Source organism: Phyllostomus discolor, chromosome 6, assembly GCF_004126475.2.
Source record: "Phyllostomus discolor isolate MPI-MPIP mPhyDis1 chromosome 6, mPhyDis1.pri.v3, whole genome shotgun sequence".
In the NCBI taxonomy this organism is placed as follows: Eukaryota; Metazoa; Chordata; class Mammalia; order Chiroptera; family Phyllostomidae; genus Phyllostomus; species Phyllostomus discolor.
In genome coordinates, this window is record NC_040908.2 from 70,914,801 (window position 1) to 71,058,979 (window position 144,179).

General features: G+C 41.7%; 2 protein-coding genes and 2 pseudogenes across 3 annotated transcripts; 2 read left to right on the forward strand and 2 right to left on the reverse strand.

Moving 5' to 3' along the window:
- The first annotated feature begins 807 nt into the window (after positions 1-807).
- On the forward strand, positions 808-61,093 carry TGFBRAP1 (transforming growth factor beta receptor associated protein 1). Of its 2 annotated transcripts, none has more exons than XM_028515590.2 (12): positions 808-959; positions 23,497-24,197; positions 34,556-34,750; positions 36,787-36,941; positions 42,744-42,826; positions 46,042-46,383; positions 47,963-48,020; positions 49,883-50,026; positions 50,693-50,836; positions 51,393-51,552; positions 56,118-56,551; positions 58,377-61,093. In XM_028515590.2, the coding sequence occupies exons 2-12, from the start codon at positions 23,510-23,512 to the stop codon at positions 58,551-58,553; spliced, it is 2,580 nt and encodes an 859-aa protein (XP_028371391.1). In that variant the 5' UTR covers positions 808-959; positions 23,497-23,509; the 3' UTR covers positions 58,554-61,093. The 2 variants fall into 2 exon arrangements, with proteins under 2 accessions (XP_028371391.1, XP_035884235.1); XM_036028342.1 differs by lacking the exon at positions 808-959 and adding an exon at positions 22,390-23,296.
- A 10,069-nt stretch (positions 61,094-71,162) lies between these two features.
- On the reverse strand, positions 71,163-76,108 carry GPR45 (G protein-coupled receptor 45). Its single transcript, XM_028516103.2, has one exon. The coding sequence runs from the start codon at positions 75,897-75,899 to the stop codon at positions 74,703-74,705; it is 1,197 nt and encodes a 398-aa protein (XP_028371904.1). The 5' UTR covers positions 75,900-76,108; the 3' UTR covers positions 71,163-74,702.
- Positions 76,109-114,330: 38,222 nt separating this feature from the next.
- LOC114501039 lies at positions 114,331-114,425 on the forward strand (annotated as a pseudogene).
- A 29,124-nt stretch (positions 114,426-143,549) lies between these two features.
- Positions 143,550-144,179, reverse strand: part of LOC114499711 — a 2,567-nt pseudogene continuing 1,937 nt past the window's right edge.

Sequence of the window (144,179 nt, forward strand, 5' to 3'; positions counted from 1 at the left end):
AGAACTTGATTTTATATATATTTGTGTTTTGAATTCTGGGTTCTTATCTTGCTCTGTTCTTACTACCATGGAATTTGGGATAAGCCATTCACTTCTTTTTGCCTCAGTCAACTCATCTATGAAATGGAGAGATTAATAGCACTTACTGCATAAGGAGCTAGGGAGGCTTAAATGACATCATTGCTATAAGCCCTTTAGCTCGGGGTCTGGCAGTCGGTAGGTGTTACCTCTGTAACGAGTGTGGTGGATTTTAAGCCCCGACCAGTCAGCGATTAGCTGCTTAACACTACATTTCAGTACTACATTAAGTACTACCAGCGAGTTAGCATCTCAAGCTGAATGAGAGGCAGAGTAGTTAAGATTTTCCCAGGGTTGGTCGGTTGGTCGGTAGTTGGTTCATTCATTCTTTCAGCAAGTATTTCCCTGGTGCCTACACTATGTCTAGATTGTTTTGGTGTTAGAAGTAAGAGTAGTGAGCAAATCAGACATAGCGCATGTTTTCATGAAGCTGTACCTTGCCGGTGGGGAAGGAAAAAAATACATTAAGCCGTCATCACTAACACTTCTTGAACACCTACTCTGTGCCAGTTTTCTCGGTAATTTACAGCAATACACTCATTTACCCCCCACAACTGCCCCACTAGGCCTGCACCGTTGTGACCCCTTAGGAAGAAACGGAGGCCTAGAGGGGGGCCCTATTGGTCGCTGAGCTGGGAACGGAATTTGTTAAATCCCAGGGGCACCCGGGAGGTGGCGGGAGCCCCGGACGACGGCGCAGGGACCTTCGGGCTCCCGCCCTCCCGGCGCAGGGCGGTCGCCCCACGCCCCACGTGACGGGAAGCAGCGGCAGCGGCTCGGCCGGACCAGCCCTAGAGCCTCGGCCGGGAGCTGGTGGCCAGCGGCGCTGGGCCCAGGCTGCAGGGCCAGCGTGACGGCAGAGGCCAACGGACGCTGCGCGGGTCAGTGAGGAGGGTGGCGGGCTGCCAGTTGTGGGGGCGCTACCAAGAGTGCACAGAAAGGGGCTGGAGGTTGGGGACCGGTGGGGTAGAGGGCGGGCGAGTATAGGTGCCTGGGGGATTGTGAGTGGGCCGGTGTGTGTGCGCGGGCAAGAATGCGTGGGGGTCAAGTGCCTGTCAAATGCGGGACAGGTGTGCAAGTGTGGGGGTCCGGGTGCACAAGTGTGCACTTGTGTGGGCAGATGTGTCCGAGTGTGGGGTCTGGGTGTGGATGTTTTGACGTGTGAGGAGGGAGTGGGTGTGTGTTTGGGGAAGATTTGAGAACTAACCCTTGTTTGGGGGTAGGCTGTTGGTTTTTCTGGAGGTTGGAGCCGGACAGGAATATGCCCCTGCGCCCCTTATTCTTCCACCCCTTGTATGGTCCTGTTTTATCTCTGTAATTGATGTTTCCTGAAGCTCTTGGGATTTCAGAGCTCAAATTCTGGGTCACGTTCAGGCCCGACTTGTTGCCCTGAACCTGGATACTGGGCAGGGTGTGTTGGGGAGGAGGGGCAGAGCTCTCGCCCCTACTCCCTGGAAGCTGCCTCCCCCTTGCGATTTGCCCTTTCATTGGCCTAGAGGTGCAGGTGGAAGTTGTGTTTTCATCTTGCCTCCCTGTTTGTAAAATGGGGATGACTCTAAAGACAGAAGCTGTCCTTCCGGTTGTCTGAGCTGTCATTATTTCTGCTCTCATGGGCTTTTGGGTGATCCTCAAAAGGTCTGCAGGCCACTCTGGGGGCCCTTCCTGGCTGCTGGAAATAGGGGTTCACACAGTGCTTCTTAATGAGAATGACTGTATTGAGTGCTACGGTTTAATCCCTGATGAAGGCTGGTGGGCCAGCACCTGTCCTTCTGAGGGAAGGAGCTGCAGAAGTGATCGTAGTGAAAGGTTAAGGCACTGAGAGAAGTGTGCAAGGAGCGGGTCCTCTGCAGTGTGAACTGACTTACCTGGAGTCAGAACTCAGGACATGGAGGGGCCTGTGGGTGCCCACTACTTCTGTGCCCTCCTCATGGACTTGATTCTCCCTGTTGGTCAGCCAGAAGATTCCAGCACTATGGTCAGCTAGGAAGGAACATCTGGCCAGCTGCTTCCTTTTTCCTTCTATTTCTGCCTGCCTCAGCAGTCACTAGAGTAGCCTCTTTGGTGTGTGGCACTAGAAATAGCCTTGACGGGACTCACTGGGAGCCTGTCTACAGCTAACCCTTCCCAGGCTCCAGGGTATCTGCTCCATGGTGGTGGTGAGCACAGAGATGTGGGTTCCAGCCCTAACCCTGCCAGTAGACTTTGCAGAAGGGGAAATCTGATTTTAAATTCCCCCACAACTTAACTATAGTTGTCCCCACAGATACCAAAATCTTTGGTATTAAGTCCCTTATATAAAATGGCACAAACTATGCATATAGTTGGCCCTCTGAATCTGTGGATTCCCAACAGCAGATTAAAAATATTGTTTTCAACCATATATTTATTTTTAAAGAATTCATGTATTAGTGGATCCACACAGTGCTAACCTGTACTGTTCAAGAGTCAGCTGGAATTGTTAACCCAATGAATGCTTTATTCTGGAGTTAGATTCCTTGTGGGTCTTGATCTCAATTTGCTGTGCATGTCAGAGTATATGCATTTTGCAAAGAAATCGGGTGGTACCCCTTGCCTTTCTCCTCCACTGTCTGCCTCTGGCAGCTGTCATCCTGTCAGCAGGACTGTGTACACCACTGCAGGCTCCCAGGCTGCTTCAGCCTCTGCCTGACACTCCAATCACAGGGATTTGTAAGGGTCCATTCTCACATTAAACAGGTCCAGCTGCTGTTTTAAAAAATGCTAAGTTTTCTAGACCTGATTTGCAACTAGCATTTCTGTTCAGAAAAAAATAAAGTTGTTATTATTGCTCACTCCTTCATGCTAATATTAAACATTTGTGATCCTTTAAGAAAACTCTAGGAAATTCTACCTAATGAGATATGCATCTTCATCTTGGACTGAATCCAGTGCTCATTAGAAATACATTAATCATTTGTGATGACCAGGTGTTTGGATCCTGCTGAATATTTTAGCCCATACTTTACAACTCATCTCTTCTGTGGCAAACCTGACCCATTTTTCTTTATTAAAAAATACTTAACTACTGGCTCTGGCTGATGTAGCTCAGTGGATTGAGCGCAGACCTGTGAACCAAAGCATCACCAGTTTGATTCCCAGTCAGGGAACATGCCTGGGTTGTAGGCCATATTCCCAGTATGGGGTGTGCTAGAGGCAACCACACATTGATGTTTCACTCCCTCTCTTTCTCCCTCCCTTCCCCATCTCTCTAAAATAAATAAGTAAAATCTTTAAAAATAAAAAAATACTTAACTACTAAATATGAATGTAGCAGTAACAAGTTAATGTGAGGCCACCCCAAAGGAGGCTGAGTGCTTTGTGGGAAACAGGAGCCATTGCCTTTTCCATCCCCCACTTTTCCCAGCCAGGCATGCTACCTTTGCTTTCCACTTTCCCAAGCTCCAAGGGCCCTTCTTTTCCTTCTGTAACTTGTTTCCAGAGCCTACACAGCCCAACTGGTTCATTTCTACTACATCTGTAACTTTCTAAATAAACTTTCTCTTATAATTTGAAAAAAACAAAAATAAATTAAAAATGAAAAACAATATATGTAACAGAGAATAATTGCCCAACATCCAGGAGGCACTGGATGATTCTTTGTGGCTGTTTGAAAGTCCAGTATTGAGGAAAATGTTAGGAAAAAAATGTTCTAGAGACCCATATTCCCATTCTACTCCTTCCCCTTCGTCCTCCCCCAAGCCCCTTATTCAGTTATAACTGTTGATGTTCCTATTATAGGGTGTATATAATATATACATAAATATACACACACTATATGTGCATACATATGATATGTATATGTATGTGGTGTGTATAAATGGTATGTATGTGTATATAAATATTTACTTAGGTATGAGTTATGTGTATTTACATATATATTTAAATAAAGCAGATGTCTCGAGAACTTAGAGAAGAACCTGGGGCCAGCAGGAGGTAGGCTCTGTGAGGACAGCTTTTGCCACATAAATATGTGTCCTGTTTTGATAAGATTACTAGGTTAGTGGAGACATGTGAAAGCATATTATTCTGCATCTGAAACTTAGCAAGGCAGTGCTGACGCCAATCCCCTGTACTTGTGACAAAAGCTGTCCAGGCGGCAGAGGGCAGGGATAAGCCATTCTAGTGCAGAAAAATCTAAGGGGACAGGGTGGGGGAGGATGATAGGATGTCTGCTCTAGACTCATGATTGGAAGGCTAGGGCCCTGCTGAGAACAAAGGTCCCTTAGCAGGAATTATAGCAGGATGGTCATCTGTAGGCCCCATACCACAGTGGCCTCATGTTTATAGATGTCACGTTTCTTCAGGAGGACTGAATTCTAAGAGAGCATCTGAAATCACATTTGACCTCTTCAGTCAATAGAGTGGAAAGAATATGGCTTTGGAGTCAGAAACAGACACTGGGGTTGAAGACCCTGTTTCGTCACCTGGTAGCTATGTAACCTTGAGCAAATCACCAGAAGTCTACATGTTCATAATAATATCCACCTCTTAGAGTAATGTGAGAATGAAATGATTTCATTTATATCAAGTAACTTGGTATCCGACCAAACCCAGTGATTAGCCATCAGGACACTGGCCAGGGCGCAGTCAGATGGTGCCTGTCCTTTGTGTAGTGTTGGAGCAACAGGAGTTGGGCAGCAGCTGGCTCATTGGTTAAGGTGTGTGCTCTTGAGGCAATCTGCCTGGGTTGGGATCTCAGCTCTTCATGGTCACTCAACATTTCAAAACCTCCATTTCCTCCCCGGCAGATGAAATAATGATAGTACTTGGCCTTATAGGCTTGTGAGTGTGAAGAGAACATTTAATACAGAGTCTGGCATGTAATGAGCCTCCCAGAAGTCTTAGCTCCCCTACAATAGTGTTATCACTACCCGTCCTTCAGAGGAACTGGGAAGCATGTGTCCCAGCCCCAATTCCTACTTTACAAGGAGGTGACAGGCCCAGAGCTCTAAGTGACTCGCCTAAGATCAGAACAGTTGGCCAAGCCGCTGGAGCTCTGGATCCCCAGATTAATATGAGAATGTCTGCATTGCACGCTGCCTGCTTTATCACTGCATGGCCCAACTTAGCTCTAGGGCCTTGAACCTTACACAGAGGGAGAACATTTAGAAGGCCTCATCCTAGCTGATTGCCTGAAGCCCTACTGCTCTCCATTAGAGCATCTCACTTGTCTGCTTCTCCTGAACTCACAGTATATCAGATTTTGGATTCAGTAGCAGTCAGCTCACATTCACCCCAATCCAATCTGAATTCCTCTACGAGAGATATTTCAAATGAGCCAGAGTCCCAAAGTCTCTTCTTTGAAAGGCATCATCAGGAGAAAAAACAATATGTAGGTATTATTCGTACCTGTAATTTTAAGTTAGGACACCAAGTTTAGAAAACACACCCCAAAATTAACTGAATAAAAAAGATTATGACATTGCTTCTGTGGCCTGAGGTACGTGGGGGTGTTCTGCTGGAGGGCTGGTCATTGCCTGTCCCATTGTCTCCTTTCTGGTCACTGACACTCAGGTCGCTCTGGCTGCCCCCTTTCCTGCTAGAAAAGGAGATGCTCAGCTCTCTTTTCTTTTTCTTGATTACTCCCAGGTAAGGAGATAAAAACTATGGTTACTATGAACTATAATTACACTTACCTTTTTATTTTAGCTTTCTGTTTTGAAGTAAATTTGGGCTTGCTTAAGAGTTGAAAAATAGTCCACATATTTTTGTACTCTTTCTAGTAGCTCATATACACTCAGCTTTCCCTTTTGTTAACATCTTGTCTGGCCATAGTATAGTGATCAAAACTAATAAGTTAACATCAATGTTAGTAGCCAACCTGCAGACTTTATTTGATTTCACCAGTTATTCCACTAATGTCTTTTCCATTTCATGATCCTGTTTCTGGTTGGTTTCATTGTCATGTCTCCTTGGTTAGTACTCTTGGAAGAGGGTCAGGGATTTTGTAGAATGCCTCTCAGTTTGGGGTAGTCTGGCGATTTCTCATGATTATTAGGTAGTGGTGATATACTTTTTCCACGAATACCACAATGGTGACTTGACTCAATTACATTTGAATTTAATATTGTGCTGCATTCCATGTCACTCTGAAGCAACAGGAGCAATGGTCATGAAACTTCCCTGGATCTCCTAGGAAGGCAGGTTGCTGGTGCCCAAGCACCAGCAAGCAAGTTTCCCTGCACCCCTGGTGAGCCAGAACATACATGTCCTTTTGTTGCCCATCATGTTTCTCTTTTGTTTCTGTGTGCCCAGTCTCCCAATTACCCTGTGATGTTACCTTGAGGATTTAGAAGAGGTCTTTTTCTGAAGCAACTGCAGTTAAAGAATAAAAATGTTAAGCTTTCTTAACATACATACACAAATTTTGTTTGTGACCACTCAGTCTTTAAGTCCTATCATACCTCATCTGACTTAAGAGTGGTCAGTGAAATAATTCTTATTTTCTTTGATGTTGAGGTGATGTTGATTGTAGTTTTTTTTAATATATTTTATTGATTATGCTATTATAGTTGTCCCATTTTCCCCCCTTCACTCCCCTCCACCTTGTACACCCTCTCCCACCCATATCCCCCCCTTAGTCATGTCCATGTGGCATACTTATAAGTTCTTTAGCTTCTACATTTCCCATACTATTCTTACCCTCCCCCTATCTATTTTCAACCTACAATCTATGCTACTTATTCTCTGTACCTTTTCCCCCTCTCTCCTCCTCCCACTCCCCTGTTGCTAACCCTCCATGTGATCTCCATTTCTGTGGTTCTGTTCCTGTTCTAGTTGTTTGCTTAGTTTCTTTTGGTTTTGCTTTAGGTGTGGTTGTTAATAATTGTGAGTTTGCTGTCCTTCTACTATACATGCTTTTTCTTTATCTTCTTTTCTTAGATAAGTCCCTTTAACATTTCATAAAATAAGGGCTTGGTGATGATGAACTCCTTTAACTTGACCTTATCTGAGAAGCACTTTATCTGCCCTTCCATTCTAAATGAAAGCTTTGCTGGTTAGAGTAATCTGGGATATAGGTCCTTGTCTTTCATGACTTGGAATACTTCTTTCCAGCCCTTTCTTGCCTATAAGGTCTCTTTTGAGAAATCAGCCGACAGTCTGATGGGAACTCCTTTGTAGGTGACTGTCTCCTTATCTCTTGCTACTTCTAGGATTCTCTCCTTCATTTTTACCTTGGCTAATGTAATTATGATGTGCCTTGGTGTGTTTCTTTTTGGGTCCAATTTCTTTGGGGCTCTCTGAGCTTCCTGGATTTCCTGGAAGTCTGTTTCCTTTGCCAGAATGAGGAAGTTCTCTTTTATTATTTGTTCAAATACATGTTCAATCTGTTGCTCTTCCTCTTCTTTTTCTGGTACCCCTATAATTCAGATGTTGGAACGTTTAAAGATGCCCTGGAGGTTCCTAAGCTTCTCCTCATTTTTTTGAATTCTTATTTCTCCATTCTTTCCTGTTTGGTTGTTTTTTTCTTCCTTCTGGTCCACTCTATTGTTTTGAGTCCCAGTGTCCTTCCCATCACTATTGGTTCTCCATGCATCTTCCTTCATCTCTTTTATGGTAACCTGCATTTTTTCATGTAATTTGTACCCAAAATCAACCAATTCTGTGAACTTTCCTGATCACCAGTGGTTTGAATTGTGCATCTGATAGATTGGCTATCTCTTGGTCGCTCAAAGGATGAGTCCTGGGGCATTGATTTGTTCTTCTGTTTGAGACATGTCTGTCTGTCTCTTTTTTTTCTTTTTTTTTTTTTTTTGGTCTGGTTGCTCCTGTTACAGTGAGGGGTGGAGCCTTAGGTGTTCACCGGGGCTGGGCACCCCAGTCGCTAGATTGTGATGTTGTATGTGGGGGCAGGGGGCAGGGGGCGGGAGGGAACAATGGCGGTTGTTCTTTTCTCCTGGGACCTCAGTCCCTTCTCTGGGATCCTGGGTTGCGAGCTCTGCCCTGGTCCACAATCGCCACCTCACTGGGTCTGCCAGCTGCCACTTGCCTACTCAGGGTCCACCCGCTGCGATCTTGTGTGCCCCAGGTACCTTACGTGCTCCCGGTTGCCTTATGCGCCCAGTTCTCCCAGTTCTCCGAGCACCACAACCCGTGCCCGGCCGCTCCTCTCCGCCCCTCCTACTGGTCTGGATGAATGGGTCTACTTCAACTTCTTGGCTGTCCAACTTCCATTCAAATAAATTCTCTGTTAGTTCTGGGTGTTATTCTGCCTCTAAATTGTTGTTGTTCTAATCTTGGTTGTGCGTGGAGGTACGGTGCGTCCACCTATGCCTCCATCTTGCTGGAAGTCGATTGCAGTTAGAGTCAATTTATATCCTAAGAAGAGAGCTAATTGGCCCACAAAGGTATTAAAATTCATCTTCTAGGTGCTAACTAAAGTTTTGAGACACTGATGTGGTTTTACTAAGTGTGTTATTTCTACAGACTGTGAAGTTGATTAATCAGAGCGCCAATGGAGTTACCCATAGGAATTGGAGGTGTTTAGCTGTTTGTTTTTAGTAGAGGATTTCAATTAACATTTATTCTGCTAATTTAGGATGAAGAGGACATCTGAAGGTAGCTTGTAGTGGAAGAACTTTTGCTGTTCATTCAGTCAGAAATGTAGGAGAGGCCAAAGGAAAAAATATGTCCACTCATACCTACATCTTCTGTTCCATATGTATGACAGCATGGCCAGGAGAGGAAAGATGAGCATAGGGATGGGCTGGTACCAGGGAGGAGGTTAGTTCTCAGTGCCACAGGGATGTGAACACAGAGGCTGGACACTGGGTAGCATGTCCCTTAGTAACTGCCCATACCACTTATGCTTTATTAATTAGCAAGCTGACCTGAGCCAGACCAATGCCAGTACATGCCTCCACCCAAATGAGTCTACCACCAGACTTTTCTGAGCTAGCTCAATCCAGACATTAGGTCAGTCTCCATCACTGAGACCATTTGGAAACTGGGTATAAATGGGTAAAACTGCGCTGATTCCTATTTTTGGTTATTATGACTAAGGCTGTTCTGCACATTCTTGTACATATCTTTTTGTGGATATTGGTATATATTCAAGAGAAATGGAAATGTGAAATATGGACTTGTGGGGTAACAGGATAAATGCATGTTTAACTTCATAAAAAAGCAACAGACAGTGCCATTTTATACTTCCAACAAAGTATGAAATTCTCAAACTATGAGTCCTTCATCCTCATTAACATTTAGTGGTGTCAGTCTTTTTAATTGTAGTGATTCTAATAGTTGTGAAGTGGTGTATCATTGTGACTTTTTGTTTGTAGGAGTTTTTGTATATTCTGGATATGTGTGAGCCCTTTGCCATATATATTACTACAAATTTTTCTCCGAGTCTGGGGGTTGCCTGTTTGTTTCCATAATGGTGTCTTTCAATGGACACAAGTTTTTAGTTTCTATAAAATCCAATTTATCAATGTTTTCTTTTATGGTTAGTGCTTATTATATTCTAAGAAACATTTATATACACCAGGGTCTCAAAGATATTCTTCTATGTTTTCTTCTGGAGGCTTTATAGTTTTAGATTTTACTTTTAAAATAATTTGGTATGTCAAATTAATTATTGTGTTAATCCATGGTGTGAGGTAGGGATAATTAAGGTTAATTTTTTTCCTCATAAGATTATCCTGTTGCTCCAGCATCATTTATTGAAATGACTTTTCTTTCCCCATTGAAATGCATTGGTTCCTTTGTCAAGAATCAATTGAATATATCTATGGGTCTAATTTTGGACTTTCTCTTCTGTTCTATTGATCTATTTGTTTTTCCATGATGTCTTAATTACACCAATTTTATAGCAGTTTCTAAAACCAATTAATGTAGGTCTTTCAGCTTTGTTCTTCATTTTCAAGATTGTTTTGACTATTCCAGGGAGTCGTGTGCCACTTAATGATTGGAATACCTGTACATCTTATGAAATGCAATGTTCTGTGATCTCATTATCATGTGAACATAATAGGGTGTACTTACACGAACCTAGATGGTACAGCCTACTATACACCTAGGCTAGGTGGTACACACATTACTCCTAGACTACACACCCATACAGCAGTTAGTGTACCAAACACTACAAGATCAAATCAAGCATAAGAGAATAGGATGCAGTCAAGAGATGCAGTAATTGTGAGATCTGTGAGGCTGCTGCCAACGTAACATGGCATGCTGTTTTACAGAAAACTTTTTTAAATAAGTAGAAAGAGTATACTCTAAGATAATTGTTAAAAGTATAGTAAATATATAAACCATAACATGACTATTTATTACTATCAAGAATTATGTATTGGATATACTGTCCTTTTATATGACCGGCAGTGCAGTATGGTTGTTGACATCAGCATCCCCACAAACGTGGGAGTGATGTGTTGTACTCAGGTATTGAGATGGCTGCCAAATCACTAGGCACTAGGAAATTTTCAGTGCCATTATGATCTTATGGGGCCAGCATCGTACATGAGGCTTGTTGATCAAAATGTTATGTGATGCATGATGGTACTTTGATTTGCATTTAAATTTTAAAGTCAACTTGTTGTTTTCTACAGAAGCATGTGCTCGGGTTGTAGTGTAGGTCTTCTTTAATATATAACAAGATTTTTTTATTTTCTTCATAAATATCTTTGACACCTTTGTTAAATAATTTCTTCATACCTAACTTTTCACGCTAGTGTAAATGTGTTTTGTTAAGACTAAAGTTTCTAATTGGTCTATGTAAAAATGCAGATTAGATTTGTGAACCAATAGTTGTTGGCACCAATTCAATGCCAACAGAAATGCCCAATTTGGAATGCAGTGAAGAAGGAAATTTTACTTGGTGCAAACTGCTCAACTGTGATACCGTACAGTTGTAGGAAAGCTTTCATAATAGTGTTACAGCTCAATTATGAAGCAGCACAGTGTGACTGCAAGGCTGCCCTGGGACTAGGCTGTCTCCTTTCCAGCTAGATAATTCTGCTCTGCTCTGCTTCAGTGAGACATCCTCAGTGTTTTATCTTGGGTGTTTCAGCTCCAGCCAAGGAACACAGGTGGAAAAGGAACATTCACTGTCCTGGCCAGAGGCAAGCTGACTTAGATAGACAGAAGTCCTAGCTCCTGGTTCCTGAGGGGGGTCTGTCCTCATGCAAATGAGGATTTCAAATCTCCACAGTTTGGTCCAAAAAACACTGTCCTGATTGGTCAGGATGGAGCCTCTCTGATTAGTTAGTGGAGATGGTGATGGGGATATGGAAAGCTTCAATCCTATTGGTTTAAACGCTATTCCAAGAACTTCTTTATAAGGGCTGGCTCACTTGGCAGGAACACAGGACAGGTAGTCAGTTCAGTGTGGGAGGCAAGTAGTTCAGCACAGGCTTCTCCCTGAAGTGTGGTTTGTGTGAGAGGTCTCTGTATAGAAATGGTTGCTAGGCTCTGTTTTTGTTGTTTTTCATTTGAGCCTAGTTAGCCACCAGAAGCCCTTCTTAATAGGTATCGTCTTTCTCAGGGTCCACACTTTGGTATAATGATCTTATAAATTAAACAAAAGTTCTAAACTTTGAAAATGATGATAGATTATTTGTGAATTTCTGTGAAAACAGTAATAGCATCCGTAAATAATTATAGTTTTATGTCCTGTTTTCAATTATTCATAATTGATCTTTTTCAATTGGCAAAGTCTCCCAGGACAATGTTGGGTAGAGAATGGAGTATAACTAGTTTGCTAGGGCTGCCATAACAAAGTGCCATAAACTGGGTGGCTGAAACAACATAGATTTATTGTCTCACAGTTCTGGAGTGTAGAGGTCTGAGGTCAGGGTGATGACAGTGTTGGTTCCTTCTGAGGGAGAATCTGTTCCAGGCCTCTCCCCTAGCTTCTGGTAGCCTCAGGCATTCTTGGGTTGTAGATAGCCATCTTCTTCCTGTGTCTTCTCTTGATTTTCCTCTACCTGTGTCTGTCTCTGTCAATATTTCCCCTTTTTATAAGGACACCAGTCACATTCGCTTAGGGCCCACCCTAATGACCTCATCTTAACTTGATTATCTGCAAGGACCCTATTGCCACAAAAGGTCATATTCACAGGTTCTGGAAGTTAGGACTTCATATTTGGGGTAACATAATTTAACCCATAACAGATAATAGTCTTATTCTTTGTTTTATGTTTTTCCCTTTTGATTTGTAAACATGGTGCATAAGTATGTGTGTGTATATATGCAGTGTGCTAATATTTAATACTTTTGAATATGAGTAAGGATATCGATGATTTCTTTTTTCCTATATCCTTACCTGGTTTGGATATCAAAGTTATACTTTATACTGGCTTTATAAAATGAAGTGGGATATGTACCCTCATTTAAATCTGCTCTCTCAGGCTTGACTAGGTGCCATGGAAATAAGTAGAGCCCCTAGAAGCCTATATAGCTGTTACAAAAAACACAGAAAAATGCCTTGAGTGATGTGGCTCAATTTGGTTGGCATCATCCTGCTAAGTGAAAGGTTGCTGGTTCAATTCCCAGTCGGGTCACTTGCCTGGGTTGCAGGTTTGGTCCCAGTCGAGGCAAGTTTCTCTCTCAAATCCATGTTTCTCACCTTTTCTTTCTCCCTCCTTTCCCCTCTCTCTAGAAATAAGTAAATAAAATATATTTTTAAAAGATTACAAAAAACATTTTTTAACCTTATGGGTAATATCAAAATCTCTGCTGTACAGCTTCATGTGTAGCCAAAAGAATGAAATTGTTGTTTTTGAGGTGAATGTTAGAAAACCTGAAAAGCCTCAGGAAGGTGCCAAAGTAACAAGTTCTTTTAACAGTGGCTACAGGTGTTAACTAAAAGGTGATGTTTCTGTGTACATCTGTAGAAGAAAATTAGTATTTTTATATTAGCATTTTCAAAGACACTTACTTCGATTCTAATTATCACTAGTGGCTGTGTGTATAATCTTAATTTGATAAGAAACTAATTACTAATATTTTAATTGTGGCCCTTAGCACATATTGCTTTATACGGTGACTTGATTATTTTCCTAGTTCTATGTCCTTAATGAGATTGGAAGACTGTTGGGATATGGAAGTGTCTTGCAATTGCTTTGTTTTTGTTTTGTATACTTAGAGTTGCTTGTTGCACACATAGTTATTTTTTAAAACTATTGTCCACAAGCATACTAATATTTTTCAATCTCTTTCCCTAACTAGGTATGTATTTTGCAACTTTAGGAAATTATTAAAATGTTGATCTTTTAATTATAACTATGCTTTAAAGGTAACATTCTAACAAAAAGTCACAGTACTTTAAATTTTAGGTCAACTTAAAATCACACAATAAAGTGTGAAATGTATACACCTTAGAGAAATTTTTAATTTTATTACCATGTTAAAACCTCTCTGAATTCACACCCTAGTAAATTGGACTTAATAATGGAGGGAGGTATGGCCTAAAGTGTATCTTTTTATGATTCACATTTAAGTAAATTTATCATGTGAACTAGATCTTGGAGAAAATTTTTCTGCTGCTTAACTGAATAAATCAGTTTTTTAAGTACCAGAATGTTACTTTGTCAGCTTTCAGTTATGTCTGTGTGATTCTGTTTTAGCAACTGTGAAATTCATAATACAGTATTGTGGATAATCACTGTGCTGTGCATTAGCTCTCCAGGGATGCTTTTATCTACTAGTTCCAAGTTTGTGCCCTTAAACAGCACTTCCCCAGTTCCCACACCTCAGCTCCCCCTAACCACCATATGTATGGCAGCATCTCTATCCATTCATCTGTTGATAGGCACTCAGGTCGTTTTCATGTTTTGGCTCTTATGAATAATGCTGCAATGAACAAGAGAGTGCACATATCTCTTTGAACTCCTATTTTAATCTTTGGATTTTTACCCAGAATTGGAATGCTGTATTATATAGTAGTTCTATTTTTAATTTTTTGAGGAACTTCCACTTTGTTTTCCACAGTGACTGCACCAGTTTACATTCCCGCCAGTAGTGCACCAAGGGCTCCTATGTCTCCACAGACTCGTCAACACTTGTCTCTTGTCTTCTTAATGACAGCCATTGTAACAGGTGTTTTCATTTGTATTTCCCTAATAAGTACTAATGTTGAACACCTTTTCATGTATCTATTGGCTATTTGGATGTCTTTTTTGAAAAAATGTCTTCCGTTTAGTTTCTCTGCCCACTTTTATTGGATTGCTTGGTTTTTGTTATTAATTTGTATGACTCTTTTATATATTTTGGACACTAATCCCTTATCTGATGCACAGTTTGCAGATATTTTCTCCCATTCCATAGGTTGCCTTTCATTTTGTTGATTTGTTTCTTTTGTTGCACAGAGATTTTTATTTTTATTATTCACTCATTTTTAAAAAATGTATTGATTATACTATTATAGTTGTCTCATTTTCCCCCCTTTATTCCCCTCTGCCCAGCATACCCCGTCCCACCCGCATTCCCCCCTTTAGTTCATGTCCATGGGTCCTACGTGTAAGTTCTTTGGCTTCTACATTTCCCATACTATTCTTGCCTTCCCCCTGTCTATTTTCTACCTACCATCTATGCTTCTTATTCCCTGCATCTTTTCCACCTCTCTCCCCTTCCACTCCCCTGTTGCTAACCCTTCATGTGATCTCCATTTCTGTGGTTCTGTTCCTGTTCTAGTTGATTACTTAGTTTGTTTTTGTTTTTAGGTTCACTTGTTGATAGTTGTGAGTTTGTTTTCATTTTCTTGTTCATAATTTTGATCATCTTCTTTTTCTTTGATAGGTCCCCTTAACATTTCATAAAATAAGGGCTGGGTGATGATGAACTCCTTTAACTTGACCTTATCTGGGAAGCACTTTATCTGTCCTTGCATTCTAAATGATAGCTTTGCTGGATAGAGTAATCTTGGATGTAGGTCATTGCCTTTCATGACTTGGAATACTTCTTTCCAGTCTTTTCTTGCCTGCAAGGTCTCTTTTGAGAAATCAGCCGACAGTCTTATGGGCACTTTTTTGTAGGTAACTTGTCTCCTTATCTCTTGCTGCTTCTAGGATTCTCTCCTTAATTTTAATCTTGGGTAACTTAATGATGATGTGTCTTGGTGTGTTCCTCCTTGGGTCCAACTTCTTTGGGACTCTCTGCGCTCCCTGGACTTCCTGGAAGTCTATTTCCTTTGCCAGAATGGGGAAGTTCTCCTTCATTATTTGTTCAAATAAGTTTTCCACTGGTTGCTCTTCCCCTTCTCCTTCTGGTACTCCCTATGATTTGGATGTTGGAACGTTTAAAGTTGTCCTTGAGGTTCCTATGCCTCTCCTCATATTTTTGAATTCTTGTTTCTTCATTCTGCTCTGGTTGAATGTTTCTTTCTTCCTTCTGGTCTACAACCTTGATTTGAGCTCTGGTTCCCTCCCATCACTGTTGGTTCCCTGTACATTTTTCTTTCTTTCCCTTAGCACAGCCTTTATTTGTTCTTCTAACTTGTGACCATACTCAATCAATTCCGTGAGCATCCTCATTACCTCATCACAGTGTTTTGAACTGTGCATCTGATAGGTTGGCTATCTCTTTGTCATTTAGTTGTATTTTTTTCTGGAGCTTTGATTTGTTCTTTCATTTGGCCCATTTTTTTTTTTTTTTTTGTCTCAGCCTTCTTGTTATGTAGTAAGGGGCAGAGCCTTAGGTGTTCACCAGGGTGGGGCAATCACGTCGCTGTATGTGGGGGAGGGGTCCAAGAGGGAACAATGGCGCTTGCTCCCCTGTCTGCCGGTTTTCAATCACTTCCCTGGCTACCCACGGTCAAATTGGGCTGTTCTGGTGCTGACTCCTGGGTAGTTGGGTTTGTGTACATTTTAGGACCCCATGGGTCTCTCCAACGAACTCTCCTATGAGACTGAGTTTCTCCCAGTGCTGCTTCAACCCCCACAGGTGTTTTCAGTCAGAGACTTTTAGGCTTTATTTCCCAGTACTAGAACCCTGGGTTGTGCAGCCTGTCTGTCTCCCCAGTTGTTCCTCCCAGTTTATCTGCATATGAATGTGGTACCACCCTGTCTGGCAGCCACTGCCTTGGCCAGCTGCTGCCTTGCCCGGTCCTCTAGTCGCTGCCTTGCAGGGAGTCCTCTCTGCCTGGCTGTCTGCCTCCACCCCTCCTACTGGTCTAGATGAATGTGTCTTCTTTAACTCCTTGGTTGTGGGACTTCCATACAGTTCTATTTTCTGTCAGTTCTGGTTGTTTTTTGTTTTTAAATTTGTTGTTGTCCTTCTTTTGGTTGTGTGAGGAAGAGTGTGTCTACCTATGCCTCCATCTTGGCGGGAAGTCCCCCTACAGAGCTTTTTAGTTTAATATAGTCCTGCTGGTTGATTTTTGCTTTTGTTGAATGTGTGAAGAATCATTACCCAGTCCAACATCAAGAGTTTTTTCCTTATGTTTTTTTCTTAGGAGTTGCATGGTATCAGGTCCTCTTGTTGATTTCTAATTTGCTACTACTGTGATAGCAAAGATACTTAGTATGACCTCGGTGTTTTTAAATTTGCTAACACTTGTGTTGCGTCCTGTCTCATAGTCTATCATGGAGCATGTTTTGTGTGCATTTGAGAAGAACGTGTATCTGCTCCTGGTGGATGAAATGTTTCATAAATGCTAAGTTCATTTGATTTAATGATGGTTCAACTCCACTGTTTTCTTTTGATTTTCTGTCTGGATGATGTATCCATTGTTGACAGTGGAGTACTAAAGTACTAAAGCACTATTGTATTATCTGTTTCTCCCTTCAGATTTGTTTGTATTTGCTTATTATATTTAATTCCTCCCAGTGTTGGGTGCTTATATATTTATGATTGTCATCTTGACAAATTTACCCATTTATCATTATATATTAACTTTTTTGTCTGTTGTTACTGATACAGGCTTAAAATCTGTTTTATCTGCTCTAAGTACAACTACCCCCACTTTCTTTTGGTTTTTGCTTATACGGAATATCTTTTTTCATCCCTTAATTTTGAGCCAATGTGTACCTTTAAAGCAGAAGTAAGTCTCTTGTAGGCAGCAACTAGTAGGGTCTTATTTTTTTTAATCTATTTAGCCACTCTGTGCCTTTTGATTGGTGAATTTATTCCATTTCCATTTAGGATTATTGATTTGTGATGTTTTCTAACATTATAATTCTAATATTACATATTTCTTATGTCAATATCTAATATTTGTGATGTTACTAATACCATCTTATTTTTTTCTGGTTGTTTTGTATTTTTATTGTTTCCTTTTCCTTCAGTTTCTGCCTACCTTTGTAAGTTGGTGATTTTCCATGGTGGTGTGTTCTCTCGAGTTTGGCTTTGTGGTACCACAAGGCTTATGTAAGACATGTCATATAGACAACTGCCTATTTTAAGCTGATAGCTATCCACCTTAGATCATCTAAAAAGCTTCATCCTTGAACTCTCCCTTTTATATTTTTGATGTCATCATTTACCTCTTTTTATATTGTGTATTTATCAACATATGAGTAGCTATAGTTATTTGAATTTTTTCTTTTGACTTTTATACACTATAGTTAAGTGGTTAGCACATCATTTTGTATGTTTACTTCTATCAGTGTTTCATGGTGCTGATTAGTATTTCTTGCATAGCAGGTCCGGTGGTGGTTTTGATCGTCTGGGAAAGTCCTTATTTCTCCTTTACATCTGAAGTGTAAGTTTGCCAGATAGAATATTCTTGGCTGGCAGTTTTTCTTTTTAATATGTCACCCCATTCTCTCTCTTGGCTGGTATGGATTCTGCTGAGAAATCTCTTGATAACCTAATGGGGTTGCTTTGTTTATAGGTTAGTGTCTCCTCCCCTGGCTACTTCTAGAATTTTTGTTTGTTTGTTTTTTTGACATTTTCTTACAATGCATCTTGGAGAAGGTCTTTTTGCATTGAGATAATAGGGCAATCTATTAGGTTTGTGAGCTTGAATATCTAGTTACCTTTCTGGATTTGGGAAATCATCAGCTAGTATTTCTTTAAATAAATTTTCTGCTCCCTTCTTCCTCTCTTCTCCTTCAGGAATCTCATTGATCATGTATGCTTTCTTTATTCTTTTCATTCTTTCTTTCTTGTTCTTCCCTGACCATGTTAGTTCTGAGTTCCTGTCGTCTAGCTCACTCTATCTTCCCGTTGCTCCACTGTCCATCAGATGCCCTCTATTGTATTTTTCATTACATTCTTTGACCTCTCCAGCTCCAGAATTTCTGTAGGGTTTTTTTTTTTTATGATTTCTATCTGTTTGGTTAAAAGTCTCATTTTCGTCATGTATTTTTATTGAGATTTTGCTGAATTGGCTTTCTCAGTTGTCTTGTAGCTCACTGAGTTTTTTCAAGACAGCAGCTTTGAATTCTTTATAGGCTGGATCACAAAGTCTATGCCTTTGTACTCAGTGGAGAATTATTTTCTTTTGGTGATGACATATTTTCTTGATTTTTTCATGTTCCTTCTAATTTTTCACTGCTGCTTTCACATTTGAAGTAGCAGACACCTCCTAAATCTTGTCTAGTTGGCTTCGATGGGGTATTCTGTTTGATGGTGTTGTCATCCAGTTTTCTCTCTCTATGAGTACATCTGCTCCATTCTTCCTGCTTCCCCTTGTGGTGGAATTCTTAAGCTTTTATGTCTTTGGTTCTTACAACTCACTGCTGACTCCTAGAAACCGCTCTTGTTTTCCAGCAGATGGTGCTGTAGCCTAAGTTTGTGGTTTCTCCCTCCGTTTTCTAGGTGAGTCCCTCTCTACCAGCTTTCTTTCTTGTTGTGCACATGAAAGTACACATGAGGGACTGGCTGAAGAGTCAGGGAAGCTGTGGGTTCTGTGCTCAGGCTCCAGGGGGTGCCTGCAGACCCAGTAGGGAGATCCCTGGGTGCAGTGCTCCCCAAGGCTTGAGGGTGTACTTCCTGCTGCATAGGATTCTTTTAACTCCCCTTGAAATTTTTATCTGCCTCTTTCCCAATTCTTCTTCCCCCCAGTCTTGGAGGTTCTGCCACAGTACCCTGGGCTCTGCTGGAAAGAAATAGGTTTCTCCAGCCTCATCCCACACAGCTGGGGTAGCCGGGCACTCACTCACCACTCTCCTTTTCCTTCATGGGAGAGGTTGCCACTGCAGTTTGGCTCAGTTCCTGTGCAGTCTCCCCAGGGGGTGCCGTGCTGGGGAAGCTTCTTTACCACTGCCTCTGCTGGGACCAAATCCATATTTTGTTTTGGGTTGTTTTGTTTTTTTCTCAGGAGCGTGCTGGAATCTTCCTGTGGAAAGTCTGGACTTCTGCAAATTCTCTCTCTTGTCTATATGGCTGCCCAGGTCAGCATTCTCTAGGTTTTTATCCTAACTGCAGCAAGAGGAGCCTGGGCAGGTTTGCTGGCCCCACTAAATCTGTGGGTAGTCCAAGTTCTTTCTGCCTGTTACTGGGTGTATAGGTGGGTGAGCCTCCAGCTGAGTCCCTTGGTGTGTGGTGTTAGATCCCACAACACCCACAAGAGTGCTTTTGTTTGTGGGTGGATGTCTAGTTTGTTGTTTAAAAGGGAGATAAAAAGGAATGTTTTACTCTGCTGTGATGCTGACATCATTTTCCTTCTGCTTTTATAAATTACTATTTACTCAATAAAGAAAGGTCCTTTATCTAAAGACCTATAGTAGGAAACTTATTTTTAGCAAGACTTAAGTAACTGATTACCAGATAATGAAACAATATTGCATATCTTTAAAAATATTATAGAATTATGACTTTTTAATAAATAGCTTTTCTTTTTTTAAGGATTTTATTTATTTACTTTTACAGAGAGGAGAAAGGAGGGAGAAAGAGAGGGTGAGAAGCATCAATGTGTGTGAGATACATCAATCAGTTGCCTCTTGCATGTACCCAGCTGGGGACCTGGCCCCCAACTCAGGCCTGTGCCTTGACTGGGAATTGAACCATCAACCTTTTGGTTCACAGGTTGGTGTTCAGTCCATTGAGCCACACTAGCCAGAGCATAAACAGCTTTTCTTACAATTCTCTCTTCTCCCTCTTTCCTTCTCTGCCCACCCCAGTATTCAGACTAAATCTGAGGTGTTTGATTCTTTCCGTCTCCAGCTAACCCTTGAACAACACAGGTTTGAACAACCCAGTTGACTGCATATTCAGTTGACCCACTCAGTTTACTTGACCCGTGCAGCTTCAAACCTGTGCTGTTCAAATTTGGGGATCTGCATGTGCAGAGGGCCAATTTAATTCATATGTGGATTTTCACCTATGCAGCAGGTGGGCACCACTAACCCCACGTTGTTTAAGGGTCAGCTGTATTCTTTGCTGCAAACATCTTTTGTTTCTCCTGTATGCTAAGGAAAGACATTAGAATTATGGACAATATACTTTTAAAAATTAAGTAGAGGAATCTCATCATGAGTGCTTGAAGCTTGTTTCTCTATTCCTTCTGCAAAGTGAGCAATATATTTCATATTTTAAATAGTGAAGTCACTCCATCTTGCCATTTTAGAAAACAGCTGTTATTGATCCATTAGTGAAGGAAGAACTATTTTGTATTACTTTGCTTTCACAGTTTTAGGATGTTTCAAAGATTACATTTAATTACCTGTGTTTAATTCATTAGCATTTAAATGGAAACATATCGTCTAGGTTGAGTTTTGGTGATTCTGTTTGGTCATGACAAATAGATGATTGTGTCAAAAGCCTATCCTTTCCCCAACCGTAGGCTTTCCTGGGGACCCTTGGGAGTTCCCACAGCCCCAGATAGATAGATGGACGTGGTTTCTTCTCTGTGAGGCCTTCTGAGCATCACTGCTTATGTTACCACCTCTTTTCCATAGCTCTGGGAAGATGAACCTGTGTAAATGAAGTGAATATAAAGGGGCACATGTGTGTGGTGTGTGAGCATGTATGTCTGGCTTATGTTTTCTTTTGTCAGCCAGAGGAGGTGCATAAAGATTACCTACAGCTCAGGGCAGAAGATAGCACTGTTCCATCTCTTGGTGCCCAGCTTGGGAAATAAAAATAGAGTAAACTGGGGGCTTGAGAGGGACGCATGATGATGAGATTTAAAAAAAAAACAAACTAGCTTTTATTGAGCTGACCTGATTAATCCTCAAAGAATCATATGAAGTAGGTGCCATCATTACTCTTATTTCACAGGTAAGGAAACAGGCAGGGAGAAGGCAAGTGAGCTTCCCAAGGTCACATTGTTACAGAACACAACAAGGGGGGCCTGGGATGATATACTATTATTGAAAGAAGGGCCCGGGTCCGTTATGTCCGCTGCCAGAGGAAAGACCTCTCTCAATGCCAGAGATTTGTGAAAAGGAAAGGAAACGTTTATTTAATGCTATACAAACTTAAAGTAGTGACCTAATGTCTTCACCAAAATCCCAAAGTCCCTAAAAACACCCACAAACAGACACAGTCCTTCCTTCCTTCCCCCTTTGCCCAGTCCAGAGTACTGTATCTCAGGGAAGGAAATACAAGTCCATGGCTTAGGTAGTCCTCTGGTTCTTCCCAGTTAGTACTCGATCTCGACTGGGAGACCTCCCTGGGTTCCCAGCACCTTCAGCTGAGTCGCCAGGATCTCTGCTAAAACCAGGTGGTGGTTCCCCCTTCTAAAGCTGTGGGGGTCCCCACTCTGCCAGGCCGCGTGGTTCCCTCTCTCTGGGATGCGGGAGTCTCCACTCTGCTAAAGACGTGTGGTTCTCCTCCTCAGGGCTGCGCATGGCTCTCCTTCCTAAAGCAGCATGGTTTTCCTCTCAGGGCTGCGCATGGCTCTCCTTCTCAAGGCTGTGCATGGCTCTCCTCCAATGGCTGCACAAATCTGGGTTTTAAATCCAATCTTCCTCTGCAGCCTCATTTCCGACTCCTCCCACACTCGGCTTCACATGCCAGAACTCGTGTCCTTCCAGCTTTACTGGGCTGCCATCATGAGTCTGGGCAGGTGTGGCCCCGTGTCCTGGAGCCAATCCACTCTGAGCTCCCACGCAGGCGCTGTAACTCAGGGGACCTGCCCCCCCCCAGTTACATCTGGGTGGGGAAGTTACTTCCATTCCCCTGGCTTAGAGCTGATCACAGCTACTTAACATATCTATGCAACCAGTCAAAGGTTATAGATATGCCAAACGACCATGCCAGAGCTTAGCTGCAAGGCTGTTGCTATGCTAAACAGCTCTCAATGGCCCTGCTCCATTTGTCCCTTCCCCCAACCCACACCCTGGGGGGGGGTGGATGGAGACATCTTAAAATCTCCTGGACACCTTAAGTTCTGGACCCCATTTCAAATGCCTGTTTGGGGCCCCCCTCTTGGCTGCACCCTGTAACAACATTGCTGCTAAGTAACAGGAAAGGGATAGAAAGGGACTCTGGTGGTATCCCTTGGAAAACCTTCCCCCCAGACCTGGTATACCATCCTTCCTGGGAATTTTGTTGCCTTGGGGAAGAGAATTGGAGTTTCACTCATGTGCATCTGTCACCGCCCCAGTAGACAGGGGTATAAGAAACTGTAGAATTATGAAATCTTTGAGTTGATTCCTACCCTTCCCTGATGCATAAATCTTTGTTGAGTATTTCCAAGAACTCTTCCAGCCTTTGGTAGGATATCTCGAAGGATTAAAGAATTTAGTTTTTCATGAGGCAACCCCATTTTGGGACATTTCTCTGTAGTTCTCTCCGAGTTTGGGGATCTCCCTCTTCTACTTGAAAGTATCAAGGACTCCTTACTGTGTGTGCATGTCTGCTTTCCTACAAGCTGAGAAATTAGGGAAAGACCTTCTTGCCCATTGCTGCTGTCTCTAGCTTGTGAATCAGCAGCCCTTTTCAGAGGAAGAAGTAGGAAGCCATGGGTTAGAGTTGGGAACAGCCTGTCTTCAGGAGGGTAATCATTAACTGCCATGTCAGACATTCTCACAAATGCCCTGAGAGACTGGAGCTTAGAGGATATCTTTACTACTATACATAAATGCATTCACTCATACTTGGAAGAACACAAAGGAGCCAAGGTGTGGTTCCTGCTCAGTGTTTTAGCGACCAGTGTTTTAGGTGTGGTTAGTTGTATCCACCACTCACTTCACTGCTTCATCAAGTGACTGCAGAAGCTCCGGGAAAGATCACTGAGGATCATTTTTGCCCTTTTCCACAATGTTTTTGTTATGTTGTCTGTGGGTGAATATGTATGCTTATCTTCTACCTACAGGTATGCCTCCCAAGAACAATGCAAAGAAACTCCATATAAACCTCAGCTCTGGCGAGGATGAGCAGATGGCTCTCCTGCTGGGGTCTCTCATTGGTCTGGTGGGAGGAGGATGATTGGGAAATCTTTTTTTTCCTTCACTGTTTTTTAACAGTGTTAAATGATTTCATTTCCTTGAAATTGTAACTGAGGAATCAGTGTATGTTTTGGTGACCTGGAATGGTACCTTACCTTTTGTTTTCCTCTTCCTGCAGACCAGCAGCAGGCATGATGAGCACCAAGGCCTTTATATTAGTCTCTGCTGTGGAGCGGGAGCTGCTCACAGGTGACAGGGAGCGCATCAGCATTGAGTGTGTGGAGTGCTGCGGCAAGAACCTCTACGTGGGTACCACTGACGGCTCCATCTACCACTTCCTGCTGGAGGAGAAGGCTCTGCCTGCTGGAACAGCCACATTCACTGCCACAAAGCAGCTGCACAGACACCTGGGTTTCAAGAAGCCAGTGAATGAGCTGCGAGCGGCGTCAGCTCTCCACAGACTGCTGGTGCTTTGTGACAGCTCCATAACTCTGGTTAACATGCTGAACCTGGAGCCTGTCCCTTCAGGAGCCCGCATCAAAGGGGCTGTGGCGTTGGCTTTGAACGAGAACCCTGTAAGCAGGGACCCATTTTGTGTGGAGGTCTGCATCATCTCTGTGAAACGCAGAACCATTCAGGTGTTCCTGGTGTACGAGGACCGGGTTCAGATCATCAGGGAAGTATCCACCCCTGAGCAGCCTCTGGCTGTGGCTGTGGACGGCCACTTCCTGTGTCTGGCTCTGACCACTCAGTACATCATCCTGAACTACAATACAGGCATCGCCCAGGACCTGTTCCCATACTGCAGTGAGGAGAAGCGCCCCATCGTCAAGAGAATAGGGAAACAGGAATTCCTCTTGGCGGGCCCGGGAGGACTGGGTGAGCAGGGTGCTGTCACTTCCACTAACCTTTGCTTCCTGGCTGCCCATTCTTTTTGGTTATCTTCATGACTTCATGCTGTTTTTTAAAAATTTTGTTTTTCAAGTACAGTTTACATTCAATATTATTTTGTATTAGTTTCAGGTGTACAGAATAGTGGTTAGAGAATCATATATCAATACTTTACAAAGTGATTCCCTGGTATTTCAAGTTCCTACCTGGGCTCATACATGGTTATTTCAGTATCATTAACTGTATTCCCTTTGTTGTGCTTTACGTCCCCGTGACTGTTTCGTAACTACCAATCTGTACTTCTTAATCCTGTCACCTTGTGGTCCAGTCCCCAGGCCACCTTCCATCTGACAACACTGTCCGTTCTCAGTATCTTTGAGTCTGTGTCCTGTTTGTTCGTTTATTTTGTTCTTTGGTTTTATTTGTGCCTGAAGATGGCTCTGGGAAGAAAATTCTTTTTAAGTAAATAACTACAAAAATAAAAATCTATAGGACTACCTGATAAGATTTTCTCAAGTGTGTGGATTTGTGAGTTGATTGTTTTTATTCTTCGTCCTTAAAAGGATTTGAGGTACCTCACTGCTAGGTCTTTTCAGATGTGGAGACTTCAGTGTTCTATATATATTGTTCTCTTAATTGACTGAGCTTTCATCCCACCCAAAGGTTCCAGTAGCCAGTTCCTTGAAAGGTCTTTGTCTATTTTTTATGGTCTTTCTAGTTCTCTTCCCTGCCTTACTGAAATGAAGAATCAGAGCTGTTAATTTCACTGGTGACTTGTGATGTTTTCTTTCCATTTTAAGTGACTCAGGCTACAGAGTGTGTGTGTATCTGTGTGTGATGCTCTGGTCCTGCCATGATGTTTAGTGAGTGCACCTCAACTATTTACAGTAGAGAAGTGTATGCAGTCTTCTCATTTCACAGTGATGGGTACAGACACTTTCTGGTAATAGCAAAAATTGAGGTCATGAACTAGGTAGTGTATGCTTCTTGATTTTTACTTTTTTAAAAAATATATTGTATTGATTATGCTATTACAGGTGTCCCATTCCCCCCCCCGCTTCATTCCCCTTCACCCTGTACACACCCACATTCCCCCCCTTTAGTTCATGTCCATGTGTCATAAGTTCTGTAGCTTCTACATTTCCCATACTATTCTTGCCTTCCCCCTGTCTATTTTCTACCTACCATCTATGCTACTTATTCTTTGTACCTTTTCCCCCTCTCTCCTCCTCCCACTCCCCTGTTACTAATCCTCCATGTGATCTCCATTTCTGTGGTTCTGTTCCTGTTCTGATTGCTTAGTTTGTTTTTGTTTTTGTTTTAGGTATGGTTGTTCATAATTGTGAGTTTGCTGTCATTTTACTATACATTTTTTTATCTTCTTTTTCTTAGATAAGTCCCTTTAACATTTCATATAATAAGGGCTTGGTGATGATGAACTCCTTTAACTTGACCTTATCTGAGAAGCACTTTATCTGCCCTTCCACGCTAAATGAAGCTTGGCTGGATAGAGCAATCTTGGATGTAGGTCCTTGCCTTTCATGACTTGGAATACTTCTTTCCAGCCCTTTCTTGCCTGCAAGGTCTCTTTTGAGAAATCAGCTGACAGTCTGATGGGAACTCCTTTGTAGGTAACTGTCTCCTTTTCTCTTGCTGCTTCTAGGATTCTCTCCATTTTAATCTTGAGTAATGTAATTATGATGTGCCTTGGTGTGTTCCTCCTTGGGTCCAACTTCTTTGGGACTCTCTGAGCTCCCTGGACTTCCTGAAAGTCTATTTCCTTTGCCAGAATGGGGAAGTTCTCCTTCATTATTTGTTCAAATAAGTTTTCCACTTGTTGCTCTTCCTCTTCTTTTTCTGGTACCCCTATAATTCATATGTTGGATTGTTTAAAGGTGTCCTGGAAGTTCCTAAGTCTTTCCTCATTTTTTGAATTCTTATTTCTGCATTCTTTTCTGGTTGTATTTTTTTTCTTCCTTCTGGTCCACTCCATTGATGTGAGACCCAGCTTTCATTCCATCATTATTGGTTCCCTGTGCATTTTCCTTCATTTCACTTATTGTAGCCTTCATTTTTTTCATCTAACTTGCGACCAAAATCAACCAATTCTGTGAGCATCCTGACCACCAGTGCTTTGAACTGTGCATCTGATACGTTGGCTATCTCTTGGTTGCTTAAAAAAACTGCTTGTGGGGCTTTCAATTCTGTTTGACCCATCTTTTTTCCCCCTCTTTGGTCTGGTCATGCCTGTTATGTATGAGGGGCAGAGCCTTAGGTGTTCACCAGGGAGGGGCACCCCAGTTGCTGGGTTGTGATGCTGTATGCGGGGGCAGGGTCGAAGAGGGAACAGTGGCACTTACTCTGCTTTCTGTGGGACCTCAGTCCCTCCCGCTGCTTCCGCTGAGCAAATTGGAACCCTCTGGTGCCAATTCCTGTGTGGGTGGGCTTATGCACGATGTGGGACTTCCCAAGGACCTCTCCTATGAGACTGGGAGTCTCTCCCTGCGGCACCTCAACCCCCACAGGTATTTTCAATCAGTGCCCCAAGGCTCTGTTTCTCAGTGCTGGGATCCTGCCTTGCTTGCAGTGCCTTGCTTCACAATCGCCACCTCTCTGGGTCTGCCGGTTGCCACTTGCGCGCTTAGGGTCCACCCACTGCTGTCCTGCGCACCCCAGATGCCGTACACACGGTCCCAACCCTCTCTGCTCTCTGCACAGCAACCTGCATCCAGCTGCCTGACTCCACCCCTCCTACTGGCCTGGATGAACAGGTCTATTTTAACTTCTTGGTTGTCCAACTTCTAGTCAGATCAATTTTCTGTCAGTTCTGGTTGTTATTCTGTTTCTAAATTGTTGTTGTCTCTATCTTGGTTGTGCGAGGAGGCACAGTGTGTCTACCTGTGCCTCCATTTTGGCTGGAAGTCCGATTTTTACTTTTTTTAAATATACTATTTATTAGAGCAGTTTTAGGTTCATAGCAAAGTTGAGCAGAAAGTACAGCCTTCCATATACCATCTGCCCCTAAACACATAGAGCCTCCCCCACTGTTATCTTCTGACTGAGTGGTGTGTTTGTTACAGTGGATGAATCTACATTAAGTTATAATCACCCAAAGTCTAGTTTATATTAGGGTGCCCTCTTAGTGTTGTACACTCTGGGTTTAGACAGATGTATGATGACATATGCATGGTATTATAGAGTATTTTCACTGCCTTAAAAATCCTGTGTGTACCCTGGCTGGGTAGCTCAGTTAGTTAGAGCATCATCCCAATACACCAAGGTTATAGGTTTGATCCCCACTCAGGGCACATACAAAAAGCAACCGGTGAATGCACCATTATGTGAAACAACAAACTGATGTTCTGTGTGCACACTCTGTCTCTCTCTCTCAAGTCAATCAATCATATTTTTTAAAAAAAGGAAAAAAATCCTTCGTGCCTTTTCTGTTCAGTCCAACCTCTCAACCCTTGGCAACCACTGCACTTTCCACTGGGATTTGGTTGACATGAGACAGTTTGCAACCTTTCACATGGGCTTCACTTCACATAGTCACGTGCACTTAAGTTTCCTCCAAGTCTTTTCATGGCTTGACAGCTCAGATTTTTACTTTTGGGGAAAAAAGATTTTTACCCAATCACCTTTAAAAACAATCCCAATTTTAATGAAAATGTTTCATTATGGAAAGCATATATAAACATGTATGGTAGCAGAGAGCAGTGTAAAGACCTTGATGTGCACACCACCCTGCTTCAGCCACTGAGGCTCCCTGCCAGTTGTTTGGTTTGCACCCTGATCACTCGCCCTGCTCGCTAGTTTTGAAGCCAAAAACAGACATCCTAGCATTTTACCTGTAAACATTTTAATATGCAGTTTTGTTATTTTAAGAAAAGAAAACCACAATACCATTACATACCTATAAAAGTTAAACTAATTTTTAAATATCAAATATCAAGGCATGCCATATTTCTGTTATGCATGTAGAGACATACATAAATGCATATGTACATACATTTATGTTTAAGTATGTGCATGTTCACTTTCAGTTTGTTTGAATCAGGTTCATATGAGACCCATACATTACAATTGCTTGACAGAGCTGTTAATTTTCTCTTATCTTTAGGTTCCCTGTCCTTCTCTTTTTATTTTTCCTTAATTTTTTGGTTGGACTTAATTTTTTGGTTGAATTTTTTGGGGTCATTTCACCTATAATTTCCCACAGTCTGAATTTTGACGATGTTATCCCCCTATATTATTGAATGTGTAAGGCTGACCTCGTGTTTCCTGCAAACTGGTAACATGAAAGGTTTTATCAGATTCCAGTTTTTTTTATTTGCTTGTTTCAGGGAGGCAAGGCTTATTCACAGGTGGCAGAGGTCTTCTGTCAGGGCTGTGTAATTTCTCATCTCTTTTTGTGATGTTAATAGCTATTGATGAGTAGTGCCTACATCCTTTAAATGTTAAGAGGTTCATTAGGATCTTCAAAATAGTGACATTCTATTTCTGTTCCTCCTTCATATATGAACTGCATTTCCTTGGGGAAGAGAAACTTTTCATTGACTATTTGGTTGCCCCCAGGTACCTTTTATAAGAAAGGAAGGATGAGAAGGTTTTCAATAAGGTGATCCCTTCTGTCTTCCAGAAGTAACTTTTTAAAATTATAATTATGAATCATGGATTTTTAACATATACGGTGTATTTTAGGCCATTTGTACTTGTGGGGAGCTTATTTAGGTTGATGGCTAGGTCCCCTTTACATGACCCTAGAACTTTGATAGCTTCCTTACCTTATGGTATGGCAAGGTGTTCCAAGTTCACTTGGTACATTTCCTGCCCTAGATCTGGCTTACACCATTTCCCCAAGGAGCCCTGACGTTTAGAGACATAGGCTGGGTACTAGAGGAGCTTGTTGTCCATTGTTTGTAGGCCTTTAGTAGACAGAGCTCAGAAGTTTGCATTTTTTAAAAGTGAAATCCAGTATGAGGTCATATTGATAGAACCAGTTCAGAGCAGCAGGACACTGACATCATCCACCTTTGCACCTGCATCTTCTTCCAACCACACCGAAAATCTTCATGAACTACCGCCCCAACACAAGTGTTCCTTTGATCTATTCCACAGCACACGGAACAGGGTAACACTGCGGACACTGTTGTTCCCACAGCCTAATTACTGAGGAAAGTCTGGTTGTTTATAGTTCTTTTTGTCCTTAAGGCGGGGTTATTTATATATATATATACACACATACGTATATATATATAAATATAAATATAAATATAAATGTATATATGTAAAGGGTAGATATAGGAATGTAAAGTCACATTCCTGTATTTTAAACAGGAAGTTATAACAAAAGTTATTTGGAATAAGTTTCCTTCTGTATGGTTATGGCACTGACTGGATATACAGTTAAATTAACTTGTTTCATTTTACTTTTGATTGTTAGAAATTGCTTTATTTCATTTTATTTTTTATTATGTAAATATTTACAAGGTTTCAAGTCTGTTCAGTACAACAAGACACATTCAAAGGGCTTATATCCTGTCTGCTTCACCAGTTCTCTCCTTCCCCCATAGGTAACCTTTATTTTTATGGTTTATCCTTTCATTTTAAAATAAAGAATATGAACAGATATGTAAATATTTAATCTCCCTCTTTTTTGCTTTTTTTGCTTAATAGTGTATTATGCATATCACTTTGTAAGATATATATATATATATATATATATATATATATATTCTTCATTTGTTTATAGCCCATGCTGCTCTGTTGTGTCCATAGTTTATCCAAACCCTGCCCTCAGCGGGCATTTGGGGTTTTTCCAGTCATACGGTATTAACCGGGATTTATCTTTTTCTATTTTTCCAGTGTATCTATGGGAAAGCTTTTTAGAGGTGGGATTGCCAAGTCAGAGAGTAAGTGCATGTGAATGTCGCTAGGTATTACCATATGCCCCTTCCAATGGGAATTATCTGTTCTCCCTAGCCATTGATTTTAGAACTTGATTCAATACCAACTTGTTGTCTGTTATGTGTTTCAAATATTTGTTTTCAGTTGTACCATGCAGAAGCTTTTCTTAAACATTTCTATAAAATCAAATGTATTAACCTTTTTACTTTGTTGCATCTTGATTTTTATTCATATTAGGGATATCTCCCCCTCTTCTAGGTTATAGACAAATTCACCCATGTTTTCTGCTACTAATTTTATGGTTTTATTTCTTATAGTGAAGAGTATAAGGAATGAGTCACTTTTGTCTTTTTCTAGATGCTCTTCGTCATCCCAGCGAACTGATCAGAGAGCCCTTTTCTGGCCTGATTTAGGTGCTGCCTTTAGTGTGCACCGAATCTCCTTTCATCACTGGGTCTGTTTCTGGATTTCTGTTTTGTTCCCTCAGTCTGCCTATTTGTGAGCCAATACCTGTTTTAGTTATAAAGACTTGATAGTGAAAACATTTGATTCCAGTATCTTTTCATTGGTTTTAGTGTTAGGATTGATGGGAAATGATAGTCAGTCATATTTAAGATGCACTTTTTCTCTAGCTTACTTTGCCTCAACTACATTGACATCATGCTGAATGAACCAACTGTCTTAATTATTGTTCTGCTTGTGATCAGTACAATTATAAGCAAATTGGAAGATTACTTGTAAGCTGTCTTATGCATTACTTATATACAAGTTCTGTATACCGTATGGTAGTCACCACTGTCAAGTTCAGAAGTTCAAACAAACTACTGTAAGGAATGCAAATCCACACTTAAACATTTGTGAGCCCTGTGTTTTCATTTTGTCTTTCTGAAGATGACGTTTACTTTCATGTCATGAGAAATTGCTCTTAACACTTTTCCTTAGTTTGTTTTATTATTTTAAGCAATATTTTGTTGCAAATGGCATAATACAATTGATTATTGTAACCTTAAACTCTACCCTTTGATAATGCTTGTTGAAAAATGCAGATAATTCAACTACTCCTCACCCTCCCATGACTGTCTTCCTCCCAACGAAGATAAGAGGTCCACTAATATTAAGAGGGCACACAATTGAAAACAATGGCATTCAAAGGTTTTTACCATTTACACATTTTGTTACACTTGCACTCTTTCAACAATGTGGGAACTGGAGGTTATCACCTGAACACTTAGCAAGCACATAGTAGTTGTTGGTGCCAGTGGCAGTGCGCACTGTTCTTGAGCGGAGCTGTGCACACCCTGATGGCCATGACTGCTGTGCCCTCTCGTTCTAGGGAAGTCTGCTTTTCCATTTGTGTAGGAGCCTTTGCTCTGTACCTTAGGTTTCTGCCTTTTTCATTTTGAGAACATTCATGCCAGGGCCTCTGCACTGCACAGCTCCAGGGTTGGGCGAGGTCCAGCCTTAAGCAGCCAATTCCAGGATAAGACTAGACAGCTTTTTGGTGTCCATGATCCCACGAGAGTTGTGCTATACAGAACACAGTTATTTCACCCAAAATTCAGCAGAAGCCTTGGGATTACATTCATTTACCAAATACCTGAGTGAACACAGTGGGCATGGTGCCAGTGTCCCCAGATCATTTTCTTTCCCCTTTAGGTTCTTTAGTGGTTGGTTTTAACTGCATGGAAAATTCAAGTTTGTACTCATCTAATTTTCTCCTAAAAGCTCAGTCCTAATTTCAGATTCTTGATTCCTCCTGTGGCTTGGCACCTCATGTTTCTCTTCTGTAGGATTTTTTAAAAAATCCTCACCTGAGGATATGTTTATTGATTTGAGACAGAGAGAGACAGGGAGACCGAGAGGAACAGATCAGTTGCCTCCCATTTCCTGTACACACCCCAATTTGGGATTGAACCCACAACTTAGGTATGTGCCCTGACTGGGGATCAAACCAACAACCTTCTAGTTTACAGGACGATGCTCCCACCACCTGAGCCGCCTGGCCAGGGATCACCTCTTTTGTGCTCCCCCTAAGTCAGGTACCAGGGTCTTTTGGAAGTTACCCATCTTCTTTTTGTATTTCTAGTCCTGGCCTAATGCTGCCTTCCTGGTGGCAGGCAGCTGCCTAGTGTTTCCCTGTGACTGGGTCTCTCCCTCCTTCAGTGCAGCCTCCACCCTCCTGCCAGGTGGTTTTTCTAAAGCACCTGTGATCCTGTAATAAATTCAGGCTGCACTCCTTAGCCTGACTTTCCAGGTCAGCACTTCCTGCTTTGACCCAAACTCAAGTTTCCGACCCTCTGCACCCCATGAAGGGTTTGAACCCTGTTCTGGGAGCCACTCCCTATTAGGAGGACACACCACTGCCCTTCTTGCCTCCTGTGACCTCCTGCTTCTTACTGCCAGATCCCCTCCTGGTGTGGGTGTCATCTCTGTGCAGCCAGTGTCTCTGATCACTTGGCTCCATCTGGACTTCACTTCCCATCAGCACTTTTTACTCCTTTCTCCTGCCATGGTTGTTCCCTCTTGTAGTAATTATTTGTGTATTTTCCTTAACCCATTCAGCACTGTGAGTTCCTTGCTTGTGTCTCAGTCTGTCTCTTGGTATCTAAGTCAGTGCTCGACATGCAGTAAGCACCTAGCAAATGTAGTTGGATTTATGGTTTTTGCTAAGTTATACTTTTTCTTTTTGTAGGTATTTGTTTAATAAGTGAACTTTCTGTTCTTGATGAGTTCACCCAGAGCCACACACTATTCTGGGGTATGATTCTCAATTTTATGCTATTATTAAAAATGCCACAGTGATCATTTTTATAATCAATTGGCTTTATAATCAATCATTTAAAAGGAAAATCATTGAATTAAAGCATAGGTATATGTTCAGTTTTGATGGATATTACCAAATTATTCTCTGACCAATCTAATAGGTAAAAGGTTGGTTGTTTTTTTTTTTAACCTCTTTAAATTTGTGTTCCCCTGGTTACTAATGAACATGGGAATCTCTTCATGAATTTATTAGTTATTTGCATTTTGTCTTCTGTGACTTACTGATTCATATCCTTTATTTTTTCTATTGAGTTGTTAGTCTTTTTCTAATGATTGTTAGAGACTTCAAGGATCAAAGAGAAGTACTTAAGATGAAAGAACTCCTCATATTAGGCAATTGTGACTTTCTGGGGAGATGTGTGTACACACGCCACACACACTCTCATAAAGGTTATAGTTCTGTCATCTTGACAGACTTTCAGCTGGTGCTACTTCACATCTGAGAGCCAATATTTGAAGTGTTCAGCAGGGCCCAACAGGTGTCATAAGTACAGCATTGTTTCATGGGCAGGGCCTTAGAATGTTAGGTTAAGAGTGAGGCGTGTACACCTGTGAGCTCCCTGGCACTTATTTTGGGGAACAGCCAAATTTAGAGGGGAAGAGCTATTTTCCCCTCTAAGTGCAGTACTTTTCAGTCTTTGCAACCACGGAACATTTAAGGAGGTCAGTGATTTCACAGGTTTAGGAGTTTTGCTTAAATATGTATTTGAGATACTGTCCATTGTTTCCATCTTCAAGTATTCTGGGATTTCTTTCTGTGTTTCCCCCGCCACCCCTTCTTGGTTGAGATAAGAAGAAACCTCTTGTCTCCTGTGGTAGTAGCATCTGATCATTGCAGGCAGCAGCAGCAAACTTTTTAAAGGTGTTTTATGCCCACAACTTTGAAAACAGTTAAAATGGATTGACTTTACTCAGTGAATATATTAATTTTGGTAATCCCCAGAATCTGTGGATTATAAACAGCTCATTTGGAAATGGTTCATTTAGTGATTTATGTACAAGATAGGTAAACTGTTGTTTAATAGTTTAATATGGAAGCTATCATTGACAAACACCGAACAGCACTCATTCTTGAATTATAAACTTGGTTCCATTTTTGTATTATAGTGCATATGTATCCAAAATTAGGCCTCAGCTCTGAAGAGTGAGTTTCTAATAGGAAGCCTTTTAAAGTGCCTGGCACATTGTAGGTGCTCAATAAATATTTGAATGAATGTATTCAATATACATTGTTGAATGAATGAATAAGAAAGAGCTGTAACTTAGAGATGTAAATCATTTGGAGCAATAAATATGAAAGAAAGCTTCCTAAAATTGTTTGATGGTAATTTTTCCCCCACTTATGAGGACATGTGTGTTATAAACCTTCATGTGGATATATGTAAACATTTGTTTACCTTCACTTTTAGTTGGAAGTAAATATAAGATATACTTTCTGGGAGGGGCTAGTCCTCATTGAAAATAGAGTCATGCAGAGTTCTTCACACATATAGCATAAATATATTACCTTTCCTATCTTGAAATATAATGAAAGTAGGGGTTATTCTGCATCTAGATACAGGAAAGAAAATACCATAGTTATCTGAAAGTCCTTATAACTCCTTCTGTTTTTCTAGGAATGTTTGCCACAGTTGCTGGGATTTCTCAGCGAGCTCCTGTGCACTGGTCAGAGAATGTGACTGGGGCGGCCGTGTGCTTCCCGTATGTCATAGCACTTGATGACGAATTCATCACAGTTCACAGCATGTTGGATCAGCAGCTAAAGCAGACCCTGCCCTTTAAAGAAGGCCATATTTTACAGGATTTTGAAGGTACGAGTTTATACAGAAATCTTAACAAAATTTAGTTATTGACTCTTTTATGGTATTTCTGCAGTAAATGCTATTAAAGGGCCTTTAGGAAACAGGCCTTATGCTGAGTATAGCAGATACACAGAAGATGGTAATACACATTCTGCACTGCAGGGGCTCTGGCACTGATGGGGAGAGAGGCATTTAAACAATAGCTGCAGCAGCTGAAGAGCTTCATAGAATGAGATAAGGACAGTTTGGGGAGCAGAAAAAGAAGTATTTCCTAGAAATATTAGGGAGGGCTTCTTGAAGGAGGTGTTATTTGAGCCAAACATGTAAGAGTGAGTAGGAGTCAGCCAAGCAGATCTGGTGTGAAAGAACCTTCAGGTATAGAGCAAGGTGCGTGCCAGTCTGCTCCAAAGTGAACCTTACACTTCAGACCATGCAAGCAGTTCAGTGTGACTGTGGTGCATGCCCTGTGAGGAGGGTTGGTGTCCTGTAAGGAGACCAGGGCAGTCGGGGAGGGACTGCCTCTTGTGTGCAATGGTGAGCCAAAGGAGGTATCTATTTTCTAAATTTTTTTAGGAATGTTGTCAAATGTACTACACACCATTCACCTAGATGTAATACTTATTAACGTTGAAAGGCAGTGAAAGATATTACGGCATTTAATCCATAACACTTCCTAAGAAGGGCATTTTCCTACAGGGCCACAAAGCCTTTTTCACACCTTAGAAAATGAGCTCTAATGTCTCGCCTGTGTTCAGATTTACCCCGTTGTCCTAAAAATGCCTTTTATGATATCTTCATCAAGTCAGGAATTAACCTAGACTTATGCATTGCACTTGCCATTTAAGGATCTCAGCTTACCACACACTTACCTTCCTGTTTGAGATGCTAGGGATATAAACTTACTGAGACTCAGTCCCCACAGTAAGCTCATCGGATTCCGGTTGGGGCCCCTGACACATGCCTTGGAGAAGGGCACATTTCACAACAGTGCTACGGTACTAGAGGGGACAAGGTCCTGGACACGGGGAGGCTGATGGCAGGACCCACCCTTGGTGGGAACAAGGGAAATTCCCTGGAAAAAGGCATACCAGCACAGAGAAGGGGCAGAATCTCATCTAAGTAAGCGTGAGAAAAATTACTTTGGTTGTGATAATGGCAGATAGACCATGTAGACGAGAGAACAGAGCAGAAAGACCAGGAGGGGAGATGGGACAATGATGCAGGCACGAGGATGAGGGTTTGGATGAGCAGGCAGTGGGACTGGGGTGGACATGATCGCAGGAAGAGGATCATTGAGGACCAGCAAAGGCTTGGCTAACACTGAGCTATCCTTCAGACTGACAGAAAAGATTGTGCCATTGCTTCCTGTGTGCACATATAGCTTAAAAAGTGTCTCCAGAAGGGAGCAAAACTCAGTGGAAAAGCTTCGTACTGGGTGCTCATCTTGGACGGTAGTTCTGATACTAAGATCCCTCAGGTGAAATGACGGTGACAGTGTTGGCCATGGGTCAGGTTAACTCAGAGCTTTGTGGGCAAATGAATAAGCTAGTGCCAAGATGTGGAGGTATTCTGATGGTGGTTGAATATGAAATACTGTCTCATGGTTCAGAATGTTGCATTATGATCTTAGTTTCCAGTAAACTAATATGGAGAGAAAATAAAATTTTAAAACCTTTATATGAGGTATATCATAATTCTTATTGATAGTTTTTTATAACTGATCTCTACAATTTTATTTGGAGTATATATTGGGAATCTACTCAACTGGTTTTAAATTTATCAACACTTTCATATAAAAATGCAAAACAGCATAATTTACACTTCAGAAATGCAGTGTTAAGAGTTTGTCCTTTGCTGACAGTTGAAAGTATGAGATGAAGAAAAGAGAACCATCATAATTTATAATTGCTGTAGGAATTCTAGGCTGGGACAAGGCTCATGAAATTGGTCAACAACCCAGATCAGGATTCTGTTGGGGGAAAGCCGGGTGTTTTGCTGTAGGCAGCATGTCTACCCCTTCCTAACAGTGTTGAATTTCTTCCCAGGAAGAGTGATTGTCGCCACAAGTAAAGCCGTTTACATCTTGGTTCCATTACCTCTAGAAAAACAAATACAGGATCTTCTGGCGAGCCATAGAGTGGAGGAGGCTTTGGTTTTAGCAAAAGGAGCCCGGAGGAACATTCCAAAGGAAAAATTTCAGGTTTGTAATTAGTTCGTCATAGAAAGCATGCCTTCAAGACACCAAGCAGAAAACATTTGGATTGAACCCACATTCTGAGGATTCTTCCTGTTCGCCAGACCTGGCAGATTGCGTTTATATCTGTTACTGAATTTCCTCAGCACATCCAGGAGGAATAGGCTGTAGAACAGCCAGGCAGCTCGGCTGATGGGGTGCTGCTAATAGGCCCCATCAGGTTTGAACCTCTGACTTCCATTTCTCATATGCCAAGTTGTATTTCTAGTCACCTTTCTCTGTCAGTGGGCCTTTGGAGAAGAATCAGGGACATAATCCTTAAAAACCAAAAGAGCAACATCAGGTTAATTTGTTTCCTAATTTAGAATTTGTATTTGTTGGGATGGGATGAATTTTAAGAATTTAGATTTATATTATCTTCAGGAAAAGCTTTGTTAACTATACTGATAACCATCTAATAGGGCAGGAATCCATCTAACTAATTTCTGTAGGAGAAAACATTAATGCATTTAAGAAACACTAACTTTAATATATTTGGTATGATAAATATAATGGAAATAATAATCACAAATTATTCTTAGGTCTGATGAAATCAAGTTCCCTACCTAAAAATTACTACTTGATCAGCTGTTAGGTTACTTCAGGTTACTGTATGTAGTTGAGAGAAATAAAATGTAATATGGGTATGTGTATGCTTCATCTGACTATCTCAGTTATCATTAGAAGTTCTCATGAGTTAGGAGGAATCCCCTGGTGTTACAAATGGATCAGATTTTCACATGAATATGTGATTGTTGTCGAGTGAAATAATGCTTTTTGGCCTCAGTGGCTTTATGCTGAAAAGGGTAGATTCTGCAAGTCAAAGACAGGAGGTGTACTTTATGGTCTTAGGGTGTGAAAAAGGGCATCTTTTATATATACACTTTTTAATCTCACTCAAGGATATATCTGTTGATTTTTAGAGAGAGAGGAAGGGGGAGATAGAGAGAGAAAGAGAGAAATAGAAACATTGATCAGTTGTCTCCTGCATGCACACTGACCAATGATCAAACCTGCAACCTAGGTATGTGCCCTGACCAGGAATTGAACCTGTAGCCTTTTGGTGCATGGAACAATGTCCCAACCAACTAAGCCATTGGCCAGAGCTATATTGAAATATGGGTAAACTTTTCATCTTCCTTAGTAATTTTTTATTTTTATTTTTTAAAGCCTGATGTGATTTCTTTTAATTTTTTTCATTTATTGATTTTAGAGAGAGACGAAGAGAAAGAATGAGAGAGAAATAATGATTTGTTATTCTACTATTTATGCATTCATTGGTTGCTTCTTGTATGTGTCCTGACCAGGGACCAAGCCCGCAACCTTGGTGTACCAGGATGTTGGGACTACGTTCTAACCAACTGAGCACCCAGCCAGTGCCCCTTCCTAATTTTTTAAAGTCAAACCTATCAGCACTCAGCAGAGGGCAGCAAAAGCAAAAAGAAGAAAGCTCCTGCTCAGGGTCTGCTCCACATAGGCTTCTGCAGTTTCTTCCTAACTCCTCCTGGTGGGGAGAGGGGCCCTACTGAGAAGGTGCTGGATCAGACTGCCATGGGATCTGAGACGTGCGCCTTCTGGCCTCGCTTTACCTTCTCTATCCTTCCATAGAGTAGGCGTGCAAGCTGCCGTCTGTGGCCATGTTGGATGTCTAGACAGGCCACATGTTGGGGTGCCCCCTCCTCTTGCTCACACACATGTGCACACTTTAAGTTTGTAACATTTTATTAAAGGGGTCATCAATGTCGTTTGTCTGCTTTTTGCTTTTTCTTCTCTGTTTTTGCCAAGGGTAGAGATAATCAGTCAGTATTAGGTAACGTTACTAGTCATCTTGCTCTTTAATCTGTTATCTTAGTTGGTGTTTTTCCTTCCTAACTTGCCCTCTGCCTTCTCCCTGTTGCTCCAAACACATATATCCAGCCCTGGAAACACCCTCAGAATGGTCTCCAATTGGGCCCTTATTCACAGCACCTGCTGTAGCTGCTGGCATACAGACCCTTCTGTTCTGCCTGGATGATTTTAATAGCCTCCCTCCTGTGTGTCTGCACCGCCCTCCATGCTGCTCTGGAATGATCTTTCTTTTTTTTTTTTTAAATGTATTTTATTGATTATGTTATTACAGTTGTCCCATTCCACCCCCCTTTACTCCCCTCCACTCTGTACACCCTCTCCCACCCACATTCCCCCAGTTTAGTTCATGTCCATGTGTCATACTTGTAAGTTCTTTAGCTTCTACATTTCCCATTCTATTCTTACCCTCCCCCTGTCTATTTTATACCTACCACCTGTGCTACTTATTCTGTGTACCTTTTCCCCCTCTCCCCCTCCCCCTTTGCTAACTCTCCATGTGATCTCCATTTCTATGGTTCTGTTCCTGTTCTAGTTGATTGCTTAGTTTGTTTTTGTTTTTGTTTTAGGTGTGGTTGTTCATAATTGTGAGTTTGCTGTCATTTTATTGTGCACGTGTTTTCTTTTTGTTAGATAAGTCCCTTTAACATTTCATATAATAAGGGCTTGGTGATGATGAACTCCTTTAACTTGACCTTATCTAAGAAGCACTTTATCTGCCCTTCTATGCTAAATGAAGCTTTGATGGATAGAGCAATCTTGGATGTAGGTCCTTGCCTTTCATGACTTGGAATACTTCTTTCCAGCCCCTTCTTGCCTGCAAGGTCTCTTTTGAGAAATCAGCTGACAGTCTGATGGGAACTCCTTTGTAGGTGACTGTCTCCTTATCTCTTGCTGCTTCTAGGATTCTCTCCTTCATTTTTACCTTGGCTAATGTAATTATGATATGCCTTGGTGTGTTCCTCCTTGGGTCCAACTTCTTTGGGACTCTCTGAGCTCCCTGGACTTCCTGAAAGTCTATTTCCTTTGCCAGATTGGGGAAGTTCTCTTTATTATTTGTTCAAATAAGTTTTCCACTTGTTGCTCTTCCTCTTCTTTTTCTGGTACCCCTATAATTCAGATGTTGGAATGTTTAAAGATGTCCTAGAGGTTCCTAAGCCTCTCCTCATTTTTTTTTTGAATTCTTATTTCTCCATTCTTTTCTGTTTGGTTGTTTCTTCCTTCTGGTCCACTCCATTTATCTGAGTCCCAGTTTCCTTCCCATCATTATTGGTTCCCTGTACATTTGCCTTTATTTCACTTATTGTAGCCTTCATTTTTTTCATCTAACTTGCGACCGGATTCAACCAATTCTGTGAGCACTCTGATCTCCAGTGCTTTCAACTGTGCATCTTATAGGTTGGTGATCTCTTCTGATCTCTTCATCGCTGAGTTGTATTTTTTTCTGGAGCTTTGATCTGTTCTTTTGTTTGGGCCATGTTTTTGGTCTTGTCACACCTATTATGTAATGAGAGGTGGATCCTTAGGTGTTCACCAGGGTGGGACAACCCAGTCACTTGGGTTGTGATGTTGTATGTGGAGCAGGGGCCCTAGGGGGAACGATGATGCTTGCTCCCCTCTCTGCTGGATTTCAATCACTTCCACTGCTTCCCCCAAGCAAACTGGGCCTTTCTGGTGCTGATTCCCATGAGGGTGGGTTTGTGCACATTATAGGACCCTGTGGGTCTCTCCAACGAACTCTTTTGTGAGGCTGGGAATTCCTCCTGGCACCTCAACCCCCACAGGTGTTTTCAATTGGTGTTTTGAGGCTTTATTTCCCCGTGCTGGGACCCTGGGTTGTGCAATCTGTCTCGCTCTCCAATTTCGCCTGGTTTATCTGCACACAAACATGGGACCACTTGGTCCTCCAGCCACCTTGAACACCAGTGCCCCTCCACAGTCCACTGCCTACCTGAGTCTGCCTGCTGCTGCCCTGAAAGCCTGGGATCCACCAGCTACCACCTGCGTGCCCGGTGTCTGCCAGTTGCTGCCTTGTGAGCCCGGGTCCGCCAGCCACCACTTTTTGCTTTTTTTTTTGCCACTACCTCTCTCTGTCAGGCTGCCTACACTACCCCTCCTACCAGTTTGGATGACTGTGTCTACTTCGACTCCTTGGTTGTGAGACTTCCATACAGTTCAATATTCTGTCAGTACTGTCAGTATTGGCTGTTTTTTTGCTTCTAAACTTTTGTTGTCCATATTTTGGTTGTGCAAGGAGGCACAGTGTATCTACCTATGCCTCCATCTTGGCCTGAAGTCCCTGGAATGATCTTTCTAAAACATAGACCAAATTCTTTGCTTAGAATACATCAGTGGTGCCCCATTGCTTAAGGTGATGCCCACCCCTTGAAGGCATGCCACAATGGGCCCAGCCCACTTCTGTCCTCTTCCCTGCTCCCCACTTATCCTGTGAAGCATGCCCGAGCCCTACACTTTACTTCAAAGGGTGGATAACACAGGGAACTAATAACTGTTGAGGCCTACAATGTGTAAGCTCACTGAGAGGCATTTTAAAACGTTTTTTAATATTTAAAACAATTTAAAAAATAAACAACCAGTACCATCATGCAAAGACAGGAAGACACAATGGCTGAGGCTGCTTTGCCTATGGACAGGCAGCTGGTGGAGTCAGAGCAGCCCCCTTTACCCCTTGTGCCTCCCTCCCCAGTTGGTGGAACATGCCACACATATTCACACACCTCTGCACCTTTCCCCTTTGCCTTACTTGTTATTTATACTCTGCTATTACGGGAGCGTACTTCCATACTCATTAAAATACTGTTTCGATACCTTGCTTAAATATTCCTGTCCTCTGAGTCCTTCCCATTCCTCCAGGCAGAGGTAAAAGCTCCCGTGTGCTTCTGCAATTATTTATGTTAACATTTAATCCACATCCTTTTACTCCTCAAGTCCACACTTTCCCTGCTCGAGTTCTTGGATGGACTCTTTTTCTGTTCCTCACTCATGCTCATTTCCGGGCTGAAATACAAAGGAATGGATGAGTGGGTAATTCAGAGCTGCAAACTGGTCTTCAAATAGAGCTCTTATATAATGAATTGTGGAGCAGAAGTTTTTTTGTTTAGAGATAATTTTTCCTAATTAGGCATGTATGTTTTTAAGGGTTAGGTATGACTCTCATAATAAAGCACATTACTTATTTTAACTTTAGGATGTTTGCGACCAAATGCTAGACCCTAGTCTTAGAGAAACCAGAAAGGGAGAGAAAAGGAGACCGGATGTTCAATAGACTGGCATTTCACCATTTCACTCCGTTCTCTTCATTTAAAGCAAGTATTGGTTTTACTTCATTGAGTTCTGAACTAGAGAGGGATTTATCCAGAAGTTTAACTGTGGGACTGGGATTAAAGGAATATTCCTTCTAGAGATCCAAAGAGACAGAGAATTTAGACCTTCAAAAGCCAGCGTTTCTTAAAGAGGAGAAACATCTCTGGAGAAACTAGTGAAAGAAGAAGCCCCTGACCCAGCAAAAAAAAATGTCCTACATACAGGTCTGCTTTTCATAATGTGTCTGAAAATCAACAAGAAATTCCCCCTATAAACTCCTCATTTGTCTGCTGAAGGGCAGAGGTGTTTACTCAGACCTCCAAACAAATGCTTTCATTCTGTGACTAAAGGTACTTAAATTCAGATTCTGCTGTATTCTGAGGAAGGGGTATGTGAAAACAAACATCTATTGAAAAGCAAAAAGAAAAGAAAAGGAAGGAGAGAAAACAGACAGGCTTAAATTATATCAAGGTTTAGGATGCTATAAAAAAAGATGCATCAAGGAGAAAAAGGTTTGTGTCAAAAAGATTTTTGATTTGTGTCATGTACTGTGGATGGTACTCGTGTGAGTTTGAACTCTGACCCTGTCTTTCTCTGCAGGTGATGTACAGAAGGGTTCTGCAGCAGGCGGGGTTCATACAGTTTGCACAACTTCAGTTCCTGGAAGCTAAAGAGCTCTTCAGGTAATTTGAGGTGTTGGTAGCAAAATTTCCAAGTGTTGCTCTGTGGTCAGGCCTTCATTCCAGCTGTGATATTATAGTGGAAATACTGCCGTGGTTAGACTGCATTTCAGGTGGTAATGGTGAGGCTCATTCTTGACTACCTCCACCTACCTTAGCCTTAGTTCAGTTGTCCTGTATCTTAAAGAGGGTGGGGGCTGAGGAGGGCTAGACATGACAGTCCTGTGAAGAGAGGAGAGGGCACTTGTAAAGAGTGAATCTGATAACATGAAAGATTTTTAGGAAAATACCTATTGTTCACTTCTCCTTTTCTCCATAGATTTTATAAGAAGCTAGGGGTTTAGCCCTGGCTGGCATAGCTCAGTGGATTGAGCACGGGCTGCGAACTGAAGTGTCGCAGGTTCCATTCCCAGTCAGGGTACATGCCTGGGTTGCAGGCCATGACCCCCAGCAACTGCACATTGATGTTTCTCTCTCTCTCTCTTTCTCCCTTCCTTCCCTCTCTGAAAATAAATAAATAAAATCTTTAAAAAAAAAAGAAGCTAGGGGCTTAGAAAAAGAGCAGTGCTTCTGGGAAAACTTATGAAAACAACCCTTTTTCTAAAGAGTTTGTAAATGGCCTACTCAAAGTTAGCTCTCTGAGGAAGTCGAATTTCTCTCATGGAGGTCCCCTGGCTTTATGAGTGTGACCCTGTACCATGGACTGTCTCACCTCTCTTTTCACCACCCCTTGTCTCACTGTTTCCAAGCTGCCCTTTCCTCTCACGCTACGTGCTCAGTGAGGCCATGGTTCACATGCTTGCTCAGCACACTTTGCAGAAGATCAAGTTAAACCTGCTACCATAGTCTAAATACCCTACTAAAGCATTGTCTATGAATAAGTTTTCAAAATATCTGGTGGGAATAGATTCTGCAGTTTAGAGCCATCTATAAGATAAGATGTATACGAAATTTCTGAAGAGACCCTTTTCATCTCAGTAACAACTGTAGCAGAATGCCACTCCGTAGCTTGCTGTCCAGCACCTGTTCTGGGTGGTGTCTGCAGTATGGCCCCAACCTCGCTGGCACCCACCATGGCTCCAATCTCTTGCTCTATCATCAAATTGATTGTAAAGAACAGACTTCTGAGTAACGAAGGAATCTTGTGTTGAATCATGGGGCCCTATATACCTTTTACTTATGGAAATTCTTTGTGCTGTTATCATCTATTCTTGGAAGATTGGTAGCTTTGGGATTTAAATAGAATCTCTGTGTCTGTGGACTGAGGTTCTTTTCTCTCATGTCTTATCTTCTCCCTGCAGTACTGAAGGCCTCCTCTCTTGGGTCATGAAGGTCTCCCAGTACATCTTTTTCTCATTGGTTCATTTAGAATACAAGGTCAATGGTCACAACACATTCCTAGACAAGTTCACTGATTTTATAAGAGAATAAATATAGGTCCTGTCAGTTGTTTACACTTCAATGCTTCAACCTCCTTATAGCTTACCTTTACATTGACTACTACACAGCTTTTGCCTAAAGTGTGAGTGAGAACATTGGTATTTGAAGAAGACCCTCCTAAGATAAGCATGATTCCACCTTCCCTTCCTCTGCCCACTGCAGACACTGCTAATATTCATGATCATTTCTTCTCATTGATGTGGGACTTGTCCTCAGATTCCTTTTCAGTTTGGTGCTAGAAGCCACAACTATTGACTAATCATGGTTAGCAGCTAAGATAGAACCTGTGTATCTTTTGTCATGGAGACACATACTGTGTGTCTAGTCCTCTGGGAGTTGTGTAGCCTGTTCTTGTACACACTTACAAGCCTGAGAGCTAGGACATGAGGGTAGGACAGCACCCTGCTCTTGAGGCATGCCCCTTGCCCAGTGCAGGTGCCACTCTGCTGTGAGTGGAATGCGAGGCAGCATCGCAGAGCACTGACTGACATCAAAATTTGTTCTTACCTAAGTCATGAGCAGAAGTTTCCCAAATGGTGAACAATTCTTTATGCCAGGATTCCTCACCTATTGCACATTGACATGTTGGGATGCACTGTAGAATGTGTTGTAGCAGCCCTGGCCTCTACATGCTAGCTGCCAATAGCACCCACTACTCGTGACAGAAATACCTCGGACATTGCCAAATGTCCCCCAGGGAGCAACACAGCTTTCCATTGAGAGCCACTGCTTTAGGCAAAGGAACAGCAACAATGAGGGTTAAGAGGCATGAATTCTGTGAATGCACAGAACAGTAAGGTGGAGCGGAGTGTGGACTGTGGGAGGGATATTGGTAAGTAAGGCTGTCAGGTGGTTTGGGAAGGGTCCAAATATCATGCTGAGAGGCTTGAACATCTTCCTGAACAGAATCACTGAAGGTGGGTAAAGTGCAGGGCCGGAGGAAGGAGGCCAATGCAGGAAGCTGAGAAAGTGAAGGAAGGTGGGTGCAGTGAACGTCATGGAAGTGCGGAGTCAGGCCCTGCCTCAGAAACTCCCATTCAGTGTGTCTGTAGGGGGCTCTGCTATGTCTCCTCAAGAGGCTTCCCACAGACAGATCTGATTCTGGCCAGGGTTGAGATCCACAGTTGGTGATGCTGCTGTTGTTATCACTGTGGACAGGACTAGTGGGCTGGTGGGAGGAGATGGGAGAGGGACCAAAAATGATGTAGAGAAGGGACATCACTATACCAGGCCTCCTGGGTCTTATGAGGTTAGGACACTGTGCCCACCATTTGAGTTGTTCTGAAATGGTCTCAAGTCACCACAGAAATGGCCATGTGAATGCTTCTGTGTCTTATGTTACAAGACCATTGATGAAGAAATTGTTATCGTCCTGTAAAGTCCCTTCTTTATGGACTATTCAATAAATTTATAATTTAGTGCCAGGAAAAACATTGGTTTTATAAGACTCTGATCAGATAGTGATGTGTTATTTCCTTTGTATTTCTTTCTTTGCCCTGGTTTCTAGGGAGCCTGGTGCTGACTCAGTGTTCAGATGTTTTGATATTTCACTTCACCTTTCACCATGGTCCCCTCTATTCTTTTGTGGAATCAGGTGGTGGCACTCAGTAGTGCTTTGCCATGTGTGCAAATTAAGGTGGTCTCTCTGGTGCACTCACCCAGGTATCCAGCTCGATATTAACGTGCACAGACACGCACACCCCTCCAGTGTTGTTTTGTGTGCCTATGTGTACTCTCTCTCTCTTTTTGCTTCATTTAGTTTGACACTGTAATTGCAGAAGCGGCCAGCTTGATGTCCGGGAGCTGATCTCTCTCTACCCCTTCCTGTTGCCTACCTCCTCTTCATTCACACGGTCTCACCCTCCTCTCCATGAGTACGCAGACCTGAACCAGCTGACCCAAGGGGACCAGGAGAAGATGGCTAAATGCAAGCGCTTCCTCATGAGCTACTTGAATGAAGTCCGCAGCACAGAGGTAGCAAACGGCTATAAGGAAGACATTGATACAGCCTTGCTCAAGCTATATGCTGAGGCTGACCATGACAGTCTGCTTGACCTGCTGGTCACCGAGAACTCCTGTCTCCTAACAGACAGTGCTGCCTGGCTAGAAAAGCACAAAAAGTGAGTGTTCTCTACCATGTCAGCTGGGGGCTTCATGCCAGGCCCCCTCGCCGCACCCAGCTGATAAAGCCAGTGGGTTTGAGTTTCTGAGATGCATTGACTGCCTTGAAGTCATAGTGCCAGCTCAGCACCCCTCAGGTTAGATCACCTTCTACATTTGGAGCAAAGCCTAGCCTTGTTAGGAAATGAAGTGATCCTTAAGTCGCCTCCATGTTCCATCTAGGATTCACCTGTGGAAGATACCACATTAATCGATATAATTACTAGTGCATTTAGCCACTGAACAGACCAGTTTGAACAGATAGATAGTCATCTGGATAAATAGGTAATTGATCTTATGGATAAGAAGTAATGGCTTGAAACTGTTTTCATTATGCACACAGTTGGTTCGTAGTGACTGATTTGATCACAGAGCTGGTAGCATCTTCCTCCTGGGTAGGTGGTCTAGTTGTTGAACTTTTCAGGGTCTCAGGGGAGTTTTTCTTTAAAAATGTTGGGTGACCCCTACACTCTGTTAAGCAATAAGATTCTTTGTGACTTTTGGTATGCGTTTGAAATGACAAAAGCACTGACAAGCTCCTATGGGGACCACGATGATCACATTGCTTGATCCTGTTCATATGCTGAGACAGCACAGGCTCATGGCTGGTCTCCATGTGGGTACTGGCTCTCCTGGTAATTTCCCTCAGTTTCCTAAATACACTGCTGCCTTATGGTGGGGACTCAGGATGGTAGGGTCCGGAGAGTCAGTGAAATTTTCAGAAAGGTTAAGGAAAAGAGAAGCGTTCTAGCAAACGGTTTAATATCTTGGGAGTTTGCTCTTTTAGGGAAAAAATCTGACGCCTCCTGGGTCCCTTGTTCCGGTCACCTGCTGGGAGGAGGGAGACCAGGAGCTGGACACACCTGCAGAACTGAGAAGGGTGGCCATGGCTTACTACCCAGGCAATGCTAATGTCATTACTAGTCCTTCTACTTGTAAATGAGGAGATGGAGGGCTGGGGAAGGTAATCTACTTGCTCAGGGTCATACAGGTCATAAGTATGAAGCCTGAGTAGAAACCCATGACCTTGAACTCTGGGTGGCCTCCCCTAGGACTCTCCCTGATGTCCCATTTTCTGTGATGCCTGGATCCTGTTGGTCTTTGTTTCTGTTGTTAATGTTCAGACTCCCTACTCCTTCTCTCAGTAATGATTTAGATAGCATACCTTCCAAATAGTCTTCTAATATTAGGTTAAAAAGGGCTAACTGAAAAGATATGAAATTATAGTAATATTTGAAGCAAATTGTAAAGCAATTTCAAATGTGGTTTTCCACAGTAAAGCTATAGTTTTCTTTGTCAGCTGATATTAGACTTGAACATGATCCTTTTTGAAAATTGATAGGGCATACATTTTAATACCGTAAGTAAATAAACAGAAATAAGGATCTTTTTGTTGTCTATAATCTGTTGTTGAACTCTGAGTTGAATAGAAGGCGGGCTGGGGGTGGGGTTGGGGCCAGGGCCAGGATGTCGCCAGTGTGGATGCTGCCCACAGAAGCGGGTAGGGAGCAGGGCACTTACCATGTTGTTTTCTTTCAGGTATTTTGCACTTGGGCTGCTCTATCATTATAATAACCAAGATGCAGCTGCAGTTCAGGTTAGTTCAAAAGCACTTCAGCATTATTTAAAAATAAGTACCCTTTACCTTGGTGTTGCTTTAAAAAATCACAAATTGATAGAGACCACTTTTGCCTGATCTATAAGCTTTTTTAAAGAACAATATTGGTACTGTTTTTAGAAAGTGAATTCCTTGAGAAATGTTGGCCAAGAGTTTTTCTCTTTAAAGAACATTATCAGGGTTGAGTTTTTTGAAAATTTAAGAAATAAAACTATGATTTCTTATTGAGTCACCAGGCACATGACATCAGTGCCTTATCAAAAAGTTAAAACTGAGAATAACAGTTTGCTTTATAATTACTTGTTCATGTTAATAAATTTATGATATTAGTAACTGTTAATGCCAGTGACTATTGCCAGAGAGCTGAGTAAATTACTATCACATGTCATCTCTAACAAAACAAAGCTGATCAAGGCCACTTACTTGGCCAGGTTCAGACCACTGGCCAGAGGCAGAGCTGTGATTAATTAGACCCAGTGCTCCAGGTGGCCCATGCTGGGGTGCACAACCAGAATTAAAATGGCACCAAGTGTTAGTCTTATTGCTGGTCATGCATCTGACATCATATGACTGACCTCATCTCACACTCAGGAGACTATGCCACTGGTGTTAGCTGTCATCCACTGATATTGCTTTGTATTATGCTTTCCTCGTGTGCCTTTTTGTGTTTTGTTTTGTGAGCAGCCAGGACCATCAGCAGTACTCACTGAGCTAAAGTCAACTTCATGACTTTGCCAAAGGCACACTTGTGTTTGGTTAAACTGTTATGGTACCATCTTTGCAGAATAGGCTAAAAAAGAAAAATGGATTCCTATCAGCATGCAGTCAATGGCTAAGAGTAGATTTGGGTGTCAAAGATAAATTTTTTTTTACATCACATAATTCTAAGAATTACAGCTTGATGTAACTATAATAATAACATTAGCAGAGATATTTGCAAAATTGAAATAACATGAAATAAATTTCAGTATATGACCGAATCCCACTATTTTTTTAATGACACATTTTAGTATATATATGAGTAGATATGGTTTGGGGAATTCACTGTTAAAGAAACTAGCACCATAAAAGCATTGGCATACCAATAATCAGAATTAAAGTATTTATGCTGCCTGCCTCATTTCGTGGATCTTCTTGCTGGTGGCATGGCTCGGAAGTGCAGTGCAGTGGAAAGGGGGCTGAGGGACACCCAACAGGCAATACAGAGAATGGGCTCTCAGCAGCCTCCATCCTCTCCACTCCTGTGATGCTGCCTCATTCTGGGGTTCTGGAAGTAAGCTTCAGTTTACTTGGCAAGGAAATTTCTGGATGAAATAACAGAGCCCTTTGATTACTAGTGTATCAAGAGACCTTGTAGAAAAGACTATCAGGATGCTAGGGGACAGAATCAAAGCTTTTTAAAGTGTTGCATCTATCACAGTCAAAACAGGATTTCAAAATCAAGAGTTCTTGTGATGGAGAAGGTGGAAACAGCCTCGCTGATGGACGTAGGTGAATTCCTTTTGTGTCAAGGTGTTGTCAGTGATCGTTTTATTTATTTCATGAACAAATATGTTTAATACATCCACCTTTTCCCATACTTTATGTAAATGATTTGTGTTACTATGATATTGCTAAAGGGAAGAAAAAGAACTTGGTGCTTTATTTTCTTGATTTCCTGAACCACATCTTCTACATTTCTTTATTTCTCTGAAAAAAAAAATTAAATTTGATTTAAACATTTAAAATTTGTCCCACTATTTTTAAGTATTAAATAAGGCCAAGTAAGTAAATGTGCCTTTCTCTGCTGATTTTAGAAGAAAGGTGAGCTTTCATTTCTTTTTCTTGTTGCTTCTTTCCAGTTGTGGGTGAACATAGTGAATGGGGACATTCACGACTCCACACGCTCAGACCTGTACGAGTATGTCATCGATTTCCTTACCTACAGCTCGGACCAAGAGCTAGTGTGGAAGTATGCCGACTGGGCCTTGCAGAAAAGTGAGGAGGTCTGTGCTTCGTAAATGCACTCAGGGTCGGGGGAGGCGGTGGTAAAATCAGACACAACCTTGATTTTAGGTGGGTGAACAAGCTACACTTCAACCTCTCTGTTCACTTTCTTAGTTCCTCCTTCAGTACAGTTCCTTAAGCCATTGGAATCCTAGCTCCAGGGGTAGGTCTGCACTTCAGTGCTTCAGAGACACTGTTTACACAGGCTACTTGTACAGAAAATCAAGAAGCATAGTCAGGGTGCATTCTTAGCATCTTCTGAAAGATGTGTTTATGAATGCCACCCCCGAGTCTGGCATTGTTGTTTTCTATGAACAGACCAGGACCAGATGGTTGCCCTGCAGGGCTTGGTGCCAGACCTGGGCTGGGGCAGTGAACTGCTGCCAGGTCTCTGCTTCCACCACCCCAATGGGGAAATCGTAGATCTGAAGGAAGGAGGGCAGCCTTGACAGGGACTCGCCTACACTGGAGGCTGAGAAAGGACATCAGTGAGAAAGCGCTTATTGGCTGTCACTTCTTGGTCTTTGTCAGCCTCGTGCTGTACTGCTTTTCTGTGTCACCATGTTTCTGACAGTGATTTTACCAAAGCATGAATCTGCAGCACCCAGAATAAAGGTAAGATGGTGACTTCCCAAAACATAAGCCAGTCACTGCTCTTCTTTCAGGTAGGAGTTCAGGTTTTCACCAAGAGACATTTGGAGGAAGAGCAGAACAGTTTTAATCCAGATGATATTCTCACTTGCCTTAAGAAATATCCTGATGCCCTTGTCAAATACCTGGAACATCTAGTCATGGACAGGAAACTGCAGGTGAGCACTGCCAAACTTAGACTCAGATGTATAGGCTGAGGCATCACCACAGACTTGAGAGACAGAATTCGACCATAAAACCTGCTGGCGGGTGGTCCTTATGTGATGTTTTCTGTACCCTGGCTGCTCACTCTGTATTTGTTGATGGTCTGCAGAGTAACTAGAGGTTTGTGAAAAGGGGGAGGAATAAATAGCTTTTATTTTACCCCCCCCATCTTATATCCACCCAGCTTATATATTTTTTTTATTTCCTCCTTGTTATTGCTCTTAAAGGAAGTGAGAGACGATGCATCTTTTCAGAGAACACTTAAATTCTGTGGACCTGAATTCTAAAAATGAGAAGCAACCCTTTTATATTTTCCCCATAGATATTAAATTCACCTTCTCCCTATTGTGGTTACTGAGGGGTATTTGACCCAACAGGTGTGTTATATGCACTGTCCTTGAGAACCTGCGTATCTCTCCACAGCATGGGTCGGGTCTGGGACTCGCTGCCAGGGTACTCTCCAGCTTCCCACCTATAAACACATGTCTGCTCCAACCCCATTTCCTGCAGCGGGAAGAGTACCACACGCACTTGGCTGTCCTCTACCTGGACAAGGTGCTACAGCAGAGGCCCAGTGCTGACAGTATGGGTACAGAAGTGACCGAGGCACAGGCAAAGCTACGACACCTGCTGCAGAAATCTGATGTATACCGAGTTCGCTTTCTGATGGGTAAGGAGTATCTCCACTGATAAGCTTCTCCCAGGGCTAGGGACAAGGGGGACACAGAGAGGAAGGCTTTGGCATGCTCCTTGTTTTGATTCTGTGGACCATCCTTGGGCCTCTTTGGCACAAAGTCAGCCTCCCTAGAGGATGGGGCAAAGCTTCTCTGGCGTCTGCCTCCACAAACAGACAGTGGCCCTTTATCTGCAGTCGATTCTCATTAGTCACAGTGGTCCTGTTCCATAAAGTCTTCACAAACACTGAATTAGTGCTAAAACATGGCCTAGAGAAATACAGGGTTAGGTTCCTGCATACCTCTGCTCCCAAAGTTTTCCTCAGCCAATCAATACATAACCTTGTTTTATGAGTATTTCTATTTAAAGACTCCTTACTTAATATTTAGTTATTCATTAATGTTGAACTCACAGGCAATAGCATTCTTTTTAAAAAACATTTTATTGATTATACTATTACAGATGTCTCAGTTTTCCCCTTTGCCCCCCTCTGCCCAGTAACCCTATTCCCTCCAGCATCCCTCCCTTAGTTCATGGCCATGGGTTGTATTCTTAACATCCCCCTGTCTATTTTGTACCTACCAATTTGTACTTATTAATCCCTGCACCTTTTCCCCATCCTCCCCCTCCCCCTTCCCAGCTGCTAACCCTCCAAATGATCTCCATATCTATGATTCTGTTCCTGTTCTGCTTATTTGCTTAGTTTGTTTTTTAGATTCAGTTGTTGATAGTTGTGCATTTGTTGCCATTTTAATGTTCATAGTTTTGATATTTTTCTTATATAGTTCCCTTTAACATTTCATATGTTAATGGCTTGTTGAGGATGAACTCCTTTAGTTTTATCTTGTTCAGGAAGCACTTTATCTGCCCTTCCATTCTAAATGATAGCTTTGCTGGAGAGAGTAATCTAGGTTGTAGGTCCTTGCTTTTCATCACCTTGCATATTTCTTGCCAGTCCTTTCTAGACTGTAAAGTATCTTTTGAGAAATCAGCTGACAATCTTATGGAAACTCCTTTGTAGGTAATTATCTGTTCTCGCATCTTTTAAGATTCTCCCTTTTTCTGTAACTTTGGGCATTTTGATTATGATGTGTTGGTGTGTTCCTCCTTGGACCTTGTTTCTGGGCTTGTATATCTATTTCCTTCACCAAATTAGGGAAATTTTCTTTCATTATTTTTTTCAAATAAGTTTTCAATTTCTTGTTCTTCCTCTTCTCCCTCTGGCACCACTATGATTCTGATATGGGCTCATTTGGAGATGTCCCATAGGCTCCTGATTCTATTCTCATTTTTTTTAATTCTTTTTTCTTCTTGCTGTTCTGACTGTTTTTTTCTTTCTTACATTCCAAATCATTGATTTGAATCTTGGCTTCATCCCCTCTGCTGTTGGTTCTTTGTGGATTTTTCTTTATTTCATTTAATGCAACCTGCATTTCTTCCTGTATCTTTTTTATGCTGTTGAAGTACCCAATGATTTCTTGAGCATCCTGATAACCAGTGTTTTGAACTCTGTATCTGATAGGTTGCTAATCTCCATTTCCTTTAGTTTTCTGAAATTATTTTCTGTTCTTTCATTTGGGACATATTTTTTTTGTCTCTTTAATTTGGCTGTCTCCCTGTGTTTGTTTCTATGTATTAGGTAGAACTGCTCTGACTCCCTGTCTTAGTAGCATGGCCTTTTGTAGAAAAGGCACCTATAAATTGTGAGAGGCGGAGCCTTAGGTAATTTCACCTTGAGGCAACCCATTTAATCATTTTGTGTCTCTATGTGGGAGAGGACTCGGAGAAGGGACGGTGCCGCTTTGGCCTCTGGAGTTTGCCCAAGAGGAAGCTGTCTCCCCAAGACTTGCCCTCTTTCCAGGCACCTCACTGTCTCCCCATCTCCCCATCTCCCCATATGCCACTGGTGCCCTTCTGGCTGTAGCCCTAGTGGTGAGTCCCAGAGGAGGTGGGTCTATGTGAATCCTAAGTCAGTTGCTGGCCCTTTAAGAGGAGTCTCTTGAGAATCCTGCAGTTTCTTCTGCCACCCCAACCCCCACTGATTTGTGCAGCCAGAAGTTATGGGGACTTATCTTCCTGAAGCTGGAACCCTGGACTGGGTGGTCTGGCCTGTGCCTGGGGTCACTCACTCCCTAGGTATCCCTCCCAATTTTTATCCACTACACATGAATGTGGGACCACCTGTTGTGCACCTCTCTGGGGCTCTGACCCTCTTACCCATCTGGATAAATGTGGCTTCTTTAAATCCTTGATTGTTGTACTTCCATACAGCTGTTTTCTGACAGACCTGGGTTAAATTTGTTTTGTAGTCTAGTTGTAATTTTTGCTGTAGTTGTGTGCAAAGGTGAAGCATGCTTACTTACACCTCCATCTTGGCTGGAAGTCACCAATAGCACTCTTAAGTCAGGCCTGACTGGCGCTCATCTGACAAACGAATTTCCTCTCTAAGGCATCTGACAGCCTTCCTGTGCTTAGAAACGCTACATGATCCCTTAGTACTGTGCTTGGGGGTCATTTTAAATGCTGAAATCACCAACAAAAACCCCACAAAAATATAAAACTATGACACTGAGTAAACTGTGAGAAGAGTTTGCCCAATGAGGGCTGTAAGAAAAGAATGTCACTTTGCTTGACCTCAGCTGGGAAAGTGGGTATTGGTGGCTCACATGTTTTGCTACTCTGCGCAAATCTACAGGTGCCTTCAAAAGCACCACAAGTATTGACTTTGGAGTTGCAAATAAATTCTGGTGAGTAGACAAATATAGAATCTGTGAATACTGAGGACCAACTGTATATTCCAGGTATAGGCAAAAATGCTTAGCATGCATTATGATGTTTATTTCCACAACAAACCTATGAAGTAAGTCCTGTCATACTTTATGATTTTCGTAGCAGAGTAATTTGATGTTTAGAGTAGTTACCCAGCTTGCCTCAGCTCACACAGCTGGCTTGCACTTGACATTCAGCTGTGATGTTTGTCAGCCACACCCATTGCTCACAGCCACTGTGCATTCTGATTGGTCAGTTCCCATGCTGTACTGTTTGTTCAACATTTTTACTATCACCTTTGATTTACTTCATACTTCATGTTTTACAAATCCCTTTATTCAAATTTCATGTTACTCATTAGTTTGTTGATGAAGGTTTTTGTTCATCCACCTTTTTGGAGCATATGTACAGTGTCAGATATGCACAGAGGATATAAAGATAGATGTGACTTGATTCTTGTCCTTGTAAGCAAAGGGCAGTTGAGGGCTGGTGGAAGCTCCACATGGGTTCTTGGGGCGAATAGTCAGGGAGAGCCTCCCAGAGGAGGTCCTGTTTTAGCAGTCATAAAGAATACATCTGGGCTTTGCAGGCCAGACCTGGAATATATAGGAAATTGGGTATCCCCAAGGCACTGTGGAGGCTACCTCTGTAGCCTTTGTTAGGTGACTTAGGGAGTGTCATTCTGGCCACATTGCAGTCACAGTTCCTTCCAAGTCTATCCACTGGAGATAAGAATTAAATATGAATGAGGTGATAGGCATGAAAACCAGAGGTCACTACAAGACCTTTTCTTAACCATCTTTCTGGCTCTCTCTGTTCCTTGAATGTGGTATGCACTTAGTAATTATCTGTTAATAGTTTTTCATGAGGATGGGATAATGCATGTTGCAGTTTCTGTGTCTAGTGCTGTAGGTGACATATGCTAAAGAGCCCACCCTTTGCCAAAGGACTAGTGTCTGCCATGTGCATTGGGTATGGATGTGGCCAAACTTCACGTGCAAAATGCCTATAATTGGAGTATTAACCTTGGTTCCTAAAGAAGTTGTCCTTGGGATATCCCTTCATAGTGGGGAGAGGCTTTGCATTATCTCCCCAGTCTTCAGGGGAGTGAGGCAAAGGGACTTTACTAATGAGATGCAGCCCACGAAGTGCAGGACCTTGGTCAGAACTGATGTTTCTCTGCTGGTACCGTTTTACCTATAACCTGGAAATTTAAATTGCAAGAGAAACGAAAAACCTTTAGACTGACATAGATATGGATTTTACCAGTACAAACCCATATTTCTTTCCATGAAATATATTTTAAATTGGAATAAAGGAGTCCAGCACACTTTACGGGATGAGGGGGTATGACCTGGATTTAGTGACTATAGTGCCTTCCTGCTTTAGTCAGAAGATACTTACTGGGAAGATAGGGATAATGATTCATTGGAGCTTGACACTGCGGTGCTCAGGGTTTCACAGGGGCCTTTTGAGACCATGCATCATGTGTTTCATTCATTCTCTAAACACTGTTAGAAAGTTGTATTCCGAGACCTGGCTGTACTTAGGGGTTAAGTCTATGTCTGGTGTTACTGACACCAGGTGTGAAGGTGGAAATAACAGAAAGCCTTCTTGGATGATGTGCATGGTAGTGTGCAGGGTTGTGGGGTGGCGGTGTGTAGGAATGTTGGGTGACCAGACCTGCCTTGCCCTTTCCTAAGCTGAGAGCACTAGGGAGCTGGTCTGCACTGGCTTGGCTCAGAGCAGCTCAGGCCCTGCCTGCTCTGACCAATGGGTTCTGCCCTACAGAGAAGGTACAGGGTGCCAGCCTGCCCATGGAGCGTGCTATCCTGCACGGAAAGCTGGAAGAGCATGAGAAGGCGCTGCGCATCCTGGTGCATGAACTGAGAGACATCCCAGCGGCCGAAGACTACTGCCTCTGGCGCTCTGAGGGCAGGGACCCAGCCTACCGGCAGCAGCTCTTCCACACACTGCTCACCCTTTATCTGAGCCCTAGCTCCTCGGCTCCTGAGCTGGCTGTGGCTGCTGTGGATCTCCTGAACCACCATGCTGCAGAGTTTGATGCTGCTCAGGTCCTGCCGCTGCTGCCAGGTAGCTGGTCGGTACAGCTGCTCTGCCCGTTCCTGACTGGGGCCATGAGGGACAGTGTGCACACCAGGAGGACTGCTCAGGTGGCTCTTGGCCTGGCTAAGTCTGAAAACTTAATCTACAAATACGATAAGGTGAGAGCTTAGCTAGCTTCTTGGCTAGTTGACACTTCATTTAATATACATTTTACCTGTGGAAGAATATTCTTTGTCAGTGTTTTTTCTCTACAACATCAACACATCAAATATATTCCACTTGTACGGAAACAGGTGCATGTACATGGAGGCAGGAGCTGGGGCAGGGATAACGCTGGTATAGCTTGTCTCCCTTTTTGTGACGATCAAGAAAGCAAGTACATACTGTGTGTCAGGTACTTTTCTACACTTTACATTGAGAAGGCACACAGTAAATGGAGGGACCCAGATGTGCATTCCAGGCCACTTCAGAGCTCCACATTCCTGGTCCTTGTCTTACTCTGTTCAGGCTGCTCCACCAGATGCCACAGACTCAGGGCCTTCAACAACACACATTTGTTCCTCACAGTTATAGAGGCTGGCAATTTAAGATCAAGTTGCTGGGAGATTCTGTGCTTGGTGTGGGCTCTTTCTGGCTTATAGATAGCCCCCTTTTCACTGTGTCCTCACACAGCAGAGAGCAAGCTCGGATCTCTCTTCCTCCTCCTCTAATGGCTCTAATCCCATCATGGGAGCCTTACCCAATGACCTCATCAGACCTTAATCACCTGCCAAAAGCCCCACTCCCAGATACCATCACATGGGAACTAGGGCCTCAGCATAGGAATTGGGGGGTGGGGCACACAAATGTTCAGTCTATAGCAGCCCCCAAACATCTTCCTCTGGAGACTCCTCTCTTGTGAGCTCCATATTCCACACGGCTGGCAGAGTGATCTTTACAAAGTAAGAACCTACTCCTTCCCACCCCACTGTGGACAAATTGACTCCTGGAAGCTTCAGTCTCACCTCCTCTGGCCTGTCCCTGTCTCTGATGGCTGGCCAGGGTGTGTGGCACCTCCCACTGTGACATGGTGTTCCACACAAATGGCCTTTGTATTCTCTCTGCCTGTGGTATTCTTATCTTCCCCTTTTGGGGCCTGGTGAGCAGCTGATGGAAACCTAGGCGGGGATCTTTCCTTTGCAAAACCTTCATTCCCCTTGAAGGAGGTTAACCACTTCTGAGCACAGGCATTTGTAATTGTTTCCCTTTACTGTAGACTTTGGGCTCTTTGAGAGCAGGGAGCTTCATTCACTTATTTTGATATTCCTGGAGTCGAGCCTGGTGTCTCAGAGGTATTGAATAAATGTTTGTTGAATGACTAATGAGACTAATGTGTCCTTGTTGTCACTGAGTCCCTCCAATAGGTTGATGTGTCTGGGTTGATACAAGTGAATTATGAAAAAAGGCTCTTTATCCTGAAAACTTATATCTCAACAGACAGGGAACAATGGGTCACAGCTCAGGTTTACTAGTTACCTTTAAAGAAATGAAATTATGTGTCCTGGGATTAGTCAGGAATATGCCACTAATCAACCCTGAGACTTGGATCAGATTCCTTATTTATGCCTTACTCTGCCTTTTAAAGTGAGAGGACCAGGGGATTAGATGACTTGTATGGCTTTGTGTGGCTCTAACAGTACGCGATGTAGTAGGCTGTGCCAAGATGTGTCGGAGCTCACAGAGCATGAGAGACGATCTTGGTTGGAAATACCTCACTGGACAAGCAGCAATGACTTTTATGAAATAAGAAAGCATTTTTAAGGCTTTTTTTTTTACTTCTCCAGTTACTTAAGGATATTTTTTAAAATTTTCACTTCTAATATTCTGTTTCAAGAAGTTAATATTAATGTATTCCTCATCAGTAAAAATAATCCATGGGATAATGTGTGTCAGCTCTGAAAAACAGCATAACAATATGTGAGAATTCTGTCTTTATTTTCACAGATGAGGTTGAAAGGAAGCTCATTTCGGCTCTCAGACAAAAATCTGTGCCAGACATGTCAGAATCCCTTCTGTGAGCCTGTGTTTGTTAGATACCCAAATGGTGGTCTTGTCCACACTCACTGTGCTGCCAGCAGACACATGGACCCCAGCTCCCCCAGACCTGGTGCACGGACTTGAAGGGCTGCCCAGGGGTGCCAGGGGGATCTTGAGTTCTTGATGCACCCAGCCTGCTGGGTGCAAAAAGCAGAAAGCATGGCACTATGTCAGCCAAGATAAAGGGTGACATCTGGGTGCCCGGGAGACTTCAGTCAATGTGAAACAAGGACTCTTCCCTGCTCTCCAATCTGCACTGAATGTAAATGAAAAACCCAAAAAGAGAGACATGTGAGAGTTCGCCATCCAGACACATGGTCATCCGAAACAGATGTCTACTTGGAAAGAAAAAGGAGCCTTTCCAGTGCACTCCAGACAACACCGGATTTCCCCCACCCCATCTTCAGGCACACATTTGCACTGGAAACGTTTGCTTCAGGTTGACATGCGGGTGATAGCCTCTCCAGGCTGGGTGAGTGGCCAGGGCACAGAGTCTTGTGAGGGCAGGTTTCACCATCGCACTTTTCCTTCCCGTGTGGGTGTGTGCTCCATTCATGGTTCAGCCACTGGGTCCCATCTGTTTCCCGATGACCTTGTGGTCCCTGCTTTTGCCCTTGCCATGGGCTGACTTAGGGAAGTATTTCCGTTCCTTCCTGTTTCCCATCTGGCTCTCAACCCCTAAGAGATTCTACTTTGTTCACCCAGGCACTACCTTTAGGGTAAATTCGTATGCCTCTGGCTGCCTCGCAAGGGAAGGTCTTACACAATACTGTTAAGGCTGAGAGAAGCTGCATGCCCATCTTAGAGATGACAGCAGAGACGGGGAGCCGTGGTTGGGCAGGGCCCAGGCATGGCACTGTCACTGTCACAGCACCTGTGGACCAGAAACTCCACCGTTAACAGGTGTGACTAAAAATTTTTATTTGAAGTTATATCATCTTTGTAGTATTTCTCAATTAGAAATTCACCTGTCATATTTGTTAGTGATGTTTTTCTTATTAAAATGTACCTTCCATTGAATACTTGGGAAATCAAAAGGGAAACGTTATGAGCACAAACTGAACGTATTTTCAGGATAGGCTGGTTTTACCCTCACTCTCAGTAGGGCAGGCAGTCAGTGACAGCTACCTTTGCACATGGTAGAGATGCCACCTTTCCTATAGGTAATGCCACACACCCTGATAGGGAAGTCCAGTCGGGCTGCCTTACCTCCAGCACTTTACACGCCTGCTCTGAGGTTTCCTGAACAAATAGGAAAAATGTCTCTTGTTCCTCAGACTGCAAGTTCATTTGGTGTTTCTGTCAAAAATTGTGGAGAGGCTGAAACTTTTGTTACTACACTGCCCTCATTTGAATTTCTTCATTTTAATTATTGACTCTGTTAGGAACTAACAGTAAAGACACTGTACCCCCTGGCATAATGCTTGGAAACAAGCATCAACTTCTCTGTGTGAGAAGGAAGACCCTGGAACACCTGCTGTCCGTCAGCCTAAGCCTTACAGACTGTGAAAAGAGCTCATTCTCCAAGCTTTAAAACATGTTTCCTGTGCTCATAATGGTCAGTGTTCCTTTTCCTGTGATTCCAGCTGGGCCAAGAAAGCAAAGGCATCTACACATTCATTCCTAACTGTGTTTCAGTGATCTAAAGAATAAATGATGAAGAGATGCTCCTTGTAAGTCCACCATGTGCTGTACATTGGATTCAAAGCCTGGTCATGCGTTTTACCCTGTGAATGGCTTTCTTGCGGAATCGTCATATTACTGTGCACATTAGCATTACAGCTTATGAGCTTGGATTTACTCCTCAAAGAACAAGTGACTAGTACATGCAGCACTGCTCTTTTAAAAGCACTGTTTCTCTCTACTCAAAATGGGTATAATCTTGAAAAAGTCTTGTGATTGCTCATTCCTAACTTGGGGGCACTAGTCTCTTTTTCTTGGAATATTGATCAATATTTTGAAGTACATATTCCTTTAGAATAATGGGAATTAAAGTTGAACAGTTCTCCATCTCTCCTGAACCCCTTAAGACGGGCAGAATTCTATGACACTGTGCAGAATTACTTCCTGTGTTCAAAACCATACCTTTCTCGAACTCCCATGAGGCGCTTCTCAAATCATATTTTTAAAAGAAACACATGATTCTTTCTGTAGTTTTGCTGTTTTATGACTGTGTTGAGCAATTAGAATCATCACTCAGCCCTTTTTTCCCTCATTAGGTTTGGTATAACAGTTCTAGGTAAAACAGCATGAACAGAACTCAGTTGGCATTAATATTCTCTGGGCAATACTGTTTAATTTTATTAAGTGTTTGTCATCTGTTGCCTATCAGGCATTCGTATGGGAGCACTGTGCTGGCTGTGGAGCACGGACCTGCACTCAGCACTAGACCGCCAGTGCTGAAGAGTCAGTGCGCTCTCTCCTGCTGTTCAGGGAGGGGCCACAGGGCACACCCTCGAACTGACACCTGTCACATGGCTAGGTAGCCCTTGCTTTTTGCTTGCTCTTCTATAGAAGCCCTTGTCCTTGCAACTCTGTCCTTTGCCCCTGGTTGGGTCCCAAATACACAAGATGTACAAATGTAAACTTGTTGATTTTATTAAAATTCTTTTTATTCTTTGTTCTTTCTGTAGTTTTCTTTTTTAAAAAAATTATCTTGATAAAATGATGATTTCCACTCACCTGGTACCTAGCTAGCCTAAGGGGTTCCAGAAGTTACTCACCCATACCTACTGCCTCCTCCCAGCACCTACGGATGATTTACATGACTACCCCTTAAATTTCTTGTTATTATTTTACAAATTTTAAACAGTCCACTTCTGAATTTATCTCCCGAACATTCTTAAGTTTCTGCTTGACATATTTTGCCTTCAGATTAATTATGCCCAGAGGGTTCACAATGGAGGTTTCTGGTTACTTCTCACATACTTCACCTTTTAGCCAAATGCTGTTAAATAAGCCTGCTGCTCCTGCATTTCTAATCCTGAATATATTCAAAGAATATAACCTTTTTAAAAAGCTCTCACTTTAAATGTTAATTTAAGCCTTAGAACCTTGTTCCTAGAGGCCTTTGAGAAATCCTGTGGAATGACTTCCACAGCACATTCCCATGTCCTTTCTTCCAGGGACTGGACTAGCCCTGAGGAGAGGGTGTGTCAACACAGCTGGTAGCCCCTGGCTCATCTAATCTAGTCTGCATGCAGTCAGGCTGAGGAATTCCAAGTATGGTAGGGGTGAGGTATCAGGAGTCAACTGTATTTCAAGTTGAAGAAACTGAGGCGGTTCATTTGCATATTAGAAATGAAAAGTGGGGGCACTTAGACTTACACAACTGACTGGCCAGGAAGAGGCTGTGGACTCACACTGCCTGTCTGAGTGCCTGAGAAAAAGAATGAACTGATGTCCTACGAGTGGCTGGGAAAGACTGGTGCCTGGCACAGTTAAATGGGCTGTGGCTGTGTTAGGAGTAATTACATACTAACTGACACCCCATTTGCTCTGAACAAATCTGTCAAGCTTACTATTAAAATGAAAATGTGCAAGAATCTAGACCATATGGACGAGAGGCCCTTCTACCTTCTCAAAAAAGCTGAATAGCTAGAATACCATCCAAAAACTTGTTAATACTGTGTTCAGAGACAAGCACTGGAATTAATGAAGCCTGATTTTTTTTAGCTTGCAGCTGGGAAGGGAAACAGTAGCTATAATTCAGTCAGCAATCCAAAGTGGTAAATTAGCTAAATGAGGCACATGGCAAGAAGGGATCAGAAAGCAACACACAACAGGCCAAGTATGACTTGAAAAGTAAAATGTTGTCATGAGATGTGGGGAAACATGGGTCTCATTGGGCTCCAACACACCCAACTGTGGTCCTGGGTGAGTCACATACTCTAGACTGTGTGGTGTCATTATTATAGACTAGAGGTAGAGCTGGGTAGTATCTTTAGGTGTTAACCCTCTGTTCCAAGCAAGGGAAGTCAGGGCAGAGTAGTAGGGATGGTCGAGCCTTTGATACAAATACTGCCCTTATAGGATCTTGGGTCACTCAGGGTCTAGCTGAGGAATTCTACAGGATCCCCATGGAAGTGTGAGCACTCCCAGGGTGTCATTGTGTTGATGCAATTATTAGGAACGTGCTTCTCTGTAGCCAACACCTATTGGTTTCAGATCTACTGTCTGTAACCATTAGAGGAGTTGGTCTCTGTGGGCCCTTTTCAATAATAAACAGCTGGCTTTCAAGCACCCCTTTCCTCCAGCATTTTCCAATGTTGGCTATATGAATCCCTTTGCCTTTTTACACAGGCAAAGGAAGTGCTCTTCCTTTGACTTCCACAGCCCTTCACCATTACGGTTGTCTTTCTTTAGAGGACATTTTCATTCATTTCACTTGAAATACTAGTTTTCCCTGTTCAGATTCCATTGGCAGTCCACTAAGCTGGGGAGGCAGATTACCAGTGTTCGCTACGGCAACAGAGCATGCTGTGTCACTGTTGCCCATCCAACTGATGAGTCCACCCTCAACCTCTGTCGCATTGCCCATGTGTTCACCATTTACCTAGAGCAATGAGAGCACACAGTAGAACTGAGGTGGTCAGTCTGTCCATCCTCCTTCCCATCTCTGTGTCAGCACCTTACAATAAACCCCAAACATATTTCTACATTGCTTTTCAATATGTTGCAGACTTAACACACAACTATTGACATCAGCTCCTAAATAAATATAACTGAAATGCTACCTACACCTCTGCTTTCCTGAGAATGACAGCACAAGACAGCATTTCCTCAGGTATGTTTATGCTGCTGAAGGCATTTGATTTCAGTTTATGTACAAGAAAGAATGTATTCACTTTCTTTATATGAGTAAACATAGAAATTCAGTGTTCTAAAAAAGGTTATGACATTACTAATATTCAAATATTTTCTGTATACATTAGTCTATTTTCATGAATTTTTAAAATTGTAAAATATACACAATGTAAATGTTTATTTTAACCATTTTTACCGTACAGTTCAGTGTCAGTAAGAATGTTCACAACGTCATGCACCATCACCACTGTCCATCTCCAGGAGTTTTTCACCCTCCCAAATGAAGCTCTGTCCATTAAACACTAGCTCCCCAGTCCCCCCACCCCCAGTCCCTGGACAGCACCATTGCACTTTTGATCTCTGCATTTTACTCTAGGGACCTCAGATGAGTGGACTCATACAGTATTTGTCTTTTTATGACAGGCTTATTTCATTCATTATAACGTCAGCAAAATTCATCCATGGTGTAGCATGTGTCAGAATCTCCTCTCTTTAGAAGACTGAATAATATTCCATTTCTTGGTTTTAAAATAGTGCCTAAATTGTGTGCATAGACTATTTGCTTATATGTGTTTTATGTAAAATTTACATTGCTGTTTTACATGTTCTTATCAACATGTAAAATATAACCCTATATCAGCCATCTAGACGTCATCCAGTTATTGCTCTCATCCCTTCCTTGGTTAAAACAGAACAACAAACCTCACAAATGGTCTAATGAAGGCCCTTGAAAATGGGCTCAAAAGCAGCACCAGGTCTTTGTCAACAAGGAAAGGCACAGAGATTTCCCCATTGTGATATGATGCTTGCACACCTGCAAGATCTACAGGAAGATGACTCAGAAACAAGGGCCAGACTAACTTGTAATGAAAAAGTGGCCAGAGTGCACATGGCAGGCCTCTGAAGAAAGATGTGCTCATTTTCTATTATTCTTCCAAGCTCTCTTTACACAAACCTCTGTAACATCTTTCAGGAAGGGAAGGAGCAACACTGGGTAGGAAGGGGATGTTCTCTTTGCTTTTCTGGGAGAGCAAGAAAGTGACTTGGCAGGCAGTGTATAGGCCGCAGGTGTGTGCCTCTGGGTGCAGGGCAGTGAGGGCTGGTGTTCGCCACTTGCAAACATGAGGATCAGGGAAACAGTGTGACAGAAAGTTACAACCAGCCTGTCTCCTCAGTCAGGCTCCTACCTTCCACTGCGGTGAGGAGTCTTCATGCTGTGGGTTTCTAACATGTTTCTGCACTGCATTATAGATGTGTGTCCTGGGCAATGCACAGCAAGGTTCTCCAATGACAGGTGGAAGGCTGGGTGTCTTGACACAGTGAGTGCACAAGCACCCTGTACCTTATCATCATGCTGTGTCTGGAACTGGAACTTTCCACCACAGAACATTGAAAAGGTGCTGGGTTGTGCCTCTTTCCTGTTTGTGCTCAGTTTGCACTTACTGGAGTAATTTTCAGGTAGCTGTGTTTATACAAATACTAGAAAATGAGTTGCTATCTACTAGCTGACAGAGAAGATCAGCCATTTCTCACCTGCCATGGCCAGAAAGACAGAAGGCTCTCTACGTGGGAACTGACTGGGGCTATGCTAAGTGGGGGGTGGCCTTGTCCTGTCCTGGGTCACAGCTGAAGGGCCTCACTCCATGTTTAATGTCATGTTCATGCAAAAATTAACTGACATTGCTACAGAGGGAGGCAGCTGAGGAGCTAAAGACTCACCTTACCAAGAACTGTATTTAAAGGGGACAGTTTTCCTCTTCAATTCATATATTCTTTTATTCATATATATGCAATCATTCATTCATTCCACAAGTATACATTGGGAAACTGCTGTGTGCCAAGCATTTTGTTAAATTCTACGGATAAAATGGTGGGAAAGACGCATCTGGTCCTGGCCCTGTTGGAACTCACCATGGAGACACAGCGCAGTGTGACACACACCCAGCATAGGGTCCAGCGTAGGGTGGGGCCCAAGGAAAGTGCTCCAGACAGAAGCATTGGCAGGGCCAAACCTGGAGGACCCTTTGAAAAGGAGAAAAAGAGGTTCAGTTTGCAAGCCAGATAACAAGCAGGGGTTGGTGGTGGATGAGGCTGGAGACTGAAGCTTCCTGGTTCTCAGCAGAAGAGTAGTACAAATGTTTATGCTGTAGAAAGATCACCAGTCCCACCACCCTGAGGGCAACCACTGCCAACATTTCTGTCTAGTGTTCTGCCCATTCATCTTAGTCATTACATAGTTTTTAATGACATGGGAAAGGACCCCCAACCCACCACCACCAAAAAAGCATAATACAAAATGTTTTAGCCAGTTTACTTGGAAAATCCTGAAAATCCTTTGTTTTAAAATATAGTGTATTAATAGGACATTTGAGGTATGATAGTACCAACAGATCAGGAGATACTTGCCACTGAAAGGATAGTTTATGGTCACAGATGCCTGAGGTCCTCCTCACAGGGGTGATACACCACTCCACAAGGGCCATGTGAGGAAGCACCAGGCCAGTCAGGAGGCAGAGGGAGGAGGGGAACTGAGGGCAGTTTTGAGGGAAGGAAGGAAGGAGGCAGGTAAGCAGGCTTAGGACTAGCTAGCTTGAATGACTTTGGGGGGCTCTGGGACATAGATTTGTTCCTGGTTGTCCAGTAGACCAGGCCATGGGATGATTAGGGAAAGTGCAGGGTAGCCTGAAGTGTGAGAGGTGTTCCCTCTCTCTAGGAACTAGCTAGCCCTAGGAGAGGCAGTCCCGCCAGAGCCAGCAAGACCTCAGATGTCAGAGCATCAGAAAACACAGGAAATAAAGAGCACAGTTAATACATCCTTCTGATTAAGCCAAGGGAGCAGCCACAATTGTGTTCTACTCTGTCTGCTTCCCATGACTGAGAACTGAACATAAAACATTTAATATACTTCTAATAGCAGTTAAGAAAGGCTGTCTCAGAGTAAGTAGCTTAAGGTGACAAACTGGAATAGGGTGGCCTGTAAACCCTTCGTAGGCCCAGACTGCAGCCAGAAAGATCCCACTGTATTCAAAGAGTCTCTTGAATTTGGTTGACTCAAATTTGCCTGTAGTTGCCAGGAATAATCCTTTCAGCCTACAATGGTTTTTGAAGAGGTGTAAAATACCTTTAGTAGTTGTTTGTTTTATACTTTTCTATATTTAATTAGTGAATATATATTAATTGACCTGAGCCTAGTGAAACCGCAAAGCTCTTCAGTAATGGCTCCTCAGTCACATGGCTGTGTGTTTACTCTCCCTGATACCTTCAGGCCCTGATTCATAAGCCAATTGTGGCCCAAAAGAACTTTGGCCCAGCGTTTTGGTGGAGGGCCCATTGATGGCTAATAGGAATTGTTTCATGACCTACCTTAAGAATTTCCATTTCAGCATTCTCAAGCATAGCTGTTTAGAAAATAAACTGCCATGAACTTTCTAAAAAACAATTTTATTATGGCATCAGAAGCCACCAATTCCACTTTTACAAGTTTACTTCAGGAAAACAATCAGTAGCTAGGCAGAAAGATTTATGTCAAAGATGCTCATTACAGCATTTTAAAAAATAGTAAAAAATAGAAAAAAAGAAAAAGCAGTAATTAAGTAACTTACCTTAGGACACTTCATTCAATGGATAATTTCTACTCATTAGAAATGACTTCAAAACATAAACAAACAAACAAAAACCCATAAAAATAGGCTATAGTATGTGGTATAGTATAATATGAATTTTGCAAAGGAAAAGATACATTTTTGTATATAATTAAAAAACACTAGAAAACCTTTAATTTTCTTTATGCTTCTGAGTAAAAATACCACACCTCCAACTAATGCATTAGTTGTTTTCATTTCTATGAGGAACAAATTACCTCTATAATAAAATGATTGACCAATAGGTGTTATTTTTAAAGCTTTCCTTAAGCCTAGGGAATATTTATTCATAAGGATGGAAAATATACCCTTCTTTTACAGACTAAATCTAGACTTTAATGAGTAGTATGACCTCATGTCTAGTTAAGAACTTCACTGTATCTGCTTAATTACATTGCTTGAGAAGGAAAGAGCAGAGAAAAACAGAGAAGGAGGCCACAGAATGAAGAGGATCTGTAAGCAGAAGAGGTTCTGCAGGTTCCCACAAATACATGGCATAGATTTAGACTGTGAGATGAAAACCTGCGGAGCATCGTCACTGTAGAGAGTGCGGGAAGCCACTGGAAATGCTCATCTGTTCCTGCCTGAGAGAATCCCGCAAGTGCCCCCAACCACCTGTGCTGGTCTTACGTGGGTGGATTTGTGGGTGGAAATGGGCCACATATTATACCTGACAAGCTCAGGAGAGGCCTGTGTGGTAGACTTATTAACTCAGAGACCTAAAGTAACCACAAAGGATGGTCTGAAATTAAATCTTCCTAACTACAACCAGTTTATGGCAGGTATTCATATCCTAGACTAGAATCTTCCCAGACAAAAGTCAATCTTTATCTTAATTAAGCCTGTCTATTTGCATCTGTGATAACATACTTTTGGAATACCAAAGTAATTTCCTTTTTCTGGATCCCTAAAGCACAAATACTGCACCAGAGGGAGACCACAAATACCCTCATTGTTATTGAGTTAATTGTTGACTGTTAGCTATCCTGTACCCACTTATGCAAAAGAAGTATGTGTCTATCTTTTTATCCAATCCCATGGGGTTCCCCACTGCCCCATCCTGCTTTGCCTTCTCCTGCCTCCATAATCTATCAACAATAGATTTCATGTAATCCCCCTCTTATGCCTCCTCTTTTGATTGTGATGTATAAAATAAGTTGCAAAACAGCCATTTTCATCAGTTTGGCTCAAATAAACTCATAACAATTCTTACAGGTTTGGACGTTTCTTACATTGACAAATTTCAGCAGCCACAGGGCTCCCCTCAAAAGGAAAACACTTTCTGAGTAGCCTGGCCTCATTGCTTCCCAAGAAGCCCAGCAAATCCCAGAGAGAATGGGGAGGCTTGGGGAGAAAGCCTCCTTTTTCCTGGCTTTCTCCCTTACCTCTAGTCACTCTTGGAAAACAAATTAAGCTTCCCATTTTCCCCTGTGCATTTTTTAAAAGATTTATTTATTTATTTTAGAAAGGGAAGGGAGGGAGAAAGAGAGAGAGAAACATCAATGTGCGGTTGCTGGGGGCCATGGCCTGCAACCTAGGCATGTGCCCTGGCTGGGAATCAAACCTGTGATACTTTGGTTCACAGCCCATGCTCAATCCACTGAGCTATGCCAGCCAGGGCTTCTCCTGTGCATTTTAAAAAACCATTCAGTCTTGTTTATCTTTTATGGTGAGGTTAGTGACCCTCTTTTCATGGTTTAATAAAACATGCGGCGTCTTCATGACACCACGAAATACTGTAACAAGGGGATATGGCAGCAGCATTTCAATGAAGGAGAAAATGAGAAATAGAGTCCCCAAAAGACACATAATAAGGAGCATCAACCTGTCTTTTAAAAAATGTTTCTGAAAATGAGGTTAGCTATGTTTTTCCTTGACTAGACTGGTTGGCAAAGAGACAGCAGGTGCCAGAGGCAGCAGAGAGCCCAGGGGAGATGGAGCATGCAGACCATCACAAGGACTTTGTTCTTACCACCCCACCTTTGGGAACTTCAGGAGCTTAAACCTGAACTCCTTGGAAGGCTGAACTTGCCTATCAGTGCCTGAGGTTCCTGATTGCAGAAGGTAAAATTCTGGTCACATCTAAGTGTTTCTCATACAGATAAACTCTTTGTGTTCCTATTAGACTAGTTAGGAAAAATATCTACCTGTGCAGCAACCCATCCTGCTTCCTGCTCTGAGCCAGGCAATCTCTGCAGCCTGTCTTGTTCCTAGAAGACCATGTCCCCTGCTCCTCCAGGATGAAGGGCAAGAGAGTGGGAACTGTCTGCTCCAAGTAACCTTGGACACCTGCTCCGAATCTCCCTCTCTCTCTCCCTCTCTCTCTCTCTCTCTCTCTCTCTCATACACACACACACACACACACACACACACACACACACACAGAGCATGTTTTTGTGTTTAGAGATCCTTTTGTTCTTATAGAATCCAGGTGCTAACCTCCCAGCTAGGATGGGAAGCCCTCCTTTTCCTTGAACAATTAAATGGCCACAGCCTGCCCCTAGCCCCTCCCACACTCTGTGGGGGTCTTCCTTGCCACTGACAACCATTCTTCACATTTAGAGAGACAAAGCTTTGAAATTATACTGTTTCCTCTAACATAATCAAATTCTCAGGCAAAGTTATCTCAGTCACTGTTGATTTTGTTTTAAATAGTAATTTTTCTCTTATTTGGCAAGATTGATCCCATTGTGGCTGCTTACATCTTTTGTGTCTAAAAAGTTAAATGTGGTGACTTACCTCTTTGGCACAGGCATAAATGCTTGCAGTTTCTGTAAATGGAAGTAAGTGCCTGGTATGTTGGGGGCTAGGGGTAAAGGGAGAGGCGATCTTATTGGGTCCATGTGACAGAAATGTGTTTACTGTGCAATGAGAAAGGCTCGCTGATGAAGTTGTACCTAGGACGTAAGAATTTGTATATGTGCTAGGATCTCTTCTTTTTCAAAACTGTGTGATATCTTGGCAGAGATGGCTGGGAATGCCCCAGATCCCTCTCCTCTCCTTCTCAGCCAGGCCCATGGCTGCCCAGCTCTCAACTCCATCTCCCAGCCTCCTTTGCAGCTGTGTGGTCATGGAACACAGCTCCTGACCAGCGGAGCCCAGGGGAGTGTGGTAAGTCTTATCCCACTGCTCCTCCTCACTGTTTCCTCCCCTCAGGAGTCAGAACACAGCCCTGGCTGCAGCCAGGATTCACCACGAACATGAGGATGAGGAGTCAGGAGACAGTGGGAAACTAGAAGGGAGGAACGAGTCCTAAACTACCTCCTGAGCAGAGAACCTGCCTACGTGCCCTGGACTTTAATGAGAGGGGAATGAAGTTATTTTTTTAAAGCCACTTTACTTTTTTAAATTATTATTGTTTTTTAATTGTTATTCTATTACAGGTGTCCCAACATTTTCCCTTTTGCCCTTCTCCACCCAGCCCAGGCCCCCATCTCTGCTTCCACAGGCAATTCCAACACTGTCATCCATGTCCATGGGTCAGTCATACATGTTCTTTGACTAGTCATTTCCCCTTCTTTCAAACATGATCCCCTTTCACTTCCCCTCTGGTCACAGTCTGTTCCCTGTTTCCATGTCTGTGGTTCTATTTTGTTTGTTGTTTATTTTGTTCATTAGATTCCTCTTATAGGTGAGATCATATGGTACTTGTCTTTCACTGACTATCTCTTTTCACTTAGCATAATATTCTCTAATTCCATCCATGATTTCACAAAAGGTAGGAGTTTCTTCTTTCTGCTACATATTCCATCGTGTTAGAGTTTGGCAGACGCCAAAGGTGTCTCACCCTTTTATCTAAATCCACAGTCCTTTCTCCATTGAGGGTCCCTACATTCTCAGCTCTGCAGGCACAGAGCCACCCTAAGAGCAGCAGGATGTGCACTGCAGGTTGCCTTCCCAGGATGGATGCGGCGCTGCACCCACCCATCCATCCCATTCACCTAGCAGCCCTGAGAGGCGAACTTATTGCTCAGGGAGAGTTTCGAATGCAGTCAGTGCTGCAGTTCAGACCATCAAGAATTTTGTTCTTTTAGCCCTGGCTGGTGTAGCTCAGTGGATTGAGCGCGAGCTGTGATCCAAAGTGTCGCAGGTTCGATTCCCAGCCAGGGTACATGCCTGGGTTGCAGGCCATAACCCCCAGCAACCGCACATTGATGTTTCTCTCTCTCTCTCTTTCTCCCTCCCTTCCCTCTCTAAAAATAAATAAATAAATAAAATCTTTAAAAAAAAAGAAAAAAAAAGAATTTTGTTCTTTAAAATCAAAATCCTGGCTTTAGTGGATTTTGTGTTCTTATCAACTGAACCCTGAAATCTTAGGACTATATGAGAATGAGGAAAGGAACTGAACAGCCAGTTTCATTCAGAAACAAATTGCTACCCTTGCTCCACAAAGGACAAAGGCTGACAGTACAGCTGTGATAATTATTGCCACCGTACATGCAGCCTCTACCACAGCCCAGGCGTGGGACTACATTCTTTGTTTACATTATTTCATTTATTCCTCACTGAGCCAAGAGTGAGAGAATAGACCACTTAGGAGATGAGATGGGGCACAAAATCACTTGCATGGAATCACACAGAAGGCAAGGTGGCCCTGGGTTTGGGGAGTGCAGCCCTTTTGGCTTCATCACCTGGGCATTTCCATAAGAGCAAAAAACCCTGGCACCCCAAAAACCCAGGCACCCCAAAACTTCAGGTCCTCTATGTGTCACTGCTGCTGACTGCATGAGCAACCGGGGCAGATCAACACTGTAAATTCTTAACTAGCAGGTTTTAGTCCCCCGCAAAAAAAGTATGTGCTATGAATCATGTTTGGGGAAGGCACATCCTGGTCTTGGAACAGTAAAGTAGGAAAAGATCTAGATTTTTGTTGCTTATCTTGGTTGTCAGAATGTCTCAGAGACCCTTTGCTTTGATTGCACCCCGAGAGGAGGGACCAAGTTTCAAGGTGAAAAGGCAGTGGATTTTCAGGGGTAGTCAGAATTAGGATGACACTTCTGAGACTCATTCATGTCTTGTTTTCTGAGGCTAGGCTCTCCCAAGGAACCCGAGGGCTGACCCCCTGGATAGTTATTACTGTGGCCCCTTCCCAAGGCCCAACAAAACAATTTAGGTGTCCAAGGTTTAGGTGATTCCAGGACTAAAGAAGAGATAAAAACAAAAAAACAAAGAAGCAGTGGCTGCCCTACAAGCCTCACAGAAGGAAACAAGAACTTGGTGTTCTTGGGAAAGTAGTTTGTGAAAGGTTCAGTGAGGCCAGAGAGAATTCTGAAGGTAACACACTGAAAATCAGGCTGAAGACTAATTGGCTGCAGTTTCTTAGCAGGGCCATGACTTTTTAAAAAATGTGGGCACCCCAGTACTGACCCATTGCTCCAATAATCTCCTGGTTGTCTTCTTATCATCAATGTCCATCTTTAGTCATTCCAGCTTGGTTAGTAATGGGCAGGTTCTAGATTTCCTGAAGTTGTTGTGTCTTAGATGTTGGACTCCAAATTTTTGGCTCACTATTCATGGTCTTTGTGCTAATTTTAGCAAGAGAAGAGTCTTATACACAGAAAGAGCAATAATACTTTATTTAAAATGTATACCAAATTATTACTTTGAAACATATATTACTGTCCAACATACATCATATAATACTGATTGATGTAAGTTTTGTTACCTTCATTCATTTGGTTTTGTGATTTCTCTTACTGAAGGCTCTGGAGGAGCATTTTATTAAATGCCCACCAAAGGAGAGATGCCCACTAGCCTGGTCTCCTTGGTGGTCTGGCTGTGCTCTTGGACACCAGGAAGGCTGTACAACTGCCTCGTGAGAGCTGAAGACAAACTCTGACCTTGCTAGGGCACTTGGGACACAGAATTGATGGGCCCATCTTAGTCAATCACACACCAATTATCCATTTTCTTTTTCTCTGCACCCAGGTATAAAAGGAGAGCAAAGTTACTGAGAAATGGTATCAATTATTTTCTCAGCAAATCCTCCTCCTCTGGGCTTAGTTAACATGAGTCATGTTCTCTGTAATTCCTGCTCTTTCCTGCTTCTGTCACCAATGCTACAGTAAGTGAGTGTGAGAATGGGAGCTGGTATCTTAATACAACCTTAGAAAGGAAATGAGAAGAGACACCAAAAGGGAGTATATGTGTTTTTAGGCCAAATTTGAGTTATTATCTTGAGCTAAATTGGACAACTGCTTTTGGGCACAGCCTGTGCCTTATTCATCACTATTTGTCACACAGTGCTTTGCATCTGGTAGGCACTCAATAAAGGCTCATTGCTTGGACCAATCAATGAATTTAGAGGGTCTAGTGACTACATGTAGATGAGATATACCTTTCAGAATCAGAGTGTTTGGGAGATGAAAGGGACATTGGAGATCATCTAGACCTGCTTCCTCATCTGGTAAATGGGGAAACTGAGGCCCAGAGAAGTTAGTTAAAATGAAGAAGGTCACAAGTAGTTCATGTTAGAGTTAGACTTGGAATCAGATTTTCTGAATTTCTTCTTAAATTTCACACTCTCTTTAGAGCTGAATCTGTCAAGAGAGCTTCATGGACTTAGTGGTGTATCGTGAACTCAGGAAAGTTAACCCCATATCAGAAGCTCCCATTGGTAATGGGTGGCCCTTGGCATAGTGGCTGAGGGTACAGCACAAGCAGAAAAGTCACTTCTCAGCGGCCTCATTTCTAGGATCTCAGTCCTGCCAGGGCTCAGAGGACTAAGACCCTGGGTGGGGACCCAGGGGACAGTATCAGAATGAGGTAGGAGGAGCACAAAGTTGCATGGGGTCTGCCAACAGGGTGGGTGTCTAGCATGCCCCTGCCAGCAGTTCCAGTGCCAAAGTGGCTATGGCAGCTCACAGAGGCTACAGCCTCAGTGTCGAGAAGAACAGTGTAAACAAAGCCCGCTGACCACTTCTGAGACAGAAAACTACAAATACTTGCTGAAAAGATGAATTACAAGATGACTGTGTTTTTTCTGTCACTGGGAGGGATGGAATGAAGACAAAGAGAGGCATGGGGACCAGCAAGGGAAAAAAAGGGGCAGAAGGACTATCGTGGCAGATAGGGAGGACAAAGGGCTTCCAGGTGCAGGGAGGGGGCGGGCTATGCAGGGAGGAGGGGTGGGGTGCATACATGGCACTGAGGTGGGCGTCTCATCTCAGCTGAGCTGTCCCTGAACCATCCCTCCCACGTGTCATACTGGGAACTGAGAAGCACAGGGCCTCACTTTTCTCCCCAGAGTGATTTTGGTTCATAGAAAGGATGATTTGGTATGGTCACAAATGCACATCTGAGCATCAAGAACATGCACATCTCCCTGCCCTACAGACATAAATGCTGCTGAAGAATGCTGGCGTCAAATAAAGTAAATGTTAACCAGTGAGATGATACCTACTTGGGTTGCTCATCTCAGAATATGGCACCACGGGGTTTCTCTTGAGCAGAGCCTTCCTCCTGCCCCACACTCAACCAACCTCACTCCCTGCTCCCCTCCTTTTCCCTAACTTTCTGCCCATCTCCTGCACTCCCCCATTTCCAGTGTCTTAACTACTTTCCAGTCTCCATCAGACATATGCCCTGTTCTCTGGCAGCAAGAAACAGAAATAACTCATCTTACAAACATGGGAGCTGTAGCTCACCTGGTCACAAATGAATACCTTTGTGCTTAAATGGCCACCACAAAATGCCAACTAGGACTCAAGTGCCAGGAAGCAGAGCAGAAGGGCAGACAGGACCTGGCCCAGCCCCTGTGTGCTTCCTCCAGTTTGCCTGCCTCTCCCTACACAGCAGACTGGTTTTCGTTGCACGTATAGATGGTGCTTGGCTGGATTTTCCTTCGGATCCTCTCAGGCACTCTGGGGAGTATTTGGAAAGTCTGGGGCAGCAACTCTATGCAGGCCTCACGGAATTTTTTGATCCTCCAGCAGTACACAATAGGATTGAAGACAGACTTGGTATAGCTGAGCCACAGGACACAGGAGCTGGTGATATAGAAAGAGGAGCTGCAGTAGAACCTCCTGCTGAACACGGACAGAAGGCTGTAGACTGAGTGAGGCAGCCAACACAGTGAGAAGCCCACGAAGAGGATGAGGATGGTGGTAAAGGCCTTGGTTTTGAAACTCAAGTCCAGGCTGACCTGCTGCTGCCTCTGCAGCCGCCTCAGGCCAGCCCTGGTGAGCTGTCTCAGGTCCAGGCTGTCAGACTCGTTGTGGACACGGATGGTGTTCTTTCGGACTGTGTGCAGGATGCACAAGTAGGCACACAGCATGATGCTGAAGGGCACAAAGAACACGGCCACCACCAGCGTTACCACATAGGCACGGGCAGCTGGGAACTCTGTGTAACCCAGCACACACTGGGGGGCTCGTGCTGGTACCTCCACAATGGTCCAGCTGGCCAGCAAGGGAGACGAGACACAGAAGGACAGCACCCAGGACACAGCGATGATCACTTTGGCCCTCCGAGGGTTCAGCTTGTCCTGGCGTTGGACAATGATGAGGAAGCGGTCCACGCTGATGATGAGCAGGATGGCCACACCCTCCAGAACAAAAAACCAGTAGAGTGTGGCTGAGAGCCGGCAAAAATAATCCCCAAAGTGCCAGTGGACGGTGATCAGGGTGACAGCAGTGAAGGGCATGCAGCATAAGGACAGCATGATGTCAGAGAAGGCCAGTGTGGCCAGCAACAGGTTGATGGCTGAACGCATGGCCGGCCTCTGATACACGATGATGCAGACAACAGAATTGCCAAGGAACCCGACCGCAATCATCAGCATCATGATTACTGCCAAGCACACCCGCAGGGGAGCAGCGGGCAGGGTTGCCCCAGAGTCCGACACGTTGTTGCCATTCAGCAGCAGGTATTCAAAAGTCTCAATGGATGTGCCATTACAGGACATCATGGAGAAGGGCTTGGGGTCCACACAGCCACGCCTTGAGGGGCTCCCCTCAGCGCTTTGGTGGCTGCCGTTTTCCATGGGCTGCCTGCATTCTCCCAGATGTTTTGGATCTCTAGGGCCCTGGAATGGTCCAGATAAATATCTGTCTTTGGGAGCCAGGATTCCTGATTTATCAGTCACATCCACACCATCCCTGGGACATCTGATGGTGTCCACAGATTCTTAGCTGGACTCTCTGGAGCCTGGAGCAAAGAAGAACATGGAAAAGAAGGGAGTCAGACTTTCCAACATATGTGCAATACAGCAGCATTGAAATTTTATAGGTATTCTAAACACTAAGTGGAGAGAAAAGTGACTCATTTAGTTACCATTTGGGACAAGGTTTGCTATTCACAAATACTCTAAGTCTTGTCAAATAACCCAGGGAAACCTAATCAGACCTACTATGCAGGGGATTAGGAAGAGAATACTTTGTAATCAATATTTACATAATAAGCATGTATTTAATAACTTGAGTTATAAGCAACCTGACAGAATAAAGTTTTGAACTAGTCAACTTCCTTTAGAATGCTAGCTGCATTAGGTCTGGGAGTTTGGTGTGTGTCCTGCTTTGCTGTCTCCCCAGCACCTAGAACAGGGCCTGGCATGTAGAATGTGCCTAGCAGATGTTTGTTGAGTAGATGAAGCCATGACCATTGACACTGCTACTATAATATTTATTTAGCTTTATTTTGAGATAAATGTAGGTTCACATGCAGTTGTAAGACATAATCAGGCTAGACCCTGTGTACCCTTTATCCAGTCTCCTTACATCAACCTCTTGGGTAACTAGTTCCACCACACTATTGCTTTTGGAAACAATGCTGGAAAGAAGGAAACTCTCCCCAGAGATGAGCTCTTGTAAAAGATGAGGATACAGCCCTGGCTGGTGTGGCTCAGTGGTTGAGTACCAGCCTGTGGATCGAAGGGTCACCAGTTCAATTCCCAGTCTAGGGCACATGCCTGGGTTGTAGGCCAGGTCCCTGGTAGGGGACACACAGGAGGCAACTACACACTGTTGTTTCTCTCCCTTACTTTCTCCCTCACTTCCCCTCTGTCTAACAATAAATAAACAAAATCTTAAAAAAAAACGATGATGATACAGTCAAACCTCAATTCCCAAACATCTTGGTTCTTGAACAATTTCAGTCTTGACCAAGTTATTCACAGGAAAAAAGTGCCTCACTTGTCTAGCAAGACTTCAGGTGTCAATTCTCTACCTGACAGTCCTTTCATGCTGACACCTATATGATCAGTCACACGTCTTTCAGGTGGCAAGCAAAGGAGATTCAGTTTTTTAACAAATCACTTCTCAGTTTTCCAGAATGAATTAAGTTCAAGAATGGAGGTTCCACTGTAATTGTAATTTTGTTTCTCATAGATGTGACAAGAATGGTGTTCAGGAGCTTAGGCCTAAAGTCAGATTGCCTGGCCTGGGTGAAGTCCAGCCTCCACCACTTATGTATCATTGGGCACCCTCTGGCTGGCTGTGTAACCTCTGCTAGCAGGAGTGACCTTCTCATGTGTAACATATACAGGATAATAATTAAGCCTACTTACAGAGGAGCTGCAAAGATTAGAAGAAAGAATACCCATGAAGTAATTTTACCAGGGATCATAGACAGTACTCAATAAACCTTAACATTTGAGCCCTGAGACAAATCAATTACAATGTTACAATGTCTATCACTTAATTTATATGTGATACATGTGTCCACTCAGCATCTGTTTTAGATCTGCCAACAGATGAACTGGCTCCACCCAGTGTGAGGATGTTTTGTAGTACTCTTCCCACCCCTTCACCCCCACCATTTCCCATATAGCTGCTGGGACCAGGCAGCCGGCCCAAGTGCACCTAATCCACAGCCTGGCCCATGAAACCAGAGCTGAAAGGCTCTCATTCACTCAGCTAGAAATCTGAACTAGGAAATACTGAGTAACTAGAGCACCTTGCCTGAGGGATGTGACAAAGAGGTTTACAGAAAAAAGCTTCAAGTTTCGTCAAGGCCATGAGGGTGTGTTGGATGTTCCTCCTTTGCCTCTCTGAATCTCTTGGCCACTCTCTTTACCTTGACCCTGATGAGGAGTCTGGGCTCCTTACTTGGGAGAGAGATAAGGTCTTTTTTTTGCCCTGGCTCCCTTCTATCTTTGCAGAAGATCTCAGCCTTTGCAAGCCAGCTCTTCCTGAAAGCCCAGTCCTCTTTCCAGTTCCCTAACTTCTCCCTGCCTCATCCTGTGGGCCTAGGGGCGATGGCACTTCCTGGGGCTGCTAGCCCCAGGGTGTGCTTCCCTGGTCCTCATTGTTTCCCCTTAACCTGGCCTCACCTTTGACAAGAATCTCTTACTAATCGGGTCTGATTTTTCTCCCATCTTCACCCTGATATAATGGGTGCTGGAAAACTGAATCTTTGAGGGAGCAGAAACTAAGAGTAAGTAGAATCAAAATTACAACTAAAAAAGAATAACCATCACTCAGAAGTGCCAGAAATTAAGTTGAATGGATGCCTGACAACCATGGAGTTAAAGAAATCTCCATCCAGACTGGTGGTAGGAGAGGCAAAGATGTAGAATGGGCTGGTCCCACATCCACATGTGGTGGACAAAAATCCAAGAGAGATATCTCATGAGTGAGGAGTCCCAGCCGCACGCCATGAGCTCTAGCACAGCGTTCCAATGGCAGGACATTAAGTCCCCATAATTTCTGGCTGCAAAAACCAGGAGAGATTGAGTCGGTGGAAGAAACTTCTGGAGTCTCAAGCAGTTCCTCTTAAAGAATCTACACACAGACATACTCAGACTCACTCCCTTTGAGCTCCAGCAACAGAGTAGCAGCTTGAAAGGCACCAGAGGGGCAGACAGGGAGGAACCGAAGTGTCTGACATCAAGGCAAGAGCTGGAGGACAGCTTCCTTCCAGACAGAAAGGTGGGCAAAGGCCACTGTCCCTTTTCTGAAACCTCTTCCCAAAAAGCCACAGAGCCTGCAGGCTGGTGTCATATCTGAGGCTCCATCAACCTGGCTAACACTGTTTGCCCTGCTCTGGAGACCTATAGAGATTCCACCCACCTAAATTACAGGCCCACCCAAGCTGCTTTTCCATATGAATGACTGGTCTTGGCTCATGCTTCACAACTTCCTAAATATTCTCAAACAAGCAACAGCCAGCCTCAGTGAGCCCCTATCCCCTATACCTATTGTTAAGTAGCCCCAGGCCCAGCACTAGCAGCAACCAGCCTAGATTCATGGCTCGGCTTCACCTGGGAATCTCCAAACTCAGCACAAGTAGCAGTCTTCTCAGCTTGCCTTATAGTTCAAGCAGGGTGGTCCTGGGCAAAACATAGATTGGGGCTGACCTTGGTCTGCACCACCCAGAAAGCCCAAGAGCCTGTGCACCCAGTGGACACCTACAGACTACCCTGCCCCCTCACAGCTGATCCTCCATGAAGGGCAGAGGTTGGTGATCAGCAGTTGCAGCCAGTCCTTGCAGCTCACTGGCCTGGGCAAATATCTCCCATTGACCTGCCAACAGAAATCAAGGCTCAACTACAAGAGCAGGGTGTACTCAGCCCATATGGAGGGCACATCTCTGGTACCCAGCTTGGTGATAGGGGAGGCTGTGCCACTGGACCTTACAGGACACCTACTACATTAGGCCACACTACCAAGACAGGGAGTCTTAGCAGCTCTACCTAATACATAGAAACAAACACAGGGAAGTTGTAAAAATGAGGAAACAAAGAAACGTAGCCCAAATAAAAAAAATAGATCAAAACTCTAGAAAAAGATGTAAACAAAATGGAGATAAGCAATCTATCAGATGCAGACTTCAAATCATTGGTTATAAGGATGCTCAAGGAACTTAGTGAGGACCTCAACAGCATAAAAAGGATCCAGTCAGAAACAAAGGATACACTAATTGAAATGAAGAACAATTTACAGAAAACAAGGGCAGAGTAGATAAAGCCAAGAATCAAATCAATGATTTCGAACATAAGGAAGTAAAAAATAACCAATCAGAGCAACAAGAAGAATAAAGAATTGAAAAAAACAAAGATAGTGTAACCAGCCTCCAGAACAACTTCAAGAGATCCAACATTCACATCATAGGGATGCCAGAAGGAGAAGAGAAAGAGCAAGAAATTGGAAATCTATTTGAAAAAATAATGAAAGGAAACTTTCTTAATTTGGTGAACAAAATTGACATGCAAGTCCAGGAAGCACAAGAGAGTCCCAAAGAAGATGGATGCAAAGAGGCCCACACCAAGACACATCATAATTAAAATGCCAAAGGTTAAGATAAAAAGAGAATCTGAAAGCAGTAACAGAAAAGCAGTTAGGTACCTACAGGGGAGTTCCCATAAGACTGTCAGCTGATTTCTCTAAAGAAACTTTGCAGGCTAGAAGGGATTGGCAAGAAATATTCAAAGTCATGAAAAGCAAGGATCTATAGCCAAGATTACTCTACCCAGCAAAGGCATCATTTATAATTAAAGGGCAGATAAAGAGCCTCCTAGACACACACACACACAAACTAAAGGAATTCATCATCACCAAACCATTATTATGTGAAATTTTAAAAAGATCTATTTAAGGAAAAGAATAAGATCAATACTATGAACAATAGGATGGCAAAAAATACATAACTATTAACAACTGAATCTAAAAACAAACTAAGCAAACAAGAAGAACAGAGGCAGAATCATGGATACAGAAAACATTTTGATGGTTACCAGATTGGGGGGTGTTGTGAGTGAATGGGTGAAGAGGTGAGGGGGATTAAAAAGTATGACTATGTAGTTACAGATAACCATGGGGATGTAAAGTACAATATAGGAAATGGAGTAGCCAAAGAACCTATGCATGACCCATGGACATGAACAATAATGTGGGGATTGCCCGAGAGAGTGAGGAATGTGCCATGTGGAGGGAGGCAAAAGGGGGGTGGAAATTGGGACAACTGTAATAGCATAATCAATAAAATATAATTTAAAAATATAAAATCATTATTTTTCACCAATAAAAGAGTAACTGGATACTAGGAAGAAGAAAAAAGTTGTGTGTGTGCATGAGTGTGTGTGTGTCTGGAAACAGAAACACAGGAAATCTACTTCAATTCCTGACAGGCTTCCAAGTAAAGTTGCATTTTCATATGTATATTTTTAATATTTATTCCTTTCTTTGTTTTAAATTAAATTTTTAGTTTTTTTGTTTTTATCTAGTTTCTTAACATCAACCTTTGCCATATACCCTCAGAGGCAGGCTTTTTTTTTTTTATCATTTTGAGGTTTGGGTTTTGAAGATGGTTCTCTCCATAACTAGATGATTACTTCTATTTGATCTCTTGATTTACTCATTCGAGACCATATGAAAGATTAGGTTTATCTCTGTCTACATGGCCTCATTCTCTTCCCAATTGTTTTGATTCATTATTTTAAAAATAATTTAATTGAGTGACCACTGTAACTATTAAAATATATATCTGTATGGTCTTCTATCAAATATGGACAGTATCTCTTCATCTCTATAAAATATAGAATTGGAACCTCCTTCCTTTCCTCCATCTCCTCTTCTCTCCTTTAATGTACATTCTGTCATCAACTATGCCTGTACTTTTATCTAAAGTCCTTAATATTTGCATCCTTTCCTGAATCCACAACCAGGTTTTCTATGTCTTTTTATCAGTTGACTTTAAAAATTTAACTCCCATTAAAAGGGTTTAGATTTTTGTTAGGTTGGGTTTCCTGTGCTGGAATTACATCTTTCTGCCCCATTTAACAAGATCCTAGAGGGGTCACATGTGCAAGGAGCAGCTCACAGAGCTTCGATACTAGTCACAGGCCATGTTACAGCTGGTTTCCTATGCTGTCCAACTTTCTTGTGCAGCTCTTTATGTTTTCCTTGAAGCTTCTTGCTGCTTTTCTGATTTTTCTGTAGCATAATGTGTCTTTTCCTGGTTTTTCAATAATGCTTCTTTTCTGAATGTTGTTCTTTCCTTCCTTTCCAAGGATCCCCTTCCTAGATCCTTTGCCTCTGCTACTCTGCCCTCTGTGTGGGCAGCACACTTGCCATTCAGAAATGGTTATTACTTATTCCCTAACTCTTTATTATTTTATTTCTTGGTTTCCTTTGTTTTTTTCTGAACAATATCCTTACATTACTTGTTAAGCAAGGGTTTCTGAGTCCTTGCACATTTGAAAATCTTTCTTCTGCCTTCCTGCTGGAGAATAAAGGGGGAAATAATGTTCCCACAGAGAGTGGGAGCCATTGCCCCTTCTGGCATTCCACATTGCTGGTATTGGGTTGGAATTAGATTGAATCTTTTTCTTTCATAGTTAACAATTTTTTCCCTTGAAGGTTAATATTTTATTTCTGAAAATGTTTTTATAAGGGTGTACCTAGATTTGGGTTTTTCTCCTTTATCATGCTGGATACTCAGTGGGTCTTTTAGATCCAAAGCCACATATATCTCAGCTCTAGGAAAATCTTATTTCATATCTTTATTAGTTTTCTGTCTTCTGATCAATGTGAATAGGTGCTTATTGATAGGTGCTGGACCTTATTGATTAGGTCTTACTTTTTCTTTTCTTTTCCCTTACATATTTTTAACTTTTATCTCTGGTTTTAGTCCTTTTTTATGCTATGCTCTGTGGGATTTTTTAACATTATATTTATCCTATTTAATTTCTAATTTTGGTGGTCGTATTTTTTACATCTGAGAGTAATCTTATTTTCTGTGCTTTTTGCATAGCACTTTATTCCTTTGTGGATATACTATACTCTCAAAATTCTAATGTTACTAGAGATGTAATTTTAAGTTCTCTTCTTTTTTTCTAAATTCTATCTGGTTCCTCTGGAACTAGGGCCTCAGCTTACCTTTGCCTTCCTCTTTAAGACTACTGGATCTCCTCATGGCCAGTGATTCCTGAACCTTGACTATGCTAAATTCCAAGGATGGGGTAGCTTCTGTGGGTCAGTTTCTTCATAAGCTTGCTCACTGAGTGGTGTGCCCACAGGGAGCCCAATGTAGGTCAGGCCTTTCATCAGGGTGAATGGATAAGGAACAAGCCATGGAGCTCAGGGCTTCCTAGTGCCAAGAAGAGCAGTGCTTCCCTCTGGGATCCCATCATCCACATCGTAAACCTTCATTACCACTATTAGCATTTTCAATACATTCACTGAAGAGTCCTCTACTTCTAGGCTAAGAGAGGTGAATATCCACAGACTGGCTTCGGCAGTCCAAAGCCATTCACCAATCAGTCTGCTGAGAGATTCTGGGTGTATCTTCTGGGGGTGTCCATGAGCAGACTTGCTACTGGAGTCCTTGGATGGGCAGGCCCTGGTGCTTGGGTGCACTGGGGACCAGCCTGGAATCTGGGTTCACTGGTATGAGCCTGGTGCTAAGTCTGCAGTCATGGGCCTGGGACTGGGGTCTGTCTGGGTGGATCTGGATGCTAGATACACAGGGACTAACCAGGCACTGCTAAGTCCTTGAAATCGGTCCAGCATTGGGGTGGGCTGACCCTGGTTTCCTGAGAGATTGGGACAATGGGGGTGGCCTGGAACCCAGGTTCTCAGTGTCTTGCCTAGAGGTTGGGTCTCTGGGAGACAGTCTGGTGCCGGAGCAGGCTGGGAGCCTGTATCCATGAGGGCCAGCTTGGTACTGGAGTAGGCTGTGGTTCTGGATCCATGGTAGTCTGGTCCTGGCTGGGAGCTTGGGTTTGGGGATGCCAACCAACCGGAGCCTGTGTTCTTATAGGCCAATTGAGAACTGGGGCCACAGGAGCTACCAGGACCACAGGAGCCAGCTGGCACTAGGGAGTGTGGAGAGCCTGGATCCACGAGAACCTGATGGAAGGTTGGTGCCTCAGGAGCCACCTAGGGCCTTGGGAGTCAGTCTGATACTGGGGTGGGTCAGTTCTGGGTCAGTTCTGAATCATCCATTTGCACTCTGTCTATGCTGTAAGACTGGATTTCCCCTACATTGATGATTATACAGAGTGATTTCATGCTTAACCAAAGGAACAAATAGTGCAAGGATTTTTGTTTTTGACATGTATGTCTTGAGGTTGAATCAGATTAAAATTGTCTGGGCTTTTGGGCAACAACTTATTTTAATATTTTCATTTACCATTTTTGTCACAGTCCTGTTGTAAATATCCAAATCAAAAGCACTTTATTACCAGGCACTTCAGCACATTAAAAATCAAAGTAAAAGGAAATAAGTGAACAAGAAATGTTCTGTGTTCCTATAGTTTGAAGCAGCATTTGCCAGCTCTCTGGTGGTTTTCACTTTGAGGGACAGGAGCCATGATGTGGATTACAACCTGAGAAAGAAGCAAGTTGAGAATGGAACAATTTTAAGGTACTTACTACAGTTCCCAGTAGAATGACCTCGCTCGGGAGGTGGAAGGTCATGCAGGTATTAAAAGATAAATAAGCAACTCAAACTGAAATAGTAATGAACTGAGGAAATGATGAGCAACTGTGTTCTATGATGTGACTAGAAGCACACTGACAATGTCCTAAGTAAATTGTGTTCACATGAAAGACAGAAGGCACTTCCAGCCATGAGTAAAGAGGAAATGCCACCATCCATGAACTGAATTTATGACAACACTTTCTAAAACTCCTTTAGCTACCACAGCTCCCCTATTATCCCATCTTGCATGGAGAGCATTCCTGTGGGTGCCATATAAGTACATCCTCTCATGTCATTCTCACAACTGGGTGAGGGAAGCGGACACGGTGAGAGGGTGGCTCAGACACTGTCACGACCAGCTCCAGGGCATAAGAGTAGTAAGCAGTGGAGCTGAGACTGGAAACCAGGTTTGGGGCACTGTGACTCCAAAAAAGGGACTAGTCTTTGGTAAAGGTGAGAGTGAAGGAGCCCTCCTGTCTATGACACTGACAAGCAGGGAGGAAAGGAAAACAGTTCCAACATTCCCCAAAGCACCCAAGCTGTGACACAGAAAACCTTAGATAAGATCTGTTCTTCTATCTAGTAGATGAAAATGGACTTTTAAAAGACAGCTTTGGTGTTTGATAATCTGTGAGGGTGAGGAAAGGAATCTTTTTTCCTGGTGTCTAAATATGACCACTGTACATGTAACCTCAGTTTTATGCTAAGCGTAACACCTTTAGTAGCTCTCTTAGGCTTTTCTGGTACTCCAGGACACATCTTGCCAACAGATGCACAAAATAAAGATAAGTCCCAGATGCCTCCAGACATGGTCAGAGCTCTGGGATGGATGCTGAGATGCTGAGTGTGCTGTTGTGCCCCTGCCTCTGTACCAACTGGAGCAAAACAAGTGCCAACTACTATATTCACTTTTTCTCTTAAAAGTGAAACTCCTCTTTGGATTTCTTTCAGTTAGTGAAAACAGGTACCAGTGTAGGTCTTCTGTAAAAGCAAAGTGGCATATATAAAATAAACTTTTGAAAAGGGTGTGTGTGTGTGTGTGTGTGTGTGTGTGTGTATTTCCAATAGAATTTGCTGTTTCTGCTGGTTCTACTCCACTCAAATGGCAGGAAATTCGATGGACTCTTTCTCTGTAGTTGTTAATATTACTTCAGGTAACCAATTGGTGTTTTTGATACTGGATTTTTATATTCTGGTCCAGAAGAACATTTTGGTTCACAAATGCCAAATCTAAGATATGAAGTCAGTTCGCAGATGGGAAAGTTTGCTACAGGAACAGGTTGACTCTTTCATTACCTGCAACAGTGTCTGTTTTGTTTTTTTTTTACACAAATTCTCAAACAGATGGTATATTTCAATCTCAATAACTTTACTGGCAATGAAAAAATATGCAAGAACTGCCAAAAGTTATACATCAAGTAGCTGTGTATAGAAGCAGGTGTTATGCCACATGTCTCAACTTCTAAGAAAAGTGAGTTGAAAGAGACTAGAGTTTTTATTTCTCAACTCAGGCAAGATGCTTGTGGGGAAAATTTTCAAATAGAACCAAATTTGGAAGACTTTTAAGGAAGAAAATCTTTAGTGGCTATTCTTAGTAATGCCTAAAATTTATTGTGCGCTTATTACATGCTGGCTGAGACCTTCACGGATATCAGTCGTTCCTGGGGCTGCATCTGAGTGACATAGGGACTTGTCACAAATACAGAGTCTCAGGGCCATGCCAGACCTACTGAATCAGGAGCCCGGGGTTGGTCCCAGTAATCTATGTGTTAACAAACTGCTCAGGGGCTTAGATGGTCTCAGTGGTGGGAGCTACTGACAGCTGATCTTACTGAGCCCTCCCATGACTCAGTTTTACATATGAGGAAGCTGATGAGCAGTTCCTTACCTAGAAAGTAGCAGAGAGCCTGCATTAGAACCCTGAGGTCTAGATGAACCCCTGGGCTCTGCCACTTACAGAATGATGTGGGTGGAGATTCACATCAGGCTTTTATGTTTGCAATGAGTTAGTATTTGGGAACAAGAGCAATGAAGTCTTTCAGCAAAAACAGAGAAACAGCCAGAGAAGTGGTCATAGGGAATGTTTGTAAGACAAGCAGCAACTGGAGCATAGCAGGGCCATGGACAGTCATGGGGCATGGACAGACCCCAGGCACCTGGCTGCCCTCACACCTGTGTTACACTCTCTGCCCTGATTGACATACTCTCACAGATGCTCCTGGAGCAGATGTGGATGGGACCTACTGTTCCCTCAAAGTTAAAATCTATGGGCATAGAGAATGTAGGACTTAATGTTAGACCTATAGGAGATGCTAGGTAGCATGAGGATTCAACCACTATCCAGCCTGTTGAAACCTTGGTGCTTCCCCCAAAACACACTTAGGAAATATTTGTATGACATACTAGGGTGACAGAACTCAAAAGGCTGGGAGGGTGAATGACTTGGGTACACCAGCAGCCCTTTCTCTGCTCAAGGTCCCTGCACCCCAGGGGCAAAACACTAATCTAAATGGCCAAGTTTCAGGGCTCTACACATACGAGATCTAATGCAGACTTAATTTTTGCTCTCACCAAAAAAATGGTAATAATGTCTCACATTTGGATAAAAACTTTAAATAATATGTTCCAAAACTGTGCTCTAATTTCTTTCTCCTGATGATATACATGAGTGAGCAAAAGTAGGTTTACAGTTGCATGTGAAACACAATTTATTCTTATATTATTATTCATTGTTTTATTTATTATTATTATTAACCTACTTTTGACCACCCCTGTATTATTGTTCCCAGTTACAGATGAAGAAACAATATGATTAAGTGATTTTCTTAAAATGATAGCAGTGGAAGAAGTGGGCATTCAGTGGTGACTTCTTTCTTCGACTCTTGTCTCCTTTCTTTTGTCCTGGGTAGGCCCCAGGTCAGCCATACTGTGCAGTGTACAAGTGGGTTTTACAGTGTGGGCAAAGTCCTCTCCACAAAGACTCTGATGGTGATCAGGTTGACTAACTGCCTACACTTGCTCTAGTTATGAGAAAGAGCAATTGGTATTTTTAGTACTTCTTAAAAGTTCAAAATAACCTACCCACCCTTCACAAAGTGTTTTGATGTATCTTGGTGTTACCACCTTTTCTTAGGAGATGCCAAAGCATGTGACTCACTTAGGGGCATTAGTTCCTTGGTGAATCCTTGAGAATTTTATCTGTGCCTCTAACTGTTAAAAACCAAGGTTTTTCCCCCTTTCTGAACTAGTTTCTAAGTGTCACATCTAAGGTAGGGTTTAGGTCCCTGGACCATGTATGAAGATTTTGCTAGAGACACAAAGCATATGGTGCTTATTTACAATAGATATAGCTTGATATTTTACTGAAATCTGAGTCACTTAGCAATTTTTCAAGGTGCTAAAAGATGAGACCTGCCAATGCTGGGTAGAACATGTGAGGTCCCAGTAGCCTGCTCTCAGGAGCCCCAAAGGACAGCCGTGACTTATGCAAATGGGTTCCTCAAACTTCTCTGGGTGACAGCAGGGCTGCTTGGCAACACATTTTTCCTTCAAATCAGAGCTGCAGGCTGCCTTCCCCCACTTTTGCTTGGCTTTCTTAGTAACCAATTTTAAATTTTTTGTACCTTTTACAATTTTACTAACATTTTATGCCCCTTGTCTGAAAACAAGTAAAACAAAACAAACACCTATGTCTGGGGAAAAGTGTGAATTTTCATTTGTAATATAAAGAAGACAGGCATAACTATGTATTAAGTTACAATTATTTTTGATGGTATTTTAAAGTTTTTAATAGCTTTATTGGGGTGTAATTTAATATCATAAAATATCATTGATTGTCAGTTAACAATCAATGATTTTTAGTCCTTTACAATGTTGTGCAACTGTCACCACAATTCACTTTTAAAACATTTCTGTCACCTTAAAAAGACCTCTTTTGTCTGTTTGTAGACAACTGGTTGAGTTTTTTAATAGTGGTTTTGATTTATTGTCCAAAAAAAGAGTTCTCAATACTACCCAAGACCTTGACACCTCTAATAGAAGGCCTCGGAATCCTAGTAGCCCCTGCCCTTACATTCCTACCTGGAACTGTGGAATGAGGAGGAAAGTGGTGTTGAAAAGGCTACCTTCCTATTAAAGATAAAAAAATCAGGATTTCTGGTCAAGATGGCAGCATAGGTAAACACAGTATTTGCCTACTGCACAACCATATCAAAATTACAACTAAACTACAGAACAATCATCATTTAGAATATTCAGAAATCAAGCTGAATGGAAGTCCTACAACTAGGGAATTAAAGAAGAAACCACATTGAGACTGATAGAAGGGGCAGAGATGTAGAACAGCCTGGTCCCACACCCACGTGTGGTGGATAAAAATTGGGGAGAGTATCTCAGGAGCAAAGAACCCCAGCCCCACACCAGATGTCTTCCATAGCACTTCTCTATGTGACTCCTAGCTCCATAACTGGTTCTAAAAACCAGCAGGGATTGAGGCTGAAGAAAATGGAAACTTCTGGAGTCCCAGACATTTCCGCTTAAAGGGCCCATGCCCAGACTCATACAGACTCACTCCCTCTGAGCTCCAGTCCTGGGGAAGCAGCTTGAAAGACACCGAAGACATACGGGGAGGAACGGAACTATCTGGCATCAGGGTGGGAGCTGGAGGGTAGCTTTCTCCCAGATAGACATGCTGGCAGACACCATTGTTCCTCTGATGAGCCTTGTCCCCCACCTCCTGCCACACAACTGGCAGGCAGGCCCCATATCTGAGACTCCATCAACCTGGCTCATCCTGTTTTCCCCACCCTGGTGATTCCCTGAGGCATTGGTCCAACCAATGTTTGGGTCCACCTAAGCTGTTTCCAGTGGCTTTTCCATATGAATGCTTTGTTTTGGTTCATGCTTTAGATTTTCCTAAATTCTCTCAAACAAGTGGCATCTGGTCTTAGTGAGCCCCATACCTCACACTAAGTGGCCCCAGGCCTGGCACTAGCAGCAGCCAGCTTTGTTTCACAGCTTGGCCATGCCTTGGCATCTCCAAGCCAAGCACGTACAAGTAGCAGCCATCTGCAGATTAATTTGTAGCTTATGCCAGGTGGCCCTAGGCAGAACACAGGTGATGGTTGACCTTGGCCTGCACCTCCTAGGAGGCCCCAGAGTCACTGTACTCAGTGGACAGTGCATCAGAGCACTGCCAGAGCACTGCCACATCAGAGCACTGCCACCCAACCACCTTCTCTGGTGACACATTTAAGGGGCAGACGCAGCAGGCACCAGAGCCCTTCTGAAGTAAGTTCTGCATTGTGGAGTTGGCCTCTGCACAGCTGATCCTCCACAATGGTCAGAAGTTAGTGGTCAGTGGTTACAACCAGTCCTTGCAGCAGATCGGCAAGGGTAAATCCCTGCCATTGACATGCCAACAGCAATCAAGGCTCAACTAGAAGAGCAAGGGTACACAGCCCATGTGGTGGGTGTACCTTGAGTACCCAGCTTGGATGATGGGGAGCCTGTGCCACTAGACCCTACAGGACATCTACTACATAAGGCCACTCTACCAAGCCTGGGAGACATAGTATCTCTACCTAATACATAGAAACAAACCCAGGGAAGCTGCCAAAATGGGGACACAAAGAAACATGGTCCAAATGGACGAAGAGAACAAAACTCCAGAAAATGAACTGAACAAAATGAAGACAAGCAATCTACTAAATTCAGAGTTCAAAACATTGGTTATAAGGATGCTCAGTGAACTTAATGAGAACCTCAAGAGCATAAAAAAGAACCAGCCAGAAATGAAGGATACACTAATTGAAATAAAAAATAAGTTACAGGGAATCAACAGTAAAGAGAATGAAGCCAATAATCAGATCAGTGATTTGGAATACAAGGAAGCAAAAAACAACCAATCAGAATGAGAAGAAAGAAGAATCAAAAATAAATGAATAAAACAAAATGAGGATAAGGTAAGGAGCCTCTAGGACAACTTCAAGCTTACCAACATTCGCATCATGGGGGTGGTGGAAAGAGAAGAGAGAGATCAGGAAATTAAAAGCTTTTTTGAAAAAAATAATAACAGAAAGCTTCAATAACTTAATGAAGGAAATAAATGTATAAGTCCAGGAAGTGCTGACTCCCAAACAAGATGAACTCAAATATGCCCACACTAAGATGAACATTGTAATTAAAATACCAAAGATTAAAGACAAAGAGAGACTCCTAAAAGCAACAAGAGAAAAGAAGTTAGTTGTGGACAAGGGAGGTTCCACAAAACTATCAACTAATTTCTCAAAGAAATTTTACAGGTCAGAAGGGAGAGGAATAAATATTAAGTGGTGAAGAGCAAGGATCTGCAACCAAGATTACTCTACTCAGCAAAACTGTCATTTAGAATGGAAGGGCAGATTAAGAACTTTCCAGGCAAGAAAAAGCTAAAGGAGTTCATTACCACCAAACCAGTATTATATGAAATGTTAGAGAGTCTTCTTTAAGAAGAAGAAGATAAAAAACATGAACAATAAAATGGCAATAAATACATATCTATCAACAATTGCATCTAAAAAAAACAAAATAAATGAACAAGCAGAACAGAAACAGAATCATAAATACAGAGAACATTTTGATGATTGCAAGATGGGAGGGGGTTGGAGAGATGGGAAGAAAAGGTAAAGGAATTAAGAAGTACAAATTGTTTGTTAAAGAATAGTCAGTCTTGGGGATGTAAAGTACAGCATAGAGAATATGTAAATAGCATAGTAAATAATAGTGTTAGATGGGCACAAGATTTTTTCAGATGATCACTTACTAAGTTATATACTGTCTAATCACTGGGGTTTACACCTGAAACTAATATAATAATGTATATCAGTTGTAATTGAAAAATAAAGATGAAAAATAAAGATGAAAAATCATTTTAGCCTTTCAGTCCTGGCCCATGTTGATATTCATGACTATGAATTAATGAGTACTAGTTGGGCAGGGAACAGCAGGACAGCATAACTTACTCACTCATGCCTCCACCACAATACCAGTCAACTAACATGATGTCATGAAGTCATGATGAACCAATGAAGTATGGGAGGTAATGGGGACTTAGGCCATAAGGCAAACTCCAGGGCTTGGATTCAGAAGATCTAAACTATAGTCCTGGCCCTGCTTCATAGTCTTATAACATGAGGGGAAATTTTAACTATTTAGCCACAAATTCTTCTTTTGTACCCACCTCCCAGAGTTGTAGTGAAGATTAAAATTTAGAAAAGCATCTTGCAAATCTCAAGACACTAGGCAAGGTTAGGGTAGGAGCCTTTATCAGGACAGGTAGCAAGTCTCAATCACATAATATGTTAGGTTTTAGGAGTAGTCTGAGCCAACTGTGGGTATGTGTGTCCCTGTAGGTGGTGTTATGAGGGTTTCCTGAGGGTTTTGCTTGTGAACAAACTCAATTTTAAATGCATGGCAATTTAAGGATTTGCAAACATTTCATGACCCCATTACCTGTGCCATTCACCTCCCATGAGGTCACAGAGTATATGCACAGTAAAGCTCAACCTTGATACCTGGGGCATCCTTTTTAAGTTCCCTAGAGTTGGACTTTAGGGATTCTTCTCCAACAGAAGGTAGGAGCACTACAGGTGGTAGAAGGCACACCTTCAGAATTTTAAGAATAGGCAACCCTATTTCCTTAGCAGAGTTTGAGCTCACTGCTCTCTGGCACAGCCCACTGGTATTTAAGACACAAACTGAAATAAGTCAGTTTGTCAATGACCTTGCCCATCAATATTGAGCTAAGAGGGTCTATTTAAAAGAAAGCCAACCATAGAAAGGTTTACTTTGGTTCATAAAATGAAAAATGTAAAATCTAAGGGGAAAGTAAGTTCACTTAAACTAATTTTTGAGTTGCATATCAAAATGAAATTAATGTCTTAAATCTCTAGATGAGAGAAGTGTTTGCTGAATTCTTGGTTTTTAAATAGTTCTTAAAACACTGAAATAGTGATATATCAACTCGTAAGTTCTGAATCAAGCACTGCTCAAATTTCCCATGGACCATTCACAACGGCCCAGTGTGCATATATCTTCTGCTTTCAGCTATTATGCAAACATAGGCCACCTATATGCTGAAGAAATAAATACATAAATACAGGTGAATAAAGGTGACATTGTATTGCTTCATGGATTGAATGCTTGCAACAGCCTCCGGGGGCCACGCTGGGAGTGACATTTCTGGCATTCCTGGGGGAGAGACTGCCTCTCAGAACTAGCCAATTCTTAGAGACAGCAAAGGGCCCAGCCAGAAGCCAGCCCTTGACAGGCAGGCTAACCAATCCAGAGCCAGACCTCCTCTCTCTGCTGGTACTAGGCAACTGGGGACAAGCCTTCTACCTTAGAGCCCACAAAAATGATTCAAACTAGCCAATCTTCCGATGTTCACCCCGCCTTGCCTTGTCCTTCCTGGGAAATCCCAATAAAGGCTATGGCCTAAACCTTCCCCTGTTCCTGTCTTCTGGACCACCCTGGTGTCTCCCCCAGAACCCTCCATGGCATGTCACACCCCCTGTCTCTAGGAGCTGAGAATAATAAACTTTGTTTTCTTGAGCCTCTCTTCTGTCTCCTCTGGTGGACTGACCATCCCATAAAAGAATACAAAACAATCAGTGTATGGGATTCTTCCTTTCTTAGTTCCCATAACTCATTTGGTTTCTGTGTTCCAAAAAAAACATGAATTGAAGTCATTCCTTGAATGACAAATTTTTGCTTTTCCAATATGAAATGTATGCCCCACTATGTATTTTTTTTGTCATTTTATGCACCCCAGTAACTTTCTAATTTAGTGCAGAATTAGTGTGTCATCTTTTTGAAAACAATTTAAACAATATAGTACCAGCAATAATCATTACGCAGCTGTAAATTACAGTGATGACAATGTGACCTATTGTGACCAAAATGACCCCTACTACACACACAGGTAATGGCATATACATGACAACCACTCTAGCTGATGGCCACAGTTGTAAGACATTCCATAGTTTCAGAGATGTTAGAATGTAAAAAAATGTCTTAGTACTGACAACGGTTCTCTGCTTGACCAAACTTTAATCAGGCCCCTGAACCTTCTCCTAGGTTATCTGTGCCCTTCCTTGTAAAATCCAGTGTTAAGGAAAACCCTGCTAAGTCAGTTTAACCAGAACTCCCCACCCTCGATATCTGATATCACCCTCCATATCTGACCAGGTCCCTCATTCTCCATCAGTGCCCAACTGATGTCTGATTGCTCTGACCTACCTTTGGCAAGAATTCCCTGCCCATCATATCCACCATATTAACAACCATCCCACTGATATGGTCCCTCCTTCCTCCCCCTTTCTTAGCATTTGCCACTAACATACAAGAAAGCAGAGATCCTGTCAGCTTTGATCACTATTTTATCTTCAGTACCTGTAATGGTTTCTGGAACTTAGCAGCTGCTCAGTAAACATTTATCTAATGGATGAATTATTTACTTTTTGTCTATTGCTAATCTACGTATTCTAGGCATTCTGCAGGTAATATATCTTATTTTTTTCTAATAAGAAAAAATGTCAACTTAAAATGCATAGCATTTTATTTGTATGTCTAAGTTTTATGCCATTTCTGTTTTGAACTCAAGATGTATAGATGCAATAGGAAGGAATGGAAAGCAGAGACTGTGTGTTGGAGGGAGGGAGGAGACAGGCAGAACCTGCCTCCTCAGGCCATTTCCTAGACAGCAGCCAAACCCTTTGCTAAAATAAAGGGCTTGGAATTTAGTGCTGCTCCTTATCAAGAAAGCCAACTTATTAATTTAAATCTAGGGACAAACTATTCCAATGCCAGGTGCTTCAACTTCTAATAATGTTCAACATACTCTTATTGCTCAAGTTTCTAACAGCATCAAGCACATAACTTCTCAATCATGAGGAACACATTCAGTTCAAAAACAGCTAAGATGGAAAACATTTTAAGTACATGAAGTACATGGCCAAACCACAGGGGTAAAGCAGTCCCAGGTTAGCAGTTTTCATGTGGGCTCCCCCATATTCAGCCAGGAAAGGAGACTCATTTGCGGTAATGGAGGCTCAGTTCAGATTTCTTGAGATAATGTTTAACAATCAGCTCAAACACACAAGCCTGTTCTGTGTTAGCCTCCTCTGAGTAATGTTATCCAGACATCTGGAGTGTGTGGAAGACAAAGATTTGATTCTTACTCAGAGAGAGAAATCATTTTGGAGAAGAAACTGTGACGCCCCAGAGTCTGTCTTTGCCTTTCTCACATATCCTCCCTAATATCACTCTTCCATTCCAAAGTTCCAAAGATCCCCAAGATACTGCTCAGTCCAAATTCCACAAACCCAATCTGGTTCTCTTTCTTGAGTTTCAAAGTCCATATAACATCAACACTTGAATATCTCACATCCAACCTATCCACATTGGAACTCAGCACCTTCCTCAAAATGAAGTCCTCCCCCATCTAGTGGTTCTGTATCTCAACACCCAGCACCATAGTCCTTCCAGTTCCCAAAGTACAATCCTGGAGTCACCCTTGACTTCTCCTTACTCCTCACTTTTTGGTGCTAACCATTCACCTATTCTCTATCTTCATAATCTCAAAACTCGATCCACTCTCTGTCCATATGCTGTTGTTGCATCTGGGGTACCCTCATATGCAAATAGAGTGCCCTCAGCTAGGTCACAGCAATCAACCAGCCTTAGGGTGCCCTTCCTCACTCCCACCATGGTCCACCTTCTGCTGTTCTATGAAGGAAACTAGACCAGGTCACTCTTGTCTTAAAACCCATCTATGGCTTCCTACTAACCTTGGGAAAAAGTCCCAGCTCCATAACATGATTTCCCAGAGTGTGTGGAGACTCATTAGTTGGTTATGAAATCAACTTTTTGGGTCATAACCAGCCCTAAAAAATTGAATAAAATAGAAACAGAGCACTTTGAGCATGGTAAGCATGAGTGTGGTTTCTGACTATTGTATAATACACATATATGTGTCCAGAGTTATGACATAAGACATATTTCTTACTATGGGTTGTGGTGAAGGCAAGTTTGAAAAAAACTAGTAGACAAGAACTTTTGTGATCTGGCCCTAGATTAACCAACACTACAGCCCCCTCTACCTTCAACATTCTCTAGTAACATGTGGTATTTCAAACTCTCAGCTATCTACCCCCTCGAGCCTTTAGCACATGCTGCTATCTTTCCCTGAGGTTCTTTGCTTGCCCTACACACACACAACCCTGCTCCATCCTGGCCTTGCTTGGCTAGGTCTTAATCTTGAGATCTCAGCTTACATATTCTTCCCTCATGGAAGCCTCCTTGATTCCTAGGCAGGAATAGGTCACCTGCCACATATGTCCCCTCACCATCCTGTGTTTCCCCATCATAGCACACATCACACTGTAGTACAGTATCTGCTTTCCTGCTCTTGTCTCCATTATGGCAGGAATTACATCTATTTCCTCATTTCTCTATCCCCAGCATATAGCAGAGTGTCCAACATATAATAGGTTTTCTTTCAGTGTGTGCTGAATGAAAACCAATAAACCCAATCATTAAGGGTTGTTTTTTTTCAAGGGCTGCTTGAGCCCCTCTGATGTTTAAGACCCTGTGGATATACAGAAACAAACAAGGCAATATTATTGTCTCAAATTTAGAAATAATATATCTGTGACCTTTGCAGCAAGATCTCATCTTCCCCCCAAAATGGCTCACAAGCAATTTCATGAGCCAAGCATCCTACTGAGTGATGCTGGAGGATTAAGGAAGAGTCTTTTGTGCCCCAAATAAAAATCAAACAAAACCTCCTCAAGCTAACATGGTAGAGTTCAGCATGTGATTCCCAGCATGGAAACCTTACATTTTATATTAAATTTTTATGAAAAATTATATTTGTGTTTCAAATAAAATTTTGCATGAAATAGATATGAAACCCATGGTTTAGGCAGAACTTCAAAATTTGGGGGCAATGACAAGGCATCATTCCTTAGGCATGAGCCAGACATTGGAGCTTAGCCAAAGCTCCAAATACACCTACATACAGGGAGAAAGAGTACAGTATAAATATCAGTTATTTATACCACAGTAATTCATTAACTCACATTCATTCCTTATTCTTTTCTGAAATATAAATGGCATTGGGCAGAAGGGGAAGGAACTATGGAATTCTAGCTCTTGAGACTAGGAGTTTGAGAGACAAGGAAGAAGAGGATATGGCAGTGGAGGGACATTCTCCCATTTCTGCCTCACTGTGGTGGAGACCAAGGGCATTGAGGTCAGCCAGCCCAGTGTTGAGCCCGGCTCTACCCCCATCTGTCTAGGTTACCCTGGGCAAGGCACTTAATCTTCCCAAATCACATTTACTTACCTGTAATGAGGAGCAATAAGACCTGTGCCTGAACTTATTGGAAAGAGGAAGAAAAACAAAACTTGGAGGCTGACACAGTGTAGGTTCCAAATACAAGTGTTCACAGCCATGAGGGCAGTGGGGACATGTCCAGAGTGGTAATGAGATTTGCAGAGAAAGGCTCCTCCAACTCCTTAGAAGGCCTCATCAGGCAGGGGCTTGGATAGGAAGCCAGGATCAGGCAAGTGTCAGAAACCCAGGGATGATGAGTGGGTTTAGAGCATTGGTCCTAACAATGAAAAGTTTAGACTGTCCATGATTAAAGAAGTAAAGGGAATTTAAAAAGCCATGAAGCCATCTGATGCACTTTTGCATTTGTTTCTCTTTTTCCCCATTATGTATATTGTGAGCTTCTGTGTCCAGCAAACATCTCCCAGCAATACAAAGTTTTCATCAGGAACCATGTTGGTTTGAGGAAATAATTAAAGGAGTAAATAACTCCTGCCTTATTATTCCTGTCAGCCTCAAGTCATTCTGCCGACCTGCTATCGGTGTGCACAGGAGTGTCCCAGCACAGTGTGTTCTCTATTTCCTGACATGTGGGCCATAGGGAGGAAATGAGAGGGAGACGAGGCCAGCTGGACCCAGGGAAACCAGAATACCCATTACCTTTGTTCAAAATAATTTGAGCCGATGCCTCTGAGAGAGCTAATATAAACCATGAGGGAGTCTTTGCATCTCTCCCAATGTTTAATATAAAACATGCACAAAACCATCATTGGGCTTTGAAAGAAAGGTGGCTTGTTTTCCTCAGAGAAGGTCTGAAGGTCAGATTTTCAGAGTTTCTATAAGAAATTTGTGCAAGGAAAATGAGGGACTCACTTGGCTTTTGCACTTTGGGATGAGGATTGGTGGGCACACCATATTGAGGGGAGTAAACTAATGAAAAGCTCTGCCCTTCAGTTAGTCAAAGTGGATGTGACGGTGAATTTTTTGTGTTAACTTGACGAGGCCTCACTGTACAAATGTTGGCTGAGCATTCTATGTGCCTCTATGAAGCTATTTTTATATGATATTAACATTTAAATCAGTAGACTTTGAGAAAAGCAGATTACCCTCCATAATACCGACAGGCCTCATTTAATCAGTTGAAGTCCTTAAGAGAAAAGAACTCAGCAAGAAAAAATTTTGCCTACAGACTGCCTTCAGACTTCAGCTGAAACATCAACTCTTCCCCGGTTCTCCAGCCTGCCATCAGACTTACCAGCCCCCCACGTTTGTGTGAGCCAATTTCTCTTTCTCTCTCCCTCCCTCTCTCCATATAGACTTTATTAGTTCTGTTTCTCTGGAGACCTCTGATTAACGCAAGTGTTTGGGAGGCGCAGCTATCTAGGTATGAAGAAAGTGGTTAAGGTGAGATGAGAAATGGGGCCAATAAGAGGGCTAGGCTGATAATTTCAGATCTCTCAGAGCATTTGTTGATGTGGGTATGTGGAATTAGCCTAGCATCTGAGTAGTGAGAGTCAAAAAAGTTTTTGTTCCTTCACCAGGCTAGGAGATGGCAAGCTGGATCAGAAAGATTCAGGATCATACATCTATACATTCACTTGCTCATTCATATAACAAATGCTGACTACAAGGCACTCTTTAGACAATGGGGATTCAGCAGTGAGAAAAGTAGGTCCTGCCTTCCCAGAACTTACAATTTAGGGGGGACACAATAAACAGATAAATAAGGATAATAAAAGAAGTCAAGTAAAAGGATGGAGTTTGATGGACTGCTTGAGTGTCTTCTCTGTAGCAGATGCTCTTCTATGACAATAAGGTAAATAGAAGCCTTGTCCCATTTCCTGAAGGAGGCCAACTGGTTAATGGGCAGTTAAATCATAAGCTCTGGCCCTGACTGGTGTAGATCAGCTGGTTGAGCATCAACTGGCAAAGTGAATGGTCACCAGTTTGGTTCCCAGGCAGGGCACAAACCTGGGCTGCGGGCCAGGTTCCCAGTGAGGGCACGTGTGTGAGAGGTAACTGATGAATGTTCTCACAAATCAATGTTTCTCTCCCTTTCTTTTTCCCTCCTTCCTTCTCTGTGAGAATAAATAAATAAAATCTTAAAGAAAGAAAGGAAGCAAGAAAGAAAGTAAGCACAAGCTCTGTCCAGGCACCATGCAGCATCCCTGTGAGGACACCAAGAGCCCTTGGCACTTAGGAATTGCTCCTGAAGGAGGCTCCTCTAAGCCAGCTATAGCCCTCTGCAGGCCCTCCATTTAAGGAAGACTTGAGCACATGTGAAGCCCTCCCAGGTGGGTTCTCAGGGGCTCCATCTTAACCCAGGCACTCTTTCTGATCACAACTTCCTGAAGTCTTTGCCTGTTGAGTTAATCCAGACCAGGAGACTGCCCCTTTCTGAAATGATTTCATGTCTAGGAAGTAAGAAACATGTCCATCCAGTGTAGAAGAGCCCAGATCTCTTAACAGGACAGAGAAGAGGTAGAACCTAAAACTAGGGCCTGGCAGGGAGGGAATCAGGCCTGATTTCCACCTGCAAAAACCAGGTAGTCGAACTTCTGTGGTCCCTCTGGTCTACGCAGACTCCAGAAGTCAGCAGAGGGACAGGCTTGGAACTGACTTTGCAGCAGTGGGAACTCTGAGCTGAAAAGGACGTTTTTTCCATTGCCAGTGGCTTAATGGAAATAAAGCCTGCACACACTGAGCAGAAACTGATGACTCTTCTCTGCCATTATTAACTGTTCCTGATGGGTTAGGCTTGGCCTGGCATTTGTAGTTGGTGTATCTTCTTCAGGGCCCTTGCATTTCATTCAAGTGCCTGATGGGAAGTTCCTCTTTGTTGCTAGAGCTATAGTGGTAATAAGGCACCTCTGAGTTTCACACAGATGAACTGTGGAGGGACCAGCTGAAAACAAACTGAGCATCAGTAACAACTGCAGATGGAATTAATGGTTGCATCCTAGCACCAGCAGAGCCTGTGTATGAGCACCAGGTGGCACTGTGAATATGCAAAAACCAATATTTTATCTCATGGACGAGACCTTATTCAAGATAGCAGATCGTGTCTTTCTATGTGTTTTATGTTCCTGCTACTGAAGTTAGTAAAGACATTTATATGTGACTGAGCATAGTATTTACTAGATTAAATTGCATGATAGTAAGCTCTTAACTTTCCATGTTAATGGCAGCAACCTTTTGTGGGTAGCATTAATAGAAATAGTGGTAACAACAACAATAATAACTACCTAAAGAACTAACCACAAGACCTAAGACCATAAAATTCCTAAAATTAAAATAGAGAAAATTTTTATGACATGCGATTTGGCAATGACTGCATGGATAGGACACCAAGAGCACAGGCAACAGCAACAGAACAACAGACAACTAGAACAGCATCAGACTTAAAAGCTGCACAGCAAAGGAAACAACTCACAGAGTGAAAAGGCAACCTGTGGAATGAAAGTATTTTCAAATCATACATCTGCTATGACTTTAATATTCAGAATACAAAATAACTTCTACAAGAGCAAAAACAAACAGATTAAAAAATGGGCAAAGGACTTGAATAGACATTTCTTCAAAGAAGATATGAAAATGGCCAAGAAGCATATGAAAACATGCTCAACATCACTAATTATCAGGGAAATGCAAATCAAAACCACAAAGAGACATCACCTCACACCCATTAGAATGGCTACAAAAAAACAAAAGCAAAACAGAAAATAGCATGCTGGTGAGGATGTAGAGAAACTGGGACTTTTTTGCACTGTTGGTGGGAATGTAAAATGGATCAACTATGGAAATCAGGATGACGTTCTCAAAAAATTACAAGCAGAATTTCCATATGATATAGCAATTCCACATCTGGCTATATAGCCAACAGAATTGAAAGCATAATCTCAAAGAGATATCTACCCACCCATGTCTATCAGAACATTATTCACAATCATCAGGAGATGAAAGCAACCCAAATGTTCACCAACAGATGAATGGATAAACAAAATATGGTATCTGCATACAGTGAAATATCATTTGGCCTTAAAAAAGAAGGAAATCTTGTCATATGCTACAGCATAGATGAACCTTAAGGGTATTGTTAAGTGAAATAAGCCAGTTGCAATAGAACAGATACCATATGATTTCATTTATATGAAGAATCTAAAGTAATCAAGCTCAAAGAAACACAAAGTAGAATGGTCGTTGCCAGAGCCTGGGGGGAGGGAAATGAGAAGTTGCTGTTCAATGGGTACAGAGTTTCAGTTTTGCCAAATGAAGAATTCTGGAGACCTGCTGCACTAAGTGTGAATGTGCTTTTAAAATTAAAATACAATTACTATGTGCCAGATGCTGAATTAAGCTCCTTACGTATATTATTTCATGGAATCATTGCAACCCATACTGCTGAGATAGGGACTGTTAGTGAACCTGTTTTTCCGGGAAGGAATTGAAGCTAAGAGGGCGAGTGTACTGTGCTCAAGGTCACATGCTTAGACAGGTTGAGTGACAGCGCCCTAAGTGATCCAGCTAATAAGTGGCTGAATTGGGATGAGATCTTACCCCAAGCTCATACCCTCAACTACCACATCATATCATGGGGCATTTGGAGAAAGAAGATGGGCTGGAGTGACATTTTCCCATCCAGATGTGGGGCTTAAACTCTGGTGCAGCATCTAGGTGAGCTGGATGCTGGGGATGGGAGCAGGCTACAAGGCTCCTTAGTTTGGAACGAGGGATGAGTGACGATTCTTGTTCCCTGACGCAACAAACCAAAGGTTAGTTCCCTGTGGCCACGTGGATCGCCTAAGGGGGAAAGGAAGACGGCTTCGTGTGAGTGAGATAAGTAATAGATCATGTGTTAGAGGCCTTGCTGAATCTCATTTAGTCCTCAGAAAAGAGTAAGGAAGGCATCAGGATTCTAATCTCTGTCCAACAGATAAGAAACCAAGGCTCAGCCAAGCGGTTCAGGAACTTGGCTAGGGAAGCCCAGGAACTGCAGCCCAGTAGTGGCAAGGGACTCTCACTGCAAACGCACGATGGAGCCTCCAGGGGGCGCACTGCCGCAGATTCCTGATCTGCTCAGCCTCCCTCTCCGCGGGAATCCCTTTACCTCTCTTCTAAAATCCCTTCCAGATGCCGCGCATCTCTCTTCCTAGTCCACAGTCAACCAAGCAATGGGAATGGAGCCCCCAGCTTTGGCTGACCTGTCCTCCCGCGGGCCGGAGGCCAACCCTTCCCTACAACAGAGCACCATCTAGCGAATTTCCTTTCGTCTCCAATCGTTTGTATTCCTTCACTATTGGATTATTCCCACCTCCGTGAAACGGCTTTTTCTTTTGTAGATTACCCAGTGACTGCCACAGAGAGGCGTTTCTAGCATACTTCACATCCAAGCGGATCGTTTTTAAACAATTCCTCTACCAAACAACACAATTATATGCAATAATGATCATTGTTTTCTTGATTCACTCTCTAGTTTTAAAACAATTAACAATTAAAACAAGAATAAAATTCCATTGCAACTCTACTTAAATTCATTATATTTCATGACTAAAATTTGTGCTTAACCAACCAAAATATTGTAACTTGTAGTCTGTGCTCAATTTGTACTTAAATTTTAAACACAAATAAAAACTTTAGTTGGTGATAGAAAAATGACAGAATTGAAATAACTCAAGTTCTGTCGGTTTGTCTGCAGAGGTACTTTTAATAAAGCACATGCCACTCCCCAGGCCAGGGATGTGACCCTGTCATCATCACATTGTTTCCTATGAGGTTGGGTGTCCAGTCACAAAATGACACTCACTCATTCAGCAATCTTTAACTATCATGCTCATTTAGATTTAGATTTAATTATATGCACATGTGTTTACTCAACCAGTGTTTATTGTGCCAGACACTATTTTAGATACTGGGGATGATGCAGTGGTGAACAAAATTGTCAAAATCTCTACACTCACAGGACTATCACAGGGAGATAGACTATAAACAGATAAATGAACTAAATAAACATGAAAATGATAGTCAGATGGTAGTTAAGTGCTGTGAAGAAAAAAAAAAAATGCAGGAGCTGGAGGCTGGTGGAAGGGCCTGGATCTTTTGGCTTGGGTGGTCTTCTAGAATGGCTGTATGTGTTGACTGGTTCTGGTGGGGCAATGGTTATGACTTGGAGAGGGAACTGGGGTCCCATGTAGGCTGACAGACCCCAGGAGCTACAGAAATAGGCTGAGGTCTTAGATCTGACTTTTAATGTTTAGTTGGCACCAACAATGGCTCCTTCTGTCTCTTTTGTAAACAGGTATGTGAACAAATGCAGGTCAGGACTGCACCTATGTGTACAAAGAAAGAACCATGTGCTTGAAACCTTCCTTATCTTAGTGCATAAACTTAATCATGGTCTGTGCCTAAATGCAAGTGTGTTTTCTTTAAATGTTTATCTTTGAATTTAAGTACAGAAAATGCTTTCTGGAGATAGACTTTTTCTAACTTTGGCTACTGTCTGGCTTTGAGAGAGACACAGGAATGGAGAGATAGATGAGTGAGTCTCCTCAACACCCCTACTTAGATGTAGGATCTAAGGCCACAGTGCAGACCTTCTAGGCCTAGAGGCAGCCTCCCTCAGGCCACCCAAGCTGTCCTCACAACCTGGTCCTGCTTTGCAATAAAAGCAATCACTACATCCAGGATTTAAAAAAAATATGGTGAACTCCAGTAAAACATGGTATCTAGGGGCAATCTGAGGACCTCAGTGGCCCCTGAGTGTGGAGATAGGGGTGGTCAGGTGAGAGGGATGCTTTGTAAAAACTTTAAAGTTCTAATTGTTTGAATTCTAACTATTTCCTCCAGGTTTACCTTCTTTGAGCAGATTTCCTTGTCTCAGCCTTCAACACCAGCTTCCTTCTCTAGAATCCCAGGCCCTCTGTGCCTAGCCTCTCGTTATGTTACTCTCAGTGACACTCTGTGTTATGCGTGTCCTCTCCATTGTGCTTGGCCCTGGGTATAGAGCAGAGCCTCTCAGCTTCCCTTAGGACCACCTGGGATCTGTTTCCAATGCAGAGCCTAAGTTACTAGGTGTGGGCTTGAGATTCTGCACTACTTCCAAGCTCCCAGCAAAAGCCCCTGTGGCTGGTGGGAGCCCCTCACCCAGTGGTGAGGGGGAAAGTGATTGAGTAGGGGAGGCAAACAGACACACCTAGGCTCCACTTCTGCTTTTCCCTTAACTAACTATGCAGACTTAATCTTTTTAAGCTTCAGTTTTCATAACTTAAAAGGGCCTAAGTACATGATAAGTTTGTAAATAATGGCTATTATCCAGTGTTTTGTGTTCTTTTATGAGATGGTTAGTCCACTGGAAGAGACAGAGGAGAGACTTAGGAAAACAAAATTTATTATTCTCAGCTCCTAGAGACAGGGGGCGTGGCATGTGGCATGCCATGGAGGGTCCTGGGGTAGACACCAGGGTGGTCTGGAGAAGGAAGACAGGAACAGGGGAAGGTTTAAGCTGTAATGTTTGTTGGGATTTCCTGGGAAAGACAAGGCAGGGCAGGGTGAACATCGTAAGATTGGCTAGTTTGAATCATTTTGGTGGGCTCTAAACTAGAAGGTTGGTCTCCAGTTGCCTGGTACCTGGCCCTGGAATTATTAAGGCAGAAAAATGTTGCCTGGAATGTATGGGCCACAGAGAAGAAAGAGGTCTGGCTCTGGACTGATTAGTCTGCATGTCAAGGGATGGATCCCAGGTGGGCCCTTTGCTGCCTCTAAGAATTGGCTAGCTCTGAGAGGCAGTCTCTCCCCAGCTGGGAAGGTTGTTTAAATACATATGTCACAACATCATAATATACATGAAGTAGAATATGTATGACATGCTCATAAATGCAACTTCTAGTTTATGTGTTGTTCAGAGTTCTCACTGCTTCCCTTTTTTAATTAATTAATTAATTCCCCATCCTGCTACCCTTCTCCCTTTCGGCAACCATCAGCTTGTTCTCTATAGGCCTGATTCTGTTCTTTCTTTTAAATTCCACATGTAAGTGAAATCATGCAGTATTTGTCTCTGTCTGACATATTTTGCTTAGCATAATATCTTCTACATCCATCCATGCTGATGAAAATGGTGAGATTTCATTCTTTTTTAAGACCCAGTAATATTCCATTGTGTTTATGTACCACTACATTTTCAACCACTCATCTACTGATGGAGACTTAGGTTCCTTCAATGTTTTGGCTATTGTAAATAATGCTGCAACGAACATAGGGGTGTATATATTCTTTCAAGTTTGTGTTTTGGATTTCTTTAGATAAATTCCAAGAAGTAGAAACACTGGGTCAAAAGGCAGTTCCATTTCTAATTTTTAGAGGACTCTCTACAGTGTTTGCACAGGTCAGCATTCCTACCAACAGTACAATAGGGAACTAGGGTTCCCTTTTCACCACATCCTTGCTAGCACTTGTTTGTTGATTTATTGATGATGGTCATTCTGATAGATGTGAGTTGATATATCACTGTGGCTTTAATTTGCATTTCCCTGACAATTAGTGATGTTGAGCATCTTTTCATTGGTCTATTGGCCATCAGTATGTCCTCTTTGAAGAAGTATCTATTCAGGTCCTTGGCCCATTTTTTAAATATTTTATTGATTGTGCTTTTACAGTTGTCCCATTTTCCTCCCTTTATTATCCTCTGCCCTGGTAACCCCTCCCACCTGCACTCCTCCCTCTTTAGTTCATGTTCATGGGTCATACATGTAAGTTCTTTGTCTTCTACATTTCCTATACTATTCTTAACCACTCCCTGTCTATTTTCTACCTATAATTTATGCTACTTATTCTCTGTAACTTTTCTCCCATTCTCCTCCCTCCACCTCCTTGCTGATAACCCTCCATGTGATCTCCATTTCTGTGATCCTATTCCTGTTCTAGTTGTTTGCTTAGTTTGTTTTGGGTTTTGTTTTTTAGGTTCAGTTGTTGATAGTTGTGAGTTTATTGTCATTTTACTGTTCATATTTTTGATCATCTCCTTTTTCTCAGATAGGTCCCTTTATCATTTCATGTAATAAGGGCTGGGTGATGATAAACTCCTTTAACTTGACCTTATCTGGGAAGCACTTTATCTGCCCTTCCACTTTAAATGATAGCTTTGCTGGATAGAGCAATCTTGGATGTAGGTCCTTGCCTTTCATGACTTGGAATACTTCTTTCCAGCCCCTTCTTGCCTGTAAGGTTTCTTTTGAGAAAATCAGCTGATAGTCTGATGGGAACTCCTTTGTAGGTAACTGTCTCCTTTTCTCTTTCTGCTTTTAAAATTCTCTCCTTATCTTTAATCTTGAGTAATGTAATTGTGATGTGCCTTGGTGTGTGCTTCCTTAGGTCCAATTTCTTTGGGACTCTCTGAGCTTCCTGGACTTCCTGGAAGTCTATTTCCATTGCTAGACTAGGGAAGTTCTCTTTCATCATGTTTTCAACTAAGTTTTCAATTTCTTGCTCTTCCTCTTCTCCCTCTGGCACCCCTATGATTTGGATGTTGGAATGTTTAAAGTTATCCCAGAGATTCCTATGCCTCTCCTCATTTTTTTTTGAATTCTTGTTTCTTCATTGTGTTCTGGTTGAATGTTTATTTCTTCCTTCTGGCTCAAACCGTTGACTTGAGTCCCAGTTTCCTTCCATCAGTGTTGGTTCCCTGTACATTTTCCTTTATTTCACTTTTCATAGCCTTCACTTTTTCCTCAATTTTACAACCATACTCAACCATTTCTGTGAGCATCCTGATTACCAGTTTTTGAACTGTGCATCTGATAGGTTGGCTATCTCTTGATCACTTAAGTTGTATTTTTTCTGGATTTTGCCTCACCAGGGCGGGGCAACCCATGTTGTTGCATCATGGCACTGTATGTGGGGAGAGGTCAGAAAGGGAACAATTCGGCTTGCTCAGCTCTCTATTGACTTTCAGTCACTTCCTCCACTATCCACAAGCAAATCAGGCCCTTCTGGTGCTGATTCCCAGGTGGGTGGGTTTGTGTACATTCTAGGACTCTGTGGGTCTCTCCAACATACTCTCCAGTGAGGATGGGAGTTTCTCCTGCCGCCTCAGCCCCAACAGGTTTTTTTCAGTCAGAGGTTTTGAGGCTCTATTTCCCAGAATTGGGACCCTGGGTTGCGCAGTCTGTCTCACTCCCCAGTTGTTCCTCCCTGTTTATCTATACTGAAATGTGAGACTGTCTGGTCTGCCAGCCACCACCTTGCCTGCCCTGGTCCTCTAGCCACTGCCTTGCCTTGAGTCCTCTCCACCCTGGCTGCCTGTCTCTGCTCCTCCTGCTGGTCTGGATAAATATTTCTTCTTTAACTCTTTGGTTGTCGGGCTTCCATACAGTTCAACTTTCTGGCAGTTCTGATTGTTTTGTTGTTTTTAAATTCATTGTTCTTTGGTTGTGCAAAGAGGCACAGTGTATATACCTATACCTCTATCTTGGCCAGAAGTGCCCCAACCTCCTAGTTTTTTCTTTTCCACTAAAATGTAGGTTTCATAAAAATAGAAGTATTATTTAGGTGGTTTATGCTACATCTTTATGACCTACAACAGTTCCTGACTTGTAATAAATATGCAGCAAATATCTCTTGAATAAATAAGTTATTAGATGGATAGATAGATAAGGGAATAGCTGAAGGTTATTAATAGAGTGTTTTCTTGGAAATTGTAGGTCCTATAGGTTATTGGGATGAATTTTATAATTTAAGTTAAAGAACCAAAGCCATACAACTAAGAAAATTCTAAGAACCATAATGTATGGTGCAGCTGTTCATGGAAAGCCTTTGAGCACCATAATGGATTTAAAGGGCAGTGATCTATGATAAACAGAAAATGACCCTGCAAAGATGTCCATGACCTAATCCCTGGAATTGTGACTGTTAGATTACATAGCAAAGGGGAATTAAGGTTGCAGATGGAGTTGAAATTGTTAACTAGCTGACCATGACATGGAGAGGTTATCCTGGGTTTTCTGAGTAGTTCCAGGATTATTTGTGGATTATCTGAATGTGATCACAGGGGCCCTTTAATGGTAAGAGAGGCTGAAGAGTCCATGAGAAATACTCCACTGCTGTTGTTGACTTTGAAGGTACAGGGAAGGGCCGGGAGCCGAAGAATGGAGAACCTGGAAAAGGCAAGGAAACAAATTCTCCCCTGGAGCCTCCTGAAAGAAACGTCACCTTACTAACACTTGATCTTAGCCCAGTGGGACCTGTGTTGGACATCTGATTTGCATAACTGTGAGGTAGTACATGTATGTTGTTTTAAGCTACCCAATTTGTGCTAATTTGTCACAGCAGCCATAGAAAACTAGCAAATGGTCTTTCAAACAAACGTGTTTGGTAAGGTGCCCTTAGTTCTCTCTCTAATAGTTTATAAAGAATAAAAAGCCATGCAAAATCAGGACAAGAGGCAGACTTGGTTGATTCAGGGCCTTGAATACCAGGCTTTGGACATGGCAGTGTCATATATGGGGCCTGTGGCCACAGCAGCGAGAAGAAGGGAGTGACCATTTACTGAGAGCCTGCCACTGCTAATTACTTGATGAGGCTTTTGTACAAGGTGGGGTAAAAGTAGGTTTGCAGCTGTTTTTGTGGAAATAATATAGTAATTAATAAATAATAATACAAGAATAAACTTTATGTTTTGCATACTCACAACTGTAAACTTATTTTGCCCCATCCTGTATATTGCCTCTCATTGAGCACTCAACAGTTGTTGACTGATTGATTCATCCGTAAACACTTTTGGAGCCTCAGTTATGTACCAGGCACTTTGTTATGCACAGTGGTGAAAATGACACCGAAGAACAGATTAAAGAATTGACTGCATTTCAATGCAAAATTTGACAATGATATTAATAGCAACAACAGCAGGTACCATTTATTAAGAACTTATTTTGTGCCAGGTTCATGCTAGATACTTTAACAACCCTTTCTCTAATCCTTTCAAGGTAGAGTGTGTTACTCCTTTCTATATATTCTCAGAGAAGTTTCTTTGGTGACCTGCCAATAGCTACAGAGAGCAGAAGCAGCAGAATAAGGTGGAACTTAGGTGTTTCTCTTTCCCTAAAGTGTGTGCTCTTTCTGTTATATTCTATTGACTCTCAAGATAAGAAATGGTTGCAAATGGAGCAGAGGGATATGATGTCTTTTGCCAAGCTACCAATCTAGCTCTGGATTGTGTACCTTTTGTTTCCTGAGTTAATCCAGTGTCTTTATTGTTAAAGCCACCTTTTGCCCAGGTTCCACTTTCTTGAAGCCAAGAGTGTCAATAATGGGTGATAGGTCAACATCTAGCTGAAAAAGCAAAGCAAGAGCTCTACTTAGTGAATTCATGGGCATTAGAGGTCTCTTGTTTATCCAGCCTGACAGCCCTGCTCACTGTGTGAGGAACCTGAGGTCCACGGGGTAGAATGTCTTGCACGGGTGACCTGGCTAGTTAGCAGAAGAGCCAGGAAGAAATATACATATAGAAGGTTTGGATTTCAGGGACTGCTGAAATCTAATCTAATCTTGCAGCCCATTCCATTAGCTCTGTTCTTCAAACACCCCCCAGCACATCTCATGGGACAGGAAAGTCTCTGAAGACAGGCCTGTCTGAACAGATGTCCTCTTTCTGCTCCCTTGGTGTCCTTATACCAGCCTGGGCTCTCCAGTCTGAGAAGGGAGCCCTCTACTCAATTAATTCTCTCAAGGGAGGTGGGGACTCAATGAGTTACTACTTACATTTTGAAAGATGCAAGTGCAAAGCTCAGGATAAAAGGATAAATTTTCTAAAGTAGAAGTTCAGGACATTTGCTTAGAGTCCCCTTCTAATACTCCTAAATCCATACCACATCAGGCTCTGCTTATTCTTGACCTGCCAAAGGGCAGCTTCTCAAACTGGTTTGTTTTCCTCCTGGACTTAGAGAAGACAGGATGACCTCATGCTTTCCAAGCACAGATTTAGCAGCTCTTGCAACACTTGGAGGAGACCAAACAACCCAGGCTCTTCTTCCCACTTTTGGTTACTCAAAACAGAATCAGTGCTTCAATGTGCCGGACACTAGGTCAGCATTCTCATAACCTATCACATTTACTGCCACAATATGCCTTGGAATATAAAGGATTAATCTTCCTTCATAACTAAGTGAGCAAGACTCAGACAAGAGAAACAATTTCCTCAAAGCTATCAACGTTGGCTAAGACCTAGGAAAGTGCAGCTCCAGGAGGAGTCCTGGTGGATCTGGAGCCAGAGTTCACCTGCTCTCTCCCTGCTACAACTTCCTGTCCTACAACATCCCATGAAGGCTGAGTCTCTCAACTGGGTCAAATCAACTACTGTTTATAGAGGGACTGTATGACCTGAGGGAAAAAGGAAAAGAAGAATCACCAACCGGGTGCTATTGTTGGTCTCTTGTTTTTATGAGGTACAAAATTACAATTCCACACACGACTAGAAGCTTTAAAAACCTTGGGAAGGATGAGAGTTAATGCATGAGAGGAAAAAAACATACCTAATTTTTAAGTTAAAATAGAATGTTGCTTGAATGGTATGTTTCTTTCCTAGGGCTGCCCTAACAACTTTCCACAAACTGGGTGCCTTAAAATAAGAGAAACTTACTTCCTCACAGTTCTGGAGGCTAGAACTCTGAAATCAAAGTGTTGGTGGGGTTGGCTCCTGCTGGAGGGCCTAAGGGAGAATCTGTTTGGTGCCTCTCTCCTAGCCTCTGGCGCTTGTTGGCAATTCTTGGTGTTCCTTAGCTTATAGATGTGTCATTACATTGTCTGCCCTCCACCATCACATGGCACTCTCCCTTTGCGCCTGCATGTCTCTGTGTGTCTGCATGTCTCTGTGTCCAAATATTGCTCCTTTTATTAAGGACATCAGTCATTGGATTAACCCCACCCTAATCCAGCATGACCTCATTTTAACTTGGTTACATTCTCAAAATCTTATTTCTAAATAAGGTCACATTCAGGTGAACAGAAGTTAGGACTTCAACATATCTTTTTGGAGGACACAATTCAACCCATAATGGGTCATATTGTGGTTAAATATAAATTTAGAACCTATCTTTTTAGAAAATACTGGAATATTTACAGATGAAATGATATGATGGGACATGTATAATTTGCTTCAAAATAATTCGAAGTGGAGCAATTGGATGGGGGGTTTAGATGTAATAAGATTGGCCAATAGTTGATAAATCTTGAAGCTGGATGATGAATACATGGGGTTTTTTATATGTGTTCTGGTTACCTATTGCTGTTAATATCACTCCAAGACTTAGAGGCTTAAAACAGTAGTCATTTTATTATTATCTTTCGAGGTATGAAGAGTTGACTGAGGTCAGCTAAGATGGTCTTGCTTTGTGTCTCCTGTATAATTACAGTTGTCGGTGGTTGGACTGGAGACATGTCAAGGTCACTCATGTGCATACCTGGTACTTGGGTTGGGAAGACTCTCAGCTGAAGTTCCTTGGGAATCTCTCTCTCTCTTTCCTGCTCTTATTCTTCAATATGATGGTGAAAGGTAGCAAAATATGCTACTTTGGCATGAGGATTATTTTGAACTGAATGTGATAGATGAAAAGCAGATACAAGGAAAGCTCTCTGTCTTCTTCCTATTTTCCTGAAAACAGGATTTAAATCTGTAAAGGTGTTTCCCCTTCCCTCTCTACCAGGAAGGACAGGAGTTAATCACCAGAGACAACTCTAGACACTTAGCAGCCCAAAGACCAGTGGAATCCACATAAACTTTGGTAAACTAGCCCTCATCTACCACTAGTTTCCCCATATATTTGCTCTCCCACAATTTGCTGTCTCTAGAAGCTCACAGTCCTTTTCTTTGGTCTTGCCACTGTTCTAAAAAATTATTATCCTTTGATAATGTGCTATATAAGTCCAAGTTCTAACTACCTCTTTGAGTTACCCATCACTGAATTCTCCCATGTGTATATCTGCTGCACATATTAATAAACTTGTTTGTTTTTCTCTCACTAATCTGTCTTTTGTCAGTCTAATATACAGGGCCTGAATCAATGAACCTTACATGGGTTGAGGGAAAACAAAAATTTTCCCTCCCTCCCAACAGCTCTCATGATTTATAGGGCTCCTAAGTTCCAAGAGAGGGCACCAGGCAGAATCTGTGCTGCTTTCTCTAATCTGGTCTCAGAATCACATAGCATTATTTCCATTACTTTCTTTAGTCAAAGCAGTTACAAAGGTCACACAGGTGCAAGGGGAGAGAGACATGGACTCCACCTTTGATAAGAGGTGGGTCAAATGACTTGCGGGCATGTTGTTAATGCACCATGATACTTTTCTTTCTACTTTCATGTGTGCTTAAAATATTTCTATAATAACACACTCACACAGATTTATAAAATGATATTTGGGAAGTCCCTTTTACTAAAATAACATAAAGGTTTTGCATGCAGTTTGGAGACAAGGGAGAAAAAGAAATAGAATAGCAAAGAATGTCTTTCTACCATCATATATCATAGAAAATAATGACATCAAGAATCTCAGGAATCCCCAATACTCTTTCATGATGACTTGTAGCTTAAAATTTTAGTTCTCTTTCCATGTCAACTTTCAGGTCTGGGGTCTGTAAATGTTTTCCAACATATTTATACAAATTTCCACAGAAGAAAAAATAAAAATTTTGGTCTTTTTTAACCAGGCAAAGGGAGGCAGCCTGGGAGAGCAGGAAGTATGGTACACAGGGAGGGCCTGTGCCATACAGGGAACCTCGCAGTACTTCTCTGGGGGGCTTGGAGGGGTAGAGGAAAGAGCATGGTGGTAGTTATTGGTACAGCCCACCAGATATTTACTGATGGTCTCAGTCACACTGTAGGATTGCTTTTTCTGCTCTGTGGAAGTTGGATGCAGCAAACGACTTGTGTTGGCTAGAGAATTGTGAGGTGTGCACTTGTAGGCTGATTTTAAGGGCAGTATGAGTCACTATACTCCTTCTCCCCTCTTGGGCCTTAGCAGTGGAGCCTGCCTCAGCCTGGGTCCCTCACTCATCCCTACCTGAAGGTGATAAAGAGAAGATCCTTGGTCAATCAATGGTGAACAGGAGGCATGAATAATACGTTTCCCTTTGTTGATCTCTGAGATTGTTAGCACAGCAGAACCTTGTTCTAACTGATACAGTGGTTGTGAACTAGAGGCTTGGGTCAAATCTCTATCACCAGATGGGTATTTGGACAAGTTAGTTACCTTCATTGAGTCAGACACATATATCAATGCTTCCAGCAAGCCTCAGAAAATATTTATGGGGCTTAAATGAGAATGTGTGTGGGAGCAGCCAGTGCAGTGCTAGGCACACAGAAGAGGATCAGTAAGAAGCTCTTTCTCTGATTTGCTGGTTGTCTTCAAAGCCTTGGTTTCTCATCACTAAGATGAGGTTGTAAGGCTGAGTAGTCCCTAAGGGCCCTTCCTACTCTCATTCTATGATAGACTTGAAGACTTTATATAGTCACATTGTTGAGTTTGACACTGGAGCTTCTGCATTTGTTGTGAAAATCATCATGTTGGGGAGACCAAATGCCTGACTGTGACTTCTTCCCTCTCAGAAGAAAAGCAAGATTATTTCTCTGCCTGAGAATCATTTATTATGTTCATAAAACACTTGGAAGTCCCTTGCAAAGGAATAAGTGCTCAGAGTCATTGGATGTCCTTATGAGGCTTCATGGACATGCACCTGGAAGATGACTGGCACATCTCATCTCGAGGAAAGGCATGTATTTATATTCTTTTGGCTTCTGATTATCCATTCCAGACATTGGCTGTTCATTTTTCACTTGCTTGTGTGAATAGATCTGCTTGGCTGACTGTATTTCAAGGCTCCATTCTGAGTAAAACTGTTTTTCCATTTAATAAGCCTAAGGGGAGAGTGTGGCTGCTGTAGGAAGCCAGGTCAAGGTTGACCCTTCCTCTCCCTCCAAACTCTTCACAGCATTTCCTTCTTCATCAGGGGATTTTCCAGCAACAAAATATTTTTAGACTCTTTCCTTTCCCAGGAAATCTTCCTTCCCCACCATTTCCCTCAAATTGCTCTGTGCTGGGCTGTGTATTAGGGGTTGGGATTTAGTGTGGGTCTGCCCTCATGGAGTCTAATAGGAAACACGTTTAATGGAACAATTAGAAAATGGCAAGGTTGGTAAGAGCTATGAAAGCAGTATCTGTGGTGCGTAGACCACAGCTGTGCAGGGATTGTGGGATTGGAGGGCCTTCCTCCCCACACATGCATGTTCCCCAAGTATGTGCGTACCGTACCCAGCTTCTCCTCCATGCATCTTATTCCACCTAAGATCCTCATAAATCTTTACTTCTAACCCCTTATTAGAGCTTCCAGCTTGCATTTCCAACTTAGCATTCCTTGCAATAATAAAATCAAACATATAGCAAGCACTTACTATGTGCATGTTTTACATGTATTTATGCAATTCTTCTTATGAGTCCTCTTATTATTCTTATTTTATTTTTGAGGACACTGAAGTACACAGGAATTATAAACTTGATTAAGGTCACATGGCTTAGAAATGGCCATGGACTTGAACTCTGAGCTCTGTTACCAAGCCTGGGCCTTTCACCACCCTCCATCCCATTGCCACCCAGATGATTCCTGGCAGCCCACATTCAAATATCTAAAATCCAGATCATCATCGCCTCTCAACCTTTTGGCTAAGATCAAGTGTAGTATCTGTTCTTAACAGTTTAAAATCCAGATCATCTTCCTCCTTTTCTCCCAGACCCTTATCCACTCATCTTATCAAAGATCTGTCCCACTTTCTGACTTCTCTTCTATAAATGGCATCTGCACTCTCTCAGGCACTTAGACTTGTCACCTTGAGTGAGAGTCATCTTTGACTCCTTCCTTTGCCTCTTCCATTCTATTTAATCAGTTGCTAAGTTCTGTGGATATTTTTTCCTGCTGAGTCTTCTAGATCATTATAACAGCTCCTAAATAATCTAGTCTCAGCCTTGTCTCTCTCCAGTTGACCCCACCAATGACATGCAGTGATTGCCCTCCTAAATCCTGGGTCTGTTGTGTTCCTCCTTTGATCAAATACCTTACGGCTCCTGAATGAAAATCACAAACCTTAAGTCCACAATTCCCCCTGAGACCTCTCTTCTGCATTGCAAGTATCTCCCCTGTAATTCACCCACGGGCACCTGAAACTCAGTGTGCCTCAAACCAAACCATACTTTCTGCTGTGAAGTATCTCCCCTCACTCTATCCCTTCTCCCTCCTTCCTTTAGCAGAAGAGCCCCAGAGTGTTAGCTGGGCACAAGACAACATGTACCATTTTCCTTGCAGTGAGGTATGACCATGTGACTAGAATCTAGCCAAAGAGATGTGAGCAAAAGGATTGTCGGGCACTTGTAGGTTGTAACCTTAAAGAGAAGAGGCACGCTCCCCTTCCATTGCACCAGAGCCTGGTGGATTTGGTGGTGAGTTATCTTGGACATCTTAAACAAAAGCTTATCTTTTAAGTCATCCTGTGCATGTGTTGTAGGAGAGGAAAATATCATTTTTCTCTACTTTCCTAAGCTCTTGACTATGACCTTCATAAAAGAAGACAGATTAATAATAAAAGAGCATACAAATTTATTTAATAAATATTTTACATGACATGGGATCTTTCACAAGGAAATAAAGACTTGAAGAAATGGTTACATCTGGGTGTTTTATGCTAGGTCAAGAGTTGAAGGTTGTGAAAAGATATGATAGGAAAATAATATGAGCTAAATAATTAGTAAGGTCTGTTCATTCAGAGTCCTCTGTGTCCCTTTGTCTTCCCAGAGAAGGCTATTCCTTTCTTCCAGATATAGGAGTGCAACTCTCACATGAAGGTTTTATAACCTGCTTCAGGGGAAGGTCAGAAAGTCCATCTTACACATGCCATTTCTCAATATTTTTCTGCATGAAATATTCAATATGTGCAGGTATCATATTTTGGGATAGCATGTCTTATATACCATCAATGTGCATGTGTGTATATTTTGTTTTGTTCTTTGTTTAAATAAGCAAATCTGTATCCTAATAATATATTGCTCTTTCCCTCCCCATATCCAAATCCCTCCCTCTGGTTAATGTTCCTGTGTGTACCCCAAGCTGCTTAAACCAAAAACCTGGGTGCCATCAGCAGACTCCTCTTCCCGTCACCCTCTGCCTCCCATTCCACTTCTAAATATTTTTCAGATATGTCTCTCCTCCCTATCTTACTACCCCAGCCTTACCACATTCCTCCTTTCCTAGCTAAGCTTCTGCGATACACTCCATGGTCAGACTCTATTTAGCCCACTCTCCCCAGGCTGCCAAATTATACTAGCCAGAACCCCAATTTCTGCAATGAACGAACTGAAAATGCAGGACCAATGACCTGTCTTCTTCGGTAAGTGTCAGGGAACAAAGGGAGAGGGAAGCAACTGTTACTGATTTAACAAGACTTAAGGACTTATTGACCATGTTCAATGTGTAGATCTTGTCTGGACCTAACACACCACTCTGAAAAGAAGCCTCTGAACCAATGTGGGAAATTTGAAAACTAGCTAAGCCCTGGCCTGTGAACCGAAAAGTCATTCACTTGTATCAGGGCATATGCCTCCTTGGTTGCGGGCCACATTCCCAGCTGGGGGCATGCAACCAAATGATGTTTTTCTCCTTCTCTTTCTTTCTACCTTCTATGCTCAATAAACAAACAAACAAACAAGCTGAATATTAGATAATATTTGGAGTTACTATTTATTTTTAAATTATAATAATGATATTATGGTGTGTTTAAGAACAGTCTTTTTCTCTTAGAGACATATGGTGAACTACTGACTAAAATGATATGGGATCTGGAACTTGGTTTAAAACAACCCAGGGAGTGAAGGAGGGGGCAGAAGAAAAATATAAATGAGACAAGATTGGCTGTATATTGATAACTCTCAAACCTGGAAAATGTGTATGAGGAAGTTCATTATACTATTCTATTTTTGTGTATATTTTAACATTTCCATAGTAAAATATATACTTTTTAAAACCCAAGTCTGCAATGAACTTTACTGCCTTCATGGCCAAGGACTGTGGGCATCCTATAAGTAAGACACTGCAGCTGCTGTGCCTCACCCCAAATTCTCCCATCTGAACTCCATCCACTCCCCTACTTATCTGGGCCTCCAACCTTGCCAAGGCCACTGCTGCACCCAGGCATGCACTGCCCCAGCCCTGAGCTTTGCAAATATTCTCATCCTGCTTGAAATATTCTTTCCCCTCCTGCCCCTCAGCTTATTTGGTAGCCCTGTTGGGCTCCATGCGCCTTTTGTAAACAGTAACATAAATGGAGCTACTTGAAATGGAGCCAAGACTGCCATCCCAGAGGAACTGCTTTATGCCTCAAACATGTCTTATGACTCAAACCTTTGAATGTTAAAACAGGGCAAAATAATCTTTGGACTGGGCCTAAAGCAACATTGTGTTCCAAAAAACTGTTTGCAAAGATAATAAGAAAGCCATTATTATGACTACTGGGCTAATGACTACTGGACTAAAAATTAAACACATTGTTTGAAATTAATATCAGTCTACGTTACCTGCACCAACAGAAATGTCTTCCTTCTACTGATGGAATTGTTTCCCTTCCCTTTCTCATAATACCCATTGTTTTGTCTGCTAGTTAGAGCACTGTTTGGACTTCTGCCTTAATCACTATGTTGAAATAGCTGTTCTTATCGATCTCAATAAATGTTTGTTGCCTCTCACTTGAAAGGCCTTTTTATTTTTAAGTTAGTAGTTTTTATGACTCACCTCAACCCCAGTGGCCTCACAGTGTTTAGGGCTCTATCTTCTCCTCCCAGAGTGTCCCAGTACATTTCAATAACAACTCCCTACAAATGGTTTGAGTCCATTTGCCTTCTCTCTCTCCTCCTCTAGAGCCTAAGCTCCTTGGAAATGGCAATTATGACCTCTAAATATTGTTCCCAGAGGGCTATCTCTGTCTTGTTCCACTATGGATGTTCAATACTTGAACAGAATGAGTTCAGGAGAAAAAGGCTAAGCTGAGTGAGCAGTCATTTCTACTATGGATAGGATGCAGGTATGCAGTATCCCTCACTCTGAAGACCTGGAGGACAACAAGGTGGAAGGGCCTCATGGTGGGGAGTACATCACCTCTGGAAGTCACAAAGTGGAAGAGGGGTTCCAACCTCATGTTAAAAATAACAGCCCCCCCACAAAATAACAGACCCAAAATGAAGTCACTTATACTAAGCCCCAGGTCACCAAACAAAGGCTTAACTTAATAACAGTGTCAGCCTCTCCCAGAAATGGCATCTTAAATCTTGTCAGGAATCACCTACCAGCATTAGTGAGGTCATTTACCAGATGGATCTGTGCTGTCCCCTAAAGAAAAGTGGCCTTGCCATAACCAATCTGCTTTTTTTTGCTAGTATGACTTCCTTGTCCCACTCCCTTCTGCCTATAAAAGTCTTTCATTTTGCACAGCCCCTTGGGTGCTGCCTGGTTCATATCAGATCTTTAAAATTTATTCAGGTGATTTGCTTTTTAATGCTGGAGACAGCATTGTTTAAAGACACTAATCTTTGCTGCCAAACATCTTTAAAAGTAAGAAGAATGAATCATGAAAATGTGCTGAGAATTTGTTTTTCCAAAATGAAGACTAGAAACTCTGCCTCCTCCTGGAAGCCCCAGGTGGCCCTGGGCCTTGCCATAACAGGTGGGTGGCGGATCTGCTTTCTAGAACGTGAGCTCTCTGGACAGCCAGCACCTGTACTCTGTCCTGTGGGCAGAAAAAAACTTCCAAGCAGCAAGGATGGGAGACTTCTGCCCTCTGGGATTCTGGACTATAAATATCTGTGGAACCAGATTTCTCCGAGGGAATAAAAATGGGGAAATCTGTGATAAAAAGTAAGGAAGAGTCTCATATCTCTTCAGTGAACAGGATTCCAATTATTCTCACTTGTCTGTGGGCTTTACAGTGCAGTCCATTTACAATGTCTTACAAATCCTTTAGCTGTGCAAAGCTCTTCCCACATATGTTGTCCTTCCCCTTGGCTCTTTCACAGGAGTGGAAATAGCATCTAGAAGAGGCCACTACATTTACATCTGGCCCCAGTAAAATGAAAGAAAAAATCCTGAGCTACCAAATATTCCATGTCCTGACTAGTCTCTCCTCTTATGTGGGACTTAAGAAAGAGGAAATTATATTGAATTGGATGAGGCAAGTGGTCAGTTGTGTCTAATAAGGGCCCTCTCTCAGTGGCTGCTGGACAGCTATGAGTGAAATGCATGGAGCCCAGCCATGGAGCTTATAGTAACATGGGGAATTCATACCTTGGCCAATGTGGTCACAACACCCCACCCAACATGACCCAAATATCTTAGAACAGTTTGAAATAAGTCCTGGAAGAAGAAGGAAGCTATTGTGTTGTCCAAGAAAGTCCGTTTAGTTTTTTTCCATAAAATAAAAAACACATATTTCATTTTTACAAAAAATTTTATTTATTTGGTATTTTGAGTATGTCAGCTATCTCCTGCATGGCATTGATTGTTCTCAATTAATGTCTCAATTTGATCTTTATCAACTCCAACTGCTCTACTCAACCATAGAGCATTGTTCAGCGAGCCAGCACAAAACTTTGAAAACCACTTTTGACACATTCAATTAGTCATAGCACCTTCTCCATACACTGCACATATCTTTTTTGTGTTTCAGTTGCATTTTTACCTTTCTTGAGATAATAAAGTATAATATGCCAAAAACGTTGTATATTTTCTCCCATCTTAAATATTAAAATGGCTACAGAAAAATTCACCAATTTTGATGTATTTTTTAAATATGCTATGACTGCTGTCACAATACAATCTAACAAGATTGTTTCAAATGAAGTTAAAGACAACTAAGTGCTACCAGAACCATCTTACAGAAAAAAACCAAATGAACATTTTGGCCAACTCATTATAATTCAGCCAAGTTTCCAGGGCCAAGCCAGGTGGAATCCTTCACTACCATCAGCTCCTTTTTCAAGTCATACACATGTTTGACAAATGAATAAGTTGATAGAGGAACCAATGTTCCTCTAAAAAAAGTCATTTTTCTGTCCACAGGCCTTAGTCATCTGATCAGTCACTAGTCTGTTACTTAAACTAGTAATCACATAACAATAACTCTGCCCCTAAATGATTGCATCCACAGCAAATGCCTCCCAGAGTGGGAAGGGGAAGCAAGAGGTAATTTATTGATCACATGCTATATGCTGATTTCATTTAATCTCTTGTTGCAGCTCTAAGGCATCTCTCATCATATCCCTCTTTCAAAGGTGAGCATACAGAGGCTAAAACTGGTTTCATAACCTGGGCAGGATGGTACAAGAGAAGGAGGGAGGTGCTACAAAGACATAGATCCAGGCCCTGCTCTCTCTAGAATGTCATCACTTTTCAAACTTGCTCCAACAGGACCAGAAAGACTTATTCACCCTACTGGAATGTTCTGCAACTAAAATCAAACAATGATTTATAACAATAGCCTTTTCCCAATTTGCACAAAAAGTTAATTGACAGAATTTGCTTAATTTCAGATTTTTCTCCTATTAGTTTTTCCTTCTCTTTGGTGCCAGCTACCCCTTATTTGATAGTGACACCAGCAGCCCTAAAAAGGATGAAAAATAGAAAAAGATAATTAATAATTATTCATGCTTCATTCAGTAGATTTTCTTTTATTGTGGAATGAATGCTCTCAATTTTTATTGTATATTGAACTTGTGTTCCAAGAGACTTGAGGGTTCATGGGAGAGTTTCATGCACAAATTTCATTAAAAAGGTGTTTGGACTGGCTGTCCCGAGGAGGGCTCTCCATCTGAGGGAGAGCATCAGGATGAAACTCAGCTCCAAATTAGCAAGGACGCACCAGGGGAGACAAAATTAATTTCCCATTCAGAAGTAGCTGGTCACGTTCCTTCCTCACCTTCAGCAAGTAGCTTGTCTGTTCTGGTTTCTACTAGGAACAGAAACAGTCTTTGGTCACTCAATAAATCAACAATTTCCCACAGAAGACATGTTCCTTTCATTAAAGAAGGAGGGAAATTAGGCCACTGCCTTACAGTATTGTTATGCTGTAAACAATTATATAAAAGCCAAATCCCACTGAGAAGCAACCTCCCAGGACAATAGGGAATGAAAGAAAGAAATAAAGAGCTTTTGAAAACAGTCAGGTTTGAGGCTCACAGCCCTGTGGCAATGCCAAAATTTTCCTTCCTAGAGCCATTTATTTAGTTACCCCTTTATTTATCCTGCAGCTTTTCAGTTCCCCCTTCCCCTGCCCCATGCTGTGAATTATTCTGCAAGGCCCCAGGATTAATAGAAATTTCCTGCCATCAGGAAGTGCAGGCTATTGAAGAGAATTGATATGACACTGTGTCCCATAGGCTCTGCTAGTGGACAGAGGGTACAGTTGTGGGTCTCATGGGGAAACGATGTATAAACTATTTCCACATCGCAATGATGCCCCAAACATTATCCAGATTTGACACAACCAACAGAAGAAAAAAACAGATGAATTGGGCTCTAATTTTAATCAAAATTAAAAACTTTTGTGTGCCAAAGGTCACTATCAACAGAGTAGAAAGGTCACTAATGGGAAACATTTGCAAATCATGTATCCAACAAGGAACTACTATCCAGAGTATATGAAGAACTCTTACAAGTTACCACAAGAAAAGTAAAGAAGCTGATTTAAAAATGGACAAAGGGCTTGGATAGACATTTCTCAAAAGAAGACACACAAATGACCAGTAAAAAAATGAAAAGATGCTTAACATCACTAATTATTAAAAAATGCAAATCAAGATCACAATGAGATGAAATACCTCACTGCACCCATTGGAATGCCTGGTATAAAAATGAAACAGAAAATAGGTTGTGGGAAGGATGTGGAGAAACTGGAACACTTTTGTGGTACTGGTGGGGTATAAAATCGTGCAGCCACTGTAGAAAGCAGTATGGTGGTTCCTCAAAAAGTTAAAAATAGAATTACCATATGATCCAGCAATTTTTCTTGTGGGCATAAATAACTGAAAGCAGAAACTCAAGTAGCTATTTATACAGCCATGTTCGAAGCAGCATCACTTGCAATAGCCAGAAGGTGGAAGCTACCCAAGTGTCCTCCAATGGATGGGTAGATAAACAAAACATGGTCTACACATATAATGGAATATTATTCAGTCTTAAAAGGGAAGGAAACCTTGACCTGGATGAACCTTGAGGACATTTTGCTAAGTGAAATAAGACAGTTACAAAAGGAGAAATACTGTTTAATTATATTTATATGAGGTACCTAGAGTACTCAAATTTATTGAGACGAAAAGTAGAATGGTGGTGCTTAAGGCTAGGAATGGGGAGTTAATGTTTAATGAATATAGGGCTTCAGCCTGAGAAGATAAAAAGTTATGGAGCTAATGGTGTACAGTAATGTATGTGTAGTTAATGCTACTGAACTGTAGAGTTAAAAAATGATTAAACTGGTACATTCTGTTATGTGTGTTTTAACACAATTTGTACCAAAATTTGAAAAAGAAAACACAGATCTCCATGTCAGAGATAGTATCCCTCTTAGTTGTTTTACCCTGAACCACAATGAAGAATACAGTGTTCTTTTCTCTTTCAAATAAACAAGGGCACAGAAATTCTGTGCAAGGAGTATTCATTAATTTTCATCTATTCAAAAATCATTTAATTATTTATTGAGCACCTCATATGTGCCCAGTGCTTTCCTAGGCACTGGGGTTATATTCGAGAGATGAACAGCAACTGGCAGAAATCCTTGCACTCCTGTGGACCTGTCTGAAATCCAAGGTTTCATCAGTTAAGGTTGGAGCAGCAAAAAGATGACACACTCACCTTAGGGTAATTTCAGGAGTGGTTAATAAAGATATGGACAGATAAGGGAAACTACCGGGGGATTGTTCAGAAACCCAGAATAATAACAATAGAGCTGTTACCACCTCTAGACTGAATGGCTGAGGCGAGGGTGCACATACTGAAACCCACAAGAAAGTGAGAAGAAAATGGTAAGAAAGGCTGTCATGAGAGAAACTGAATTTGGTGGAGGAACATAGTCACCCAAGGCTTACCCCACAGGCTCCCAAGGACACCACAGGCAGTAAATACCTAACCTCACTCTCCTTCCCACTCGGATCCCCTGATAGTTCCTCAGTGGCCAAACTTAAGCAGATGGCAGTACAAAAGAGCCTTTTGCTACATAGTCCAAACACCTCAGCAGGGTAGAAAATGGGGAGGGAGTCCTGGAGGGGCACACAAGAGATGTTTCATACCATGAAGAAAATGTGATTGGCAACCACCCTAGGCCTCAGTTCCAGGAAGCAGATGAAATGCCAGGCAGTCTTCTAGGAAACAAAGGCATTCCAAGGGGAACCTGGGGCTTTTCCTACATCCAAGCCATCAGGGATTCAGGCTCCTATTCCCAGTCTGGGATTCGATGAAGAAATCAAGGCAATTTTAGTGTTGGTCTCAGCAGATAGGGTTAGATTGTTGCAAGTACCCAACCCCCAAACCAAACCACATCAAGATTTGATTATTCAGCAAACATTCATTTCCTATCCCTGGGTGGGGCAGTCTCCTCCACCCCACATATTTGCCACTTGCTTTGCAGGGGAATGTTAGCTGACATGAGCAAGCAGAGGCTTGAAATGTGACCTGAAGGACTGCCTTAGAAGATGTACTCTGTGTCCTTGTGGCCCTCAACCTGGGCTCCAAGTGAATACAGGTGAGGCACATCCAAACCCTTAACCTGCCTGTTTAAAAGTATTGACTTTATGATTTTCTGCCAAGGAAATGACATTCAGAAATTAAGTGGTTTACCTAAGGTAACAAATCTAAATAATTGCAGATCTGGTTGTAGAATTCAGTTCTTTCAAAGTGCAATCTAATATTTTGAAAACCCTGCTTTCTCTGGTGAAAGAAAAGGATTCTGGGAAGCTTCACTTAATGTAAATATCAAGTCTGCCCCCTTGACAACTAACAGCCCATATTCCTCCTGCCAACCGTTCTTCCTCTTCTTCATACCTCATAAATATCCTTGTTTTCTCTTTTTTCTCTGCTCTTTTCCTTAGCAACCACACTAGGATCTACTGCTTAATTTAGCCTCATCTCAGGTTAGATGTTCTCAAAATTCAGATCAGTATTATAAGATGCCTGTCCACATCTCCATCTAGTTATCACACCAGCTCCTCCAATTCAATGTGTTTCCAATAAAACTCTATCTTCTTCTCTGAACAGTTCTTATCTAGACTTTTATATCTTTTTAAAATATTTTTTACACTTTTTATTTTCAAAATAATTATAAATGTACAAGAAGTTATAAAGATAGCACAAAGAAGTCCTTTGTATCCTTCACTTAGTTTCCCCCAATGGTTACAACTCTATATAGTATAGTATCAAAACCAGGAAACTGACTGGTATAGATATGTGCGTGATTCTGTGCATTTGGTCACACACATAGATTTCTGTAACCACCACCACAGTCAAGATACAAAACTGTTCCAACAACACAAAGATCTGCCTTGTGCTACTCCTTTGTAACCACACTCACCTCCCTCACTTTCCCCTCCCTAAATCCTGACAACACTAACTTGCTCTCCATTTTTATAGTTTTGTTGAGAATATTATTCAAATAACCACATAGTACATGATATTCTGAGACTGGCTTTTTATGCTTTCAGTGTCCAAGTCACTCAGAACAATGTCCCTGGGGTTTATCCACCATGTTTCCTATATCATTAGTTCATTTCTTTTTATTGCTGAGTAGTAATTCCCTGGTGTGGATGTACCACATATTTAATTGTTCTCTTAGTCTTATTTTTTACTATTATAAAGAAAGCTGCTATAAACAATAGTGCACAGGTTTTGTGTGGACATGTTTTCATTACTGTCAAATAAATGCTTAGGAGTATAGTTGCTGGGATGTATGGTAATCATACGTTCAGGTTTTGTTTTTCTTTCAGTTTTACTGATATCACTGACATATGGCACTGTATAAATTTAAGGTGTATAGCACAAAGACTTAACTTATGGCCTGTATGGAAAGTATTCAGCAATTTGTATGAAAAATAGAGACATTTATTAAAATATACAAGATATAAGAAATATTTTACATAGGACAATGACACCTTAGTCTTCTTCAAAGTAGCACTTGAGACTTCACACAGTTTTCCCAATCGCCATCAACTGCCCCATTGTATTTTCCTGAATCTCATAGAAGTTCTGAAATCTCTTCCATTCAAAAGGTGATTTTAGTTTTGAGAAAAGCCAGAAATTGCAGGGCATTAAATCTGGATGTAGAGTGGCTGAGTCACCTGGGTGATTTGATGCTTTGCCAAAAAACTCTGCACCATATATGATGCATGAGCAAGTGCATTGCTGTGATGAAGCTGCCAATCACCAGGTGCCCATAGCTTTGGGCTTCTGAATCATCAAAATAGTTTCCATGAAGGAATGTTCAAGCTTAATGCAAAATTTCATGGACATTCATTGTTCTACTTGCTCAGTCATTTTGAATGTGATGGCTACACAGTGTACATGCTCACTCAATGGTGTCTACCACCCCCACTGACTAGTACAGTTAAGTTGTCATTGTTCACGCATGTGCATTCCAGTCCACTCTCCTTGGCTACCAGGTTACATCAATGTCACAAACAATTCTTGTTATATTAAGAGTGGCTGGACTTTTTCTGGACAGACTTCATATATTGCAAAATGATTACCATAATAAGTTAACATCCATCACCTCATGTAGATACAAAACAAAAAAAAACAAACAAAACAAAAACCTGAATGTAAATTTTTTTCCTTTTGATAAGAACTTTTAGGTTTACTTTCTTAACAGCTTGCAAATATACCATACAGTAGTGTTAATTATAGTCATTGTGTCATACTTATTTATCTTATAATGACCCCTCCTCTGGTAATTACAAATCTGATCTGTTTGTTTATATTCCACACGTAAGTGAGATCATATAGTATTTGTCTTTCTCTGTCTGACTTATTTCACTTATATTTGTTTTTTAAGAAATTATAAAACTTTTCAGAGTGGCTGACACTCTACATTCCCATCAGCAATATATGCAAGATACAGTTGTTCCGCCTCTGGCCAGTACTTGGTATTGTAAGTATATTTTATTTATTGTTTTTGCCAGGTGTGTGGCGACAGCTCATTGGGGTCTGAGTTTGCATTTCCCTGATGCTGGTGATGCTGAATATTTTTTTTTCATGTGTTTCTCTGCCACAGACAGATACTCCTCTGTGAAATGTCTCTTCATGTAATTAGTCCATTTTCTAATTAGATTGTTTTTATACTGTTGACTATTGAAAGATTTTTATATATTCTAAATGAGTCCTTTGTCATATATGAGGTTGCAAATATTTTCTTCTAGTCAATAGCACAGCAAACAGTTTAAATTTTGATGAAATCCAAGTATTGAGTTTTGTTCGTTTATGAATTGTGATTCTGGTGTCATGTCTAAGAACTTTTTACCAAGCCTTCCTATGTTTTCTTCTAAAATTTTACAGTTTTATGTTTTACACAGATGTCTATGACTCAGATTGAGTTTACTTTTGTGTAAGACATGAAGTTAAGATTATTAAAAAATTATTTTGACTGTGCAATGTCCAATTGCTTTAGCACCATTTGTTGAAAAGACTATTTTTCCATTCAATTATTTTTAAGTCTTTGTCAAAAATCAGTTTTGTACTTGTACAGGTCTCCTTCTGGGTCTTCTATTCTGCCCTGTAGGTCTTTGTGTCCATCCTTCTGCCAATACCATACAAGTTTGACTTGTCATAGCTATACAATAAGCCTTAAAATTGTGCAGAGTGACTCCTCCCATTTAATTTTTTCCAAAACTGTTCTAGCTATTCTAATTCCTTATAAATTTAAGAATAATCTTACCTATATCCATAAAAAACATTCCTGGGATTTTGATAGAAATTGTATTAACATGCCTATCTGTTTGGAAAATATTGGTATCTATACTACATTGAGCATTCCAAACCATGAACACAGCATGTTTCTCCATTTATTTAAATTTTCTCTGATTTCTTTCATGAGTGTCTTGCAGTTTTTAGCATATAAACTTGTACATGATTTTTAAAAGTTTAAATTTAACATTAAGTATTTCATTTTTTGAGTGACTATAAATGGTATTCTTTTTCATTCTTAAGTTGAATTTATTGGGGTGTCATTGGTTAATAAAATTACATAGGTTTCTAGTGTACAATTCCATAATATATCATCTATCTATTCTATTGTGTGTTCACCACCCAAAGTCTAGTCCCCTCTGTCACCATTTATCCCCATTTAACCATCATCTACCTGCCTCCCTCACCACCTCTTTCCTTCTGGTAATCACTTATTAATGTCTGCATCTGTTTCACCCAGTCCCCAAAACCCTCCCAACAGCTCTCAGTCTGTTCTCTATATCTGTGAGTCATTTTATTTTGTTTCTTTCATTATTTTATTTATTAGATTCTACATAGAAGTGAAATCATATGGTATTTGCCTTTCTCTGACTGGCTTATTTCACTTAGCATAATACTCTCCAGGTCCATCCATGCTGTTGAAAAGGGTAGAAATTTCCTTCTTTTTCCCTCAAGCTGATTAGTATTCTATTGTGTAAATGTACCACAGCTTTTTTATCCACTCAACTACTGATGGGTTCTTGAGCTGTTTCCAAATCTTGGCTATTGTAAATAATGCTGCAATGAACATACATTGTATATATGCAGCCAGGGGTGCATATATTCTTTCAAATTAGTGTTTCAGGTTTCTTCAGAAATATTCCCAGAAGTGGAATCACTGGGCCATAAGGCAGATCCATTTTTAATTTTTTGAGGAAACTCCATACTCTTTCCACAGTGGCTATACCAATCTATATTCCTGGCAACATTATATAAGAGTTCTTTTTTTCTCCACATCCTCATCAACACCTCCTGTTTGTTGATATATTGATGATAGCCATTCTGACAGATGTGAGGTGATATCCTATTGTGGCTTTGATTTGCATTTCTCTGGTGATTATTAATCTTGAGCATCTTTTCATATGTCTACTGGCCATTTGTAAGTCCTCTTCAGAGAAGTGTCTATTCAGATCCTTTACCCATTTTTAAATTGGATTGTTTGATTTTTTGGTGTTGAGTTTTATAAGTTCTTTATAAAATTTGGATATTAATGTCTTCTCAGTTGTATCCTTGGCAAATGTGCTCTTCCATTCAGTGGGTATCTTTTTATCTGGATGGTTTCCTTTGATGTGCAAATACATTTTAGTTTAATGTAGTCCCATTTCTTTATTTTTTCTTTTGTTTCCCATGCCCAAAGAGATACATCAGAAAAAAAAATATTTGTAAGAGAAATATCTGAGATTTTATTGCCTATGTTTTCTTCTATGATATTTATGGTTTTGAGTCTAATATTTAGTCTTCAATCCTGTTTGAGTGTATCCTTGCATACAGTGTAAGAAGGTGGTCTGGTTTCATTTTTCTGCCGTACCTGTCCAGTTTTCACAACACCAATTACTGAATAGACTATCTTTACCCAATTGTATGTGCTTGTTTCCTTTGCAAATATTAACTGACCATAAAGGTGTGGGTTTATTTCTGAGCTCTCTATTCTGTTTCATTGCTCTATATGTCTGTTTTTATGCAAGTACCATGATATTTTGATTATGATGGTCTTGAAATACAGTTTGATATCAGGTAGTATGATTCTTCCAACTTTGCCCTTCTTTCTCAAGATTGCTGTGGCTATTCAGGGGTTTTTGTGTTTCCACATAAATTTTTAGAATATTTGTTTCAGGTCTGTGAAATGCATCATTTGTATCTTGCTAGGAATTTACATTAAATCTATAGATTGCTTTGAGTAGTATGGACATTTTAATGATGTAAATTCTTCCTACCCACGAACATGGTACCTGTTTCCACTTATTTGTACAATATCTTCTTCAATTTGTTTCTTCAGTGTCTTATAATTTTCCTTGTACTGGTCTTTTACATCCTTGGTTAAATTTATTCCTAGATATTTTGTTGTATTTTTTGAAGCAATTGTAAATGGGATTGTTTTCTTAGTTTCTCTTTCTTATAGTTCATTATTGGTGTATAAAAATGCAACTGATTTCTGGATATTTATTTTGTATCCTGATACTTTGCTAAATTCATTAATCAGTTCTAGCAGGGTTTTTTTTTTGGGTAGATTCTTTAGGGTTCTCTCTCTATACATATAGTATCATGTCATCTGCAAATAAAGACAGTTTTACTTCTTCCTTTTCAACTTGGATGCTTTTTATTTCTTCTTCTTGTCTGATTGCTATGCTTAGGACTTCCAGTACTGTGTTGAATAAGAGTGGTGGGAGCAGACATCCCTGTCTTGTTCCCTAACTTAAGGGAAATCTTTTAGATTTTGCTCATTGATATGATATTGGCTGTGGGTTTGTCATATATACCCTTTATTATATTGACAAATGTTCCCTCTGTCACCACTTTGATGAGAATTTTTATCATAAATCGGTGCATGATTTTATCAAATGATTTTTCTGCATATATTGAATAATCATGTGGTTTTTATCCTTTATTTTGTTTATGTAGTGTATCACATTTATTGATTTGCAGGTATTGTACCAAACTTGCATCCTCAGAATAAATCCCACTTGATCACTGTGTATGACCTTTTTAGTTTTATTTTATTTTATCTATTTATTGTTAGAGAGAGGGAAAGGGAAGGAGAAATAGAGGAAAAGAAATATCAATATGTGGTTGCCTCTTGAGTGCCCCCTACCAAGGACCTGGCCTTCAACCCAGGCATGTGCCCTAGACTGGGAATCGAACTGGCGACCCTTTAGTTTGCAGGCCCACACTCAATCTACTGAGCTACACCAGCTGGGGCTTTAGTTTTAAATTTTAATATATTTATTGATTATGCTATTAAAATTGTCCCATTTTCTCTCCACTTTATTCACCTCCACCCTGTACCCCACCTGCCATCATCGTTCCCCCACCTTAGTTCATGTCCGTGAATCGTACATATAAGTTCTTTGGCTCCTCCATTTTCCCATACTATTCTTAACCTGCCCCTGTCTATTTTCTACCTACCATTTATGCTACTCATTCCCTGTACCAAGCATTTATATTCTTATTCCCTGTACATTTTTCCCCATTCTCCCCGCTCCCCCCCCCACTGATAACCATGTGATCTCCATTTAATCTCCATTTCTGTGAATTTGTTCCTGTTCTAGTTGTTTGCTTAGTTCATTTTTGTTTTGTTTTGTTTTGTTTTTTTTTAGGTTCGGTTGTTGATAGCTGTGAGTTTGTTGTCATTTTGCTGTTCATATTTTTTATTTTCTTTTTCTTAGGTAAGTCCCTTTAACATTTCATATAATAAGGGCTGGGTGATGATAAACTCCTTTAACTTGACCTTATCTGGGAAGCACTTTATCTGCCCTTCCACTTTAAATGATAGCTTTGCTGGATAGAGCAATCTTGGATGTAGGTCCTTGCCTTTCATGACTTGGAATATTTCTTTCCAGCCCCTTCTCGCCTGCAAGGTCTCTTTTGAGAAATTAGCTGACAGTCTGATGGGAACTCCTTTGTAGATAACTGTCTCCTTTTCTCTTGCTGCTTTTAAGATTCTCTCCTTATCTTTAATCTTGAGTAATGTAATTATGATGTGCCTTGGTGTGTGCTTCCTTAGGTCCAATTTCTTTGGGACTCTCTGAGCTTCCTGGACTTCCTGGAAGTCTATTTCCTTTGCTAGATTAGGAAAGTTCTCCTTCATTACTTTTTCAAATTTCAATTTCAAGTTTTCAATTTCTTTCTCCTCCTCTTCTCCTTCTGGCACCCCAATGATTTGTATGTTGGAATGTAAACTGTCCTGGAGGTTCCTAAGCCTCTCCTTGAGTTCTTGTTTCTTCATTCTGTTCTGCATGTTTATTTCTTCCTTCTGATCCAAACTGTTGGTTTGAGTCCTGGTTTCCTTCCTATCACTGTTGGTTCCCTGTTTCCCTGTACATTTACCTTTATTTCACTTTTCATAGCCTTCACTTTCCCTTCACTTTTTCCTCTATTTTGGGACCATACTGAGGGAGAGAGAGAGGGAGAGAGAGAGGGAAAGAGAGAGGGAAAGAGAGAGGGAGAGAGAGGGAGAGAGAGGGAGAGAAACATCAATGTATGGTTGCCTCTCATGCACCCTCTACTGGGAACTGGCCTGCAATCCAGGCATGTGCCCTGACTGGGAATCGAACCTTGAACCTTGACCCTTTGGTTTGCAGGCCCGAGTTCAATCCACTGAGCTACACCAACCAGGGCAGACAGGGCTGCTTAGTTGTATTTTTTTCCTGGAGCTTTGATCTGTTCTTTTATTTGGCCTATTTTTTTTTTTGTCTTGGTGTGCCTGTTACACAGTAACAGGTATTTGCCTTAGATATTCACCAGGGCAGGGCAACACACATTGCTGGGTTGTGGTGTTATGTGTGGGGGAGGGGCTCAAGAGGGAACAATGCTTCTTGCTGGGCTCTCTGCCAGCTTTCAGTCACTTCCTCCACTATCCACAAGCAAATTAGGCCCTTCTGGTGCTGATTACCAGGTGGGTGGTTTTGTGTATGTTCTAGGACTCTGTGGGGTCTCTCCAACAAACTCTGTTGTGAGGCTGGGAGTTTCTCCTGGAGCCTCAACCCCAACAGGTTTTTTTTTTTCAGTCAGACATTTTGGGTTTTATTTCCTCACACTGGAACCCTGGGTTGTCCTGTTTGTCTCTCTCCCTAGTTGTTCCTCCCTGTTTATCTGCACACAAATGTGGGATGGCTGGCTCTGCCAGCTGCCACCTCACCCCTCCCTCCAGCTACCACTTTGCCTCAAGTCCTCTTCACCCCACCTTCCAATCTCTGTGCTTTTTACCAGTCTGGATGAATGTTTTTTCTTTAACTCCTTGGTTGTCAGACTTCCATACAGCTCAATTTTCTGGCAGTTCTGGTTATTTTTTGTTTTTAAATTTGTTGTTGTCCTTCTTTTGGTTGTGCAAGGGGGTAGAGTATATCTACTTACACCTCCATCTCAGCTGGAAGTATCCACCTTTTTTAATGTTTTGCTGGATCCAGTTTCCCAATATTTTGTTGAGGGTTTTATCATCTGTGTTCATCAGGGATATTAGCTTATAATTTTCTTTCTTTGTGGTATCTTTACCTGGTTTTAGATTTAGAATAATGCTGGCCTTGTAAAATTAGCTTGGAAGTCTATCCTCCTCTTTAATTGTTTGGAATAGCTTGAGAAGAATAGGTGATAGTTCTTCTCTGAATGTTTGGTAAAATTTGCCCATGAGGACATCCAGTTTAAGATTTTTGTTTCCTGGCAGTTTTTTTGATTACTGCTTGTTTCATTGGTTGCAATCAGACTATTCAGATTCTCTGATTCTTACTGATTAATTTTTGAAAGGTTGTATATTTCTAGAAATTTCATCCATTTCATCCATGTTGCCCAAGTTTTTGTCATATAGTTTGTTCATAATATTTTCTTACAATCCTTTGTATTTCTGTTGTGTCATTTGTTACTTTTTTTCATTTCTGATTTTATTTATTTAGGCCCTCACTCTTTTGTTTCTTTATGAGTCTGGTTAAAGATTTGCCAATCTTGTTTATTTTTTCGAGGAACATCTGTTGATTTCAATGATCTTCTGTATTTTATTTTGTAGTCTTTGTTTTTTCCCTACCCTGTTCTTTATTATTTTTATCTTCTTAATGTGGGCTTTGTTTGTTGTTCTTTTAGCTGTAAGGTTAGATCGTTTACTTGAGATTTTTCTAGGTTTTTGAGTTAGACCTGTATCAGTTTTCCTCTCAGGACTTCTTTCACTGTGTCCTATAGATTTTGAGTTGTTGAGTGTTCATTTTCATTTGTTTTAAAGTATCCTCTGATTTCTTCCTTGATCTCATTGTTGACCCATTTGTTGTTTAGTAACATGTTATTTAGCCTCCACATGTTTGTGTGTGTTTTAGCTTTTTCCTTATAATTGACTTCTATTTTCATACAAATGTGGTAAAAGAAGATGCTTGATAGGATTTCAGTGTTCTTGCATTTATTAAGACTTGTTTTGTGTCTAAAATGTGATCTCACTAGAAAATTGTTCCATGTGCATTTGAAAAGAATGTATATTCTGCTCCTTTGTAGAGCCATGCTTTGTAAATAGCAATTAAATCCATCTGGTCCAGTGCGTCACTTAAAGCTGCTCTTTCCTTATTGATTTGTTTTTTTTCTTTTTTTGGTCTGGAGGATCTATCCATTAATGTTAATGAGGTGTTACAATACCTACCTTGTATTACCAACGATCTCTTCCTTCATGTACATCAAGATTGTCTTTATATATTTAGGTGCTCTTATTTTGGGTGTACATATGTTTACAAGGTTTGTACTTTCTAGTTGTATTGATACTTTTAGCATTATGTAATGTCCTTCTTTTTGTTCTTGTTATGGACTTTGTTTTGAAGTCTATTTCCATTTGCCTGAAATATCTTTTTCCATCCCTTCACTGTCAGTCTGTGTGCATCTTTTCTGAGGTGGGTCTCTTGTGGACAGTATATATACATGCCATGTTTTCTTATCCATTTAGCTACTCTGTCTTTTGATTGGAACATTTAATCTGTTTACATATAATTATTGATTGTTAATTACTTATTGGCATTATATTTCTTATACATATGTTCCTCTGTTTCTCTCTCTCTCTTTTTTCCCTGTCTTCTTTTTAAAGAATACCCTTTACCATTTCTTGTAATACCATTTTGGTGGTAATGAACTCATTCAGCTTTTTTTCCCCTCAAAAACTCTTTATTTCTCCTTTAATTTTAAATGATGGTCTTGCTGGGTGCAGTAGTCTTAGTTGTAGGTCCTTGTTTTTCATCACTTTGAAAATTTCCTGTCAATCTCTTATGGTCTGAAGTATATCTTTTGAGAAATCAGGTGACAGTCTTATGGGCATTCCCTTTAGACAACTGTCTTTCTTTTGCTGTCTTGTTGCTCTGAAGATTCTCTCTTTATCTTTAACCTTTGACATTTTAATTATGATGTATCTTGGTGAGGTATTCTTTGGGGTCATCTTGTTTGGGACTCTGTGCTTCCTGGACTTACATGTCTTTTTCCTTCTCCAGGTTAGGAAAGCTTCCAGCCACTATTTTTTAAAACAGGTTCTTGTTTCTTTGCTCTCTCTCTTCTCCTTCTGTTACTCCTATTATATAGATGATGTTATGCTTGATGTTGTCCCAGAGGTCTGTTAGACTTTCCTCATTTAAAAAATTATTTTGTTGCTTTTCTTGGGTGCTTTCTGTTTTCTTATTTTCTAAATTGCTGATTTGATCCTCTACTTCATCTAACCTGTTGTTGATTCCTCCTAGTGTATGAATATTCTTCATTTATGATATTTGTTTATTTCTGACTGGTCCTTTTTTAAAAATATTTTTCTGGTCTTTTCTAATGCTTACTATATCTTTGTTTAATTTCTCGCTGAGATCATCCACTCTTCTTCTAAGGTCCTTGAGCATGCTTATAACATTGTTTTGGACTCTGCATCTGGTATCTTGGTTGCTTCCATTTCATTTAATCCTTTTCTCTAGAAATTTTTCTTTTTCTGTCATTTGAAGTGTGTTTCTTTTTTTCTTTTTAATTATATTTAATTGGTTATGTTATTACAGTTGTCCTGATTTTTCCCTCTTTAAGAGGTACTGCTTGGGACTCCTGAGTTTTCTTCCAACAACTCAAACCCTGCTGGTTTTTGCAGTCAGAAGTTGTGGGTAATTATCTTCCTGGCACTGGAAACCTGGGCTGGGACTCCTTGCTCCCAATATATCCCTCCTGAATTTTTATCCACCACATATGGGTGAGGGACCAGCCCATTCTGCATCTGTGCCCCTCCTACCAGTCTGGATGGATGCAGTGTCTTTAATTCCATAATTGTCAGATTTCCATTCAACTCAATTTCTGATAATTCTGAGTGATGGATGTTCTATATTTTAGTTGTAATTTTGATGTGGTTGGGTGAAGAAGTGAGCCATGTCTGCCTGTACCACCATCTTGATTGGAAGTCTGGGGTGTGTTTCTTTGCTTCCCCATTATGTATGTCTTTTTGTGTTTATCTCTATGTATTAGGTAGGGCTTCTATATCATCTTAGCTAGGTGCTTCAGGGTTAGCTCTTATATGGGTTATGTGCATCCTGTTATTATATTTGATTCTTGAATACTGTTGGCCCCATTCATGGGTGGGGTTATCCCTCAAGCTGGCTGACTATAAGTATAGAATTGATCACAGTATATGAGCCACTGTGCATGGGGGCTGCCCCTCCAACGTAGTTCTTGGGAGGGTCTGGTGCTTGCAGGGATCCCTCTTTGGGTGTGCCTATTGTGTGGTTAGCTGGGTTGAGCTCTGGTACAGTCTGAAACCCAGCATTGGTTGTGTTGGTTTTGGGTCCCCTTGGGTAGGGTTCCTGTGCAGGTCAATGTTAGATACTACCTGTAACTTGGCCTTGGGCTACCTGTCTAAAGCTATCATGCATTTTCCTGTTTGTGACTGCTTCTACTGGGTATGGGTGTGTGTTGGAGAAGCCAGGCTGTATACAAGAGTCAGCTTTCTCCATCTCTGAGCCATGGGCAGATCAATAAAAGGTCCAAGGCACCCCAAGGTCCTCTTTCACATATCAGCCACTCCTCCAGTCTCCGAGGGTGCCTGGTCTTCCTTGAGAGCCTTCTGAAGACTGTAAGTTGTCTCAGGCTGGCCACAACCCATAGACTCTTCCACAATTTTCAAGCTCAATAGGGCTGTCCCGGGTTGGGAGGATGGAGCTAGTGGGTCTCCTGCTTGGGAGCAATATGATTAGGCACTCAATGGGAGCAAAGTGGTCCCAACTTTGAAGCCGTAACACTCAGTCTCTTCCAGAATCTCCAACCCTAGCTCTCTCAAGAAGAGCACATCACAAGTTCAGGTTGGGTGTAGCCAGCCAGCATCTCTGCAGGAGAAATCTCAGCAGGGCACAGCCTCTGGGAGTTGGAAGAACAGGTCAAATGAATCTCCCATCTGGGAGATGACACCGGCTGAGCTTGCAGGGGAGGTAAGAATGACCCCCACCCCATGTCATAGCTGCAGAGCCCAGTGCATGTCTGAGTTCCAGACGAGAGCATCCCAGAGATACATGTTCCAAAGGTTACAGCTCTGTGCAGCACTCCAGTCCCCCTATGCAACAACTCAGAAGATCAGGGGTCAGAGCCACCAGTACTCAGAAGGATAGGCCAAGAGAATCACTAGGTTGGGGGAGGAGCACTGGCTATGTGGAGAGTAGTGGAAGAATGCCTTCCTTTTCAAACCTGCACAGCTCACTGACTGTTTGAGTCTCTGACAAGAGCTTCTCCAGAAATAGAGCTTACCAAAGATCCCTGTTGGGTACAGCCAGCAGACCTTTCTTTAGGACTTAAGCTCTGCAGGGCAGTATCACCAGTAGTTGGAGGTCTGGGTTAGTGCATTTCCCAGACTGATGCTGTTTGAATATGGTTGCTCAACCCTGGGAGGATGACATCTGTGGGCAGTATGGGATAGGGACTCAGTACAGGGACCTCTGTGGGGAACCTTCCAGAATTCTTCTTGGGGCCATGCCACCGAAATCTTCTCATTATGACTCCTGTATGCCCTGAGTTGCCTTCCCTTCAATGGAGCCCCAGGTGAGTGTCCAAGAGCAAGATCCTGTGTGCTGGCCCTTTAAGAAATAACCTGGGTTTTTAGTGGACTTCCTTTTCTTTCAGGTGGACAGAGTCTCCACTGATTTTCACTGCCAGATGCTATGCAGGCTCTTCTTCCTGGCTCTGGTGCTCTGGGTTAGGGATCCTGACATGGGATAGAGACCCCAAACTCCTCAGGGAGCAATTTTGCAGCTGAGATATCCCTCCAAATTTTAATCTTCCCCACATGGGTATGAGTGTCTGCCCTTTCTACATCTCTACTCTTCTTACCAGTCTCTATATAGCTTCTGTAAATCCTTGGTTATAATCTGTTCAACTATCCTTTAGTTGGCTATTCAGGTTGATTGTTCTCTAATTTGGCTGCAAATTGGTTTGGCATTAGGAGGAGGCAAGTGTAGCTCCCATTTACTTTGCAGCCATCTCGGAATCCCTCAGTGGTACTGTATTTTTAATTTTAGTTTCCAGGTGTTTATTGCTAGTGTATAGAGATACAAATGATTTTTGTTTCCTGTGATGTCACTTATTAATACTAAGAGAGTTTTTGGAGAGTCTTTGGGATTTTCTATATAGACAATGACATTGTCTGTAAATAAGGACAATTTTATTCATTCCTTTATAATCTGTGTGCCATGTATTTCTCTTTTTTGCCTTATTATATTGATTATAACTTAATACTATCTTGAATAGGAGTGGTGGGAGCAGACATCCTTATTCCCAGCCTTTTAGATGAAAACATTAAGTCTTTTACCATTAAGTATGTTAACAGTAGGACTTTTGTAGATGTCTTTATCAAGTTTAGAACGTTCCCCTCTATTCCTTGTTTTCTGAGTGTTGTAATTGTGAACAGGTATTTTACATTTTTGTTAAATACTTTTTCTGTATTGATTGATATAATTATGTGACTTTTCTTCTTTAGCTGGTTAATAGGGTGAATTACATTGATTTTCATATATTGAATCAACCTTGCCTACCCAGAATAAACCCAATTTTATCATGATATATAATTCTTTTCATATATTGTTGAATTTTATTTGCTAATACGTTATAAAAGAGTTTGCACCTATATTCATAATGTTTTCTGGTTTTGATATAAGGGTAACAATGACTTTATATAGGAATTAGGGTGTTTCTTCCTCTTCTATTTTCTGGAAAACATTCGGTAAAAATTAGTGTTAATTCTCGTTGAAATGTTTGATAGAATTCACCAGTGAAACCATCTCAGTCTAGAAATTTCTTTTTCAAGATATTTTTATGTTGAGAATTCAATTTCCTTAGTAATGATGCAGCTATTCAACTACATTTCTTATTGGGGTATTTTGTGGTTTTCAAGGAATTGGTCTATTTCACCTAAGTTATCAGGTTTATGCGTACAGAGTAGGTTGTCTTTAAACATATTTTTTTAAGAACTAACTTTTCGAATAGATTTTCTATTTTCAAATTCAGATTTATCATTGTATCTTTAATAGTTTCTTCCTTCTGCTTGCTTTGAGTTTATTCTATTCTTTCCTAAGCTTCTTAAAGGGGGCTTAGATTATTGATTTGAGATTTCTCTAATATAACTATTTAATGCTACAAATATCTCTTTCAGCATTGATTTAGCTGTGTTCCACAAATTCAGATACATTGCATTTTTATTTTGATTAAATTCAATGTGTTCTTATTTTTTTTCTTGAAACTTACACTTTGACTCATGAACTACTGAAAAGTGTGTTGTTTAGTTTAAAGGTGTTTGGAGATTTTTCCTGTTATCCTTCTGTTATTGATTTCTATCTTGATTCCATTGCAGTCACAGTTCATGCTCTGTATGTTGTTGATTCTTTTAAATTTGTTGAGGTTTGTTGTATTCCCCAGCATACATCCCCAGGGTACATTCCATCTTTGTATATGTTCCATGGATGCTTGGGAAGAATGTGTTATCTACTTTTGTTGAATGGAGTGTTCTAGAAATATCCATTAGATTCTAATGGTTTATACTATTGTTGATTCTTCTTTATCCTTACTGATTTTCTTTCTAGTTATTTTATCAGTTCTTGAGAGAGGGTGTTGAAGCCTACAACTATAATGGTGAATTGCTATCTCTTCTTGTTGTATGCACAATTTTATCATGATATAATGTCCCTTTATGTCCCTGGTAATTTTTAAAAATATATTTTATTGATTATGCCATTACAGTTGTCCCATTACCCCCCTTCATTCCCTTCTACCACCCACATTCCCCCCTTTAGTTCATGTCATGTGTCATAAGTTCTTTAGCTTTTACATTTCCCATACTACTCTTGCCTTCCCCCTGTCTATTTTCTACCTACCATCTATGCTACTTATTCTCTGTACCTTTTCCCCCTCTTTCCTCCTCCCACTCCCCTGTTACTAATCCTCCATGTGTTCTCCATTTCTGTGGTTCTGTTACTGTTCTAGTTGTTAGCTTAGTTTGTTTTGGTTTTTGTTTTAGGTGTGGTTGTTCATAATTGTGAGTTTGCTGTCATTTTACTATACATGTTTTTTATCTTCTTTTCTTACATAAGTCCCTTTAACATTTCATAAAATAATGGCTTGGTGATGATGAACTCCTTTAACTTGACCTTACCTGGGGAGCACTTTATCTGCCCTTCCATTCTAAATGAAAGCTTTGCTGGATAGAGTAATGTGGATGGAAGTCCTTGCCTTTCATGACTTGGAATACTTTTTTCCAGCCCCTTCTTGCCTGCAAGGTCTCTTTTGAGAAATCAACTGACAGTCTGATGGGAACTCCTTTGTAGGTGACTGTCCCCTTATCTCTTGCTGCTTCTAGGATTCTCTCCTTCATTTTTACCTTGGCTAATGTAATTATGATGTGCCCTGGTGTGTTCCTCCTTGGGTCCTTCTTTGGGACTCTCTGAGCTTCCTGGACTTCCTGAAAGTCTATTTCCTTTGCCAGATTGAGGAAGTTCTCCTTTATTATTTGTTCAAATAATTTTTCCACTTGTTGCTCCTCCTCTTCTCCTTCTGGTACCTCTATAATTCAGATGTTGGAACGTTTAAAGATGTCCTGGAGGTTCCTAAGCCTCTCCTCATTTTTTTGAAATCTTGTTTCTTCATTCTTTTCTGGTTGAATGTTTCTTTCTTCCTTCTGGTCCACACTGTTGATTTGAGTCCCAGCTTCCTTCCCATCACTATTGGTTCCCTGTGCATTTTTCTTCATTTCACTTATTGTAGCCTTCATTTTTTCATCTAATTTGCCACCAAATTCAACTAATTCTGTGAGTATCCTGATCACCAGCGCTTTGAACTGTGCATTTGGTAGGTTGGCTATCTCTTTGTCACTTAGTTGTGTTGGGAACCGCCCTGACTGGTATCAGAAGCTGAAACCCCCACATAGGCTAAGGCTAAGGGAACACCCTTGGAACTGTAAGCCAGCAAGGAGACAAAAGCTTATCTCCCTGGCAGGAATGCTGCTTCTGCTGCTTTATTCATAACTGAACCCCAAAAATCTTGGTCGGTTAGCCAAAGAAGGGTAAGGTTCCCCAAGGGGGGAACGACCTAAGACAGGCACGATCACTTTGGGAGGCCCCCCAAAAGAAGGACTTGGGGGGCTGCAGCAAAAGGGGGTGATGGACCCTCGCTCCTTGGCTTTGACATAGCCTGAGTTCTCATCGTCTGGGACAAAATCTTCTTATTGCCTTAGTTCCCTTGCTCCACCTAAGCCTAAAACAATGACAGGGTGGTGTAGCTCTGTGCTGAAAAGGGCGGATTCCCCAGGTGATCAGGCCTAAGAAAGAATATGTAAATTACTGTGAAACCTTCTTTGTTTAGAATGCTCTCAGTTGAATGAGAGGGGTCCAAGGAGGAAGTTAGTTTGTTCCTCAAAGTCTTACAGCTCTTTGACCCCGACTCAATAGACCAGCAGAGTTCCTTGTTTTCTATAGTTCCTTACTTTCCCCTGATAAGTACTGTACTTTACCTGAATTATTATGCAAAATGAGCCCAATAAAAGCAGGTATGGACGGTAAATTGGGGCGCTCCCCACTAGCAGGGGTGGCCATTTCGTCCCTACTTCCCCACAGAAACTAGTTTGTCTCTGTGCATGTTTTTTCTCGCGTGTTTTTCGTCAAGCCATCCGCAGTGCGCCGTGATCACTGCTGGCTGGTGACCCATGCGCATCAAGTTGTATTTGCTGTGGAGCTTTGATCTGTTCTTCCATTTGGGCTTTTTTTATTGTCTTATTGCACCTGTTATGTATGAGGGGTGGAGCCTTAAGTGTTCACCAGGCCAGGTCAACCCAGTTGCTGGATTATAATGCTGTATGTGGGAGCAGGGTCCAAGATGGAACAATACTGCTTGCTCCGCTCTGTCGGACTTCAGTCCCTTCTGCATTTCCCCCAAGCAAACTGGACCTTTCTGGTGCTAATTCCCATGTAGGTGGGCTTGTGTATGTTCTAGGACCCTGTGAGTCTCTCCGATGAACTCTCCATGAGGCTGGAAGTCTGTCCCTGTGCCTCAACCCCCACAGGTGTTTTCATCAGTGTTTTGAGGCTGTATTTCCCGGTACTGGGAACCTGGGTTGTGTGGTCTGTCTCGCTCCCCAGTTTCACCTGGTTTATCTGCACGCAAATGTGGGACCCCGAGGTCAGCCAGCCACCTTGCACGCAGTGCCTCGCTGGGTCTGCCAGCCACCACCTGTGTGCCCAGGGTCTGCCCGCTGCCCTGGGTGCCTTGCGTGCCCAGTGCCACTGCTTTTTGTGCTGCAACCCCTCTCTGCCCAGCTGTCTGACTCCGCCTTGCCCACTGGTCTGGATGAATGTATCTATTTGAACTCCTTGGTTGTTGGACTTCCATACAGTTCAATTTTCTGTCATTTCTGGTTGTTATTTTGTTTCTAAATTGTTGTTGTCCTTATTTTGGTTGTGCGAGAAGGCACAGTGTGTCTACCTACACCTCCATCTTGGCCAGAAGTCCCCTGGTAATTTTATTTGATCTAAAATCTACTTTACCTAAAACTAATAGAACAATGTTTGCTTTTTAAAATTAATATTAGCAAGGTATAACTTTTATCATTTTACTTTCAACCTACTTATATTGTTATATTTGAAATGAGTTTCATATAGATAGTAAAAAGTGAATGTTTCTGAAACTACTCTGCAAATCTTTTCTTTGTATATTGAGACTATTTACACTTAAATAATTAGTGATGATAAGTTAGGTCTTAAGTCTATCAGTTTCCTTTTTTTCCATTTGTTCTCTTTTTGTTTGTCTCTCTGTTCCACTGTTTTCTTTTTCCTTCCTGTGGGCTACTTGAACATTTCAAAAATTCCATTTTGATTTAGCCGTAGTGCTTTTCAATGTATCTATCTATATCTATATCTGTATATATATATATATATATATATATATATATATCTGCTGTAGATATTACATGATACATAATAAGAAAAGAAGGGTAACCCCAATGTATTTACCAATATTTTCGGTTACTATTTTCTTTCTTGTTTCATGTTGTTTTCTAATTTATTTTTTTTTCCATTTCCTTTAGAGAACTTCCTTTGCCATTATTTGGAGTAGTTCTGTATTCTGTTTTTTAGGTATGTTCATAAATTCTCTGACTTTTCCTTCATTTGAGAATATCTTGATTTTCCTTTTATTACTGAGGTATTTTCACTAGATATAGAATTTTATATTGAGAGTTCTTTTAGTTTAAGATTAAAAAAAAATCCTCTGACACTGCCTTTTGGTCCCAAGGTTTCTGATGAGAAATCTGCTATTATTCTAATTGTTTTCCCCTACAGGTAAGGCATCATTTTTCTGTGGCTACTTTTAAGATTTTTGTCTTTATGTTTAGTGTTCAGAAGTTTAACTATGATGTGTCTTGGTATATATTTCTTTGAGATTAGCTTATTTGGACTTTTCTCAACTTCTTGAATCGTTAGTTTCATATCTTTTGTCAAATGTGAGAAAATTTCACCCATTTTTTTTCCTTGAGAATGTTTGCAGCCATTCCCTTTCTCTCTTCTTCTGCTAGGACTCCAATGACATACATGTTAGATTTTTAAAAATAGTAACACGGGCCTGTATTCTAAGCCACTATTTTTTCTTTAATTCAGTCTATTTGTTCTGTTATTCTCATGGGGGAAATTTCTATTTCTCTATCTTCAAGTTCATCAATTCTTTCCTTTCTCCACTCCAAGTTGCTATGGAACTCATTCATTGAGTATTTTTTTCATTAATTGTGGCTTTAGTTCTAAAATTTCCATTTCATTCTTTGTTACATTTTCTATTTCTGCATTGAAATTTTCTATTTTTTCTTTGTTTCCTATGTGTTCATAATTTTTCAGAGCATTTTATGATGGTTGGTTTAAAATCCTTGTTAGATAATTCTAACATATGTATCATCTTGGGTTTGGCATTTGTTGCTTGATTTTTTTTTTTCATTCAAGATGAGATCTTCCTGATTCTTTTCATGATGAGTGGTTATTGATCAAAGCCTATACAAACACATTGAGATATTATGTTATAAGACTCTGGAATACAAGAGACAAAATAAAATCCTAGGAACTCACTGCCATGTCATTCTTTAATTACAGAGGTCCCTAGTAGATCTATCTTCTTATCTTTACTTGTTAGTTTTCTTATGTTTGTTTATAGATAATGTCCAGGGGTTTAGCATTGTATAGCAGAAAGAATAAAGACAATCACTTTTACTCCATCTTTTTGGAAGAAGAACTACATATTTTAAAAATTGAACAATCTATCTACGTGCTCAGGAGCTGTAGCTGGCTCCTTCATTTCCTTCCATTAACATTACTGGGACAATATATGAAGATTCCACAACCTAGTAATTCTTGAATTAAAAGTATGTTCCTTTCCATGCTTCATACATTTGCCCTATTCAGAATATCATGATCTCTTGCTTATTTAAATAGCTTCTTAATTAGTCTTAAAACTGACAACCTCTCCCTTTCTTCCAGTCTATTCTATTCTACAAATTGCACCAATTTTATTTCCTTAAACGTAAATCTCATTCTTTCTCTTCCTCTATAACTTCTGAGAGATCATCACTGGCTACTTAGTCAAACTTAAATTCTTTATGTTTTGTTTTGTTTTTTAAACTTACAGGAATTAAAATTTTTATTTTTATACCATAATCCAATCAAATTTGAAAAATTTTATTTTTCAACTGCATGAAATTCACAAAAATATTATCCCCTATCACAGTGAAGCATTCCTCATGGTTTATTTCCAGTGCTCAGATAATTAAGGAATAAAATCATTTTAATGTGTCTCTTTTAATTATCTCCTTCAGATAGATACATATCATCTGAAACCTGTCCAGGCCAAAAAACATACACCCCTGCAGTCACCTATGCAGACTCTGCCAGATTAGTCCAAGTTCAGTACACAATGCTTTCCAGGGTACAAAGTGGATGTCATGGAAAAACTGCTTATTCTTTTCCACTGAGCCAGTCACGGCCCAGTCCTTCATTAAAATTCTTCTTTTGCCTGTTTGCTGTGGGACTGCTGGAACTGCTGCAGCCATGCGATGGTTTCGGAAACAGTGTGCTCCCCGTGTACCTTATTATCTCTCATGCAGATGTTAATGGTGCTGCCGGTCTTCTCCTTCTCACTGACAACTAGGATGAAATTATACTGCGCTAACTGTGCATTTCTGGTCTTCTTATTCAATGTGCAGCCTGGGTCCAGGTCGATGTCCACCATGAGTTTAGCATCGTGGAACTGCTGCCGCACCTTTTGAGCATATTCATCATACATTGGTC

Bases quoted from the DNA above. Each gene is read 5' to 3' on its own strand.
- TGFBRAP1 (XM_028515590.2), top strand. From the start codon at position 23,510: ATGATGAGCACCAAGGCCTTTATATTAGTCTCTGCTGTGGAGCGGGAG. The intron at 24,198-34,555 runs GTGAGCAGGGTG...CTGTTTTTCTAG, and splicing joins GGCGGGCCCGGGAGGACTGG to GAATGTTTGCCACAGTTGCT. The intron at 50,837-51,392 runs GTGAGCACTGCC...CATTTCCTGCAG, and splicing joins TCATGGACAGGAAACTGCAG to CGGGAAGAGTACCACACGCA.
- GPR45 (XM_028516103.2), bottom strand. From the start codon at position 75,899: ATGGAAAACGGCAGCCACCAAAGCGCTGAGGGGAGCCCCTCAAGGCGT.